At 42.3% G+C, this 140272-nt stretch overlaps 2 protein-coding genes across 2 annotated transcripts; both read left to right on the forward strand.

Moving 5' to 3' along the window:
• Window positions 1-23890: 23890 nt before the first annotated feature.
• On the forward strand, window positions 23891-110754 carry ankfn1b (ankyrin repeat and fibronectin type III domain containing 1b). The gene is made up of 22 exons (XM_029527896.1): window positions 23891-23937; window positions 27583-27821; window positions 68374-68414; window positions 80686-80808; window positions 92912-93131; window positions 93436-93643; window positions 96650-96841; window positions 97587-97700; window positions 97794-97891; window positions 99087-99177; window positions 101928-102035; window positions 104407-104506; window positions 104716-104848; window positions 104979-105098; window positions 105215-105430; window positions 106464-106630; window positions 106747-106897; window positions 107712-107880; window positions 108022-108188; window positions 108297-108504; window positions 108658-109391; window positions 109477-110754. The coding sequence occupies exons 2-22, from the start codon at window positions 27609-27611 to the stop codon at window positions 109771-109773; spliced, it is 3870 nt and encodes a 1289-aa protein (XP_029383756.1). The 5' UTR covers window positions 23891-23937; window positions 27583-27608; the 3' UTR covers window positions 109774-110754.
• A 17226-nt stretch (window positions 110755-127980) lies between these two features.
• Window positions 127981-128862, forward strand: nog2 (noggin 2). Its single transcript, XM_029527935.1, has one exon. The coding sequence runs from the start codon at window positions 128210-128212 to the stop codon at window positions 128843-128845; it is 636 nt and encodes a 211-aa protein (XP_029383795.1). The 5' UTR covers window positions 127981-128209; the 3' UTR covers window positions 128846-128862.
• Window positions 128863-140272: the final 11410 nt, after the last annotated feature.

A 140272-nucleotide genomic window follows, 5' to 3' on the forward strand; every position in this document is an offset into this window, starting at 1 on the left:
TGATATTTATTTTTATCAGTGCTTCTTTATTCTTTTCTGATATAGTGAGCCCACATTAATATTGGTGTATGGGTCATTTTATCTCTCATAAAACATTGAGGAGAACTTTTCTCATGTTAACTTTAATTTATTGATAGTCATTCTGTGATTGTAGATCAATATGTGCAATATTTTTAACATCATGTGCAATAGTATATCAATAGTTTGTTCTTTTTATTTGATCAGTGTTCGTAGCACACGCATACATACACTCATATACACGCACGAACACATACAGCACAACTAGTGCATCATATCCACTGGTATCTGATTGAAATTTCAAATGTATTCCTGTAAGTTATGTTTTTTATTCTTAGCTGTGTTGTCTGTTGTTATTTTAATGCACCCTCAGTTGTGTCTGTAATGACAATTAAAGCCTATTCTATTCATCTGTGCTCGTGACCAACAAGAAAACTCTTATGGCTGAGTTTCTGAGAATATTATTAAACGCCGTTTTGTTTACAGTGTTGAGAAGTATGCTACCCATTTAAACTTCATTAGGAAAAAGAATGGCATGTGAACTTCTCACAGTTTGGATTATCTCGGCTAATTCCGGTGTCACCCGGACTGTTTGAACCGGGGCACTTTAAAGGATTAGGCCAATTTCAGCGGGGGCAAATATACTTCAGTGATCAGATAGCAGGGCAAAGACCAAAAACTCATTAATGTCTCATTAAGATAATTGACCTGTGTGCAATCGATCAATTGAATTGACCAGGACTGTGTTTGTAGAGCTTGGAGAAAATAAAATGAGCGAAATATCACAACCATGAATAACTGAATTTGTGTGTGGTGAATGATCTAGTATCATCTTGATGGGAAAAAAAAACAAAACAAACAAACAAACAAACAAAAAAAACCAAAACAAAATACAACACTGATTTATGTGGCACGACATATAAATCGGTCTGATACGGGCCTTTTATCTAAAGAACCAAGTGAGGCGGAGCGAAGCATCCCATGATGGAAACGGGCAGAAGAGTTGAGAATGAGTCTGGGCGGAGAAACTCACCGCCCCAAGTTGTGCCTCACATGTCGTGTTGTGCTAGTGCTGCCAGCGTTGCGGTTACACGCTCAGAAAATGTTAACACCGGCGTGGCAAACGTAATCTACGGAGCAGAGTGACTTAAGCTAGGCTAAGTTGTCACGGCAGCTAACTCCGGGGGATACTAGTAAAGTAAAGGGAAGCAAGGATTCTTCGTGAACAAGGTATGCGAATCAATGCATCTCTGTGGACCTTTTGGTCTCCATTAGACACTTATGCACTTGCCGATGGCAAGAGCGACAGACGATCATTTCAGAAGTAACTTTTCCACAGCGCATATTTTTGGGGAAAACTTTTCGTAAAGCACTGGAAGTATGTTGCTAGCCCACTTGAGTCAACTTAGTGGTCGTTGTATTGTTTTCCAAAAGGCCAGTGTCGGTGCGTACACACTGTTGTCATGACAATGCTAGGGAAACCCGGCGCGAGGCACGTTGGGAGGCACAAAAGACAGCAGCGGCGGAATGAGAGTTAGCTTTTTTTTCCCTGAGACTTCTCCAGAAGCAGAACTCAAGAAACATTTCACTGTGAGTATAAGACAAGCAAACAAAAAAAAAAAAAAATCTATGGAAGACTTCTGCTGTTCTGTTTTACTCATCCGCATGAAAACGTCAAAGAAAGCAACGCAGCTCTCCAAACGTTTGGTCATCGGTTATCCAGTGTCAGTGGAAAGAGGAGCACTCTGGGAGGTAAAGGGGGGTCAGCAGAAGGATATGTGCAAACTGTGAGGATGAGGTGTGTCCTGTGTTTATGTGAGGCAAACTGTGACCCTGCTAGTCAGGAAAGGGATGCTTTTAGCTGGCTCTTTGCTGTTTTTATGGCCTACACACGTGGAAATGGCTGGATTCCACAATAGAGAGTGAGCAACACAATTGTCTTAGGGGAAAAGGAAAAAGATGTGTGTGTGTGTGTGTGTGTGTGTGTGGGCGAGAGGCGGGGGGCAAAGCTAGCTTCAGGGGAAACGAATGTGTGTCATTGTAGGTTACATGGACTTGTGTATGTGTGTGTTGATGGAAGATAGGAGTCAGGGTCACTGTGCATGGTCATGGACTCCTGTGGGCAGGAGAGGACACATGGGCAGCGGTGGTGCCACTAATACAGATGTGACCACACGTACACAGGAGACCAGACAACATCCCGACTGCAAATGAGCTCCTGGCACAAGTGTGGCTGATGACAAGCAGGATAAGTTCTCCCTTCTGATGACTCACGATTATACTTGTTTACAAGCTTGAGCAAAGGACGTTTTCACAGCTCCAGGTGCTAGAAGATGACAGTCTGATGGACCGGTGCCATATTTGTGAATAGGTGCAATAACAGCAAAATATCCCATTGTCAGTGGGGGTGTTAAAACACTAGGGACATGAAACCACTACAAAGCAGGAGGCCTCTTATTTATTTATTCTTATAATATAAGCCTCATCATGCAGAAGATTGAATATTGGTATATTTATCATTCTTATGTTAGACGTTACCTAGATGTTTAATGTTAACTAAATGGTTAATTTTATGCTGATAAAAAGTTAACTTACTTGGCCAATTGTTTCCGCTGTCCTTTGATTCAAGTGACCAAAGACTACAAATTGACACTACATGAATTTCATTTTGTTCAATTAATATTTACTGTACTTGTCACAGGATAGTTGGATAGCGGTAAGGGTTAGGGTATATTATCATTAATCTAGCAATGATATTTTATTTAATATAGTAATATTTTCAATCAGATTCAGTGCAAAAAAAAACAAAACAAAGCATAAAAGTGATATCATGCTTAAACTTTCTTAATTAAATCCACAGTAGATACAGTATGTTGCTGTGCAATGGAGTCACAAACATTCACTTAATTTATGCATTGAAAGATGAAAAAGAAAAATGTATGGAGTCATAGTGCTGCATTGATTATCTGTGCTGCCAAAAATCCACGTCAGCACTCCCTCTCTTCGTGTATGTTGGGACATGCAGCTGCGTCTCCCGAGTCTGGCTTACACCCGCAGGCCATAGGAGAGCACTGACAAAGACACATTAAAACACACACACACTCATTCACATACCCATGCACATGGGGCAACATGAACAAGCCTACATCAAAGATACATCTGTTTCTTATGCATGTTTGATGGGATAGGCAGGCAGCGGCTGGCCACTGTTCCAAGTTGGTGCACAGATTAGTATGCATGACTAGCCGGTAGCAAAGTTGTGAATGTGGATGACTATGGTGAAGGAAGTATACAGCACAGACTGACTATACATTGACAGAGAAGGGAAAGATTATAAAGCCTGATACTTAATGGATAATCAGATTTTAGATCGCAGCTTTGTCACTTTTTGCTTTAGAGCAGCAGAACCGATTTTCATGACCAGTAAGTGTGATGTGGGTAGAACCAGAGTATGTCAGAATGCTGGGACAGCAGTGAGTTCATAACTCTTTGTTGTATTCATAACTCTGCTCTGTTGTGCAGTTGCCTTTTGTTGCTGCTGTTTGATGCATTGTTGGCCCTTTTCACTGTGAGCAGCTAATGTAAGTCCCTTTGTGTGGTTGTCTGCTTGTTGCCCAAACCTTTCTATTCTGGGATGCAGTCACAAAAACTTATCAGTTAGTTTCTCTGACAAGGATTAAGTCAAGTCCAAAGATATTAAAGGAATTACCCCAAAACGACCACATAGCTTCAAATTGGCTCAAATGCATCAAAATTGTAGACTGGTTTTGTTTTTTGTTTTTTTTCTTTTCAGAGTATCAAACAAATAAATTACATTTGATTAATTTTGTCCTGAAACATGAAAGCATTACATTTTCTAAATTCTGCAGACATAGTCTTGATCTTTAAGGATAAAGGTAGAAATTCCCAGAAGAATTTTCCTGTGATTGATTTATTACCCAATAGCTTTAATCAAATTCTGGTGGAAGCTAAATAGGGGCAAAGACTCATTAACATAATTGAAATGCTTCTCCCTCTAATATCAGCTGGCATCCTTGTACTGCACTGAACGCATCAAAGTCAGGCATATGTGAAGGTGAGGTAGTTTAGTTTGCACTTTTTATGCAGCACTTGCTGTCTACGTCCACTGTCTTTGCTTTGCCAGGATTTTTCAGTGAAAGCTGGGATTGGCTGCTTGTCAATCCTGACTGGAGACATGCATGCGTCCCAAATTTAACTGTGCATCACCTTCCAAACGATCCAGCAATTCTTTGGCTCAAGGATCTCTCGGTTCATTTTGACAGTTTGTTTCCTTCTGGCCAGATGTTCTGCTTAATTATCATGCATGCTAGAGGCGAGGGAGGTGTTATCACCCATACAAGCTTTATCCAGGTGCTGCAGCTCTGCATAATTACCTCACATTAAAAGTAGGAATATGAATTCATGTTGTGTTTCCTCAAGTGAGAAATAAGTCAATGTGGTATACAGAGAGGTCAGTTAACAAAGTGTATCACTGTCTTGAATATGTTCTTGAGCTGGAATCAGATGTTACAGTGTGTACAAAATGTAAAAATTCAACATTAATCTGTAGTATTTGGGTAAGATTCTTTGTTAGGACGAATTTAGTCATTTATTTCAGTATTTCTTCAAATTCTTCAGATGTCTTAGTCGAGGGATGGATTACTTGATAGTAACTGTATATGCAGGAAATATGTGCAAGAAAGTCTAAAAGTTAGTAACACAGAGGGTAGCTTACTTGCTACCATAAAGCACACAGTATGGGAACATTTTTGAAACTAAACACCTCAAGGGCCAAGACCCTTAAAGAGACAGAGAAGGGGTGACAGATACAAAGAGCAGATGGTGATTGTGTTCCTGAATGTTTTCACAAACACCAATGAAATCTCTCCCTTCACATGCATACTAACCTTCTCCAGGATAACACGAGTGTATGTGTGTTCCCAGGTAAACGCCAGCCGTCACATTGTAAGAGGAGGATTACCAACCCAAACTTGGGGAGCCACTGGGGTGCCAGGGTGCTAGAATGGAGCACCTCATAGAGTAAGACAGACTTCATCTCTGTTTGTCATTTGACAGTATTTTTAAACAGCTTTTAACATGTTTTATTGTCTTTACTAAATGAACTTCCTGTCTCTATATTGGGGCTTCCTGGAACTGTTGTTGCCCATGTTTCAGCTGCATGCATGGCTTTGGAACTGCAGAACAGTTTTAGCTTTATATAGGCTGTAAATTAGTTGACATCACTGAGTTTCTCAGATTTTTGTGAAATATGAGATGGTGACAGACTTAAGCTACTTCTAAGGTGACTTGAGGAGATTTAAAAGGGATTTTGAAGCTCTGACAGTGTATGCCTAGTTAAAACACAACAGAATGACAGGAATTGAAAAGAAGCCTGGTTGCTCTCTTCTGTATGGGCAACCCTTTTCCCGGCAGATGATGTCTAAACAGATGCTCTGTGTTTTTCAAACTTGCCTCACACTGCTTAAGTTGCAGTTGATGAGAAGCTTGAAAGTTTGCAGTCCAACATATCTGGGAATTTTCTAAGTCGGTTATTTTCTATTTTCTATTTTTAGAAAAAAAATTCATGATATCAAAGTTGATATCATGAATTAAGTTTCTTGAAAATAAGCTTTAGAAACACATTTTACAAGCACAGTGAATCATTAACAATGAATAACATAGCACAAATTGAGGGCTTCAAACTACTTTGATAAACTCCACACCACACAAACACCCAGTCCTACCTCGTTTCTCTTTTAAGCAACTGATTCAGCGGCGGACTTAACAAAGAAGAATGGAAATGAAGCAAGAAAGGAAGAATAACTGTGACTTAATGGACTTAGACCCTTTGCTCCTCTTGGGTGCATAGGCCGTTGACAATCATCCTCCGTTTCACTCTGTTTGTGGCTTTTTGCCCGAGCTCTCCCCAGTTGAGCCCACAGTTGGACATTTCTGCCTCTGTACTTCTTCTCCAGATATTCCTGGGGCAACCTTGTTTCCTTTTCCCTTGGAGGTTCCATTTCAGGGCTTGTCGGTGGGGTTTGTGGCAGGTTTTCTGAGGGTGTGACCAATCCAACTCCATGTTCTCTTTCGAATTTGTAAGTCTATGGGATCCTGACTTTTTCTTTTCCACAGGTCCACATTGTTCACTTTGTCTTTCCTCCAGATGTTTCGTATCCTTCTGAGGCAGGTGTTGATGAACGTTTGCAGCCTCTGTGTTATGTCTTTTGTTGTTGTTTTTCAAAAGAAAAAGGAAGAATAACTATCCTGGCAGTATAAAGGTCCTACATACATCCACTCCTCCTTTGTGAATAAGCTATTCACCTCAAAACTGCTAGACTGGACTGATATATTCTGACATGTCTATCCATCTTGTATTCAGCTTTTATTACATGTTGCTCTCTTTCAAAAACTGTTTTGCTGTTTTCATACTATCAGTGGTTTCCTTTGCAAATGTATCCCTTCCACTCTTTGTCAGTTCTGCTGAGGCTGACCTGAGTCTGATAACAGCCAGGGGAGTTTCATCGACTCGGCTCTATTGCATGTCTTATGCCCTTATTCTCAACACATTCTGTAGAGAGCAGAAATGGGGTTGGCATTGTATTTCTGGGGTGTGTGCACACATGCTCTGTGTATGTGTGTGTGTCTCGATTGAAGAGTGTGAGCATGAATCACACACTTCTTGTCATTTCATTATACCTATCTCTCACCAGTACAAGTAGATGCAGCATGTTTAATTCATACCTGTGACTGTGTCTAAGAAGGGAAGGAAGGGATGCGTGCCTACATGCTTTTCCTACTACTTGCTACACCCCAACCTGTCAAGTGAAACCATTCATTTACAGTATGTCATTGTCACCCCCTCCCCCCATGTCTCATATTGACTGTGACGCATCAGTGATTGTTGAATCATCCTCCTCATTATCCAACACCCTCTGGCTCCTGAACCAATCTGTTTAGCTTTCTCTTAACGATGAGGTTATGCCACCAACCTGCTGCTACCCTTTGCCAAACAGTGTAGAGACAGAGGGGCTCCTTATTTTGCAACCCCATTCAGCTTCAGTGACTTGACTCACCGGTGAGTCAGAGCAAGGAAAGGGGTTATAAATGTACACTCAAGTAAACACACACACACACACACACACACACACACACACACACACAGACATACTTGTGCTTGTACTTGAACATCGTGCTGGTAGGTAAGCACCAGTGGAGAGAGTGTGCTAATGCTGATTGTGGTGTGTGTTTGTGTATGAAGTTAAAAAGCTGGTTTATGTATGTCTTTGGTATGTGTGTATTACCCCTTTCCTTTCACTTACACACTCACAGACGCGCTCACACACACACACACACACACACACACACACACACACACACACACACTATTATTTTTAATGGTGTTTTGTGAAAAGGAATTATTTATTTGTAATTAAACACTTGTATTTGAGTTTATCTTTAGAGTAAAGGCAGAGCAAACAATTTTTGACACTTGGTCCATTACCATTACTGTTTGGTTGACTCAGCCCTGAAAAGATATGGCTGAGCATAACAAGTTGCTCAGTTTTGAATTCTCTGGTAAACTTGGTTGAAGTACTTAGTCACTAGAGGGCGATACAGCCATTAGTTTATGACATGAGGCCGTGAGCTAACAGACCAATATTCAAGTTCCTTTATGTGAATCTAATGTTGGCTAACATAGTAATCACATGATAACATGCACTACAAACTTGATTTGCTTAATAGTAATTTCTGCTTCTCTTTTAAATCTTTTTGGGATTTTATGTCTTCATTATGATAACAGTGAGCAACAGACAGGGCAACAGGGAGTAAGGAGTGCAAGAGGGGAATGACATGCAGCATAGGTCCCCAGGTTGGAGTCAAGCATGGGATGCTGTGAGAACGTGGTATGCGTGAGTACATAAAATGTCTGGAAAAAAATAAAAATAATGAACTTTGCAAGTCTGAAATGTGATGATAAAAATGTCACATGCGAAATACTATTTTTATGATTTTAATGATGAAATACAGAAAAGCTTCACATTTGAGATGGTGAGACTTTTGAATACTTGGCATATTTTTATGTTGCTTTAAATTAATATAAACTTTTTAAAATTTCATTTCTTGTTGGTTTAATAATAATAATAATAATTATTATTATTATTATTAGTAGTAATAATAATAATAATGCATTTTATGTATATAATGTTTAAAACAATGCTCAAAGGCAAATCAATAAAAACTAGTAAAGGTATGCAGAATAAATGAGGACACAGCAATAAAAGTAATTCAGAGAAGTAGAAAATGGATAAATAAATAAAAAGAAAACATAAATTCCATCAACTTATTCATCTGTCAGTGAGTTCATCAAATGTTGTCTTCTCAGTGTCAAAAGCATTGTTTCAGAGAGGGACAATATTGCCCAAAGCACTTACATTCAGACACAGTTATGTAATGATTTAATTTTAATATTTTTTTAAGATAAAGAACAATAGGTTTAGTTCCATTTGAATAAGATGCTGAATACTTAGAAGTTTCTATTTACTTAAAGTTGCTGTTTTATTGTATTTTGTCATTTGATGCTGAAATGAATCCAAGCCCGTAGCCTGCAGTGGACAATAAAAGTCATCATCATCATGCTGTCAGGGACTTAAACAGTGCGTGATGTTATGTGACGGATGGATCACATTTGGGGTCATTTTTCATTGGATGCTAGTGGCTGTTAATCTGTCAACTGAATGAGTTTTATGCTCTTTTCAGAAACCAACTGGAGGCTATTATTAGAGCTTAATCCAAGTTTTATTATGAGCATCTAGGACAATGAGGAAAAGAGATGGCCACAGTGCGGAAGTTCTTAGACAATCTTACTCGCCCATTAATTTTCCTTTTAGTCAGTGCTTCTAACAATATAATTTGTCGCAACTGGCCAGGGCAAACTCACCAGTTCCCTTTTCAATGGATTACATAACTTGTACTGTTCTTAAAATGGTTACAATCTGATTAACAAATTTATTTCTACATTAGACCTATTTACACAACTGATGAAGAAAGGTGCTTGAAGTACCTGAAAGTTAAGAAGAAGCAAGAAAGTCAAGACTGTAGACCTTAAGGCAAACTTAAGAATGCCAAATGTGAATTTTTAGTGGGAATGCATTAGAACAAATGTCCCATAATGCTTGTTGAAAACATCACTGAGCCCTTATATGCTTTGTATAATGTGGAAATAAATGGTAGGAAGTGGACAATTTAAGCTGAGATGTTTCTTTCTAATTCTTGACTCTGGTGAGTTGAGCAAACGCTATCTGTTGTAGTGAGCAGGTCACTAGAAGAGCTTTAATTGGTCATTTGGTCAGACTGAGGAACACAGTGGTGCACAAACAAGTTGATGTTAATGCTTCTAGTCTTTACACTGCAGTGATTTATGTGGATTGACAGTACACAGCAAACAATGGATTTGGCTTTTTATAGTTCCTTCTCCCTGTTTGCCTTTGCTACATAAAACCTTCACTGCTGCTCAAACCTCCTTCAAAGGTCCTTCAAAATACACAGACACAGTGTGAAATGAAGACAGGGCATTTACAAAGATTTTTGAGGGAACACTCAGTGCTTTCTTGTCAGACCAGGGGTTTAAGATTTGTTTGCCCTGATGGCAATGATGTCAGACCATTTGGCTTGTTTTTGCTGTAGCTGTCCTGTTTATTTGATCTGTTTCACAAGTAGGTCCTTGAGGTGTGTGTGTGTGTGTGTGTGTGTGTGTGTGTGTGTGTGTGTGTGTGTGTGTGTGTGTGTGTGTGTGTGTGTGTGTGTGTGTGTGTGTGTGTGTGTGTGTGTGTGTGTGTGTGTGTGTGTGTGTGTGTGTGTGTGTAGGTGTGTGTGTGTGTAGGTGTGTGTGTGTGTGTGTGTAGGTGTGTGTCCTAAAAGCGTAGCTGAAAGGTCTCATGTTCGTGGCTTCAGATAGACATGATCACAGCACGCAGTCAAAACCCTCTACAAATAGTCACATGTGGTCATGCCCCAGGCTAAAACACCATTGATGCTTTTTATTGTCATTGTGTTTTCCCATTATTTCTCTCTTGGTATTATATCTTTTGGTGTGTGACAGATGAAGCTTTGTTACAGAATATGATTCACTCATCCCAAATAAGAGTCTGATTGTACCGTGGGTTTGTGACCACCCTTGGGAGAGCACTAATCTCATGTCCAACACTTCGCACCCGCATATACTCACACGCACACACAATTTTATATACAGCAGCAACAGCCTAATAACTCACTAGACTATGATGACAATAAGGAATGAGACACAGCATAGCACAAATCTAAGTGAACTGCTGCGTAATGAATCATGGAGAGCAGTCAGCTGGACATCTGACATGAACAAAAACAGAAACAGTGGTGGGCTTCCATCAAAACAGGAAGTGTGTGTGTGTGAGAGAGAAAATCACTGGAGTGGACTAAATTTACTTTCTGAGGTGTTTATGTGAGAGAAAAACAAAGACAGCTGTGAACATATAAAGATGCTGTGCGAGTGGCAGCCAGCTGATGAAGAGAGGGAGAGAGGAAATAAGAAAAAGGGAGATTTTTAGAAGAAATAGTTTCCCTGCTCAGAAGTTGGAAAAACACATAAATATACCACAGTGTGCTTTGAATATTGCAGTAAAACACTAACACAGTCCTTGCAACTAGTCCTGATGCAATGCTTTTGGTTGCTGCCAGACTCTCCAGACTTGTATGTAATCCAGGGGAAGTTCAAAGGGGTGTGAGAGCTGCTGGAGTTAATGTGCTGCTCTCATGGTGGCTCGATCCCTGTAAAGGATGGCCTTTCCTGCTCACTACAACTCACCGCCATAAAGCTTGTGCATGTAAACCCTAAGAATGATTGATTAGCTCTCTGATCAGAGGGGATTAAGCCTGAAAACAGAAACTTTCAAGGACAGGGGTGGGAATACTGGAATAACAGTAGGATCTTTGTGATTACATTCCCTCTGACCAGCCCCCCAGGTTTCTAATGCATGTTTAGAAATTAGTTGTTTTTTTTTTTTGGGACATGAGTGTGGTTGCATTTTATTTTTGAAGTGATGATGCTTCAGCAGTTTTAGAGGTCAAGGTTTTTGAGGGGTAAAAGGAGTTAAAGAGAATTTGAAAGTCAGCAGTCAATACTTACATTGCTTCATCTTTTATTCACACCAACCCTCCGGCCTAGAAGCTTTCTAAATTGCAGTATATGTCAGACTGGCATTAAGAAGACAGCAAGAGGCGGGGTAATTTTATTGTGTGAGGGAGGGAGAGATAGATAGACAGCTAGGAAAAATTGGAGTTATGAGGGGAGAGGGGAAGTGAGGAGAAGAGGAGGCACCCAGTTGCAAGCACTCCAGGCACAAAGTTTATATTTTCCTCTGTGTAGATCATTCATTTCAGAGAAAATGGCATTGCACCCAGGTATACACAGTGTGTTTTCCTGCTCACTTGTGTGTTTGTTTTTGTGTGACTATTTATAGAGTCGTGCTCATTTAGTCATTTTAAAGAGCACTGTTCTATTTGGAAAACACAACACCACACAGCATACTGATAAACACATAAGATGAAATAGCTATTGTAAGCACACAAAACACCATCCATAAATACAGAGAAGACAACAAGCTAAAAACATTAAGGTGCCAGAGAGTTGAATCGCCTCAGGGATTGCACTTCTTTTGAACCTCCAACATTAAACCAAGAAAGTCTAAAGCACCTCCCTGAGGACATTTGCTCAAAGTCAGAGGATGCTGCCAGAGAATCATACCAACAATATTCAGACCATTTTCGTGAGGATAAGATTTATAAAATTAAGAAAGAAGTGAGGGAACGGCAGCAATATACTAAATTCAACTTTCTCAGCTGTTTTCTTGCAATTTTATGCCTGCACACATTAAATTTGAAAGCTTTACTGTGAACCAGAGAAGAATGGGTCTGCACCTGTAGTGTGGTGGAGTGATAGGAGAGAAATGAGCCTCTCATTTGATTGCACTCAAAAGCCTCTGATTTTAAAGGGATGTATAAAACAACCAGGGTGATATTCAGTGTTTTAAGCCAAATTATAAATGCAAAACTGCTAGCATTTCCTAGAGCACAGAGCTTTATATTCAACTGTCTTTCAGGCAGCCTTGCCACAGGAAACTCCTTGTATTTTTGAATGAATTGTGAGGTAATACAGTTCAAAAAGGATGTTGTTTAGAATCACAAGGTAGGTGCTGTTATGTTGTCTTATTAAAAAAGATTTAAATATATTAGATGATGGTGAATGATGATGATGAATATAACATTAAACATATAGAATATTGTCACTGCCAATCAGCCAAATAGTAGAAAATAAGTTCATTTACTGGGTAACAGCATCGTATAATGGTCAGAAGTGCAGAAATTATGATGTCACCATATGACGTATTATGTAATCTTTTTGTGAAGTTACAGGGACCTTTGACCTTTGAGCATCAGATTATAAGCAAATTCAAATGAGGGCTAATCAGTTCGCCCTCAAGTCAAAGTGAATATTTGTGGCTGAAATACTAAACTAGTCCATCTTTGAGTTTCCTCATGGTAGGCTTTAGACATGACATTCAAGAGGGCAAAACTGCATTTGTGAGGTCAACACATCATCGAACTTTAACCTTTGAGTATCAAAAAAGGAGTCACAGTTTGTGCCAAATTTGTAGAAGGTATGTCCAGGCATTACTGCGATATCATGTTCACAGGAATGAGATGGATGGACGTGCAGAGCCTGAAGCTGAATTATAATGCTAATTAAAAAGAAAGTACTAATTTTCCTGCTGTTATGTATCATTTTGTGTGGTTTGGAAAATTATATCTCCAGCAGATTAGTATTTGTCACTCAGATTTGAAAGAAGCACACAGTAGCATACCAGACCAAGCAAAGTGACTTTATAACCTGTTGATCATTTACCGTTATAACAGTTATGTTTGGCTGATAGAAACAGAAATTTTGTATCCCTGCAGTTTCCCTTTTTTGAAATCCATAATTTGTCGGAAATTGATATGAATTATACGGCACCCAGCTGCTGACTGTTCCCCTCTGATCAACCCTTGAGCTGGATACACAATGTACCAGGACACACACTCATGCACAGACACGTCACTAACTCTTAAAAGAATCTCTGAAAGATGCTGAAATACTAAATTGCTATTGGCCTGTGTACAGAGAGGCTGAATTGTTAAGATGCACTTTTGTAATTCAAAGTCTCTATTTACTTGGCAGTTTGAAGGTACGGAGAAGAATATGAATGAAGTCAAGTGTGGAAGTGTGTACTGCGAGCAATGATTGCCACCTTTTCAATGTGTGCTATCTCTGAGCTGGTGCACACTCTGGATGTGTAGGTGCTGCTGATCTTCCACAGAAAGGGGTCCTCCTTGTGTTCTTCTTGACTCTGCATAATCATAAATGACAGAGACAGCGCTTTAATAATGTCATTCTTAGGATCGCACAATGTAAAATAAAGAAAAGTTTCTATGCACCTTCCACCAGTGGGGATCAGAGGAAACATTTCTAAAGAGCTCAGCTTTCTAAGTGATTTTGTAATTCAGTGGGCCACTATGTGTCACAATGTGACTGACACATAAGTGGTATATTTCTAGTGAAAATAATTATTGTGGTAGATGAGAATTTTAAAATTTCCATGCATGTGTACAATTTTCATCAAATTATAATGAAAGAGGTGTCGATGTCAGTAGGCAGATGTAGAAGAGGGGCCAGGCAGAGAGCTAAAGATGAGAAATGAAAGAAAAGAAAGTTTACAGACGTGACAGCATGGTAACAGGAAGATGGAGAAGCAGGACGTCACAGCCTAAACATACTCACACATCTACAGTACACACACGGAGAAAGAGCGAGGGAGAGATAATCTCGAGGCCGCTGTGCAGCGCCCTTTACTGATGACTAATAAAGACGGCAGTAGTGCTCATCATGAGCAACTGTGTGTGTGTGTGTCCTTCTATTGAGGGGGCATATTAATTCATTAGAATATCATAGATTTTTCCGGTGTGCGCCAATGTGACGTGTTTGTTTAATTATGAACAAATAGATTTTGTGTGTCTGGTTTTGTGAATGGTTCTGCCTCAATAATTACAGGAAGAAGCTTTTTGAACCTGCCTCTCACTTTCTCCATGGCAGGTTACTTCTAACTGGTTAAATGAGCAGCAGACTGGATTGCTGTCTGTCGAGTAAAACGACACAGTTGGTGATGTGTGACGTTTGTAAACAAGGAGGAAGATGACAATTAACCAGGCTAAGCAAACGGGTCTGGTTTTTGACTAATGAGGAATATGCAATGAACAGACAACACAATTGGAAAATAAGTTAGAGTAACTGATGATGGCTTGTTGTTTTTCATCGCAGGGAATGAAATGACGTGAATGAAATGAGCTACTTCACGCTATGTTTTTCCTGATGATTGAAAAGATTTATCAGGAACAATAATCTATTCAATTTTAAACCATGACTGATTTCTGTCATTTATAATTTAAAGCTTTAGTAACTGTCTAATGTCGACAGATGAGCTTCAATTTTAGATCAGGTGAAAAACACTTTCCAAGGCAAAGTATTGGGTTCTCAAAAGTGAAGATGTTTTTGCATTTGAATGAAAAAAGCATTCTGGGAAAAAAAAGAACAAATACACATGATATATTCAAAAGCCAAAAGCATTTTTGAGTGAAATACAGACCAAAAGCAAAAAGAAGCCCAAGCTATCAATAGTTTGAGCTTCGCTGTTCCTCACTGCAGTCATAAATTCCCCTTGGTGCTCACCCTGTTGCTGTTGTAAACCAGAAATGGTGTCAAGTCCTTTTTACATGAGGATTGCAGGTGTGAGAAAAAGCATTTACAACTAGGAAGTATTTGAGCCATTATTAAGCATAAACACCCACTGATTTTGTCATAGATCTGTGAAGTATGCAGCATCCAGAATACTACTGGCATGCATTTCTGACATATCTCTCTGTCTTTAGTGTGTTTTGGACTGAGATCTGTGTTGCAGAGAACTGAACTGATTAACAGCTACAATATGTATTCACTAATTTGTTATACTAACAGAGAGTCAACGTGCAGCAGCAGCTCAGCACACATGCTACATACATATTATGGATTAGTCTTGTTTTGTGTATACTTACTGGTGTAAAGCTGCAGATTTATTCAAATACTATGCTTTAGTGTGAGGATTCAGCAAGGGTGGTGAATCTGATGTTTTAAGATGCATTAATATTACACCATATTCACCTAATTTGTCTCTCTCGCTTTCCTTGTCAATTCTGTCTTTCCCCTCCTGCTCTCTCTTCCCAGGGACATGGCCTGAAATACCACTGTGCTAACTGGACAATATAATTAGACCATGCTACTCCTACTCAGATCAATGGACAGTCGGGGGAGGGGAAGTGCAAATCAGAAAGGGAATGTGGAGAATCTTGATCCAGAAGGAGGGAGAGAGAAGAAGCCAATCAATCAGCTGAACTCTTTAGCACAGGAACGTGCAAAACTCACACAGCCCACAGCTTTCTCACAACATTAACTGCACCATGGGATCACAGCAAAGCAATAAGGGGCATGCTAGACACAACACACTGGCACATACACAAACATCAGCAAATCTCCACTCTTAGTCTCTGCACCAATGTCACTGAGTTAAATTCCTTTACACACAGTATTGCAATATTAGAATATGTTTTGTTTTGCAATTCGATTACGTTTTGACTTATACTGGAGACGTATAGAATCATTTTAATCCCTCGAAACCAGTTTTGGATCATGAGTATAACCAGTAACCGTACAGAGAGATCACATTGTAGAACGTAGTGGTGGCTTGGTAACATTTATTTCTACTTAAGATGTCTTTCTTTTGGTTTGAATCAAGTGCATTTATCCACACCTCAGCTGCCCGACACATAAACCCTCTGCTTTGCTCACTTTATGACCTTGCTCAGCATCAGAGATAAACTGCAGTGCCTGGAGAGAGATATTCTCCCAACAAATAATAGCAAGTTTTAGTACTTCTCATCCTCTTCTGAAAGTGCCAGAGCAACTGAATTTAAAATAATTGTGTCCACCACTTTTTTTGACTAATGCTGGGACTGCGGATTAATAATTCTTGTATCAAAAAGCCATCTCTTTATCCTACATCCATGCACATAATTTCTTAATAATTAGTGGTGACAAGAGCTGCTACAATTAGTTGGTTAGATGACTTGAGAATGAGTCTGTGACTGTTAAGTGAAAATTAATTAAATCTTTTTCTAAGCAGAAATGCCATACTTTTGGTGCTCATATAGTCTTAGATTCCTAGAAACTATTTTAAATGAATCAGCTATTCAGAAAAAAAAAATCTGCACCATCCCTTGGTGGTAATGCTAACAAATGAGTAATTTGAGAAAGAAAAACAGTTTCCTGTTGACCACTTGCATATCATTGTTCCTATACAAGCTGCAGTTTAATATAAAACATGTGACAGTGACCCATACATTGTAATGCAAGGCTATGTTAGTTAAGAGTTGTGGTTGATTTATAAAACCTGTTGGAGCTGTGAGTGAATACAGTATATATATTTTAAAGTGCACCCTCTCAAGTCAGCATCATGCTAGGTCACTTAAAAAGCTAGCCTATAGTTGTTAGAAGAGAAGGAGAGGAGAGGGAGTAAAAGATGATGAAAAATGTAGGAGCCAAAGCATGTTGAAGGACTTGGATGAAAGGGAAGAGAAGCAGCAAGCTAGCGGGAATTGAGATTTAAGGAGGAAGCAAGTGAGAAATTTAGACACAGAGGACATTGTCACATGTTATGAAATGGACAATAAGCAGTGAGACGGAGACAGTGGATAGACTGAAGAACACTTCATCGTATGGTGCCTAGGTGTATAGGAGGAAATACACACACACTTACTCACTCACTCACTAATGAGCTCTTCACAAAGAGCCCTACCTCTACACCCCCCCCCCCCTCCTTTTCTCCTGCTCTCTCCATTCTCCATTCTATTTGGAGTGGAGTTCCTTCAGTTAAAGGCACGGGGCCACCAGTCGGTCACTGCACTTTAGCCTCTCCATTTGTTTTACATTATTGATGAAATTCAAATTCAAAAAGAGAGAGACACCCTTTGACACAAGCACACGGACCAGTAAGTAGTGCAAAGTTATGATCTAGGAGCACCTCTGGTTGAATCGATTTTAGACGTGTGTGTGTGTGTGTCTGTGTGGGGAGATACAGAAAAAAAGAGAGAGAGAGCCAGACAGACCTCGTCATTGCCACCTGCTCTCGGCTTTGATCAAATGCAATGTGTGTTCACCAACAGTCAAATGGTTGTGTGAAAGAATTCATGCATGAGAAGGAAAGAGCGAGGCGAGAGAGCAACACAGACAATATGCGCTAAAAACAGAGACAGGGAAAGAGGGGGGTGGGCTTCGGTACAAGCATCATAGCAGCTCATTTTCTCTCACCAGCTCAGCTTTTTCCAGCTTACAAGACGACCGACCAACATTGAGCCAACGCCTCCCTCCCTCTTGCTCCTATTTTCCCCCTCTATCTCTTCTCATTCTGCGCTGGGGGGCACTGCTCCTGCTGTGTTGATCAGGAGGCAGTTACAAATGTTACTATTTTGAGAGTCCTTGTATGCACCCCGTGCACTGTAGCAAACGACTGAAAGAGGGGGAGGGAGGCAGAGAAAGGCAGAGCGTGGTCTGGCTCCTTCCTCTTTTGCACATTAAGTGGCGTGCTCGACAGGATGCGGGAGCGTCGGGAGACTCGAACCTGCAGCTGACACCAAGCTGAGACACTGAATCCAGGTAGAAGCACAGGAAGGCAGACAGTAAGTCAGAAAGTCGTGTGCTGAGCAGGAGCTTTGCAGAGCCAGAAACATCTTCCTCAGGATCAAAGGGAACGAAGGCAAAAGGAAACAGAGAAGAAAGATGGCGAGTTTTGGAAAACTCACAGACTACTTTAATCGGCGTAAGTCTCGAGAGGAGCTGCGGGTAGGAAGGAGCTCGCGGCGCAGTGGCAGTTACTGCTGCACTGTGGCAGAGGCCAGGTAACTTGTGTATTTGTCTGACTGTGACTGTGTGCACAGGTATGCCAGATAATATGGGTATATCTGTTTCCATGGCTGTAAACACGTGTTATATCTCTGTTTCTTTCTCTGATGATTCTGTTGTCACTCCTCATTGTATGCCACACTGTGTGCCGGTGATCATGCTATAATTTCTTCATTTAAAAATATTCAATGTGAATATTCTTTAAAAAAAATCAATCTAATTGACTCTTAGGCATACAGGTGTTTGTATGTGTGTGCGCATGTGAGGAAGCCTTTCTGTTACATAAGTATGGAAGTGCGGCAGATGTGTGCTGGCAGCTAAATACAGAGGCTTTTCAATACATAGAAATGACAGGATGAAGTTGGTTCCTGCTTATAGAGAAGGAGAGACAGAAAGAGGGAATTTTCTGAGTCGACCTCACGATCTCACTGGTGCTTATACTGCCTCACACGTTCATGCCGGGCGCTTCCCAGTGACACCAACAACTTTCTACTGTGTGTTATTGGCCAAGCTAAGAATTTAGGGCAGGGGGGTCTTTGACAGGGTTCTGTTAGATAGGAGAAAGATTTATCACTCAAATTTCATGTGTCTCAGGCAATCTGTGTGTCTGTGGTGACAGGTTAAATAAACTAGATGTGTATATGATCTCTTCCTAGCCTGAACACACAGTCCTAAATCAAAGTGTCAGGACATTAAAGATGTTTCATTGTGATATATTATCAAAACATTGAGGACCTGAGATAGTAAAATCAAATCTAACTGCCAAAAATAACAACAAAAGCAATAGTAGAAATGATTAATTATAGGATAGTGTGACAATGCCACACTGTTTGTAACCAATTATTTGATGACCACGAAGGTTTTCACACCTTCCAAACTTAATGTGGCTTGGTTAAGTTGTAACAACCTCCTCCTTTTATCGCACCACTGCAGTTAGCTTCCTCAGTTTATGAAATGATCACATTTCCCCTTCTTCATTGTAAAAGGGCCACCCCAGAAATAAACAGCAGTGAATACTGGAGCTAAGCCACAATTCTTTTAGCTACATACAGCTGCATATCCTAAACTTTCAAAAATCCAGTCTTCATGCGAAATCCCACAACTGTTAAAATTGCTCATGAACCAGAGTTGAAAAATACATTTCAGGATAAAAAGGAAATTCAAATGCTGCTGTAAAAAAACAACAGCAGCAACCCCCCCCCACACACACACACACACACACAAAAAAAAAACAGTTGCTTTGAAATAATGTCTATCAAATCTCATATCATTCACTCACTGTACAAGTGTTAACGTGGGTGGACATCTGGTACAGAAAAAGCTCTTAGATTCCCTGCCATTAGAAATGTAGCATCTCTCTCTCATCCCCACAGTCTCTTTGTCTCTGTCTCTCCCACTCACTGTCTCTTTCTCACCAGCCACCCCCTTCCTACGCCCTTCCATCTCCTGCCGTCTTCTCTCAGACTTTCAGTCTTTCTTTTCTGCTCTCCGTCATCTTTCCCGCTCCCTCTCTTACTGCCTTTTTCTCTCTGTACTCCGACATCCACCAAGGAAGAGGCAGGCAGCTTTGGGCTGCCAGAGGAGTAACAAGTTTGGTATATCCAGGGAAAACGAGCGACTACAGTGGGAGTTGCATGGAAACCGGGTTCATGCTCACACTGTGTAGGGAGTACCCATGTCACTGGGCAATCTGTACTTAGACTAATTACTGACTGGACCCACCTCCACTGGTTTTAAAGCCATCCAACATCCATTTATACCTTTCAATAGCACTTTGAGCCTATATTCACCTTCTCAGTAATCAGTGAAACAAGCCTAATCCACCTCAAGTACAATTGAAATAATAAAACAGACCTCAACCCTCAAGCAACATATACTGTATGTGTGTGTGTATGTCTGGGTCAGCTTCTTTTTTACTTAACTTTTAAATTTTGCTGTAAGGGAACATGATTCAAATAGTCAATATAGATTGCGCGCAAGATGGGATCAGGCCATAATGAATGGTGAGCGATGATGAATCAGTCTCAAATGAAGAAGTTAATGTCCATCTTTCTGTAATGCAGAGAGATAACTCCACAAATCCACAATGGTTGCCCTTTTGCTTCTGCTTGTCACTTAAGCTGTTTGGAGCAATTTCATTCAATTCATCCAGTCTTGTGACACATTCACCAGCGTGTGCTGAAAGATAAGGCCAGAAGCTAATGTAGCTATCGCTTTCAGTCACTCCTGCTTCTCACAATCTCCTGAGCATTGCCCAGGTTTTCTCCTCCAAAATGCATTAGTACTGACTGAGACTTTCAGTGAATGGCTCTGTACCAAGGAGTAAGTTTGGCATATGACTAAGTAACCCTGAGCTATTTCACTGGCTCCGGAAGAACTGAATTCATTATTTTTGTCCATTATTAAATGGAACATTAATTACTGCTGGTGTATCAGTAGGAGAATGTTTAAAACTGAGAGGAATATATTCCAAAATAAAAATTTTGTGTTCCTTGTACCAATGGTAGTTTCACACCTCGGGTATGTGTGTAAAAAGGAGAATGAGGATGTGCATGCGTATGTTCGAAGTTGATTCAGCACCATGGATAGCTCTCAGTAGAGTTGGTGCCTTCAGGGTCAGACTGTTTATGAAGCAGCTGGAAACAGATTCCCATTCAGTCAGGCCTCAGGGTCAATGGTGGGTACTCACCTTGGCATGATGTTGCTAATCTCTTCCTATTCGTGCCAGGGTTTGGAAAACACTTAACATACTGCACAGCTGAGAGGAATCAGGAGGTTTCACATGCTACTTTTAGTATAAAGTAGGCCACTATTACAAATTGCGGTACAAATGTTGCACTCAAACTTGCTCTTGAGGAGCTGTGTTTCAATCTGCACTGAGAAAGACAATCATTGCTGATCAAGCGCAGAGAGAAGAGCTAGTGGATGATAGCGTGTAATCTATCTCGAATATAACTCCCTTCTGTTGTAATGTGCATTGTCTTACACGGTTCGCATCACACCATCTTCCCATGATTCTTTTGTCGTCTCTCGTTTTACTAGTCAGAAATTCCCCGTTGTCTGCCACTGCTATAAAAAAAAAAAGATGAATTTACTGTCATATTTTTTTTGCTTTCACACTTAGCTGTGATGAGATGCTGTAGAGTACAAACACATGCACAGTGAACAAAGAGGGACAACTGTTTCCTGTGATTGCAGGGTCAAAGATAATACATTTGGCAACACAAATTGGGTTTTTCACTTGATGCTCACAAGCCAGGGCAGGGCATTGTTTTTGTGAAAATGCAGAATGCTGCTGTGAAACAAGAATAAACATCCTCTCCTGTCTTCTCTGTCCTCTCCTGTCTTCTCCTGTCCTCTCCTCTCCTCTCCTCTCCTCTCATTCACGGAGACAGAGTCGCTTAGCAACAGGTTTGTAGGATGAGTGAGGCCCAAATAGCCATCGTGGCCTGGGCTGGCTGTTCAGCCCAGTGTGTTATCATCATGATGTGCTGGTCAGAAGCCAACTACTTAGTTTTTTCATGTGCGTCAGTATGAGGTTGTGTGTGTGCACTCTTGTTCACTGGTGATCTGAGTTATTTGAGCTTAAGCCAACTACGCATATCGCGTGTGCTTCAGACAAATGCTTCTTCATGCCAGTCAGTTTAAAGTACTGAGGAGTGTGATGAGACTTGCAGGCGTAGATTTCTTATACAATCAAGCATGTATGTGCATTATTCACCATCAGACCATACAAGGTGGTCCACAACTCTGCTCTGAATTGCATGCAGGGTTTTCTGAACTCAGTTCAAATAGCTGGTGGACAGCTGGTAGATGTCAGTTCTTCACTTCTCAATCCTGGGGATGTGCTTACTCTGAACCTGCTGTTGGTTTATCTTATAGCTGCCCAGCGCTTAATAGAGCTAAGCCTGCAAATAAATCCTGAGCCATGCATTCAGGAGAGTTAAAAGAGAAAACAAGTATTTCACTCAAACACAGATGCATTGGAGTCTCTACTCTAGAGCACTTCTCTGTAAAATAAAATGTTAAAAAAATAAAGGCTTAGATGAAAGCATAATTAACTGACTTATCTCAGCTGATATTATTGTTTGTTGTGGTATGCTCATTGTTTCAGACATGAATTTACCTCTGTGCTACATTAGAAACATTGCTATGGTTTTCTTTGCATTGTTTCAGTAAAAACAAGATCTAATGTTTCTCAAGTCAACTTTTCTGCTGAGAATAAGATGAAAATATTACACCCAATCCCATCTTTGTATGTTAAGTATGAAGTTACTACTGGAAGATATTAAGATTTGCTCTGTTTCAGTTTCTAAGATAAAAAAAAAGACCAAATCTCACTCCATTATGAGACTCCAATCTCTTCATGAATCAGCTGAAAGCCGTCTCATGGAAAATGTCAGGACACATAAGTCTGGGGGTGCTCGGCTTGCACGTCTTCGACTGACTTTCTGCCAGGAATCACATGTTCTGTGGCCAAATGTGTCGCCCAAGCGTCTGGAGGTTAGGCGTCTTCCTTTTGGCTGATTGACGTCTGAAATGCTGACCACGTTTCGCTGAATTTGATCAAACTGATCAGATTTGGCATTGGTTGAGGATTCATAGCAGTGACTCAGTTTCCCCCCGCGCATCAGTTCTATTATGCATGAGGCACAGATTAAAGGAACTATTTCATGCAATGTTAATGAATAATTTTTTTGTCATATATTATTTTTTAATATAATATAGATATAGACAGAGGAATTTAACACTTAAATGAGAAGGCAGAGGTGAAAACTGAAATTGTGTCTTTGAAAATACACTGACTTGCATAAACCACTACAAAAACTATTTAAAGAAATAACAATTTAACATGAATATCACACCCCATCACAGATATTTGCAGATTACATGAGTGTGTTGTGGATTGTTGCCAAAGCTGATCTTGTGATTGTGCTCATTGATTGCACACCCACTTGAGGGTATGTGGTATCAGCTGCCATAAAATAAAGCGGCTTCTATTGGTTGTGCTTTCAAATGGCCTTCAGCTTGATTATGCTGAGGTGGAAGTAATTTCACTATTGATCAGTACAACTGCTCTCTTGTCGCTCATTAGAATTAAGATGTGTGTGTAGCACCGTGAATGTGTGGGCCAGTATTTGCAAACGCGCTGCAAACTTATTGCACAGTGATAGATTAAACAGAAATGTTTTATCATCAAGTTAATCAGTCATAAACACTGTATTCAGTTGTATAACGCAACATGGTGGTCTCTGTGTGACATGCATCCAAACGACATGCCATCTGAGTGTAATATCCTGATATGATGTGTTGCTCTTTTTAAACATTGTGCTTCTGTGAAAAAATATGAATACGAAGCTTTGCTGCTGAAAAATGCCTTTGGTGTTACACTTATTCCTTGTTTGACCGCTCATGTAATGAAATATGGTCAAGATCAAAGCTGCAAATACCTCAACTGCAGATACCTCAACATGTCAGATATGATGCCTTTTTCCCAGCTCCATCCCTGTAGAGAGGAAGCCATCTATTAAAAAAAACATCACTGTTTCCTCGAAACCAACAGCATGACTTAAATCAAGCATAGCTTCCAGTTGGGCTTCCAGTTTGTTTTGTTCAGGCTTCTGTAGCACTGGAGGCGAAATGCTTCCATGTAATAATCCATTTATTGTGTCCAACCAGGTCACTGGAAAGGAAGCTGCAGAGACCCCTACTGGCTAAGTCGCGCACCCTTCCTAGCATCCCTCAGTCACCAACGGTCTCCAGGGTCCACCAGTCTGACCTCATTGGTGGGAGTCCTCCCTGCAGGAAGACCGCGCCCACTACGACCAGCCAACCAAAGGCCTGCACTCTACCGCCTGCAGGTAAATCTGACAGCGACCATATTTTTCAGCAGTGTTTTTCAGTATTGTATTTATTTTTTTTTATCATGCAACGATTAACCGGGTACACCGGTTAGCTCCCACCATCCAAGGTCAGGCATGTTTAGGTTGATTGGTGACTAAATTTCCCGTAGGTATGTGTGAGTGTGAGAAGTTGTTCTTCTTTGTGCGTCTCTGTATGTTGGCCCTGCGGTGGATTGTCGAGCTGTCCACAGTGGCCCCGCCCTCACCCAGAGTGAGCTGGGACCGGCTCCAGCCCCCTGCAAAACGGACATGAATAAATATTGGCCTTGCTCTTACCAGCACTGTTTGACTTACTTAACTTGGGAAACAATCTAATCTTTCACAGAACTCTTAGTCCATAATGCGTCTGCCTCTTGAAATTTATTATTGAACAAAAGGGTTGGCTAGCAGGAAGGTGTTAAAAGATTGTAAAAGCCACTGGAGCATCATCCTCACAGTGAGGTCAAACATGTTCCCTTTCCTTTTCCTTTCAAACCTCCACTTATGCTTTGCTCCTTTTATATTTTCTAAGTGGTCTCAGCAGGAGAGTGTTCAAGAAAGATACACTAGATCCTCCTCCTTTTCTCTCCCTTCCCTTCCTCATAAATCAAACAGTTCTCACACCTGAGTGGGAAAGCATGTAGAAACGTCAAGCTGTAGTGTACTGACTGGGATATGTTTCATCCTAATGACAGATGTTCTGTTTTAAAGATGGAAAAAATACTGTATATAAGGGGAGAGTAATCCCTCTAAAGGAGGACCTTAGATACTGAGACACCAAAACACGAGCATTATGAGAGGTCCCTTAGTGAATCTAATTAAATCCAATTAATAAATGAGCACAAATTAAAAGACTAATACATTTTGTAATTTAATTAATTCTTTCAGCCTTCTCCAGCTTTGTCTTTGTTAGATATATTAAACCACAGCTGTCAGGAAGCTGTTGGTTCATCCTTACGTCCATCTCCTCATTCACATACACTGACAGATGCACACAGTCAGCAGTTATGTGTCACTCCTGATTGATGTTGTTCAGCTCAGCTTGATCATAGCTCTTCCTGTATTGGAGTAAATGCCAAAAAGATGAACAAATGGTGGCAGTATTGTTTAGATCTGCTCATGCTGCAAATTCCTCAACTAGCCCATTCAAGATTGAATATGTGGTATTGATTTATGTTTTGAGATTTTCAGCACGATGGGCAGTGCTACTGTACTGTCTCTGTCTACCTGCGACACTATGGGAGGAGTCTGTGGGGAAATAAGTGGAAGCAGCTGAGGCAAATGAGAGCTTTCTTCACCTGTTTGATCATCTGATGCCCTCCATGTGCCAGCAAAATGTTCGATTGTTTTGAAAAGTAAACTGAACAAAGAGGGAAGAGAGGTGACAAACATCAGAGAAAAAGAACTTATTAAAAAAAGTTGAAGGCTGTGTGTTAGAGGAAACCATAATCCCACTGGAATTACAAAGAAACTGCACAACAACGGGAGGCAGCGGCAACGTTCAACAACATTCCCAAATTAAAACAATACAGTCAAAATCCACATCACTTGACCCATGTCAGGCTGATTTTGAGGTTACTGTTCCACAAATTTGGGAGCCACTGTATGTTTCTACAGTATTGGAGCTTGTCTGAGAAGAGTAAGAAGCTGACACAGCAATATGTTCCTCTTTTTTGGAGCCTGCCTTTTACTTCTTTACCTTTTTCCTTGATTGCTTTCTCTTCAGCTGTGGCTTCTCTTTTTGCTGACTGCAGCTGTCTGTCAATGCCAGCATTACGTTGGATGCATCTTTTGCCTTGATGAAAATTTTGACCTTCCACACTTCCAATTCAACACAGTAAGATTTGGAAACAGTATTTTTTTCTCTTTATGTGCCAAAACAATGGCAAATTAGACTTTTTTTTAATTCAAGTACATAATATGGCCCTTCTCTTTCTGAAAGTCATCATCAAAACAGCTTCTAGTGAATAAAGGTGAAAAAAGAAAACACAAAAAACAATTAAACCACGCTGTGCAAAAGACTTTAAGAGAACACTGATCCACCCTATGCCCTCACTTTTCTAATGCACTCAGTCTTTAATGTGACTATTTTTGATGACCCTGGACTTAACAGCATTTTGCTTTGATGTCCTGACTTAACCTAGCCAAGTCTGGTTGGCTCGCTCTGTGCCTGTCTGTGCCTGTTTTTCATTGCCCTACTGCTGCTCTGTTGCAAATATCAAATTGAGAGAGACTTCAGTCTCACATGGGCCCTTGTTGCTTAGTAACCACTGTCATCGACCATGATGTTGGCTCTTTCTGTCTACCTCTCTGTTTGTCCTTTCGCAGTGCTGAGACAACTTAAAAAAAAAAAGTTGTGAAATACTCAGCTGCACTTCATTTGGGGAGTTCAGATACACATCTGGATGGGAAGATGCTCCCCAGTCATTATGTTGCAGTTATCTGGCTAAGCTGGAGGCCAGATGCATTTTGGCTGTTCAGGTAGTGGAACTGATAGTGTAAAATTACACAAGCTCACTCAAAAACGGTTCCTGCCAAAACACCTGCGGCGAGGAAATAAACTTTTCTAACTACCAACTCTAAAATAGTTTCCTAGTTTAAGACTGAAAATCAGACATCTTTTTGTATTTTACACCCTGTGTTTACTCCAATCTATGATCCAACTGAAAAGAAATTGACAGATCTTTAAATAAAAGTAGACTTGTATTAATATAGGCAGAGTTATAGGCAAATAAATATTTACTGGCTATACAGTTAATATATTTTTAGTAGTTCTTTTTAACCACATTTACATCCCACTGAGCCTAATTTTATACCATAAAAACTCATATGTATAAATTCTGACTCAGTCAAATTAGGTGCTCATTCTCTCCCTTGCTCTCTCTCTACCTCTCTCTCACTTTCTCTTGCTCTCTCTATGAAACACATACTGTATGTATGAGCATGCTTCACTATGTTACGGCCAATGAAACGACTGATTGAGTCTTTGACTTGGTTCTTTTCACTTGACAATATCTCTCGCCTTGATAGACAGTAACCGCAGCTTACCCAGCGTGCATCAGATTCTGTAATTAACTGTAAGACTTTTCTGAGTGCTCTTAGTCAGGTGCTAGACCCTGACAGGATGTCTGACAAACACACCGAATGCAGAGTGATGGAAGCTGGTTGTGATTAGTGCAGCGGAGCTTCATTCTGACAGCTCACATCCATCTCTGTTGTGCAGCTGTGAAAGCTCAGCCCTCGTGTCAGAGCTGAAGAAAAATGTCACTGTCGCTATAAATTTGTTCCTTCCTCTTCATTTTACATGCGCTATTATTTCTATCCAGTTTATGGAATCATAATTGAGTAGTTAAGGGGGCAGACTGAGAATAATGTTTTTGTGTAAAATATTCCATCCCATAAGGAAGCTTAATTAGTATCAGGAAATGTCTCATGAAGCCAATCACTGAGTGACAGTCCAACATTTTTTGTAATGATTTGTCCAATCTGTCTCTCTTTCATTTATTCTGTCTTCAACACTTTCTTTTTCTCTGTCTTTACTTTAGTGCTCGCTGTGTTTGCCCTTCTGCTCTGTGATGAATTCCTACCAAGTAATTCATCCTTTCTGTTCCTCTCATCTTCAAGGGGAACTGTGGCGTTTGGAAGATGATATGGAAGGTGAAGATGAGCCTGATTGTGATGGATGCACAGAATCTCGCCCTCGCTCCCAGTCACCTTTTTCCCACTTCCGGGCACGAGCTGCCTACCTTCGCAAGAGTGTCTCTGCAGATGACCACCTGGACATGAGCTTAGACTACAGCTCAGGAACTGCAGTCGGGGGCAAGCCACCCCGTAGCAGTAAGGGCAAGCTGAAGAGAAAGTTTGTAAGTTGGAGTTTTCCTAGTTCTTAATATCGTTCATGACGAAAATCTTTGCTCCTACCCAACTAAGTGTAGCTGACTTCTGAATTAGTCCACAGTTTTTTTGCATTTACATTTTCCTATGGAATTCAGTTCAACACCTGCAATTACAAATATTACTACACAAAAGCACCATGTTGCTCTCTGCTTTGGTTTAAACAGAAGTGTGAGGTGGCATGAAGTTGATCTTTTGGTACATTTGGTGGCGGTATAAACTGTATCATATACAACATAGCTGAAATTAGCATAGTTTTGTCAGTGCAAGAAAATTCCATCTTGCAGAAATTCAAATGAAAGCAACCTAACTCATAATAATATGTCTGTCCTTTTTATTATGATCTTTTTGTTTATTTATCCCTCTAATGAATGTAAAGGATGTAGTGGCATCTAGTGGTGAGGTTGCGAATTGCAACCACCTACTCATGCCTGCCATAGAAATGAAGGGCTCATATTTGGCTGGTCTAAAATGATTGTTAGTTTGTGCCAATAGATCCCTCTAGATCCTACACACTGGTCCTTTGAGATGCTTTGAATAGTTTGGACTGGCTTCTATCGTAGGTGCTCATCAACTATCATCTGATCGTATAAATCACTCACACAGCACACAGCAAATATTTTCATCACAACGCAGCAAGTGCAAAACATGGAAAATGTTGAAACATGAGAACATTTTGGGAAGCAATGGCTGGGTGATACATTTAAGGGTCACAACTGCAAATCTGAGGCTTCATGTAGTGAGCCTGTACCAAATTGCAAATATACTTTAGAAAATTCATGCAACAAATGAAGTGATGAGTATTATTATTCTTGTGTAGCTGTAGTTTACTGTGTATGTTGTATTCAGTACATTATCTCATAAATGCATCTAAATTTAGGATGGTAATGTTTTGCCAGTTGCTGATTAAAATTGGCGGTGCTGAGCCACTTGTAAAATCAAGTGTGGGCTGCGTGTGTGTGTGTGTCCGTGCGTGTGTGCGTGCGCGTGCGTGTGTGTGTGTGTGTGTGTGTGTGTGTGTGTGTGTGTGAAAGAAGAGCGCTGGAGAAGATAGCACATTACGCAGGAATACTATCACTCTAGTTATAAAGTTCCAATAACTGAAATACCACCAATTGAGCTGCTAACTCTCCATTTTTTATTCATGCTAATTAATTTAGATGGAATTCAACCCTTTCTTTTTGGTTTGTTTGAATTTTAACAGACCCAGAGTGCTTTTCACTGGATATTTTGGGGGCTTTAATGTCGGATATGAACGGCAGGCCTGGCAAATATGCATTAATAATTTAAGAGCTCTATACTGTCCCCCTCTCAGTGGATCAGGTAACTGGAGACCTCATTACCAGCTTGAGTTTTGTAATTGATTCTCCAGTGTCACAGGTGCAACAGGAGATGAGCATACTGTGTTGTGGGAGAACAAGGATGCCGTTCTAAATGTGTCCAGAAACGAAATGTGTCAGTATTTATATATTTCTGACTGCTGAGCACAGCAAAGGATTTTTTTTTTTTTCATAGATAGGCTTTGGATTTAGTTGCTTTTTTGTTGACAAACAAGCAGTTAGGGGATTATGTTGCCCCTGATGTCTCTTGTGGCCCCATAATTCAGACCTCGCTGGTTAGAGAACAAAGACCCGCAGATCCATCTCTGAACTGCAAAGAAAGGAAACAACACTGACGTGTTTTTCACACAGTTTCAGCATCTTGTCTTGAAATGGGGACAGCGGTGGAACTGATGACCTGCCGTCTGTGTTTTGGGGTGAGCTCTCACACAGTATTGTTTTGCAATGGCAGCTGTGTCAAAAATTACTTATTAATGGGTTACTCTCTTATACGATGAAAAACATTTGGCGGATGCCTTCGTTCAACCTTTCTGTGCAGATCCACAGAATGTGCAATTCACACAGAACGCCAGGTGTTCACACTTTTCCATTCAGGTTTATTTTTTATTTGCTGTCTTTCAGATATTTTTTTTTTATCCCACCTGTCTCTGTCTCAGTCAGCCTATTTGCCTTTTTTTGGTCTGTCAAACAGCAAAGTTGGCATGTTGGTTATGGGGGTATGGAGAACACATTTAGAGTTTACTTGCCTCATGACAATTACACTGAAAAAAACAACTGCAGCTGAACTCGTTGGCTCACAAAGAGGAGCTGTGCTGAAATGTGAAGGCATGAAGATGTTTTTTTTGTGTGGCTGATGTGATGACCTCAGTACAACAGGCCACTTATCCAGCAGCCCAGACTGCATTACGCTGAAGAATTGTGTGCCACTGTGTGATAAATACACTTACAGGACTTACAGGACTATATTTACACACATATATATATATAAATATATATATAGTGGTGATCAATTTATTATACAACAAATAAATGTCCTGTCAAGTGTAAATTACTGAGATGTGATGCTGAGTGGCTGGAAATACATAAAGCCTTGTTTGTGCTTATTTACAGCACTTCAGGTTGACACACACTGCTTGAAAGATGACGCACAAATTTTGTTTGTCAAATGAAATAAGGGGAGACAATATTTCTTGAATAATATTCCCCTAACGTATTCATAAAAACAGTTTTTCTCAGTTTCCTGATTCACTGGAAACCCATAGGACTCACCACAAGACAAATTTCAAACAGATCACGCACAGAGACACATAGTGTCATTCCTGATGCAGTATAGACAGGAGTCTCAGTGGTATCCAGTTTGTCCAATGAGGCCAATGACATTCATCTCCTTGCTTTCAGTCAGGGGCTCAGGGTTGTCTGAGTTTGTCAGACAAACGGTTTGTCACTGTTTGAAGTCGTTAATGCTGTGAACAAACAAGATTAGTGTGGGTTCACATGTAATCGTTCATAAACATGCATATCCCACACTTGAAAGACATCCGGCACACATAATTTATAAAAAAAATATTGAGATGGCATTGGGGGAGATTGTAATACTGACATGGAGAAGTAAAGCAGTGTTGTCAGTTTTTATCTCACTGCATGATCTGTTTATAAATCAGGCAGTGAGACATTTCTCACAGAAACCATCCGCTTCAGGTAGGAACAGGGTGTAAAGATTTCTAACAACAGCACTGAGGTCTATGTAAAGCAATTCCTTTAGCTCAACAAAAGGAATGTAACCACAAACTACACGATTCCATAATCGGAAAAATAAATAAATAAAATATCCAGAAATCATTGTGCCCTGGTGTTGAGGAAAGATGGGAATGAGGAAGCAAAAGAGCAGTGCCTTTACAGTGTGAAATGATTTCTGTGCTTGACAGCTAGGTTAAATATCAATATCCAACTGATTGCCATATGTTTATGCTACACACTGAAGCCCTTTTTGGATGCAATGTGTTTTCGCATTATGTGGCTTTCCACTTCCTTCCTCGCCTCAGTCACCATCTGATACATCTTTGCATGGTATGCAAATCTCGTAACAGATTACACTACATGATTTTCTTTTACTTGAAAGCAATGAGAATACACAGAAAGCACATATAAGAGTATAGAACAACATTGGTGTGAGAGATATATACAAATTCAAAATCAAATTGACAAACACATAAAAATTATAGCAGCAATTGCCAAAAAGTCTTTTCTCACATAATACAGAACCAGAAAATGACAAAAATGTTCCTGCTGTCCGCAGACACAGTCCAATATTGACTTAGCTTTAGATCCCGGCTGGCCCACCGAGCCTCTGCAAAATTCATTCTCTGCCAGCTGCCAAATATTATCTCTACACCAGCAACCTGCTACTACTGGTTTTCCATATTTGGCTTCTGGGCAGGTAGCATGAGGGCTGCAAATGCTAGCTTGAAACAGAGGACTTGATGTGTGGAGTATGGATTAGAACGGGACCATACTGACCTATACAGTGAGTCTGGAGTGGCTCAGAGCTGCTTAAACTTGGTTTTCTCTGTTGATCTGACTGTACTCACAATTATTTGAAATTATGGGAAGTTGTTTGATTTACTATCAATTTTAAAGCTAACACATGGTATTCCTTAACGGACAGGGCTTAACAAAATATGACAAGTCCATTCTGAATGGAGAATGTAGTAAATAAGCAAAATATACCCTTTAAGTGCCTTTAAATTGACAGCGTAGCCATGAGATGCCATGTACTAAAAAGATACAGAGATTAGTGTGTACCTGTGCTTGTGTTTTGATACAGTTGGATAACAGCAGGGAGGTGCAGTGGAGGGCCTCTATGTGCACTTCTAATTAATTCTTTATTACAGTAATTAAGGGTGAAGTGGACACGCCAGTATAATACCTGCTAAGGGTCCATGATGGCGGGTATCCTGTTGAGCACTATTGTGAAAATGCCATTGTTTTTGTGCAGCATACACCTCTCAGACACCAATATTGCACACTCTTCCACTGAGAGGCCAGAGATGACAGAAGCTCAACAAGGCAGTGGCAGTATGAGAATGCCATGTTCCCTCAAACTGTACAACATACAGTGACCTTAATAGAAGCAGGATACAACGGTGTAGCCTCAAGGCCTTTGCAACATTTGTGCAGTAATTACTGGGGTAGTTAGCCTGATGATGATTCTCACGTGGCGTGAAGGGAAGGATGTGGTGATGGGAACACCTCTGAGCTGTTTTCATCCCGATGAGATCATCCTTGCTGTCTTTATGAATGTTTTTCCCCCATTATTTGTCCTAGTTTGTCTGCCCTGTTCAGTAAATGTCTTTCATCACTGCATCCAGAGATGATGGGAATTAAAACGACTGTTGTGGCATTGAATTCTTCTGTGGTCACTTAGCTAGTCACGCCTAATTAGCTTGATGAACTCACCAGATGCCTCATTACATGTGCAAAGGCACTCGAGAGAAGTTCCACTGGATCCACTGAGATGTTCACATCCCTGCTTATTTTGCAGGAACAGCAGCAGATGCTGAAAAGCTTTGACTGCTATATAACCAGTAGAATCTACAATGTAACCAAAATAGTTTAATATGGTACCAGGCGTTTCACTCACATTTAGCAGCGCCTATATAGGTCAGGTATTGTGGAAGGCTGATTTACCCCCCAACTCCAAATTCAGCTGTCCAAGATCAGCAGATGAGCTCTACCTAACTGTGAATATGCTCATTTACATTTAGATTACTCTCATCCACTGAAACTCCAAATTTATGCAACAGACAAATATGCTTAACTAACTAACGGCCAACACCTAATAAGAAAAATCTACTCTGCAGTGAATTAAAAATGAACAATATACCCCATCGGTGTTGACAGGAAAGTGCCCTCTCTTTTTTACCAGCACATCAGGACCACACTGGCACTTCTGTATCTGAGCACTTCTGCATGCTTTTTGTGTGGCGTGTGTTATGTGTACACACACACACAGACAGGAGAAGAGATCTAAACAGCCAGAATAGGGATGGTCACCTGTAGGGCTGTACCAGGGCGATACGATTGCTTGGATAATAGCGAACTCATTTATGCCGGTGTAGAAGCTACTTAGCAGTAGTATGTGATGCATTCTGTCACCTGGGTCTTGGTTATACGGAGTTAATAGCATCAGTCCTCCACTCCTTTTCTTTCTCCTTGCCAAACTACAAGAAGATATTATCTGCCATAGACTTGCTTGTTGTTATATTGGCCACATGGTGGCAGCAACATGCCACACAATGCAGTTCCTGCATAAGTCACTCACCTCACTCATGTCAGAGCTTCAGTCTATCTGTGTGAATTTGTGTGTGAGGATTAGGCCAAACTGTTACCTGGGTGGTGCTTGAGGTTTCTCTCTTGTGACTCATTCATCCTGAGATGACTAATACCCAGACACCGCAGTGGACAGTCATAACTGACAGGAGAGCCAAGGTTTGGCGGCAGATGGCCAACCAACATTCATTATCTATGGAGACTTCTATGTGAATACAAAGCAGGAAGCAAAAAATAAAATAAAATAAAATAAAAACAAGAGAGAAAGAAGCCAGACCCTTGGCTGCTTTGTTAAAATAAAAACAGTGGCATTTTTGTTTGCTCAGCATTCCTATGCTGAACACTAGTCTGACAATCAGGGCTGTGAACTGGTGGTTCAGCAGCCTAACGCTCATTAAGCTTTGAGTCTGGTTTATGAGCTTTCGTGCGTGGCCCTCTCTCTCACACTCCATCTTCTCTGTCACTTTCTCTTGTAATACAGATGTAAGATGGATGAACGCTGCTGTAAAAATGATAAATGTGGATAAACAAACAAAGACAACCACCAAACTGAAGAAACTCAACACATGATTTTTCACGAACTGCGTCAGTTTTTATTTTTTATATTAAGGATACCAAAGGCAGTGGCGAAAGTTAGTTGTAGCTCCAATTTAAAGTTATGTTCAGAAAAGTGCACCACTCTGGCTTGGAAAGCACATTTCTGGCTAGGTTGGTTAATGGCTGGCTTTTTTGTACACACTCGTTCGTACTTACTCAAATGCCACTCACATCATCACACATAATCCATCTCCTTTTACAGACCTCCTCTCCCTCTCTTTGTTGTGTGCTTTTTTCCATTTATCCCTCTCTCGACTCCTTTCTTACTTGATACTTTAGAAATTGAAGTTGCAGTTTAACGAAAGTGAGTTTGGATAAAGATCCATACTCTGGTTATTTCACTTAAAAACCAGGAGAAAAATTCTCATTCTCATTCAAATGTGCTCGTTTCGTCAGACCTCTCTTTGACACACGTGCACGCACACACACTCACCCAAAACAGACCAAGAATGGCATGGGAATGTTTCCTGCAACCACTTTGGTTGTCGATGGTAACCAGTGAAATGGTATTCATTAACTATGTAGATTCAGAACTGCTCGTCTCCTGATCTGTTTCTTTTTCTGGCCCTGCATCACCCACTTTCTTCCCCTTCACCTTCCCTCATTTTCTCTGTCTGTTGTTCCTCCCTGCACTCAGGGTTAGTGTAAGGTTTGCTTTTTATTAACATTGCAGACGATTACTGTGGAGTCAGTAGTTCACTAATTATGATGGATAATAAGAGTTTCTTGTCTCTTTTCTTTTTCTTCCTTCTGCTTTTTGTCTTCTTCCCACTATGACTTTCCACTTTGACTGCTTCAAAGAACTTTGACTTCCCAACCACAGGACATACAGTATTTGGGGCAGTGGAATTACACACTGTATTTAGTAGCTTCGTATTCTTATGTTCAGTTTACCTTGGCTGTCTTCTCTTACATGCTGTACAGGCTTGACCATGTTCCTCTGCTGAGAAGCACAATGACCAATCCATGTACCTATTACGCCATCCTCATCTTCCGATGGCAGCCGGATTTCTCTAACTCTAGGGCGTTTGCTGCGGTTGTGACCTTGAAATCGGCTGACAGTCTCCATGCCTCAGGATTTACCGTCAGCGCTGAGTAACCGCGGTTAGCTCCCCAGTTGCCATCAGGTGATGATGACCTGGATTGCAGGGAGTGAGGCACTCTCTCACCTCACCTTACCTCACCCCTTCCTGGTGTTTGATCATTCTCTCTGTAAAAGCTTCATGCAGTGTGTGAGGTGTCGATAGCTGGCTGAGCGGCGTGAGTGTGGGAGCTTCATGTGGTACCACACGTTTAAACTAGAAAAGAATGTTTTCTCTCCAGTGTGAATGTTCACTTATTAACAGTATATACAATGAGATAATGGAAATGTTTTAATGCTGTGTGATATTTTGGATCCCCCTAATTCAAGTTAACAGAGTCTTTTTAAAGCTCTGAACATGAATTTGTATATGTGCTTACTGCCCAGTTAGACCTCCCAAATTGTTTTTGAATATAAGAAGACAGGAACAGTTCTTTTCCTCCACACCTTTTTCCAGCCAGATTGAAAGGAGAATGGTGTGCTCTAGTAATCTATATGGAACATGGAGCCTCTCAGCAGCTGTTCGTCAGTTATGGCGATAGGGCTCTTGGCAAGCCCTTTTCCAAACAGAGGCTCACACACTGGCTATGTGAAGGCATTTCACATGCCTCTGAGCCTGCAGACTTAGACCCTCTCCCCGGAGCCATTTGATCACACTCTGCCCAACTTTGGAGACTTTGTTTGGTGAAGCATCAATAGAGAATACCTATTTGAAGTTGGCTGGTTTTTTGCCTCACTCTTTACCCTCTTGCGGTTCTTTGCGGTCCTCTGGGGCACAGACTGAGCTGTTAAAGTACTCTCTTGTGGTCAGGTGTGGTAGTGTGCGGTGTCTGTCCAGGCTCTGTTTCCCTCTGACCTTGTTGTGCAGCAGTGATTTACACCATGGTTTTCCATGTATCATTCCCTTTCACCTCTGTCAACCCTCCTCACACGCATCATTATACTTCTTAACCTCCTCCTTCCCTTTGCCATCTGCACTTCCATCCTTCTTCTCCTCTCACACTCCAGCCAGTCTGTCACCTCTATCTCAGTACCCCTGCAAAACACCCACCCCTCTGCTGACCTGCACTTAATCGCTCCACTGGAGTTGCACCTACAGGATCCAACCAGCTGTCAAACAGATCCCTGCCTGTTGAGGTTAACCTTAAGTGGGCCTGAGTCAGGGCCAGAGCCCAGGTTTTGAGTGGTTCTCAGGGTCTAGGGCCCTTTGACACAACAGGAGGGCCAAAAGCATTTCTTTGAGAGCACCAAATCTCCTGTCTCCTCTTCTCCCTTTCCCTGGGCCTCCCTTCCTCCATCCCTGCCTCCCTGTGTCCCTCCATCCCTCCTCTCCTCCCCTCCACCCCCTCCAGACTCTCTGTCTGCGCTGACACTGCCTTTAATAAGGGGGAGTGGGGTGCACTGTTTATTTGTGTGGTGCGAGGTTAAAAACTTCCCCCTTAATTGACATTCCGGTAACACTTTCCAATAATGGGGCGAGCAATTTCCTTGAAATTGATGTGTGTCCACCGCAAGGAAAAACACCGCTTCTAGTTTTCACTCACCCATGGATGACCCACACTTGCACTGCATCTTTGTCTGTATGTGTGTGTGTGTGCGCTTGTGTCAGCGTGAGAAATTGCTTGAATGGTCTTCCGTTGGCAGTGGCAGTATGTTTTGGGGGTTTTTTTTGTGTGTGTGCGTGTGTGCGTGTGTGTGTGTGTGTGTGTGTGTGTGTGTAAGGAGGCGAGCACGCATCATAGTCAAATACTGTGTCACTGCAAATTAGTGTTTTGTCAGTGTAATGAGTGCATGTGTGTGCTCTGTATTGATTAACACTGAATGCAAGCATTTTGCGTACACGTGGCCGTTAAATGCATGTGTCCTGTTTTCAGAGCTTTTGGATGCCCTTTATTTCTGGGCAACGCTTGGTGGCCACAAATAAATAATTCAAATATTTAGATTTTCATTTATCCCACACACCAATGAGTGACAGTTTCACCCTGTCAAAACGCTAAAACAAATTCACTGTAGAAAGCCTATTTTGCTCTCAGCTCAGTTGATGTCTGCCTGTGAGAAAATATGCAAACACAAACATCTCCCTCGGTTGCAGTCTGCATCCTTGGCCTAAACAGTGACCACTGGATAGGACTTGTGGTGTAGTGACGGTTGGTGTTAAAAGTGTGTGTGTTAGTGGGAGAGAAAGGGAGACAGAAAGAGGGAGTCAGTGTGTGTCAATGACAAGATGGGTAAGTGTGATAAATGTGTATATGTATGTATATGTGTGTGTCAGTGTGTGAGCGTGTGTCTGTGTCTGTGTGTGGCTGCAGGCAGACGCTGGCTGGTTCCTGGCCTTCTCATTCTGTCTCCCACACACTCTCTGATGTGGTTTGAGGCTGTGGCTTTCACTATGGAGGGGGATAGCCACCGCACACACTCACACTGTTCTCACATGTCTGTGGAAACACACATTGCGCGCTGGTATGCAGTCGCATTCTCAGAAATGCAGGCGCACATACTGAACTAATGCACACATACATACACGCACACGCACACACACACACACACACACACACACACACACACATATATAGTTCAAACCCTGAAGGATGTAACAACACAACAGCAGCTTGCCAAAGTGTCTGAATGGACGCCGTAGCGCTGTCGTAGACTAACACACACACACACCACTAGACGCCATCCGTGGTGGTGGGCTTCCACAATAAGCGGTTAGTTAAATAATATCAAAGACAGATGTTGGCTCTGGTCCCATCATACTTTGTGTGTGTGCTTTTATCGTACGTGTGATTACGCAAAATAAGGCAGAGCACTGATATGCAGATCCATGGGAGCACGTCTGCTTGGAAATCCTTACACATGTAGATTATTTTCACTTATTTGTTTATCAAAATTAGAGATAAGTGGAGGTTTAACTGGCTGAACATGTTTCTTTCATGAAAACAGTTATTTTGGGGGAATAGTTATTGCATCCACACAAATTCTTCATTTGTTTCTTTCTGATATACAATACCATCACTGCATTGGTCCCTTTTTTAAAGGGAATTTTATCATTTATAGTATAATTATTTTAATATCATTAACAGAGATGTAAATGATTTCTAAAATTGTATATCAATGTATTTTGGTCTTTTGTTAGCAAGCTGAATTTTTAATATAGTAAGAATAGTTTTACATGAATAAAGTAAAAGAAATGAATTCTATGTATGAGTATATTTAACAAAAAGCAGTAAAACATGATTGCTTGCTCATAAAGACCTTACTTACTTAAGACTTAATGATTTATATGAAGTTATAAAGTGACAGAGCAGCAGAACCTCATATGTATGCGCATACACGCACACATGCGCACGCACGCACGCACACACACACATACACACACACACACACACACACACACACACACACACACGCACACGCACACGCACACGCACACACACACAAATGCACACACAGCAATACATCTGTAGAAAAACCATGGTCTCTTGTGTGCTTGTATATACAAACAAGGTTTTCTCTCCTTCACGCACTGGGACACGTTCACCTTCTCTTACGCACTCAAACACACACAGACACACAAACACACACACTCACAGTGGTAGTAGATACTGTCTTACTGGCCCCTGCTGGTTAAACAGAGAATTGGACATGTGGACAAACAATGGACAAACTTGCAAATGTCTAACATTTCTGTGAGTAAAATAGAAAGAGAGCGGTTAGAGGTATAATAGGTAGGGAGTATAAAAAGGGCAATGCCGTGTCTTTGTGTCATCTCTCCATCCATTCATCCTTCCTTTGGCCATGCATCCATCCATTCCTCCTGCTTCTATGGCATCAGCTGCCAGTTGTTGAGCTTCACGCTCACTTGAGGCTTCTGTCGGTGTGCATCAATGTTCAGATGTGCCTGCATGAATGTATGTAAGTATGTGCTTGCATCTTGTTAATTTGTGTACACCTCCACAGTCTCTCAGTGTGTATCATGGCATTCTTCAGCTCACGCTTCACCTTTCCACTGTGCAGTGATTCCAGCTTATCAATAACAACTACTGCCAGGCTCATAGTAGAGGGCTCTTGTGGGGCCCTGCTGTCCCTTCTTTTCGCGAGCCTGTCTCTTTAAGGTGGTGTTTGTTTATGCTGAGGCTCAGCTCACTGAGACCTGTGCAGGCTCAGTGCTGGGCTCTTTTCATAGGCGCTCCATTTTGTTCTTAATAAAATGGCACTCAGTGGCCGGGGGACTGGCAGGCACCCAGCTCCCTGGGAAACCAAAGAATGCCGGCCTTCATTTAGCGACAAACAGCTACTGCCAGAGGAGGCTAGTTCTCCACTCTGCTCCTCAATACTACTGCTGAGGCCTGCGTGTGTGTGTGTGTGTGTGTGTCTGTCACTGTGGAATGGGGCCACGGTTGAAGGAGTCAGGTATAGCTTGTCTCTCGTTGATGTTTGCTTAAACCATTCTGTCTTTTCAACTCACTGTCTCTCTATCTGAGTCCCTGTCTTGGCTATCCACTTGAAAACATTCAGCAGCACTTCTCCTCGTCCCCTGCCTCTCTCACGCTCGCTCTCGCCGCGGTTCGGTGTGAATGGTGGGAACAGAGCGGCCATTAAGATGCATATTTAGAAGGGCCTGCCCCTCCTTCTCCTCCCATCTCCCATGCACTCTTATAATACACACATACTCATAGTGTAAGTCACTAAGAGTGCCTGTCACCAGGGACGCATGCATCTTTACATATGCACATATTCACCCAAACTGAAGCTGACTCCCTGGAAAGCTACTTGTTACTGACTGTCTGAGCTCAAACAGGACTTTTCCCAGTCCAACCATCCACTTCAGCTCCCCATTGATCCATTCTTCACTCCCCCTGTATTTCACCACTGTTTGTGTTAACATGACAAGTGAGACCAATGATTTGACCATATCCAGGCAGGAACACCAGCAGTTTATCCGACAAGGTTTTAAGAACTGTACCGCATTTTAGCAGAGACAAAAAAGAAGAACATTGTGATGTGATAATGATTTGTGCCTTGCAGACTGCTAAAATTTTGGCAATCTTGAGAACTATTATTAGCAAGAAAATTGTAAACACATACTAAACCGAAATCTGTTCACTGCCAAAAACTAACAAAACACACAGGGAATGAGACAGGGAATGTGAAGTCGATGAAAATGAAGCACGTGAAAAAGGAGAGAAAAGCACAAGCACACTTAAAGGTGGATTTGACATGAGCCCAGAGACGGAGCAGACTGTCAGATATAGAAACAGAATAAACAAACTGGGAAACATCAGTCAGATGACAGTGGAGATGACACAAGAGGAGATACTAGCCAAATGCTAACCCAAAGAGTTAAAGCAAAAAATATGACAGGAACAGAAGATGGGGGGAAAAAGGAGAGATGAAGGAGGAGACGAGGCGAGATCTATGTTTTGTCTGTCGTCTCCTCCTAATGCACCACATATGAGAGGTCTTGGAAACAATGAGTCACCCCACAATGGGACTGTCGCCACAATCTGGCCCAAGCAGGCTGTCTGCAAGATGATTATATCGGCACATGTCATGCAGTCACTGACTTACCGCGATGATAGGGTGAATTTCAGTGTTATTTCTCAGTGTTCTTCAAAGAAGGTTTATGCTCCTTATACTGACTCCTTATACCTTATACAAGCATATTTAATTCACTGTGCATTACTGTGTATGTTTGTGTAAGTGTGTGTGTAGCCGTAAGCATGAGGAGGTGGCGAGTACTTCAGTGACAGTTACTGATGTATAGACAGGCAGGTGGGAGCTGGACAAAGAGGGAGGATGCTTGTAAACCGGTTGCATGGAGTTGTTTGTGCTCTCCTCCTTCAGCTGCTGCACTCTTTCATTACAACGCATTTCAAAACAAAGCCTCTCGCTCTCCCTCATTGTTGCACTCACACACAGAAACAAGTCACATTTCCAGTCCCTTTTCCATCATTCATCCTCCCAACTGACTGACAGACAGAGACAGCCCATGTTACTTTTGTTTATTTTTTTCGAAATTTCACGCATTGTTCTTGCTTCACAAGACAGTCGTTCATTGTTGATCTTGGGTGCCTTCTTGTTACCCGCAGCAAGCTGTCATCATGGTGATTGATTGGCAGACCTCGCTGCTGGTACAGTGGCTTATGTAGGGAGGTAAAGCAATTAAGAGCAAGTTGCAGTGCTCTGGCAGTGGCCTTTTCCATGGGGCCAATTAGAGGAGAGATTTCCCAGCAGATTGCTGTCGCTCTGTCTATGTCTGGGGCTGTGCTTTGGTCTGATCCCATGACATGAGCCTGAAACAATAGGGCCCAACCATCCACTCTGCCTCTATCTACAGTCAGTCAACTCTCCACAACTCTCAACATGCCATTGTCTACACCATCTCTGTTTGTGTTCTGCCTGTTCACCTCCACTTTAACTCTTTCACTCCTCTGACAGTTTTTTGTTTCTATCCAATTGCTACTCATTCTGTTCCCTTTTTTTTTTGTCTCTGTCTGTCTGTACCAAGAAATACACTAGCTCTTTCTTGGAAAACTATTTTTATTGACGGTCACTGGGCAAAAGCTCTTTAAAAAAAATACAGATAGACACTCTATCCTGGGATATAGTGAACTACCATAATGTGAGTTGTCATACAACTGAGATCCATTTCCATTTTTGCAAATGAATAGTCCCTAAATACTAGGGGTGGGAATCTTTCACTATTTCATGATTTGATTCAAAATTGATTTACAATTCAAAACAATTTGATTCATAATGATTTCTGCTTCAGTCTATAGGTGTGCAAAGGATCCTCATGATCCACTCCAGTCTGCTTTGCAAGACAGAATCACAAATGGAGACATTAAAGTGTCTTTTTCATGTTTATTTAATTTAAGATATTTATCCATGCTTAGATGGAATTGTTGCATGAAAGCAATATCACATATTTAAGTGACAGAAATAAAAGTGTCTCCTTATAAAAAAAATAGTGCAGTTAAACATGGATTCCCAAAATGCTTAATCCTCATTTTGCAAACCTTGCAGACAGGAATGTATCTGTGGGGAAAATGCTCCAAGGGGGGTCACTAACCCTAACCCCCTACCAATGAATGAATGAATGAATAAATAAATAAATAAATAAACAAATGTTGTTACTTGAGCGTAGTTGGGGCTATTCAATTCCCAGTGGGAGCACCTGAGCTTGTCTAGGTTAATTGGCTAATTGGTGATGAGTAATGGACTGGGCTACAGCAAGGAACAGCGACCCCTCACCTACTAGACCGGACCAGGCCAGATCAGACCAGTGACAGCACCCCTCCAGAGACTGGGCCAGATCTGACTAGACCAGACCCGAGACCAGACCCCTGCAGAGAGTGGAGACTAGACCAGTGACCGGAACCCTCCAGTGACTAGAGACCAGACCAGATCAGACGAAACTGAATCAGTCATCGCTTTGGATCAAAGTGCCAAATGAGCAACAGCTTGCTAACACAGAGTATACTTCACTATCATCTAACTTTTCACTTGTCTGTTTTTCTGTTATTGTTTTTGTTTTTTCCCTTCTTGTGGAAAATATACAAAAGGGAGTAGAAGAACTGAGTGAGACAGAGCAAAGAGAGGTGAGGAGAAAGCAGCAGGCAAGAAAGGGAAGGGATGAGTGTGGATATGGAGAGGATGAAGTGAAGATAAAAGACAGATTTGAATTATGAAATGAAAGATGGGATGGGTTGAATCCAGCGGTCCATGCGGGAAAGCAAATGAAACCAACAGAATAAGAGTATAAAACAATATTCAGGTGTTGTCAAACTTTGGATGAAAGTGGTTGTTTTTAAGGTGAAACAGTTTTCTCTGTTGGTTTTGGTGTATAAAACAGAATGTGCAAGATTGCCACAGTTTGCGCCTCTAGTAAACTTCTCCGATATACTTTACAGAATGGAAATTTTCTGAAAACTGTTGAATTGCCTAAGCCCTTAACATCTTTTGATGATTGACTTGGTGGTCAACTATTGAGCCTTGGACAAAATAAACATTTTCAGCTCAAATGTTCAGAGAAGGTTTATTTGCTTCCAAAGAATAATCACTCTTGTGGGATGTGTGGGCAGAAGATTTAGGAGAATAACATTACAACAATTGCATTTTGTATTGAAAAAAGAATAAATAAATAAAATTGAGATTGGCAGTAGCAGAGATGAGACTTACGTTTTCTACCCCAAATGTTCCAATAAATGATCAAGTCAAACACCTGAAAGTGAAAATAAGATCCATTCTGGCGTCAAAGCTTGTTCTTGCCCGAGACAAGAGTTTTGTATTTTATTAATTTTTTTTTTTTAAGGTAGTGTGCTTAAAAAGTTGAGAAAGCCTCATCTAGTTGATGGATTGACTGCTAAACTCTTTTCCCCCTGATGACTTGTGGGAGAATTCCTCCGGTTTATTGCAGATTTCAACAGTGAAGCCAAGCCTTTAAAGCTGCACTAATGACCTAACACGCACATACATGTGTATGCTGGACACTTGATTAACAACACACACAGACACCTGTATTTACTTACTGTGTATGTGTTCAAACACTTTCTCTTTTTCCTAAACACACACCCACACGTCCTCATTATAGTTTCTTCAAACCAATGCATAACCAGCTTCCTCATCAACGCGGTCTGTAAATGTAAACATGTTGAAACTCACACAGTCTGTTCACCACATCAGTTTTCCCCTCATCTCTTATTTCCCAAAGGCTTTATAGAAGATCAGACAAACAGCAGATACCTGCATCCATTAGGGCCTTCCAGTCACTCAACAGCAGTATTGTGATACAGGAGAGTAGGCAAGGGGACACGCCTGTCGCTCAGTGGTAGCCTGAAGGAGCACTGCTTCCATCTTGAGATGAGATGTCTCATCTCTCCTCTAATGCCCCCCAAGAGAGGCTCGCCCTCCCCCTTGGTGACTGATGCACAGAGGGAGGAAAGGGGGACATGAGGGGTCTTCTGAAATATTGTACCATTAATTCAAGATATTCATATATTTTGTAAATGTATCCCTCTGCCTTTGTGTTTGTGCGTGTGTGTGTGTGCGCAGTATGACTTGGAATCAGTTTTGTTGACTTTGGTTGCAGTGAAGCTTTTATTGTTTAATCACAAAATACTCAAAAATCTGAGTGTAACCATTGTGCCAACGAGGGGATGAAATTTCAGTTTTTTTGGGAATCCAAAAAAGTTACGCAACAATCACACTATAAAAAAAAAAAAAAGTTTCATTACATAATAACTGCACAAAATTCTCTTGCTGAGGATGTAATTGTTTCCTTCAGAAGTGTTGTGCACACATCCACATGTTACAGATTAAAGACTGTGGAACCTGAGTCCTTGGCCTGGTCATAGTTCAGTTCTGATCAAGGTCTTGCTCATGGTCACTTGGATTGGTCACACAGTTACAGTGACATTTTATCAGTGTATGCGTAAAATCATAAAATGCACAAATTTCTGACCCACTAAGAATTTTGGTAGTTGACTGTTTGGTTGCCAAAGCAGGGATGCTCTATGCTAGTTATTACCACACTGACAAAAAGTGTCTGAAAAAGAATTTATTTCTGTGCAAGGGCAATGCATGATGGTCTATGTTGTACTCTACTTTTCATGTAGTCTACTACATAAGATATCATTTCAATGATACATTTGGACTGCACAAAATTCACTGTATAAAGGATTATATAGGGAGTAGTGAGTGATTTCAGGAGCTGATGTCTGTGTGACAGTTTCGTCGGAGGGGAGTGACAGTGAAGGAGGTGACTTTTAAAGTGTGCCTAACAGCTTCCTGTCACAATACTTCTTGTAGCATTTTAACAACAATACAACAGGATGCAACAACAATCGAGCAAACAAAACAGGCGAGGATTCTTTGGCTTCTTGTACTCTAATTTGCTGGCTGACTGCAGAAAGACAACACTGTCTCTTTAATGTGGGGAGGGTCAAAGGTCACTGTATTGCATTTGTAAGGTCAGCGGTTGAGGTCACGCTCAGCTCTGGGCCTTCCTGCTGCAGACAGCTGGGTCATGCCACCTACATAGAGTCCAATTATCCCTGCCAGCTAATAACCGCTCAGCTCGTTCCATCGCTCAACACACACACACACACACACACACACACACACACACACACACACACACACACATGCACACGCACACACATAGACACGTGCACATGCAAGCAAGCGGATGGTGAATGTTTTCTCTGCTATGCTCTATCAAAAGATCAGCACATCAACTTGTCCTACAGCCTGTTATTACTTTATCTATTTGTGTGGGCTGCATTATGCAGCATAGAAACATCAGCACTGTGAGTGTGGGTGGTTGAAGGTAAAAATACAATTCCCTGGTATGAATTTGACCATTATTTTCCTCCATGTCATTTCTTCAACTTGGTATATAATCTGCTGTCTGAAACACCTTGTACCTTTTCTGCCCTGTGTCCCTCTAGCTATCCCCCTTTCCCACTACAAAGTGTCAGGTCACAATTTATTTGAATGGCAGTGACTCCTAACAGTAACCAGAGTCAGATCCCTTCCAGTCCAGGGTCACTCTGTGCCAGCTGGTTATAGTGAGCTTTGCAGGTTTCCTTCAGAGAGCTATATATATTTGTTTCCTAATTAATATAGCATACAAACTTGATTAATTTATTCCTCAGGAGGTTTAAAAAGTCTTGAAACTTTATAGATCCGCCCTATTTGAGAATCCAAGAACATTGATTTGGTCTAGTATTGAATAGAGTATATTTAACAGTGTATAGTTTAGCCAAGCAGTTCTCTTATCTGGATGACTTTGAACTTCACATGGCATCGATACAGTATAATAAATAGAAAATTATTGAATTTAAGACAGAGCAACATGATATAAAGACTCCACACATGGTCTCACAGATATAGTGACAGGCTGTACTGTGAAACCCTCATGTAAGATAAAAAATACAGAATGCAAGAGAGACAGGGGAGGCCAGAGAGAGGAGATATTTTGAGGTGTATCCTGACTGTCTGGCTTTGGCTAATGCCCTCTGCAGTGAGGTGGAATGGCACATAAGCTCCCATTAATACAGGAATGAGTTGAATTTAGCTCCGTCTGCCTGCAGACGGAGCTAAAGCCAGGGGGGCTGGCCAGGCCAGCCCCCCTGGCTTTCCATGAAGTGTGGGGTGCAACACTTACTGAAAAGCTCTGAGCAGAGCTCCGGCATGCCACACCCCCCTGACACCCCAGCGCTCTCCTTTGTTCTCTAACTATAGCTGCAGCCGTGCCAAGGCCCCCCGACTTAAATATTCCACTATAAAACAAGTGATAATGAACATGAAAAGCACCCAGTGCTAGTAGTTGACTGAGCTGCTAAGTACATACAGCCATGTGCATACACGCATATGCAATCAATGTTAGATGTATGCGCACACAAAAAGATACATTAAAGGTATACGCACAAACTCGTGCAACACAGGTGTGGAATCAAAAAGGAAAGTGTGGAGAGAGGGGATGAGAGGTGTAGAGACCTGGGAGTGGAAAATGATTGATCCGTTTTAAGGGTCCTATAAATCCGCCAGCTGATGTGGGTATAAATGGCGGCACAGATGTCTTTCCTACCTGGCAACTCATCTCACATCACAACAGGGATATTTTTACTGTCCATCCTACTGTAAGACCTTGACAAACCCTTCACATGTCAGGAGCGGACAAGGAAACTAGCAGACATTGATTTTATCCCACGTTCATAGTGACAGTTATGGTTCTCTGTTATACTGAATGTGAAGCATGTCTGTGTGTGTAATTAATGTGCTGATTCATGAATGTTATTATTATTGTCTGTGTGTGTGAGTGTGAGTATGGCTATTGATGAGTGGTGGGGGCTTTTACAGTAAACTGTATGTAATTGACTGTGGAGCGTCTGTACTGAGGGAGGCTCCATGTAAAGGTTGCCTGTCTCTGGAGCTCCCTGGAGTGCCCAGGCAGCCAGGCACCTTTGACCAGGACTAGGCCCCCTCAGGCCTTCGCACACAGCATGCACACACACACACACACCTCTCTGTGTGCCCCCCACTCTCCCTTGGGTGAGATGAGCCCACCAAGGCCCCTCCTGGAGCTGTTCCCCCAGCAGTCCTGGACCTCCACCTCTCTTACCAACCGTTCCACACAGATGTGGCCAAAAGCCAGGGGACGCCACTGTCGGGATCAGGGGTTGAGGGTGGTGGAAGATATGTGTGTGTATTTGTGTGTCTGTGCGCATGCATGTGTGTGTCAGTGTGCATGTGCCTGTATACGTGCATGTGTCAGTGTGTTTTTGCGTGTGTATATGCCTAAAAGGGGGGTCTATCCCCAGACACAAGTTGCTCAGTTTTTTGGAAAGTCTCTGGCCCACCCAAGAGGAAAGAGTAGGAGGAGGAGGCAGTGGGGGGAGGGGACCGAGGCCTTGGGGGAACAAAGCCTTATTTCAAACTTGCCGAAAACAGGGGTCTTTATGCTGTGATGCTGGGGCCCCCTCCTATGTAGGGAGATGTTATCGCAAAGATGCAATATCCACCTCGGCATAGGGCTGGGGGGGCAGCTGGATAGGCCTCCAGTGTTACACTAAGTACCCTGGGGCACTGACCTCACTAATGAAGTCTCCCTTGGCTGCTGCTACCCACTACTGTACCCTCCTTTGTCTTTCACATGTGGATCTCTCACTCTGTTTGTCTGCCTTTCTATCAGTCTGCCTGCCTGGCTGGCTGCTAAACAGCTGTGTGTGTGTGTGTGTGTGTGTGTGAGAGAGAGACAGACGGTTGGTCATTTTTTTCTACTTTGATAGTTTGTGTATATAACTTACTGTTAATCTGTTTTGTTCCAGCATGATGATGCTTGTTTGTTTTATCTGCCATCTTGAATTGCTTCATGATCTGTCTGTTGAGTCTGATGTGTGTGTCTTTTTTGCCATTTGTCTATCTGCATGGCTGTCTCCATAGCTTGCTTTGAAGTGTCTCTCTGATTTACTGTCCGGCTGTCTCTTATAGTCTTTTTGACTTTGAAGCCTTTCGTTATCTAACCACTGAAGCACTCCTCTTTTAAGCTCACTGTGACTTTTATATATGGCTTTGAGTTGCATTTAAAGATGTTGCACCAAGCCCTTCACAGAATCCACAAGTGGGAAAGGGAAATTTGATTTTGTGAGAAGGGTGATGGGGAGAAAAGCACAATTAAAGTGGACGCCCCACATTCCTGTGTGGAGCCAGTGGCCTGGGGATAGGATTTGCCCAGTTTTCCTGACAGCTTGGAAATCCCACCACTCCATGGCTTGATCCTCGTCTCAGCTTGCGTCTTTTTTCCCAACCCAAAATTTAAAGAGGGAAAATGATATTCATTTAGAGGAGAGACAGGAGTGATCTGTGAGGGATTTGTGTGAGCTGCAGAGACGTTGAGGACTTCGGCGCCATAAGAGTAGATGACAACTTGATTTCATTGTGAAAACACATCAATAACTGTGATAATTTTGAGTCTTTTTTTTTTTTTTTTTTTTTTTATACACACCAAGGAATCAAACAAGGGACTGGTGGTCAGCAACCAAGCCATTTTATTGAAAATGTATATATGATAAAATAGAAACTTCTCTCTTGCTCACTATTTTGAATTATAGCTGGTCCTTTTATCCCGGTGAGCTTTATACAGTCATCACATAGGACTGATCCTGCAGCCTCCTGTTGATGCTGCTAAGCTGTCACTGGTCTCTGAAACCACCAATCAGTCAAGGGGTGTGGCACCCCTTCTTTGAGGCACTGAGCAGGTCTCTCTGCAATTTCATAATGCCCAGCCCCTAGAGAGCCAAAGTGGAAAGTTTGCTTTAGCACCCGCTGGGTTAGAAGATGAAAGAGCTTTGGGATGACATGGGTCTATGGTTGGGCGACGGGGGGGAGCACTGAGCACGGGGGGGACTTATATCTCTTTATCCTTTCTGGCGTGCTGTGGCTGTGCTCAACCCACATCAGCTGTCCACTTTTCTCTGTCTGCCAGTTGCCGTGCAGTCCAAAGCTGGCCTGTCTGCTGATGGATTACCTGGGCGAATGAGCGTGCCCCTTCATCTCCTCTTTGCTCTGAATACAGAGCTAGCCCTACCCTGCCTAAAAGCCCTCACCTGAGCACCCCCGCATGGCCCTGGGGTACAGTTATAAAAAGATGAAGGGATCTGGAGCTTGGGTGGGTTGGGGATGGACTAGGGCATTGGCAGGGGTTTGTGGGACTGCTGTAGTGGTGTTTATGGGGGCTAGCCAGGATTAGTTGGCGGCTGGTGGTTATTGATTCAATTTGAGATGCTTTTTTATCTGCAAGCCGCCTGAGGCCAGCACACATGCTAGTTTCCTCCAATGGTCCCTAATCCCTTCTGGTTATAAAAGGAATATGCCTTTGGTGGCGGAGGAGATGCTCTGAATGCTTGCGTTGCAGCAGAGGAGGCATTTGTCATGTGTGTGTTTGGTTGAGCTGGCACTGGGATCAGGGGAGCTCTGCATGTTGGCTGCAGGTTTTATCTGGTGCTGAGAGCTAGAGTAGAGAGTGACTTGGCACACCTACGGTATGCATTCACAATTTTCACTAATGGTGGTATCTATGTCTTTGGCATCACCATGTATGCTTATTGTATCTCAGACTTGACGCTTGGAAAAGAGAGAGTAAAGTAAAAAAAAAAAAAAAAAGTGAACTGGGATGGTATGTATGAAAAGATGAAAAAGTTTTGGAAACTTCTCAGTCATGATGTAAAATGAGAAAAACTTCCATGTCTGTCACAAAGTGTGAGAATGAGTAAAAAAGAAGAAAATGAGTGACAGATACCAGAAGAGAGTGAGTGGTTGGGACCAAAGGTTAATTAGGGGACCTTCAGAGCTGATGGATGATGAAAGAGTGATTCAGCTCTTTTTCTCTCCCCTCCCTCATTTGGGTGTTTATTCTGAGTTTGTCATTTGTCATTGGTGGAGGGCTTTTCTCTCTCTCTCTCCTGCGACAGCCAGCTCCAAATCATTCGCAGACAGATGGAGGAGCCAGCAACTCAAATAGAGATGGGATGAAGGGTGGGTTGGAGTGGGGGGTGACCAAGGCCAGCATCCCATGTTTGATGTCTCTCCCTTGGGCCTCATCTGCTCTGTCACCCCCCCCGGATGGTGCTGACAGATGGAACTTTGAGACACTAACCCACTGGGGACAGTGACACAGAAGTATGAAACAGAAGGAGGGATGAGTGTGATAGAGAAATGGATTGATGAATGCTAGCTGATGTATGAAACAAAGTGAAAGGCAACTGAATCTCACAGTTTTAGCCTTTCATTGTGCATGAAGCGCGACTCGTATTTCATGTATCTTAATGTATTGTGTTAATCAATAACTCCCATTAAGAAGGAATGTCACTCAACTGAGGTTCAACAGATTCCATAGTATCTTCAGGCCATGTAAGACGAATTTCACTTAAAATCCAGTGAAAAGACTAGATAAACAACAATAGTAATAGCAAGCCATCTGTGCTACGGCATACAGAACCGCTGGGATAACCAGTACTGTTTTGTCCCATCGTCACCTCCTATTTCTGGTGCAGTTCTGATTGGTTCAGATATGTCAGTGTCCAACACACAACAAATAATATGCCATTTCTGTAAATAGCGATGTTGTGGCTCCAGCAGCCAATTCCTGCTGCTGCTGTAGAGAGATGATAGTTCTGCAGGTAACCACTAGAGGCTGACAAACTGCTGTGACCAGCCACTGTGGGCAACAGCTACCGACTAACTACATTCACAGATAAAACTGGATATCTGTGCAGCTCTGAATATATAGATTTTTATTTCTACTACTCTGCCGTGAACAATTGACACGATTTCACGGAATCATAAAATTTGATGGGTGATTGCATTTATCAAGCCAACCTCCTTCACCATTGGTAGCTGCCAGAAGCCAGAAATGAATTATGTTCAGTTTTCACCTTCCATTCATATCTCTGCTGCCAAAGAAGCTCCAGCATCACGCCAGTATGAATGGATAATTGTTGTTATATCTGTTGCCCAATATGGAATCTGAGAAGCTGGATTCAGCACAGGGGACAGTGACAGTGCCAAATATCTGGGGCTTTCACCTGCCACTTTGCCCGTGAGGCAAGCAGGAGATCTGGAAGTGAGGGGCCAGCTGTCTAGAGAAGACTTCAGTTCAGCCATTCTCATTTCAATCTAGTTGCGGAAAAGCTGTTTTTGGTTTCCTCTGTGGCTTAGATGTCAGGCCTCCAAGGAATCTTGCATAGAGAAACCAAAACTGGATTAAGTGTGATGTGTGAATCTTTTTTGCTTTTGAGTAAACATGTTTGTGTACCCAAGATGTTTTTATACAGATGCACAATTAAGATAAGGAGTTGCAGCTATTTCTATTTGCTATCTCAGCACACATTGTTTTTCTTCGGTATATGTGGAGTGTTGTTTTTCTCTACTTGTTCTCTACAGCGGCATCAGAGTTCAAAGCACTTACAAATTACATGCAAATACACAAAACAACCAGATTCAGGAAATATTCATTCAATTCAATTCATCACAATGTGCTGTTATTTCCGTATCCAGTTGGAGTGTGTTTGTTGTCCAATGCTTTGTTACTTTTAAATTGACAAAAAGTATGCAGGGATATATTATAATACATACATGTGAACACATCCCAGCAGTGTTCATCACTTTTCTTTTTGTTGTGGAAACACTTGAGTTGCATTTTGAGTATTTGTAGCACATGTTGTGAGGTTTATGAAGATGCTTCATGATTTTGTTTGTTTTCATTATATATGTTTTCTTTAGTCTCTGTGCATTGAGCTTTCTGTGCCACTGTAGTTTTCACATGCAAACAGGTCCAAAGAAAGTCTCTGAGTTCCTGCATCTGTCCGTCTTCACTCTCACTGCTGTCCTTCAGTGCAATTTCCACTTGCTTTATTGGCAATAAATTTAAAGAGTTAGTTTCAGTATCAACTTGCTGAAAACCCTGCAAGATAATGCACGATTTAGGACCGCCAGTCATGTCATAGAGTCATGGAACCTACTATAATAAAATACGTTGCTTAAACGGCCTTGATACAAGGCTAATCCTACAGTTCTGATAGTTTAAACTTAACCTTGTCAGGAGTTGATATATCTGCATTGCTCTGGAGCAGAAGAAAATAAAGCCTTTACCTGTTGTGTACTGTGTGGTGTATTAACTTGATGAAATGGTGGGGGAGGTATTCCACAGTGAAAGAATGATTGTGCCCCTATATCCATGTGGTGGAAATCAGGATGCCTGGCAGCTGTGTTCATGTTGGGGCCAAGGGGCAGGTCAAGTTTAGCTTCCCTGGCCTTTGCGGCCTGGAGCTCATTTAGCCCCCCTGTATTATGTACTGTATTTGTCTGGCCTTTCTGATTGCAGCTGCAAGCCCTGTGGAATGTAGTGCACTTAGGCACAGTTGTCATTGCAGTCTCATTTCAGAAACTGCATTCAACAGGGACATGTAGGGGTGTGTTTGTATGTAGGCACATGTGTGTTTATGTGTTATATCCACTATGGTAAGAGCAATGGGTGCAAATGTTTGATAAACATATAAATTGAAGTCTAACAGCGGCCTTTTTTTTTTCTTTTTCTTTTTTTTTTTTAATATTGACTATCTCTATAAATGAGCAACACAATCTCAAATCTTCTCAGTCAGTCAGTTTAATTACCTAATTTGTTTTTGTTTTAGTTTTTGTAATTTGTTTTTAATTTGTGCTTGCAAACAGCGAGGAAGATTCAGTAAAATCTTGAAATGTGTCAATGAAGGTTTTAACAGATGAATGAGGTGGAACATTTTGTTCATCAGTGAGAGCTAAATCCAACAAATTGCAATAAAACAGTACTGTAGAACATACATCATGATGGACATGAAGCATGTCATTAAAATATCCTCTAAGGCAGCAACTCTACTGAAGAGACTAAAATAAGTGAGGCTCATTAGTATGTGAAACAAAAGTAAAAGCCATATTTTGCTCTGTGCTTTGCTGCTTCTTACCTCTTTGACTGGCGGACTTACAATTGTTTTGTCTCATTGTGCCCCTCAATAGTTTAAAGGCATCCAAATTGAAAATTTGTTCCAGTAGCTGTTCATCTCAACGAACTGTCTGGTTATATTTGCAAAACGATTGTGGATGGAGACGCTGAGTAGTTTGCATTTCCTTCACAAATTTTCTCAAAATTCATCTAAAACCTGAACTGCGATTGGGTGAAAAACACAACTCGAGTCTCCCCCTACTTCCCCCCTTCCCCTGTCTCGCATCCTTAAAGCTTTTTCCTCCCTTTTCCCATGTCTCTCTTACGCTTTCACTGTCTTTCCATTATGCCAGGCATATTTAAACCAAGACCTGTTTTCCATAGTCAGCTAGATCCTTGTCTAGCCTATAAACATTCCTTGTTTTGGAAGTCATAATCCAGACATGAATAAATGTGAGCACTCACATCCCATGTAATGGGGAAAGCTCCCAGTGATTACAGTCATTCTCTTCGAAAAGGGTGAAAGGCTTATAAACAATCTACTTTTGCTATAATTTGCCATTGTTACATCAGAAGCAAACATTAACATGAATTTGTTATCATACCATAAAAAGAAGAAAAAGAGCAAACTCTCCAAAGTACTGGATGTGATATCGACTAGATCAAGACATAAGCAAGCTGCTGAGATGGCGATAGATGTCGAAGCAGGTGAAAAAAGGGAATGAGATTGAGGAATTTCTTAAATTCCTCTTTATCTTTATTAATGTACCCCTCTCCTTTACCACAGGCGTAAACAGTAGGTAGTACTCTAGTGATGATGCAAGCGCTTTCCCTCCTCCCATCTTCCACCCTCCCTTTTCTCGCCTCACTCTTTCCTCTCTCAACAACCCAGCCCCCCCCTAAATCCTTCCTCTTGAACTGACATGGCACCCACCAGGCTGGGGACCAGGCTGGGGATTCTGAGGTGGCGCCCAGACTCGGATTATTTACAAGAGCTGTAGCGCTGCAGAGACTGTGGTATTTCGTCTTTCAAATGCCTGGAATGGAAAGGCATGGTATGGGGAACACAGAATGTTAGGCCTGTTTCTCTCTCTCTCTCTCTCTCAGTTGTTGTTTTTTGTTTTTGTTTTTGTTTAGTTTTTTTGCAGTGAAGGAGGACTTGTCACACCGACACAGTCTGAGTCATTTGTGTCTTAGTGTCATATGCTTGTAATGATGAACACATGCTTCTTATTTAACCACTCACCAACACCTTAACAGCGTCTGTTTTGAGATCAAGATGGGGCAGAAGCAATAGCAGCAATTAGATGCATTTTTCTCTTAAATATACAAGTTCAGGTCACTGCTGGGTCATGCCCTGTTCATAACCAGATACTTTCTCACTTCCCTAGCCTTATGTGACAAAGCAAAACGTTCCCTAGCCTAGTAGACACCTGAGTCTCTTCCTGCAGGGGATGGTAAGTGTGGTATGACAGCGGGGTGCAGATAAGGGAAATGACATGGATGCAACGAGGCATTGATGCCATGTTCCACATGCCCAGGATAGCCAGCCGTTCACGGATATCTCAGTACGCACAAACACAGTAAATTAGAGGCCTGCAGATGGCAAAAAGGGTCATGAAGGGAATGGGAGGGGGTTGGTTGGTGTAGGGGCTGTTTCAGGGTAGTGTGAGGCAGTGTAGAGTCAGCAGGAGTCAGGTTTGCTGTCTTGAGTATCAGCATCCGGACACTGACGCCAAAACAGCACAAACTGGATAAACGATTAGATGAAGTAGAGGGAGGGGAGTTGGAGAAACCTCCAGTGTAGGTCATGCTGTTTCACGGCTACTGTAGCCCCCGGAGAGTTAAAGACATAGCAAAAAGGGGAAAGGAAGGGGGGCTGGAGAATGAGACAGCAAGGAGGAAAGAGAAAGGCTTGGCGTCAGTTGGGGGTTGGGCAGGGTATGTTATGACATGGAAATCCCAGCCTGTTGGTCATGCTGGTCTATGTGGGGCTCTGAGCAGCCTGAGCATTCAGCCCAGCTACCTCCTACCTGGTGCTGGTCGGAGCCATGATACAAGGAATGAACCTGTCACTGACTCCTGCTTGTAAACAAACCAAATACCGTGGGAAAGATGAGGTGTGAAGCGGAGGATGCTGCTGTGTCCTTGTGCCCCCCGTCCTGCTCTCTCCATTTTGCTCTCGCTCATCAACCCCTCCAACTTTTTCCTCTTGTGTCAGCGAGAAATCAAATACCAGCCCCTTCCTTCACTGATGCCCTGAACTTGTGAACTTTCTGAAAACCATGTGCTGTTTTATTTATTTGCCATGTGATCTACTGAGTTGAGCCAATAGCTCAGTTCTTTATGTTTGAATGAGGCTCTCAAAATTCAAGGTCTCATTAACCATACAAAAAAATCTGATTGTTGGCTACCATGCCTACAGATACTTCATATTGATAGTAATAATTTATACATGCTCTGTAATGTTTTCCTCCTTGTGGGAATAAATATAGATCTTGTCCTTGATGGGTTATGACATGATTGAGTTTGAGATTTTCAGCTATTTTAATCTTCATAATAAGCCAGTGTAACAGAATAGATAAAATTTCAGGACTTTAGGCATTTACAGGTTCTGCCCATGAGAGATGAGCATTGGCCTTTGCAGCCAGAGACATAGGGAGGCAGGTGGACATTTTTAACCTTGACGTTTTTGGAAAGTACCATTAAAAGCTGGTAAGAGAATTCTGTCCATCCCTGTCATTAAAGCCGCTCTGAATTTTCTTTCCAGTTTTGGATAGATAAAGCCTTTTTCCCCTTCCTCCCCATCCTCCTCTCCCCAGACAGGTCTCACAAACACAGCCTGTCATTTTTAATAAATGCCTGACACTAAGCACTGGTTTTTGTCGTGGGCGATGTGAAATGACTAAGCAGCGGCTGGTTGCAAAGACTCTCTGGAGAGGCCCTAGGGTGAGGGAATGGAGCTGGAAGGAGGAGCTGGCCCCCGAGACGCCTGCAAGCCGTCGGGATACACACTGGCCTGGCCACAAAAATGAGCCTCTGGCCAGTGTTGGCTGCCCCTCTGGTTTTACACAAATACACTCTCACTGACACACACACACACACACACTGGTGGAAAAGTGTGACTGGAGGTGGCTGAGAAGCATGTAGAGAGGAAGAAAGATGATGGGAGAATTTGGGAATAGAGGACAGAAGTGGAGGGTTGGGGTGTTGTAAATTCATTCATATTTCTCCCCCACCCTGCACAAGCAAGCCAAACCTCACTGGGTGAATCAGTGTTCCTCGTAAACACAATGGCGCCTCCACTTCTAGTGGAGTCAGAGAGAAAAATGGATGCTATGAGAAAATAAAAGAGATGACAAAAGTGACAGAAAAAAAGCATTCCAAGTTCCAGACTGGCGTGTTGATGAGGGGAACACACTAACTAAACAAGCAGCAAAACAAAAATAAATAAGACAGCAATTAAGCAGGGAATTTATCCACGGTCATATGAAGAAGCTGCTGCGACTGTAAATAATCCAGAGCTCTGTCAGATATGGTTATGGATATCATATCAGTGTTAGTGACTTACTGGCTCTTAAGCAACGGCCACATCCCTTCTCAAATTTGCTTCACTTTTTTGTAAATTTTTAATATTTCCAGTAAATCCATTTCTTTGGATTTGCTGCCTATAATTTGATGGGTTGTACATGTATTTTCACATATACGTCAGATAAGAGTCCAATTAATCGCCCACATTCTTGCTGTAGTTACAATGTCATAGTGTTAATTTATTACAACTTTGAATAGATATTTCATGAGCTAAACATCAAATACTGATATAACCATCATACTTTAGTCCTTGAACTCTGCCATGATTGCACACAAAAGCAACAAGACTCCCTTAGCACTAATGTATTCAGATTACAGGCAATTATGGTTTATTACCATTTTGTGGGGGAAGCGGGGCTCATTTGCAGTATTTGTTCAGTGAATGTCTAATAGCGGGAAGGGGAGGGAGCCTTATGCTTCCTGCTGTGTGAGCTGTGATACTGCAGGAGAACTGTAGCATAGCGCAAATATTAACGACTCATTTCCCCCTCACCTGGAAGACGAAAGTGGAGCTAATCCAGATACATCACTGCTAATAGCCCAAATAAATCACTTGTAGGCTCACTTTGTGGCTTGTTGTCTTTTGGAGGAACAGATATGGAAAATGAAGCCATGGTCTGGTACTCATGAAAGGAACATAATTTTCTTATGTTTGAACTTCTTTTAAACTGTCTCTCTGTTGCTGCAAAGTATAAACTCTGATTAAACATCAAGGTTCTTGCTCTAAGCAGTAATGGCTTACAGGAAGGTTCACTTCTTGACATGTCAACAAACACCACCCCATCAACTTTTGTGTCACATTCCTTTGGCACAACATCTATGTTTTTTTGCTGCAATTACATACACATGCTCAAATAGACCCTTTTATCACCACGCATTCACTCCTTTTTGTCTTCATGAAGTGAATCTGTAAGTGATCATTATGCTGTGTGTCTGATTTGTGCAGCTCAGGAAGTTCAATATTTAAATTTTAAACTGCCACGGCTGTGTGCTATTTAGATATTCAAATCTGTGAAATCTTTGCTTCAATCAAATGTAAAATATCAGTCATATGGACTAGCTTTATTGCTTGCCCATGTTGGCTTTAGCAGGCCAAAAGCAATGTCACTCTGTTCCAATTTAAAAAAAAAAAAAAAAAGTGTTAATTGGCTTGTGGAAAATTTGTTTTGAGACAGATTTTTTTCCATGGACAGAGAGTAGTAATTTCCTTTAATATTGAGGGGTTTCATTGAGAAGTAAGTGGCCGTGTTACTTTGTTGTGGCCTTTTTGTGTAAGTTGAATGTAGGAGCAACAACATTTTGGCAGCATGCTTCAGCAAACTTCCCTTTTTACCTCCATGTCAGTGCTGCTAATTTGCCCTATCGATATACTAAAATACGGCAAAATGAGCCAGTTACTGGCTAATACATCACACTGTCAAACTCAGCATCCTTCCAGTGAAACGCTTTGCCACACCAAATGTGGAGCATGAAAGGATTGCTGTGTAGCACTGTTCCTTTCCTCTGGAATCTCCATTTCTCTTGCTGTGTGATGGAGTCTGTGGCAGTATATTTAGGTGTACGGTTTGGGACAGGAAGAGGGGAAGCGCTGAGGTTATATGATTGCTTCATTATGGTCATATATATGGCCATATATTTATATATACTTTGTTATATATGTCATTACATGTACACCAGTGAGTGTTTGTTTGTTTGCGCGCATGTGCTTGTGTGTGTGAGATTGAGTAAAGAGGGCTCAGTGTTTGGACCACCCTGTGAGCTGGGCTGAGTGACAGCATGGGCCTCAAGACTTGCAGTGCACACACTCAGACAGGCGCACACATACTCCAGCACATACAGTACTCAAACACACACGTCAGCGAGCTCATTTTTCAACATGTTTTCTACTCTATTAATGTCTCATGACCAAATACATATCATGCTCCAAAGCAAATATGCTGTAATAAAATGGAATAAATCACTTTGGGATCACGACGGAACACACACTCTGGTGCAACGCTGTACCACCCAGTAGTATCACAACCAGTGCCCCAATTTACCTGCTGTTTTAACCTCACCCCTCCACTCTGTAATTCTCAGCACCTTATTTGAGCAGACAGGTGAAACATTATTCAGTTGCAATAAAAATGAAATTTTCTCTCCCACTGCAAATGTGAGAAATAAAGCAAATTTGGTGATGACATGGAACTCAATTGAAGTAAATTGTTACTTTTAGCTGTTTTGACTATGATTTCCCATTAATCACCAGTTGCTTGTCTTTATGAGTGTCTCACTTGTAATGAATGAAGGCACGACTCCAGCTATCCACCACAATGAAGTGCTACCTGTTACACACTGTATGCTTAGGCCTCCAGTTAGACATTCAAAACATGATGTTATTCTGATCACAGGCCCATTTCTCTTATTAGTCATTGGACTAATGTCTATGGCCTGGCCCTCTGCTATTAGGCAGTGTACACGGGCACTTGGCTATAGCATGGATTGTATGGATAAACATTCATGTCATGTCATGGAAGCCTATACAAGTGCCATGGACGATATCATCAGCACCATCATTTATTGCTAACTTTGTCTTTTTGTGTGTGAATATATTTAATCTCCTGTTTTTGTTTTGGACATCAAAGCCAAAACAAGAGGTACTGATCTTAGAGACTGACAACACATTTTTGCTGCCATGCCTCTGTAGTTTCAAATTGAACAGACAGACCTCCATCCAAAACCAGAATCAAATGCTATTTGTACAAATAGAAGTTATCGCTTCATTAAGCAGCTGTGAGTAATTTCCCTTTCTAATATCTGATGGTGCCAGTCAGTTTTTTAGATAAAGCTAAATCTTGAACTGATTTCTATGAACCTTATCTTGCAGTGAGGCAGCTACCTCAGGACACTTTTCTCACTAGTACTTTATCCTGTTAACGTGAAAGGGTTTAGATCGTGAAACATTCATTGGAGTGTAGTCTGGATTCAAATAACTAACGGTGACATCAATGAAGAATCACAAGCTGAAATAATTAACTCGTAATTATCAGGAGTAAAAAAATTATTTTAAAACAGCATTTTCCATTTCATATATCAATCATAAATTCCTCCAAGTGATTCAAACTACAAGAATATGTCAAATCTTCAGTGTGATAAGTTTTGTTTGACCTTTTACCCCCCTTTTCTGACATCCTCTGCTGTTAGATGATAGCTGTACTAATACAGAGTCTTGTAATAATATTATTGCACAGCAGAAGTTCTAAAAATAAGACCGCTGAGCATCAACTAATCTAGGAACCGATAAACCGTCCATCTCAAATGAAGTTGGTAAATGAGAAGCTGATGGGAGCGTTCTCTTATTACATCCATAAGTATGACCTTGCTATTGGGCTGTCCTTCTTAATCATCCAACACATAAACATCAGTATAGGAAAAAAAAACTCTTCAGTTTGAGTGACACTGTCATCTTTTTTTCTTTTTTTTTACTTTTGTCTCTTGATACTGGGACTGCAAACTATGAAAACTTCACGTTAGTTAAGCGTTTTGTTTGAAATATCGTTATTTTTATTCCATGTTCTCCAGCAGACTTGACTCTAGCGTCTCTGAACAGTGAGTACAGTATGTACCATTTCATGTGATTATACTGCAGGCCCTCTCATCAATACAGTCAACTCCCAGGAATTAAAAAGAGATTGAAATGCTTATTATGGTATTTTGATAGATGCATGACTCAATCTGAAAAGAGCTTCGCAAAGTGCAGCAGAGTGAGCTGCTGTTTGCAGTAGCAGAAAGGGAAGGGAGGAGAGACATTAGCTGGCGGACTGACAAGGGACATCAAAGAGGACAAAGCCAGCACTGAGCTGAGCTCTCTACGATGATTAAAAGCAGGGACCACAGTAACGTCTGGATGGGCCATTTAAAACTAATGAGGGAAAATAAATAGAACCATGGCCACTGGCATGTTTAGGTGGAGTGAATATGCACATATGTGTATTTATATATATATATATATGTGTGTGTGGGTGTGTGTGTGTGCACGCATGTGTCACCATCTGTGTCTATAAGTAAGTCTGACTGTTACTAAGCAATGTTGAATGCATTCAGTGTGAATCATGAGAAATGTTTGACAAACAGCAAAGTGGACAGGAAAGATCAGCCTCCCCGCTGATGTGTCATTGCCTGCACGTCAATTCTTAATCCCAGGCTTGATCTTTAGAGTCATACGCTGATAATTACCATCGTCATATTTTAAATCAAAATAGAATCACCCCCACGTGGCTGTGAGTGACTGTTTATAGTGTTGTGTGTGGTACTGTACGCTCTGAAGGATGTAGGCAGGAGGCATTTTTTGTGAATGAGTCATGTCCGCCTGGAACGTTTGTCCTTCTCATGCTGCTGTGATCACCATGGATAGGAACGTGCAGAGAGAGTGAGGCGGACGACAAAGACTGGTGGTGAAGGTGTTGACATGGGCACATCAATTTTCAGAGAATATATGAACCTGAAAGCAAAATCATTTGCTCTGATTTATAAAAACTGGTATTGTACGTCATGAGTGACATTCAGGACAGGATGCGTTGCCTGTGTTTGTTAGTCATCATAATTGCCTACATTTACTTAATAATTGCACTCAACACATGAAAGAAACTACCTTTTTACAATTTGCTCCCCAATCTACTATTTTCTCTATTCTGCTCATCTTTCACTTCCTTCTACAATAATTTATTCTTGCCCCTCATCTTATTTTCTAATTTGCAGTTCTCTTCTTCTTTGTCTACTTTTTCCCTTGTTGTCATCATCTTTTCCATGTTCAAAGCAGAGCTTAAGCAAAGGCACAGACTTCAGCACTCCTACAACAAGCCACAGTTTGCTTTGTTGATAATCCAAGAGCTTGGCTGGATGATAGTAGAAAAAGCCAACCCATCTTAACGGATTCCAGGCCCCTTTCACAATGTGACTTTTTTATTATTACAAGTTGCGTTTAGCGTCAGAGTTGAGTTATTTCTCAATCCAGTGCTCTTCCACGATCTAATGGGCAATTATCTGTGGAGGAGAAGTTAATGGGTGTCCCATTTCACAAAGTCCCCAGTTATTTATGTCAATGAGCGCCATTGTGTGGAAACGTGGCAGCCCCGTGCTAACCACTCGACTTGTTTAGATTTTCTCTATGGAATCCCACACCCATTGTGAGCCAGAACTAGCCACAAGACTGATGTGTGTGTGTGTGTGGTGCGTGTCTGTTTGCGTGTGGCTCTTTGTAAATGTGTGTGCTTTAGACGTATGTTAAGTCCTCTCTAGGATGTTCAGTACCAAAGTGTGTATTTGAAAGAGTGTGTGTGTACACCAATGTAATATGTACGTAGATGCAGAGACATGATGAAAGAATATACTGACAGACAAAAACGCACAGACATATTGGCCACCCCAGTACACACAAATCCATATAAACAGACATCCCACCTCCAACATACACCACACACATTTACCACAGACACTTACACAAGCACAGCCATAGACCCACTGCCGCATACTCAGACACCCACCTACACACACACACACACACACACACACACAGCCACATATACACCCCCAGACCCCCCTCTACCACCACCAACACGCATACACACACACAGAATCAGAGACCCACCACCAACATCAACACCCGCAGGCTCAGGCTTGGTGACATCATGGCTTGGATGACAGCACGTCTTCCAGCCCCATTAGTCTGATTGTAGGTGGCTCCGCCGCAGTGATTTATGGGTAAATATCCATAGTCTCTCTCTCTCCCTCTCTACTGTGTTGATTTATGAGCCATGTTTTAGTCCCTTTGGTCCCCAGACCACAAGACTTGGGAGGGAGAATCCTGTACAAATAATGACATTGTAAAACTGGAGTCATTTAGACAGAGGGATAGGAGACACGCCCTGTCACTCTCTCATCACCCGGAGCTGTTGACATCTTTTGATTGGTCAGTGAAATCAGGAAGCACAGCACATGTGTGCGATGCCAACTAAAACGTTCTCTTCCAGCCACATTGTAGTTTTCACTCTGTGTAAACCTGTGCAGGTGCACCTAGCTGGCGAACCGTCTTTCTTTGTCCGTGTCCTCTTGTTGTCCATTCAGTGTTTCTACACATTTGTTTTTCTTATTGATGTAACGTTATCGACCATCTCACCACCTCCTCCGTTGACATCTGGTTTTTTTTTTCTGTTCTTTTTTTCTATGCCTCAGAAGTGTCTGAGTTTTTAAAAGCCTTATTAATTCTGTCTACCACTACAGTGGAAAATGTCTTAACACAAGAAAGACAGAAAGACCACACTGTTCACATCCTTTGTAAGCTCCACATCATCTTTGCGTTTCTTTTTTTACTACTTTAACAGTTTGTTTTCTTTATGCACTGTAAATTATCTGAAGTTTTTGATTTATGAAACATTGGTATAAACCCATAAACACATTTTGGCGATTTTTGGAAAGTTTCCCCAACAGTGAGTAACACCAAGAACTGCTGTGCTGTGCATGCCAAATGCATATGCCCTCAATTGACAGCAAGGAGTGGCTTTTTTCAGTGGGTTTGGGGAATGAATTAAGCAGTTAAAATAAACTGTCCCTAGTGGTGCAATGGCTCCCAAAAGGGAATGCAGGTAGGTGTGAATTATGTATATGTCACGTGACTAATTTACTGGCAAATTATTGCTTATTGGACGCAGTGTTAGAAGACTTGTGTCTTACACAGTGGCTCGGGTGTGTGTGTGTCCAGCAGCCAGCTGTCATGCTGTTCCCAGGAGCCCGTACACGAAGGATACACTGAAAGGCCACTAGGAGCCCATTGAGAGCCCTTCAAGGAAGTTACTAAATATGTGTGGAGCGGTGTGGGCACATGAGAATGAGTGGTGTGTGTGTGCATCTGCATATATTGGGTGTACTGTCCTGTGTGTCTAATTATACATGTGAGATATCATTAGATAAGCTTCTCCTGACTGACAGGTGCCGAGACAGCCTGCTGCAGCCTCTCAGTGGGGTACGCTGGGTGCTTGCATCTCCTGTAGTCTCAGCTCCAGAAATTGGCAGGTGGATTTTATTGGTGAGGGAAGGAAGGGTAGGTGGAGGAATGGATGAATGGACCTAAGTAGGAATGGGGGGATGAAAAAAGAAAGCGTGACTGTATTTCCTGTGTATGCTTTCTGTCTAATGCCAGCATGTTTGACATTTCCACCAGCTCTGAATGATTTTTCGCTATACTAGTCTTTGCTCTTGCACACTATTCATAGGACAGTGAGGTAGCAGGGATTTGTGTGAGTCACCCAGAAGTTGGACCCACAGCAGTTACCTAAAGTTACAGTCAGTCTCATCAGCCACTCTGAGCATTTCCTTCCTGAATTGTTTAAATTGACAGAGCTTGAACACACGAGGCGTTCGAAGATGCGCAATTTGCTTATTGGTCCTATGCAATGCTTCCCAGCTCGGAGTGCAGGTTTTCATGTGTCTAATACTCTCTAATACTCGTGCCTACAATTCATTTTAAGGGCTTGCCTCAAAAATACGTCAGCAAATATTACATGACTCAGCACATAATAAAGGGTTGTCAGATTTTCTACTGTAACTGTGCAGCTGTCATTTTGGTGGAAAAGACTATTCCAGTCTGAAGTTCTTCAACAAAGAGAACTCTTTACAAAAGTACTACCATATTAGAAACTCAAAATATCACTGGTTTTTGTCATCCACCACTGTTTGCTGATGACTAAGTTATATTTTTGCCTATTTTTGGCTAAATTTTAGTTTCATTTTTGGTTGTTACTCCAAGCATTACTGGGACACAAAGATGTAGCGTAATTTTTGTTTGCTATGTTTAACCCACACTAACAATCTTCAGGGATATCAAGGAATTATGTGCCGACAGACATTTTCAAAAGCTATTAATGTCAAATCCTCTAAGGGTGCTGGTGCTCTATCACAAGTGCACCCAGTTGCATAATGTGGTCCCAGAGAAGCAACAAGGAAGTGCACCTGCTATGTGAGGTTCACTCCCATTCACACAACTTCTTCTTTCCTCCTGTAAACCCCCCCCCCCCCTTTCCTGCCGATCATTCTCTTCAGGCTATTGCATCTATAATGAGCATTTCCTCCAACGCACCCCCACCCCACCACCTATTCTCTCATTCCCCCCCTCCTCTCCTGTCCTCCCCTTCTCACTGTGTGCAGAATTGGAGAAGCTTATCGCCTAGCAACCACAATTAAAGTACAACAAGTCAGTGGCGGTAGCAGCCACCAAACCTTCGCAAACCTTTTTTGTGACCAACAGCTTTAGACGGATTGAAAGGAAAATAGAGGAGGTTAGATTGGGAGGGAAGCAAACAGAGCTCAAGATCTGAAGTTGGACAGGTGAACAGCTATCCATGGGTGAAACGCTACAGTGAGGACTTTGGGCTTTGGAAACAAGGAGAGTAAAGGAAGACAGGGAGAGTGGAGTGGTGCGCTCCGACTGGGTTCACTGGGTAGCCCTCCACAGGTTTGTGTGTGCAGGAACTAATGGACGCAAAGTAAAGGTATTTAACAAATGTGGTGCTGTTGTTACTGCTTGCGTATCTGTGTTTGTTTGTGAGTCAGTATTTAAAGATGTTAAGCTGATTATGATTTTGTGGGATTTGGCAAGAACACAGAATGTAATGTAATTTGACAGCTGTGAGCGAATGCCAAGATTTTTGTTTTTGAGGTTTTTTTTTTTTTTTTTTTTTTGAGCACTCCTGTGAGGATGCTAACATGAGCCTGTAAAGCCAGTAAAATTGAAATATCATGAATTATTTGAGGACTGACAAAAGGCCAGATTTAATTAGGTTAGATAATCTTTTCATATACTAACTTTTTGAAATAATTTGTGTTGTAATGTAACTTAATTTGCGCGCACACACACACACACACACACACGCCCTGATAACAGCCAAAATCAGGCTGCAGTCATCTACTGCACAGCTTAGAGATATGCCCTACACTTGGTTTGCAAAGCCAGCTAATTGTCTCCCCTGTGTCCCCCACTGTCATTAAGTTAATTGACTAAGGTGTTAAGAAAAGCTCTGCTACTTGACAGGTGTGATGCTGCATGGATGCTGCCATTATCTGTTGTTTTGTTGGTTCATGAAGAGGGGAAAGTTTCGTATGAGCAGCGGAGATTAGACATGATCCGTTTAGTCCTGATTTCACTGGTCGTCCTCTAGTGCTGTTCATGCTGCTTTTCTGTGGGTAGAGAGAGAGCGCGGATGGCAAGTTGCACAGACAACATTAACCAAGTTTGTGAGCAGCTGGAGCACATACAAGCAAAATATTATCAGTTAAAGATCAGATCCAGGAAAACTGAAAACCGCATGGAAACAGATGCTGTATATCTTCAATAATTTTAAATGAGGTTGTTCAATTTCAATATGATTACATCATTTTCTTGAAAGCCAAATTTTCAAAATGGATTTAAGAGAAAAAACCTTGAAAACTGATAAGATGTATCTTATATGGCATATGTTTTGTATGGAATGACATAGCTACACAAGGAGAAAGTGATCATGGTTGATTAATTGGCATGTAATCATAACGATCTGAGAATATAAGCATGTTTCATCATCTGATTCATGCACTGATGCACTCATTATTTCAGCTTTATATGTGTCTCTAAAGTAGTTATAATGCATCATACCAACACCCCCTCGACAGACCTTTCCTTCAAATGAAGGACACCCACCTGCCATCACCCCTCTTAGCTGAGTGGCACTACCTGAGGGCTCCAAGGGGGAGCTGGGAGGTGAAAGGTCAGTCACTCTGTATGGCACATCCTATCCCTGCCGGGAGGATGAAATTGCTAGGCAAAACATATAGACACAGTGAAGTCAGTTCCTGGTCAAAATGTCACTGCGCTGCACACACAAAAGCCGACACACACAGATCCAAAACGCCAACAGTGGAGTTACTTGCTGGCGAAAATGTCACTGCACTGCTCATATAAAGACATACACAAACACACAAACAGACACACACATACATCTCTTTGATGTTCTGTTTGTTTCTATGAGCACATAGTGGCACTTGTCATGTACCACACTTCCACACTTTGAGTGTAGAAAACTAAAGCAGCAGTTAATGAACACCATTGAATGTCCCTCAATGGTTTCAGTGGAGTTATGTGTTACATGTAGAGCCATGGTTAGATGCATGCTGCCTGCATCTAAGCCCCCATAATAACTGTGAGACGGAGTTTGGCTGTTGTGGCCTGCAGTTCATATGGCACAATCATTACGAGTCTTTAAAATGATGATGCATTTCCAAGTTTTACAGATCATCCACAAAAACGCAGAAGCCTCACGAAGCAAGAAAACTATTTTGACATAAGGCATCCAGTTGATTAAAACGTCCATATGGTTTACAGTGAACTAATGCCTTCTGGTATTTACAAAAATTAACGATATGGATGCCAGATTCCTGCAAAGATCAGCGTGATTTTATGTTCTGCTATAATTACTTTTATTGGGCATTATTGTCAGATGCATTCCAGGGATGAATGACATTTTGCATCATTTATATTATTTATAAGTGCTGGTTTTGTATGAGCGTCACCTGTTTTTCATTTGATTGAGTAGATAAAATTTTTAGGGTAAATGAGTCAACCAGTCACCACTTCTACACAAGTGGGAAACTCCTATAATACAGTACAGAGCACAGATACATAAACTTTGTTGGTATGCTAAGGGAGAGTAGATGATGCTGACAAATGGCTGATAGTATTGATTTCGTCCACCCACTGAAGGATTCAAGAGGAATATTTGAGTATCAAGGTTTTATTGGGGCTGGAATTAATAATAACTAGATATAAAGGTATATATCACATGTGCATATCTGTGTGTGTGTTTCTGTGTCTGTGTGTCTATGTGTCAGTCGGAGTATGTCACCTTTGAGAAACCCTCCAAAAGATTTGAGCAGCAGGAGTGTATTATATGCATATTCCGGAGATGTGTGTGATGTGTGTGTCGTTGGACCGGTGCGTTCATGAATCACCTGTTGATCAAAGCTTTCCAGAAGTGTTATTTTGTTGTGCTTTTTCCTGTCACTTCCTAAAGATTTTGATAAATGCATTTGAATAAAGTAAATCTACTTTGTTAGCGTTTGTAATTGTGGTTGGGAAGCTAATTATTCCTCAGGAGACAAGGTCATTATCCACATTATTGGCTCTTACACGGAGACATTGATCATTTGATTGGTACTGCTTTGAAAGTTAATGCCCAGATTAGGGGGTGGATTGAGACATACATTAACTGTAGGTGACCTTGACTTTAATAAACTAACCTCAATAAAGGAGAGAGCCGGATATCTGTCTCTTTGTGTGCCTGTGTACCTGGGCTGTTTCAGGTTAATTAACTTGCTGGTGCTTTGATTGAGGGCAGCCCTTTGACTAATATTTGTAATATACTAATATTTGGTTAATTACTTAGATGGACACTTTTAGGTGGCTGGATTAAGCCAAGGCATGGATGTAACAAAGTAAATGATGAACTGGTTTCTGTCAAAAAAAAAAAAAACTTTCAAATGGAAAATCATTAATTAATGACTTTAGATTGTAACGCTGGTTTTTCTCCTCTTGTTTGCAGAGTCTGGGCTCAGCTGACCGAAAGGAGAATCAGCAAAAGAAGTAAGCCCCATATGTTCACCTCTCTCTTTGTCTTTCCATCTATCCTTGCTTTCCTTCCTGCATTTTCCTTCCCCTCAGAGTTTACGAAAAGAGATCAAAGAAGTGAACATGATTGAAAATGACTGGCTCCCAGAGACTTCATCCAATGCCACCATGGTCTCTTGTTGTGGCAGCAACCACTGATCTTCTTGTTGATTTATGTTTATGCTTGTTGTCCGTTTGTCGTATTTGGAACAATACACTTCCTCTAAATCTTTGTAAAGTAAAATAGATAGTATTTTCCAATGAAAAGGAAAGACACGCATTCATTTACTGGCATCATTAGCTTGTATCTAATCTGTGAGAGTTTAAAAAGAACACCGTGAAGCAGTGCTTCAAGATAACAGAAGTAAGGTAAGGTATTTAACCTGATTCGTCTGTGTTTAGACGCCAGTGAATTCCAGTGTGTATCTGCATGTTTGAACCAAGTTTAGTCTAAGCCTGATCCATAATCCATTCCATAACAGTAATACTTCTCAGTCATTCCAGTGTTTCAGCGTGGCACTGCTAGCATTGATCAGAACAGAAATCTGCTTTCAAATGCCACATGGAACAAAAGTAATCCCAGACCTTGCTCTGTGAATTCATGAGAAAACTCTAATTTCTCTGTGGAAGACACAAACGAGAGTTTGTGTTTGTTCTGTGCAGCTGCGTCTCTCCTCAGAGTTGTATCTTGACATTTTCTATAGATTTGTGAGTCACACCTGGGGCCTTTTGGCTCAGAGATGGCATTGTGCTTATATATTAACAGCAACAAAATTCGATGCCAGACAGATTAGATCACCATAACAGCAGGATTAGTTCTTTGTTTGAGATACTTTTATGTCCTATATACTTTTATATTTCATCATTGTGCAGTGAGGGGCCTCTCTGTTTTCTGATCTGTTGCCATCAAACTCCCTCTATTTGCTCTTAAAGTGAACACAGGCTCCATATGAGCAAAACACTCCTCTGAGAGTATTCTCCCAGTTTTTCAGTGCCGACGGGATCTGCTAATGTGTTGACCAGTAAAATGTCTTTCTGCACTATTTTGTCACCAATAATAGGATCAGGCAAACACCAAACCTTTTTTTTTTTTACTTACCTTCAGTACAGATCTATCTGCCATCTCCTTTCTTCCAATCAGCAGAGCAGTCAGCATGGTCTGTGCACCTGAGGTGGTTTACCCTGTTTTTCCATTTATCTTAGTAGACAACATTTCCAGGCGCCTGTGTTGGCGCAATTAGCCAATTAAACAATTACAAGATTTTCTGTTAGCTCTCTTACTTTTTCTTTTTGTGAGCTGCACCATTTCTTTGAATTGAACTTCATTGATTATAATCTCTTTTCTCCCTTGAGTGCCTTCGAGCCATCTCAGACCCAGGTACTGAAAAATGGATGGTTTAACTTAATATGAGCTTTTTCAGATGTGATCATATGTTTCCTTGAGTAAAATATAGCTTTTGCTTGTGCATTTGAACTGTCTGTGCTCACATGGTTTCATAGCAACAGGACTTTCCCCTGCAAAAAGGGTGTATATGAGAGATGTGTGTGTGTGTGTGTGTGTGTGTATATACATGGGTTTTTTATGCACCTAACATAATCATTATGATTTTATGAAAGAGCTGACACATTGACTGAGAACACCAGGCCAATGTCTGCCTGTGTCTGTATACTGGTACACATGCTGTGACATAATTCACTGTATACAATTTGTCATATCTGAAGTGTCTGATGTGTCAGACTGCTGCTACAGTGAGTACTTAGTGTGCCATAATGGGAGACATTGGTTGCCAGGAGACAAGCAACTGTATGGAGGCACAAGTAGAGCCATCATCTGATGTCAAGAGAGGAGAGTCAGCTGTAGAATTAGGGAAAGACGAGAGAGTTCAGTATAGACTGCCATACACTGATTTATGGCAGCTTAAGATATATAGCAGGTAAACTGCAGGATGCACACACACATTTATACATGGGATAAACAACAACACAAAGCAATTTCATCCTCAGTGTATGTGTTTTGTTTAACTGAGTATTGGTGTGTTTTCTATAATATCCCATAATATTATCTCAGCTGCCAATAAATTTTGAGGGTTTATCATATATTTTTTATGTCAAATACATTTAGTTATACTTAGCGTCAAAATGCACACAGAATCTTTTCAAACATTTGTCTGTCAAAGATTCAGTTATTTCCTGCATCCTAAAGCAGATGGAATACTGTAGTGCTCATTTGTGCCCCTCTCAGGCTGTTTCACATATTGTCAAGGCTTTGATTTGCTCCACTTGTTATTAGAGGAAGGATATTGCTGAGCTGTACCATTTTGTCTCACTTGGACAACCCTCCATTTACAAACCTTAGAAGGTGATCACAAGTGATCACAAACTCGGAAGCACAGAGGGACAACTGCATTTGAAGTTGTAGATCCTGGATGAGCAAAACTTTTTGAAAAGCCGTTCACAAGCCAAAACTGAACTCATCTTCAAATAGTTACACAATTAGGACTGCAATCTTTGCACTTGTTTAAATGGCATGAGTACTTTGAAAGCTTAAATGAACAGTACTTTCTTAAAGCTCTCTTATCTTTTTAAACTAGTCTTTCCTTCTTTTGCTGGGTCCAGACAGTACAGGAAGGAAGGAATAATGAGAGGATGGGACACCTCTTTGGAAGTGACAGGATGCGTTGCTTTTTTCACAGAGCAAGGGATTTAGGTACGGATGTCAGGGAAGAGAGAACTTGATTGGACTAATTTATTCACGGGAACAGGGCATGTAATTGCTCTCATATGGGTTTGAGGGTTAGATGTGTGTGTGTGTGTGTGTGTGTGTGCGCACACGCGAGCGAGCTTTGCTGTGAAGCTGTGTGACAGAGAGAAAGGGATAGAATAACTTAAGGGGCATAATACAGAATATTTTTCACTAACTGTGAATATGACCTTAAATTCTGTTTAGACAACAGGACCATACTGTAGGTTAGCATGTAGCATATGGAAAATGTGAATGTGAAGGGATTTTTTGAACCTGTCACATCTTCAAATAGATAATGTCAATGTTTTCCAGAAAACAAAGACATTAATATACATATGAGTTGGGACATACACTTTTAAAAATCAACTAACTCTTAGATTTACTTTTATTCAACTGAAGGCTTCTTTGCGTTTCACAGCCCCTGTGCTGCTGACACACTCACTTCATTTTTCTATTTTTTTAATTTTTCTAATTCCTCTTTTCCTTCCAAACACACTACAGCTCAGACGCTGTGGTTGTTATACAGTCACATTGTTTTACTCCCAGCCTTTATCCTCCCAGCAGTTTCTCCTTGTTCCCATGGTTACAGATGACACAGGAGTGAAAGCCCTGCAGCATTTATTCATGGCCTGTGTTGATGACACCTCAGCTTTTATTCATTTCATCTCATGTATAGTACACACAGTCCTCAGAAATTAGTCATTAATAGTAAGAGTAAGTAAAACTAAAAAAAATCAGCTGCAAAGATGCACTTGTGCCAAAAAACATTCATGTGTAAAAGTTGTCTTCTGAAAATGAATTCAAAAGCGTGCTTGTGTTGCAGTCAAAGTTATTTTGTATCAGACGAGAATGAATGGCTGTTTATTAAAGTAATTGGAATTGAAATCACTGCCTGTTGCTGGATTTAGCAAGCGTCTTCCCTTTGTCTGGCTACTCCTGCTTTTCACATCAGTTGGAAATAAACAGGAAAAAAAGAGACGGAGAGAAGAACCACCGCATGACTATCTCATCCCCCAGAGGTACAATCCAAGGCAAATTCTTGCAGAAAGATAATAAGGTCTGAGGGTTCCTGCTGTCTGAAATACATTCCTTCATTTTTCCAGCCTTTTTTCTTTTCACCAATTTTTTTTTTCCAGGGTTCTGAAATCCCAGTGTAAATACATATTGAGGAGTATTTACAATAGTGGTAATGGTGGTAGGAGAGGGAGCTAACTCAGCGGGCCAGAGGAGACTGCCGCTGGCTCACTATCTGAGTGTACGACTATTTGTACAGTTCATCTAGTGTGTATGTGTGCGCGCATGTTCTCAACAGTAAAGTGCGTGTTTGTACCCAACGTCTGTTTCACTACATGGAGAGGGTATATTTGTGTGAATGTTAGCAGCATTTATTCCTCTACCCAATGTACGTGTGTGTGCGCGCGCGTGTGCCCTCATTTGATGTGGCTTGGCTGCAGAGATGTTGAGTTCTTTGAGAACTTCAGTTGAGCCGCTTGCCAGGCCAAAGAACTGAGCCGGCAGAGACAGCCATTGTTTTGGTAAGGCATCCTGGCCATAATTGTGTGTGTGTGTGTGAGAGAGAGAGAGAGAGATGCAAAGGCAGAAAGAGAGCTTAATCTGGAGCACGCTAACATTGCTATTCTGTGATACACAGCCTTTTCCATTCTGGCTTCAAATGCAAAAACATGCGTACACACACAGATATGTGCAACAACTTAGTACACAACCCCTCCATCTTCACAACCGCATGAGCTGAGGGAGTTCTTGGGGAAAATGTCTTTCTATTATTTAGCAACAAGTTGACTCCTTTACCAAACCTCTCCCTCCAGTTTAAAACCGCACATCAAATTTTGATCAGATTTCCCAAAAACATCTCAACACTTTAAAAGTTTCTGGCCCACAATAGTACAAATATGTTTTCAGGATTAAAATGATTTTGGTACAAACAAGCCAACTCAGCATTTCAACCACCATCACAAATCCAGAATCACTATTGATATTTAGAATTTTAGGTTTGCTGAGTGATTCATCAGTGCTGACCTCAGCTTAACCTGAAATATGTTACTGGTGCTGAGATGGATCCATGGTGGCAGCTGAAAACTGCATTTCCTGCAGCTCTAAATTCCTATTACAGGAACATTTCTTCTAAGGGATGGACGGATGCAAGTAGGATGGTCCTCCGAACCTCCTTCAAATAAGACACGCTGCAAAGGATTCAACATGACATCAACATTCCTTCCTGCCTCAACAAGAGCAAAAAAATAAAAAGAATTCCTACTAAGACTATGAAGAACTGATTACAAAGGGGTGTAGTGACAAACCTGCATTCAACCCAGAGGCCTGTGCACCGTGTTACTGCAACACGGGTATTCCACATGTAGCCCATTAAAATAAATCAATGACTATGAATAAAAAACTGCAAAATGCAAGTTCCGTTTAACGGAAGAAAAAATAAACAAATAACTGACACAACTTTTGATCTGCACATAAGCAGCCCTTTTAAATCTTTTTTGTGCGAAGTGCAGTGAGTGGAGAAGGCTGGTTGGAAGATGCACACATTCAGATTGACCGCCGATGCATATTCAACCTGACCTTATTTTTGCTGAGTGAAAGGGGTGTTTGTTTGTATGGATATATGAATGTCTGTTTCCCAACTTCCACGCCCTCCAACAACTACTTCACCTTGACGCTTTTCCCAAACCTAAACCCAATGAATTATACCATGAACCCAAACTTTAACTGTAAATCACCTGTTTAAATGGTGACTGGAAAAAAAGTCTATTTAGGGGCTTGTCCTCAACTTCTTATCCCAAAGTTAGATCTTTGGTTCTCGTAAGGATAGAAAAGCACCAAACACACACACATCTCTCTCCCTCCTCGAGGTTCCCTTTTCCTTTCCAGCATAAATAATCCCCTCAGTCTGCTGGCTCAACTCTGATTGGAATCTCGACGCCGTGCTCAATTGTGGGTTGATGGGGGAAAGTGGGGTGCCCTGTGCATGTGTGCATGTTTAAAGCTGCTTGAAGCTATAAATGCAATACCAGAGGGATGTCCACCTCCGTCAGGCCTGACCTCTAAAAACCTCAGTTTGGTTAAACTGATGTTGGCAAACAGATTTACAACCAAACATGAGCTATTCAGATTCATTCACTTAAAAATGCGTATTTACTGCAAATTACAAAGAGATGTACTCAGATTGGCATGCATTCAGTCCTGTTCCTTCCATTCACCCAATCAGTGAGGCATGCACCTCTGCAGGCCAGAACTAGTGCTGCAATATTAAGTTTACCAACACAGGGAGTTAGTCTCAGGCTCCACAAGGTTTTATCAGCCTCTCCATTCTAGAGGAAGCCAGTTGGAGTCTTATGCAGAGTTTTATGAAGGGATTCTGCCATGAATTATGAGATTCTGCACAGAGTTATTAGTGGGTTACATTGTCATGAGTTGTGATGTGGTGTGGCGACTGTTCAGATTTCTAAAAGGAGCAATAAGAATTTCAGGTTTACTCAGATGAACCCAGAATCCCAGACACCAGAACAGGATACACGTCTTTCCTGGATTCACTGAGTCAGTGTCTCATCCTATCTTGGATTTGGGAATTTAGATACATGAAAGTGTGAGTGCCTTCATCGTGTAGGTGTGCTATCCTGGTGTTGTACACACTGAATTATCCCAGATCAGATGCCACTTAACTGAAAGTGAGTGGAAAGAGAAAAACTGTCTGTGGTCCCGCGTTGCCCCTCGTCTCTTACTGGATGATACTCCACCTAGACGCTAATAGTTTGCTGGCATGCCTGCATTTGCTGAATTCAAGATTAATTTGACTGCAGATCCATCATCGGTATATCTCACAGTGTTGAGTCAGCCTTATGGCACACATCAAACACAGAGGGAATAGCAGGGGGACACAGGGGGAATAGCATCAAACCCAGCACCACAGGACGCTGACCAAAGTGAAAAAAAGGCATCAAATTCCTTCCTCATTTTTGTCTCCCTGACAAATTCTGTATGTGCCGAGTCCGTGGAAAACAAGAGTAAGGGTGAGCGCAAAGTAATAAAAAGGAGACGTTTGAGAAAAGAAAAAAAAAAAAGAGATGAAACGATGAGTGTGACTCAGAGACGTGCAAACCTGGGAAGGGAAAGAGGGAAAGAGGGAAAGCAGCAGAGAAGAAAATATCTCTGTTTACCGTAGTGGGTGGATAGGCAGCCTATGAAAAGTCGTGCGAAGGGTGACAACACAGTCCTTTCCTTTTGGCACATAGCAGTATGATTAGATCATTAGCATTTGAAGCTGAGGCAGTCATTGTTAGGTTTTATTTGTCAAGGCAAATGAGCTGGCTGTTAAATGCCTCGCCTCTCCATTGGACCCATGTGGGCGCTAGGCGAATTATCTTTCTCATCAACATTTTTGTTCTGTGTTGGCTTGGTTTTAGTCATGCACTGTATAGTTTTGATGCATTATTATTGACTATTTTATAATAATAACAAGCAAGCTTAATTCATTTGTCTCCAGAATACTTGCGGTATTGTGCAACAGGCTGCTGTGATATTGCTTCTCCTTTATTGACCCCCACTGCTCCCAATGATTATGCATTACACTCTGAGCAAATCAGATAATGTAATCGTATCAAAAGTGAGGGGAAAGCTTGTTAGCTCAGAGGAATATCAGTATGTTTTATTAGTGAGACCTCAGTCCAAGTGAAATAAAAGCAGCCTCCACCATGTACAGAGACGTACACACAGACATGGGTTTGGATGGAGATGGTGAGTGGAAAACAAGGCTTTCTTTGAGCAGATTTTAATTAGCAATGTTCATAGCTTGGCTGCGTTCTTTTATGATTGGACCACTGAAAGCCTTTTTGTTTGTCAAATGAAACACATTGAGGGGTATGTTCCTGAATTAAACTGTTTGTGTGTGTGTGTGTGTGTGTGTGTGTGTGTGTGTGTGTGTGTGCGTGCGTGCGTGTGCGTGTGCGTGTGCGTGCGTGTGTGCTTGCATCCATTGCATTTGCATGTATCTGTTATATGGGTGGGTGCCCACATTCTTTTTGGCATATTAGAGTTCCACTGGCAGGGATAAGAAGCCATAGCAGGAGACAGAGATGAAAGAAATCCTAGCACTTTGTTTTCTCTCCTTTTCAAAATAGTTGTTTTAGGTAGGCAGCCATTGCCCATAATTGCTGAAATAAGGTCAGGTATTTGTCTGCCCTGCTTATGATTTACCATAGTGTCTGTGCCTTAGTAATCTGAAATAAGATCTGTGGTTACAGGCAGCCCGACCTCAGACAGACCACTTAAATTGTGTAATGCATAGCATTCTGCTGTCTGCACTGGGACCTCTTTTATGAATATGTTTTATACAATTCCATCTGTGTGATTCAAGAAACTAGAGTAGAATACTATATTATTATTTCCCATTAATCAAATACATACACATAATGCAAAACAAGGTTTGTTATTAATTCATTATTCAAGCAAGGTCAGGATGAAATGCTAATGATTTGATATCAAAATTGTATTTGTGTCTTTTGTTTTGCAAAGAAAATACTAGAATAACTTTGTAAATAGTTTGTCATAATAATAGCTCAAATAATTAACACCTTTGGGAAAGGCGGCTGTTTTCATAATTCAGTCTATAAATATTTATGATTTACTCATGAAACAAGTAGATAGTGCCTTGACTGTGAATAAGCTTCTCCTTTTACTTTACTCTTTGGAGCTGCAGGGGTTTGACCAGAATTCCACACAGTCTTAAGTCTGTTCTCAAATGGCTGCGGTTTACTGAGGCTGTGAGCGAGGTCAAAGTGCACAGTGGATGATTTGAGGGAGAACAATAAGTTCTTTAGTACATCTGCATATTAATACCTTTAAACGGTTAATTGCTTCCATGGCAACAGAACAGAAGGAAAAGTGGCATCAGATGAGTTCTTTGCGAGGAAGCAGTCACAGTCCGTGACAGTGTGAACACGCAAGTGAATGCTTCAAACGTGTCTGCAAGTCTGTAGGCCGACATTTTCTCTGTATCACCGCACAAGCCACTCAGTGCTGACAAAAGCCCTCTTGCACTGCAGGAATGGGAACGTTACAAACACTGGCAGGACCATAATCTAAGTCCATCAGAGCTGGCCGGATAAATGAGGAACAGGAAAAGGGATTTTCTAAAAATGTACACAAAATATCAAATATGAAAACGTGCAGGTAGCAGACGTAAAATACGTAAAACGGTTCACATCCTAAATGCTAATGTCAGCATGCTATGATCACAGTGGCAAAGCAGACATATTGATGCTTTCAGCTCATGTTTCCCATATAGAACCATATAAACAGGGATATTATTCATTAAGTATTTTGGTTAAGAACTAGATATTATTAACATTAAAATGATTATCTGGGAAGATGCTGCATGGAAAGTTATCAGTATGATACATTATAATATTTCCTGGAGAATTAAAATAGTAATTTTAAATAAATCAAATGTACAGAAATCAGCAAAATAGTTGTTGAGACCTTCCAGTGAAATTGCAGGAAAAGTAAAAAGATCACCAGCCTTTAGCCTTTCTTTCACTCAAAGCAGAACTAATTGACTGAGGTTTGAGATGGAAACTGAGGAGAGACTGACACAGGCAGGGCAGTTTAGGAGATGCATCCTTTCACACCCTATTATGTTATGGTGCAAAAGCTTTATTGGGTGCGTCTGTGGGATCAAAAGGCTTTAAGGTCACATGGACTGGATGTGTCCTTCTCCAACCTCTTCAAAAAATGAAAAAAGAAACAAATGTCTGATTTGTCAAACTGCAATCAACACCAGGAAAATTAAAGAGAAAAATTAATTCTGATAGGAAGATAATCAACCAGGATATCCTGTGCGGGCCTCCAAGTGGGCTACGTCATCACAGTGTGCCTGCCGTGATGATGTTATCAGGGACAGCTGCATGGGGTGGAGCCAGGGTTGAGCCAAGAGGCAGCCAGTTGCCAGCAGATCCCCTCCTCAGAGACCCATCTGCTTCACATGTCCAGTTTTCCCCTAAACCCCTCAAAGGGATTCCCTGAGTCCTCCTCTATGTCCAGTGGCCCCCTTGTCTTTGAAGTCATGATGCTATATGTTTTCATGGCATTGAAGTCATTATCCTACGGTCATGTCGTGTCACATGTTTGATCTGAAAGTTTGTTTGAAGTTTTACAGGGAACTCCTAATGAAAGTATTGGTTACAGGCCAAACATATTAGATCTATAAAAGCAAAAGCAATCGTCGACAACCAGTGATGATGAACAAGCCTTCATTTATGAATTGGAATTTCTCGGACCGGTGCAGTTTACACTTAATGAAAAGGGACGTCAGCATCAATGGTTGGCAGTGGCTGGCACGCACAGGGCAGTGGTACTAATTTAATTAAAAGCCCCTGAAAAAGAAGCAGCCCGGCCTAGCTTAATACCATCAATTAGGGGTTACTCTGCCATCTGACTAATATCCCACACCCCATTTGTGTGATTCATACAGGAAAATATGCCTCTTTGTCTTCGAGGTCAACCAACTCTTTGGAGAAGCTGGCGCGGGGTCAGGAAACAGTAGCTGAGGGTGTAGGAGTGGGAACGAAGGCGCTGGGGTTGGGGGTTGTTTTACTAGATTAGCCATAGCATTAGGTCATTTTGAATGTGAACTCATGTATTTTCATCTTCACTTTTGGAAATCTCGTCAAAGTGAAGCAGCTGGTGTGGAGAGAAAACTATTGTGAGAGAATATTTTCAGCGGTTCATTTCAATCAGAAGAGAATCCTTAAGTTTGTTTTTTTTTCATGGATATAAAAGTTTTTCTCAGATGTGTTTGATTCAGTATGAGTATTTATTTTAGGTTCATTTGGAGCCCATGATTTATATGCATAGCTTTAATGCCTGCTAATGTTCCCTCAAAGTTTTATGCAATTACAAAATATGCTCCTTATTTATCTTTTTTAATCTTTGGTTTTTTGAGTTAGTCTTCAGGGGATCTTGCTTTATGATGCCTGCTAAGGCTTGGGATTGTGCCTGTTTTGAGAGAAACATGAAATTCAAATGAATCAGTCTCGTTTTGTTTCTATATCAGTCCAAAACAAAAGTAGAGGATGTCCCAAGTAGGCATCGATTGTATTGTTTAAGAGTTTTCAATGTCTCAGGAGTCCTTTACCCACCCCAATGGAAATTTCTGAAGCTGTATCATGAAATAAAAGTCTTCTGCCAATTCCATTTTTTAGAGTAATGAATCTCTCAGATCTGATTGTGCTCTGATAAAGGCGCTGGCCTTGACAGGACACTTTCAGAGCAATAAAGCTGTCTCTGTGACGAGAAGGCATGAGTTACTCTGGACTAAGAACGGTCCAACAGGAGACATGATGGGATACGATGCCTGTAATGTAATTAGCCACAACTGGCCACATGAGCACATTTCATTCATCCATGCCACCGTGGCATGAACTGGCACATTCCCAAATAATCAGAGCCATGACTGTTATTCCCGTAGCATCTCACACAAGAAATGCCAATAAAGCAATCTCAAATCTTGAATCACACAGACTCACAACAGTGATAGCAGATACAATCCAATTGTCCCTGCAGCCTCTATCCAAGAAGGCTCATTGTGGAGACTACAATTCTTTCTGGCTGAGGGTGAGAGGAGATCTGTACGTGTGTGACTATTATTACTATTGAATCATTTCTTTCTGAAATTCTAACTACAAGTGCCAAAGATTAAGTGAGTGATGTATGTCACACATTATCTGGGCATCATTTTAATCCTCTGCAATTAAGAGGAAAGGAATTTCACTCCTCAGTTTGCCTACATTTACATAACCCTTGGTTTAATAAGTCCTTTGCAGTTTGACATTACATCCATTTCTGTGTTCCAGCAATGCTCCTCTGTGAGGCTGGCTCTTTGATAGAGAATATTATTACATTTTGATTAGTCCCCACTGTTACCACTGCAATATTGCAATGCTGAGTCTCATCAAATGTGTCCCGGGCTGGAATGGAAGAAATATTACATTTCCTGTTTTTAATTTTGAGAGAAAAGTTGAACTGGGACATTGGCAGCCCAGTAGATGAGATTAAATTGTGTGTGACTTAACTTTTTTTTTTTTTCTTTGAAAAAGATTTGGAGAAAATTAGGCAGGAAGTATGCGGCTTTTCCTGAAGCCTAATGTTTCCTCTGGGAGCTGCAGCATTGTTACACTCTATCAACTTAATGGGCTACATATCCTCTGAATATTGTGATCTCCGCGGATTTGAGTTTAGTTTTAGGGATGAGAGAAACTGTTTTATATCTATATTATAATTGTTTTAACCTTCCATTAACATTTTAGCCTCAAAGTTTTGAGGAATTCCACAGAAATACTGTAGATGATACACTCACGGTATATCAGTCCTTCTCTGCCCTTCACCTGCTAAAGAATGATTAATACTGAGAACTGAGCAGCTATTTGTAAATCAGCTGATAGATTCTCGCCCTGACCTGTTTATTCTTGTTCTGTCCCACAGGCCAGAGTCTGGAATCTCCAAATTTACACATCGTCTATCCCTCAAAGAGCGGCCCACCAAAACAGAGAAGACTTCCTCTGCTAGAACTCCATCCTACAGGCGACGATCTCTTAGTGTGGACTGGTAAGACCAGATTTTCTCTTTTTCGGCTTCATCGCATTTTCCATAATCTATGGTTTACGCATTTAAAATCTATGGTTATAATAGTGTACTTGCTCTTTGTTACTAGAGCTCTTCTCTGAAGTTTTGACCTGTGATGATTATTGGGTGAAATAAAACTTGATAACTTGGTGTCAGGAGCTGAACTTTGAAGAGAGGAATTTTTCACTAATCACAGTGGAAATCCAAAAAGTAACACCTAACAAGAGAGACATGACTGCAACTGAGCCATGCTATGTGTGTGTACAAAGTCAAGGCTGAGGTTGATGAGTAATGGGGTCTAACGTTTTTTAGGCGGGAGCAGAGAGAGGGTGGAGTGCCGATAGGGTCCTGCTCAGTCTCTGTGTCTGGGTTTCGTTGAAGAGCGCCAAGCAGCTCCAGTGGCGCCGGCTCATCTTGCTCTTGTAAAGCTCCAGTCCTCAGGCAGCCGATGAAAGGAGTTTGAAAGCTTTCCATCACGAGGCTGCCTTCCCGTCCCCACCCATGGGAATCCTTCCCAGTCTCCCCTCTTGTTGCCTGGCTTCTACTCGTTTTATCTACCCATCCATCCTGCAGTCTCTCCATCTGGCATCCCCCCTGAGTTTCCTGCTATGTATTCTTGGCTCTTCCTTTTTACATCTCTCACCATTGGGAAACTAGCCCTGGGTTAAAGCGGATCTTACACTTCCTTTGCACTTAATTTTGTCAAGTAAAAAATGTCCAAACAGTCACGGGTCTAAACAGCTTCCAGGTTTCTGATTGCAGCGTGGGGACCACAGTAGCTTTTCAGTGGACTTACTTTGTGGTTTATGGAGTTACAGGTGTGGGATCCTCTGAGGTCCTATCAAATCATGCTAGGGCCCAGTGTGAGGTCTTACAAGGTCTTTTGTTGGTCTTACGAGACCCACTGTGTGGTCTTGGACTGACGTTGCGATGTGTGGTCCACCAGCAGAAATGTGGTGTTAAGTGTGTGACTGTATGTGCAGTGTGAGGTCTTTTAATTTTACAGCTCTATGTTTTTATCCTATGTTGCTGTAGAGGGGACCTGGCCTTTAAAGTTCAGGCCCTGATTGATGTGGTCTGGTTTTAATGAAACACAGTGGGTAGATTGGACATGTTCATTTACAAGAGGGATTCTGTGTGGGAGGGGGTAGGTGGTGACTACAGCTGGATTCTGACTTTCTCCAGGGTGAGCCACTGTTACAGCATTGTGACTGGCCCTTTGTGACATAATAAACAAGGGACCCCAGTAGGAGAGATTCAGGGCTGAGGGCTGAGTCATTGCTACTGGGAGGTGAAACAAGGTCAGTCCAGGTCATGAAGAGTCTAGCACAGCTCCTCTGGAATGCACAGACAATACGCTCACGTATGCCAGCAGCATCTCTTGAAACAATCCCATGAGTCAGTCACATTTTCTGAATTGTTAGACATTTATCACTTCATATTGTTTTTCTTGTCACTGCATATGATAATTTTCCATAAGAAATTGAGCTGTATTTTCTTTGTAGTATACTCAAATATTTAGTGTTGTTTAGTTTCTCATATTGTATTAAAGATGAGTTTATTTGTTTCCTGAGTCTTTTGCCATAACTGTGAGGCATTATTTATCTTTAAGTAGTTCATGCAGGTCAGACAGATTTAAATAGGTTCCTTTTGTCTGCAAACTGTAGGGTGGATTTTGTGTGTCCTTAGACAGAGACTGTAAAAAGTCAGAGAAAGTGCTGCACCTGTAATGAAAGTGAAATGTGTAAAAGTAGGGTTATGTATTCATATATAATTTTAAATTAAGTTTTAATCACATTCATTCCCACCCCCATCTCTCAATCAACACTCAAAAGTAAAGCGAGACAAGGACTATATAAAATACCAAACTGGAAACCTACCAGCAGCCCTCCGCAGTAAAGTAGTCTCAGGTGACTTAACACTTTACTATCTATTTAGTGGCCCATTGCCGTTTATGTCGATTCAAATCAGATACCCAAACAAACTGTGACTATTAAGGGAATACTGAGCCAAGGCAACCCCATGTACAAGCCTGAAACAGGAGCTGTTTTGTAGCTTTATCAAAGTCTGTAAGAGCTGGCAGGGCCTTGGGAAAATGCGATAATAAAAGATAATGGCAGTGTTATTGTTATTGGTAATCATAGTAAATGGGCTCTAGGGGTAGGAGTGGAGAAAAGAGCATAGGGAGGAGGAGGGTGGATTTAAGGGAGTGTTCAAGGGGAAATCAAAGGGTATTTTCTGAGATTGCTGAAAAAATATTGGTGCATTTTCCGGGAAAACGTCAGCTTTAATGATTCTAATGTATGTAAGTGACATCCGTGGGTAAAGCAGCGGCCTTGTGAGATTCAGGGTAAAATTCCATTTTTATTTCTACTTCTCTAAATCCATTTTAAACTTATTTCACTTTCACTCTGTCTCCTTCTACCATTCAGTGTGCCACAAAGGAATTCTTAGCGTTATGAGAGAATGTGAGTTCAAGATCTTAAACTAATACAATCAGCCCAACATGGATCTGTTTTCACACTGGCATGTATATTTGCTCTCCTTGTTTCCTGCGCATGAAGTGGACACGGGAGACATCCAGGAAGTCTTGAAGTCAATACTGGGGCTATAAAGGGACACTGGTTCTGTTCCTGCATACAGCCTGTAAATAAGTCTTTATTTCTATGTCCTCGCACAGTGACCGGAAAGGAGTTCCAGCCCTTTGCCAAAACCCCACTGTACAATCGAGAAGCAGCCGTGTATGTCGGCCAAGCAGTTTTTATTTCCCATAACAGTTTCTTAAGTACTTAAACATCAACATGGAACATGCACTAGAACTAAATCCACTTCATAAATGAAGCTTGAAATTTGAACAATGCAGTTGACAACGCCCCGGTAAGTGTTCGATTGTGATGTGTGTGGCTGTTCCTCTTACATTGGAAGGTCTGAATCCTCTCCATCCCCTGGGGGCTTCTCCGCTCCATCTGGTGCCACCCTGTCTTCAAGGATAACTCAAAGATGACAGCGCTCTGAGGATGATGTCTTAACTTCAATTTCCAGAAAGAGACCAGTCTCTCCTTTACATAGTCCACAGTACATACCCAGACACTCACAGAGTGGCTGAAACTTCTATTTGCATGTCTGATTTTCTCCTTGATATTCACACTCACACATTGGAATAGTTACCATTTGGGGTTACCAAGTGCTAATCCGTATGAACTGTGCACAGAGGGAATAAAAAAAGAACAGAGAAATCACCAAAGTCTTAGTGGAAAAAGAAGGGCAATACTCAAAGGGCCGGGGTGTAAAGTGGTTTTGGACAGTGTGCCACTCGCCTCATTTGGTTCTAATTTGATTTAATATTCCCCACTCTTTCTTTTTCATTCCCCCTTTAGATTTCTTTCCTTTTTTCTGTGGCTAAGGGCTGTCAGTTCAAACGAGTTGGACAAATGGGGAGGTTATAGATGCCTGTAATTTTTCTCTCAGAAATTCTGATCAGAACACAGTGTTAAAGTTCAACCCCAACAGGGAGTGACTCCTGCCTGGAATTTCTGACAGTTTATTTCTGATTTGTGACTTTATTAAAAGAGATATTATTCTCAAAAACTCTCAAACACTAAAAATAATGGTGTAAGCTATAGCTTAAGATAAGTGCAGAACAGAGCGAGGAAATAATCACTGTCTTTTTAATGTTTCTCTGAAATTACATAACTTTGTTTGTTACTATATTATTTAATAGTTGAGTTGGCTTTCCTATAATTTGCTGGTCAGTGGCCTTAACCCTTAGAGGCTATTTGAATGCTTTCATGTGTTGAGTTTGTACTTAAGCTTCTTCTTGGCCTGCAATATTCATTTATTGAGGTTGAGGTGTTGGCGAGATCAAACTATAGATTCCAGCCCACAAGGGAGTTGAATTTCTGCTTACCTCTCTGCTTTTGGACAGGCCCTCTGCTATTGTGTCTCCGACAAACCCACACATACGCACATACACACACATTTACCCATGCCCATGTATACTCAGGCAGATTAATACAGTGCACATACTTACACATATAAGAAAAAATCCATACATTCCCGAATAAGCATGAACAGCCTCAGATTTGTATGACCCCACAAAAAGACAAGTACATCCACTCCAATACTTCTATATGTACACACTCTGACACACACTGTTCTTGACTCTGGATGCTGTGAGCTGCACTAAGGGAGATTTATGAGGCTGGCTCCCTCTTGTCCTGTGTGTCTCAGATTTGATACTCTGGTTTCCACTCCAAACCTCAACTCAGCACACAGACACAGAGAGACAGGGGGTGGGGATGGAGGGAGGGCTGTGGACTGAATGAGAAATGCGGGTGGGGGGGGTGGATGGTCAGAGAAGACTGAAATAGCTAAGAAAGGGAGGGATAAATCATAAGAGAGTGAGAATAATTGAGATGAAGTAGATGAAAAGACGGATTGAAAATTTAATGAGAGTCAGTGAGAGAGTGACGACGAGCTCTGAAAACCCAGGAATGAAGGAGCAGAGAAGTTATGAAATCAGGAGCACGGAAGAAAAGAGTTCTGCAGTTAATGTGGTGTGTCAGTGTGTGTTTGTTTCTGTTTGTGTGTGTGTGCGCAGAGACAGACAGCCAGCGGGTCAGAGGGTTAGCATGGCTCCATGTGTTGCTTATAAGCTGATAAAAGACAAGCGAGACTGGGGGACCTGTACCCCTCTGCTAACTTTCCGTGAATATTTGAGAGCTGAATTGAGGGTCATACGCACAGAGAAACTCAGCAAGGGACCCAAGAGGATTGTGGTCTTGGAAAATGGTTTACAGATTGAGATAGGAAGCCCAGGTAGTGCAGACATCCACGCCCACATTGGCGTTCCCTGGAAAGGAGCAGGAGTGCTCTGAGAGCCAGCAAAGTTTTACCCACTACTGTCAATTCTGTGCAGTTTCTCTCTTTTATGTTTCCCCTTAACTAACTCAGCTGACTATCAGCAGTTTCTCCATTTACTTCATTTAATCTGAATGCTGTCCAACTCCAGAGTTGGACCTTAGAAATCATCCGTCTTAGTGTCCAGTGAGTTCATCCAGATCTTCTCCTGAAGACTCTTCACACATTCACTGTCAAAATGATATGATACAAAAGTGTTGACTCCATCTGTGAACGTTGATGTTTGTCTAATGTCATGAGGCTGGTGAACGCCAAGTTCACCATCCATTAAAGCCTGTACGCGCACATTTTAGCCATTTTGATGAGTTTGTGCTACAGTCCGCTCTTTAGTCAACATGTTATCATTTTTTGCAAAACATCTCTTGCAGTCAACAGAGACTGATCCCACATTCCCCCACCCCTCACCCCCACAACCATCTCTATCCATCCCTATCCCAGATAAACATGGCGCCCGACCGGCGTGTGACTGAGAGAATGGGCCAACTGGTGACTTCAGTGTCCAGGGGTCGCCCCCGCCTCTCTATTCTCGCTTGCTGGGTGGGTGGCATATGGCGGCCCAGACAGGGACCCCTTTGGTGTGACGCACACACACACACACACACACACACTGAGAGACACACAGAAGGCCTGGAGCCACCCAGGCTGGGCCCACGATTGCCATGGGAGACATGGTGTCACCAAGCCTCTGAGAGAGGCGTGGTTGTATGTATGTTTGTGTGTGTGTGAGCGTACCTTGGAAGAAACCCCCCCTCCTGAGAACATGGGACACTGCCCACCACCAGCCCCCCCTTATCAAAATTAGAGAGCTTTACCTCTGCATGCACACACAACACATGGACACACACTGAGCCAACAGGTGGCAAGCCTTGCTCGGCACAGTAGGCCCACTTCAAAGGTTAAACATACAGCAGACCGCCCACTCTTTCTCTGCCATTCTCCCAAGGGAGAGAAGGAGTAAGTGAGGAGAAAAGGACAAGATAAAAGGAGAGACAGAAAAAAGACTGTGAAAATAGGAGGGATGTAAAGGGCAGTAAGAACCTGTTCATGTGGGAGAATGCAGTGTGATATAATCTATACCTGCCGTCCACAGTCTGTTCTGACTCCCCAATTATGCACAGCTCACACTTCAAAGTGAGTCATGTATGGGTTCAAGTAAAAACAGAAAGCCTACAGGGGTTTTCCAGTTCAGTTGCTTTTTGACTAGCTGTGACTCCTAACAGATGTGTACCAGTGTGTACTTGGTACCAGTGATCTTAGACGACAATATCTCAGCATATCACAGCCAACATAGTTCCTCAGATTTTGCTGTGTGGTTCACACATAAATGAGAGACATCACCAGACACTCAAGTCACTTGTGTTTGCATGTCACTGGTGCATCACCTCAGAACAAAAGCCTGTTAGTGATGAGTAGAAAGTTGACTATCAAAACTGGATAACTTAACAGGCAGCATAATGTTTAGTGGTCGTAACACACAACAAGACGGTTGCAGGTTTGGTTCCTGGCCTGGGGCCTTTCTGTGGGGAGTTTGCATGTTCTCCCTGTGCCTGCGTTGGTTTCCCCCAGGTACTCTGGTATCCTCCCACCGTCCAAAGACATCATGTTTGGGTTCATTGGTGAGTCTAAATTGTCCGTAGGTCTGAGTGTGAGCGTGAGTGGTTGTTGGTCTCTGTGTGTTGGCCTTGTGATGTACTGTTGACCAGCCCTCACCTAATTTCATTACCGGAGGCCATGTTCATAATCGTAGTGATAACACAAAACACTTTCATTCCATTATGTAGACTCCTTGGAAATAAAGTGGAAGGAGATGTTTTTTGCAAATGTGTACCAGTGAAACAATAACACGCTTCTCTACACACCTGATACGTTGCTCAATCCCCTCCATAAGTTATGAGCCTGAAAAGTGTGCCTCTGATTGTCTTTTTGGCTATGAAACGTCAAATCACAACACAGCGCTGCACATGTGCATGCATGTGTGTGCGTTTTAGTATGTGAGCGGGAACGACTATGTCTGCATTTGTTGTGTTGCCATGCCAACTAGTGTGAGCAAGGGTGCTCCTGTGGCCTCATGTTGCCTATAAGCTGATAAGAGCCCAACAGAAGGTACAGCAGTGATATAAATTCTAACAATACTGAACCCCCACCACCATTTCCATCCTCCCTCTCTCTCTCTTTCTTTCTATCTCTTCTCTCCCCTCTCTCTCTCTCTCTCTCTCTCTCTCACTTTTCCTCTGTGTGTCCAGCAGCCTGCTTCCAGCCTGTCTGGTGCCAAGACTCAGATTTCAGAATTTCCTTCTACAAGCCACATTTAGAGCAGCCAGCGTACTCTCTCTCTCTCTCTCTGTCACTCTCTCTCTCACTCTCTCTCTCTTTCTCTCTCTCTCACTCTCACTCTCTCTATCTCTGTGTATATGTGTGTGTGTGTGTGTGAGAGAGTTTGTGCAACATTCTCCTCTCACTGTCTGCCTCTCTGACCCCCACTACAGTGTTTTGCACTGTCCTTCTGGTGTCGTTCTTTGCCTTTTCTCCATCTCCTTCTCTCTCGCTCTTTATTTGTCTATCAATCTACTTCCCACTAGTTCTTTGTTCAGTTTGTGGGAATTGACCTGTCAGACAACCAATGTCAACTGATATGAATGGTCATTTGTGCCCATGTGTAATAAACATGATTAGACACACACTAACACACAGAAGAGATTTATGTGTTGTCATGGTGGAAGACTAGCCCTGTCAGGAGTGTAGAAATTTTGTGTGTGTGGTGTGTGTGTGGGGGGGGGGGGGGGGGGGTATCACACAGTCAGTACACAGCTGACAGTGTGACACTCCAGCCATAAAGTGCCATAGGATGGACTTGGGGCATGAGGTTGAGCAGAGGCAAGGGCAAAAGGGGAAGGAGGTGTGGAGGAAAGTATGGAAAAGTGTTGGCAGTTGATGTTGAGACAGAAAGGAAAACGGGCAGAATGTAACTGTTTTATGCTTCACTGGAATGCTTTGTGAAATGTTTCTTCCCAGCTCTGCGTTTAGAATCCCTGTGTGATCAATATGTTCTTGTAGCTGTCCATATATAGCTATGCACGAGTGTGCTTTTATCACTTCAAAATACACATACAATATCTTTCTATGTACTTCAGTAACAAATTTTATGCCAACATGCATATATGCACACCACCTACACGGACACACACACACATAATCATGAAATAATTTGTAACTGTGTAAGAAATGTTCCATTGTTTATAGTTTCGATTAACGCTATCTGTATTTATAGAAGCAGAAAGCGCTGGCCAAGTACATTTTTTCTGTTTACATTCAAGACCTCATTCGTCTTACTGATGTCCCCATTATCCCCAATAGGGATGAACATGCATTTGTAGTAAATTAGAGATTTTAGCAATGTAATCTTTTCCCCTGAGCTGAAGAAGAATGTGTTGAACTAATGACAGACAGAGAGATGGGGTGACAGTAAAACAAATTGTGTGATGGGTAGAAGAGGAAAAAGAGAGCAATCGAAAAATCCCTGCTGTTTGTGACAGTGTAGAAAAATTTCACTTTCACTAAAAACAAACCCAAAATTTGCTAGACACCTGTTGATGACTTCATATTTTGCCCATCAGAATTCTCAAATTGCTCAAAGACGTGTGCGTGGTTACTGCTGTACTCTGGATAACAGCTCCATCCCATAATAGATTCATCCTCACATGGTTCTGACCGGGCCATTTACTGAGAATGACTGAGCAGCATTTTCCACTCTGCTGCCAGTTGATCTGATTTGATGTGTCTCTGAGATGTTAGCTGCCCACCATCGTTAGGGTCTGTTATGTGCACACTTGTGGGCATTTTTTCGCTGTTACAGAATTCCCCAAAATGTTACATTTTCTGCCACGCTGGAACCAACAATTATTTGTCATTTTCTTGAATTGCAGGTTCTTTCCCATCTTGACTTTTAGTCAGGCATTAAGTAAATGTCTAGACTCTCTGCGTAACATGTAGTCTTTGTTTACATGTGACTCACTGTCTGGAAGACTGAGCTGTTTGTGTAAACAGACTGCAATAACTAATAGAGTGGATGCTGTGTGAATGCATGTTTGCAACTTGGGGGTGCTGATTGTTTAAGGGGCTCATCCAGTCTTACTCCAGCAGGCTGGGTACATTTGATGTGGGATTGATCAGGGGCCAAACATGGAGCCTGGCTTTTGGTAGAGACTTTGGTTTCCCAGAACAACTGTTTCCTGCCTCCCAAAACTGGTAAAACTGTAGGAAATTGTGTGACATAGACTCCGTCTGTGTCGGTGTGAGTTCAAGTGAGTTCAGGTGGGATTATTTGTGCGTGTGTGTGTGTATAATGAGCTTTTTGGGTCTCAGTTTTTTGAATGTGAAAGTTAAAAGCAGATGAGCTGAGATAAAAGCCACGTCTGCTGTGTGGATGTGTGATTTCAATCAACTTTTTATCTTTGAAGCTTTGCGTTTGTCTTCCCAGCAGAGCTATTCACAGCCACAACGTGCTCCTGTTCAATCACCATGAAGGCCACTGACTGGATGAGGTCACAAACACATGCAGTCGTCTGAATGGTCATCCATAAGTGGTAGAAGAAAAAACTTGTCGAAATCTTTGTATTCATTTCTTATCATTAAACATTCTCTCTCTCAGTTGCTTGTTAGGATGACATTTAGTATAGCTGTTTTTAAACACTCTGTTTATCATGTACCGTCCTCTGTCTTTGTGTGGGCTAGGGGGCATGTCATTGGGAAATGACATCCCAATCTCACGTGTAGGATGCAGCGTCTCTTTGACAGCTCACAGACACACACACACACGCACACACACCATGTTACACACTCCCTAGTGTCGTCAGAGAGTGATGGGGCACCGTCCTGCCGACAGGAAAAAGTCGTCTGTTCCATCTCAGGCAAATAACAATAAGCCTGGGGCTGGATTCCAATGGGCTTTCTCTTTGAAATGGGATACCGGCACATGCATTACAAATATATCTCTTGTTTTATCTTCCGGGCCAGGGCCATGGAAAAATTATTCCAAATACCTGCCGCGCTTTATCTGGAACCCTGGAATAGGTTAGGCCCAGCCGGGAACACAAGGATGTCTAAAATAAGGCCTCTATTACGGGATGGAGTGGAGATGGATGGGACGGAGCGGGAAGGGACGGGGATCGGGGGTATTTTAGGTATATCGGCCCGGAGAAAAAGGGCTTGTTGCGGGGGCTTGGAGCTGCTTTAAAGTCTACAATGTGGGCCGCCGTCAGCTGTTGTACAAACTGCATGTGTTGGGGGAGGGTTTGTGTGGGTGTGTATGGATGATCGTGTGGGTTCACACGTCCATAGCTGAGCAGGAGTATAAATAACATTTTTCCTACAGATGTTCTCACCTTGACAAATCTGTTCTTGGCCTGGGTGATACTTCTTGGCATATGGTGTGATGGCCCAAACTAACTCAACCTTTATTTACTTTCCTCAACCTGTCCCCACTCTTCTTCAAACCATTGCTTTTTCAGAACAACATTTACATTTGTGGCATTTAACTAATGATGTTTTCCCGAGTGACCAATAATAAGCAAGCGTTTCTCAAGGACTTGAACACGACACATGGTGAAAGACAAGCACATTGATGGCTGCACTGAATTATGGTCTTCAGGCCACTGCGAAATCAGTTAATGATGAGATCACCACATGCCAAAAGACTACTTTAATTTATATCAAATGTGTTAATCCCATTTATATTATATTCTTTTGGAACAATGCTTGTGTTTTTTCACATCAGTTATTCTGCCTTTTTACTTTTCCAAAAATGGTTTAAAAGTTAAAAACGTTGATATTTTTTATTGTTTATATTTGTTTATGCCATTATTAAATGTTATACTGCAAAAGGGGATCCAGGGCTGAATCAACGCAAGAAGAGAGAGAAGAATGGCAGTAAGGAGAAAAAGTGAAAAAGACCGGGAGTAAAAGACAGGAGGGGGGAGAGATGATTAAAGAGGTAGTTCCTTAAATGTTAGAAGAGGAGGGAGGAACAGAAGGAGAGAAAGGTGTTGAAAGTACACCCAAGGAATTCATTTATCTCTCTGCCTGTGGTGGGACCCTTGACAGAGTCCATCACCATCACCCACAGAGGCCTGCTGACATTTCCTTCAGCAGTTGAGTGTGTGTGAACACCATGGACCAGACTCGCCCGAGAAACTCACCATCATCGACATATTTCCCATGGCAGAATGTAGAGAGGCAGCATAGTCATCATACCAGTGATGCCAAGACACCAGTGGCAAGAACAGCTCTGGCAAACTGGCTTCCCAGCAGGCATTGCCAGTGCTGGATGACTCATATGCCAACATGGTGTCCATCTGGCAGATCAGTGTCATTTATCACCATGCCATAGATCAGAGGTTCCTGCCTCCCAGAGGGGCAAAGATCATTTTCGGGGTTGTGGTATTAATTGGATTAAAAAAACTATTTTTGAACTATGCAAATCTATTCCTTTGATAACAATTTTCATTTTTCCAGATAACCTTAAAAATGTAAATGGGGAAATAAACTTTTATGCTCACCGTCCATCATACACAGTGTGTGATCAGGGGTTATGAGTGGAGTTTGCTTTGTTTCAAGGAGTTACAATCCAAAACTCCTGACAGGCACTGCCATACATACTATTACATCAACACCGTGAATTTCATATTATTCAACAGTTGATATTTGGAGCTGTTATATAGTACAATGTGAGTCATGTAAGAGCCTGATGCCTTGGCGCTTTAAACGCCACTGCCACATTTAGCCCATTGAATTTCTGGTGCTGTCTTCCAGAGCCTGAATGTAAACTTGGTTGCTGAATAGCCTGTTACCAAGTAACTGTCTAGCATGCCAAATTTCTTGTCACCAGACCATCATAGGGGGAACGGATCACAATCAAGTTCCAGAGGATGAAAGGCATGTTTTTTACTCCTCTGGACTTCTGAAGTGTGCTTAGCTTTCTCCTCAGTTGGCTTTTGGTGCTTTTGCACTTTGCATTTCACTGTGCAAGCCCTGTGATCTTTTCCAAAGATGTAAAGCCTTGTGGTCTTAATGGGCAAGAAGAGATTACACGGTCCATGTGTTGAATGAATAATCATATTCCACTCTTTTCTCTTCTCTCATGTCTCTCACCCACCTGTCTCCCCTCCAGGGCTGACACTGCCAAGATGACGCAGCCCATGAGGGGGGACCAGGCCCACCAGCCGGCCCCAGCCCGCAAGTCAGCCAGCCTGTCCTCGCCAAGTGCGGCCCGCCGCCTATACCGCAACTTGTCTGGAAAGTTCCGTGTGGGCACCAACCCCCCTGCCTTGGAGGACAGTGTGCTGTCAGGACGGGGAGGAGACAAGGAGAGGCTGCGCAAAACCACCATAGTAAGCTAAAGAGAGAGAGAGAGAGGAAAAAAGGAAAGAATAACAAGCTCAGGAACATTGTAGTCTAAAAATAGTCAGCGGAAACATATAGACTTGGACAATATGAGGATATCAGGTAATAAGAGCATACACCCACCCATCCCAATATTGTTATGCAAGACAAAGTATACAGAGGGCAGCAGCAGTGTGCGTGCGTGTGAGCAGTTACACAGGATTATAATGTTCACTTTTCATTGACAGAAGTAAAAATGTCTCGATATGAGATTTCCCATTGAACTCAATGTGAACTGTGCTTGTGTCACAGTTCCAGGGTAATGAAGCTCTGTTTGAGGCTGTGGAGCACCAGGAGCTGGACTTGGTACAGCTGCTTCTCTCTCAGTACAGCTTGGAAGAGCTGGACCTTAACACTCCAAACAGTGAAGGCCTCCTGCCCCTCGACATCGCCATCATGACCAACAACGTGCCCATGGCCAAGCTGCTGCTGCGAGCCGGTGCCAAGGAGAGCCCCCACTGTGAGTAGAGGATCACAGTGTAGCTGTCCCTATAGTTTTTTCCAGATTTTTTTCTGAGTTAGTTTGTTATTATATCAGAGCACATTTTCATTCTTTGTGATGTATTAACGCAACAGAATAAAACCGGAGACATATTTCAATGAGCGGCCACACAAAGTTCCCAAATCTATTATTTCAGTTCATAAAATTGCACAGAGACAGTCATTGCACTTCAATATATTCACTTTCTTCATCTTTGTTTTCAGTAAAAAAATATCCCTCCTGGGTCTCAGATATATCAGCGTTGCTCTAATCTATTCATGTAATCCTGTCTTTCCTCGTAAATTTTGATAAGCTGATATAACTTCGGTGATCGAACCATACTTGGCTTTCAGATGGAAATTTGGTGATTTGCCCGTAACTGAAGCCAACCCAACTATGTGTGATGTGTGGAAAAAGTTTTTTCTGCTCTGCCATTCACAGTTTATACCCTTCATTAAGCTAATGAGTAAAACCATAGCTGTCACTTTCTGACAGATCGCTAATCTTGTTTTTTCCCCCTTCAGTAGATTTCAGTGTTTCGCTCAGAGCTGATATCAGTTAGTTTATTTGGACTTCGACGCTCAGTCAGTGGGAATCTGCAACTGTTGTTGTGGAAGCAAAAGCTGCTATCACAGCGTCTGCCGCAGGTTGTGCCCAAAGCAACACTGCACACAAAACCAATAACACAATCTCCTATCATGCACAGCAGGAATGTATCCATCTTTCCAGCCGTCCACACTAGTGACACATTTCTTTCTGTTTTCTTTTGGCAGTGAAAACATATTAAAGGCGATGAAGGGGTGGTAATAATGATGCAATATTAGTCATCTTTGTAAGCACTTTTCACTGTCTGTGATCTGCTGAGCCTCCGCTGCCTTCTTCTGTTAATGATTAGAACTCGCCAGTAAGGCTCCTTGGATGTTTGTGTTTGTACTTTGTGTGTGCGCGCACACACACACTTTTCCAGAGCCGAGCCAGACATCTTATAAAGGTATCATTAAATTGGAAACACTTGAATGGAAAGTGGTGTTTACTGAAGTTCGCTCTTTGATTGTGTTCTCTCTCCAGAACCCAAATAACTCACGAAAGAGAGCAAGTCATGTGTGTGTGTGTGTGAGAGAGAGAGAAAGAGAGAGAAAGTGAGGGAGAGAGAGAGAAAAGGAGCAAACAACAATACAAGTGTAAGGAAAGTAAAGGCCTTTTGTTTTTTTTAAGCATGTGCTAATCAAATTCCATTTGAGGAGAATTAACATAAGAGGCGCTGCAGACTTTCCCTTAAGCTCTGAAAGAAATTGATTTTGATGCTTATTGCTATATGCTGTGCTTGAGTCAACATTGTGTGGTTACCAGAGAGACAAGGGCAGACAAATACAATCAAACAAATCTCTAAAGCATCTTCATATTCACATTATAAATCCCTTAACGGCTCTCAATTGAACAGAGCCACTTTAATGTGCTGTTCAGGATCCCAGCCTTGATGTGAAACAAGGACAAATCAAGACACACATACACACTGCTGAGAGCATCTGGGCCTGTTTCTTGGCCTCGAAGGGTTGCAAATGTAAATCAACACGAACATTTGGCAGTTATGCATCTAAGGATTCTCAGTAATATCCTAATTTAAACCCTAACATTCAACCCCCACCTCACTTCACCTCCTCCAAAGGTGACAAATGGCCTTCAAGTTGTCACACAAGTGGCTGAAGAGAACAACAAAACTAACACCCAGAAAAGATGCTCCAATTCAAAGAGAAGCTCACAGCCACTGAGGAGACACGAACAGAGCCGCAGAATTAAACACCCAGATGGACATTTTGACACGGAGCTTTAAACTTACTGTCAACAGTGGAATCTAACGCTCAACAGTGGAATCTACAATGAACAAACACAGACCACACAGACTAAACACAGACACACACCAGTCCCAAACACTCCAAGAATGACCAACCACCAAAGAAGAAGTACAGTATGCTACTGTCCTTTGTGACCTTAAAAACTTTACATTACCTGGTGTACAGTTTCATTTATTACAGTTGCAGCCACAGTGATTGAAACCGTTGAGCTTTATGTCATGCCACCACCAGCCACGATCACAAACAGCTCAGCCACGATTGGAATATTTTCATTGGGTGTTACATCTCATCTACTCTAGTGATGTGTTTTTCGTTGAAGTAAACATCATTGTTCACATTGTTTTAGGAACACCCTCCCCCTTTTGAGAAAAACATTCCTCATCTGAAGGTAGTGTGAGGCTGTGGCATACAATATAAATAGATCAGTTGTACACATTTTCCACAGGTTTTGCAGCAAAAAAAAAAAAAAAGTTTTACAATGGCAGTTTAAGACAATGTCTATGCATGTTCCCACCATCTTGTGTTCCCTTATAACCGCATATGAAGAATACTCCTCCCTCTCTCACTCTCTTACTTTCATTGCCCCATTTTCTGTCATTTTCTAGGTGATGTCATCTCTAAAAAGGGCTGCTTAGTTACATTAAATGAAGTTTATTGAGGAATCTGCAGCAGCATTTTGGCAAACAAAGACATTAAAAACAGTGGTCTGCAAAAGCAATTTGCAAATGGCAATTCCTTGCATTATCAGTATGGCTGTGTGCATAATTGGGGCACTTGATCAAAGTAAAGCCAGCACAATATTGATTCCTCTGATGAAGGTCATAAATTATATTATAATTCTGTTCTAATGGATTTAATAGTTCAAATCAGAAAAGTAAAGCTTGTACAGGAGGGTTTTCTTTTGAGGACAGTGTTTCACGTTCACAGTATTTTGCATTTACCCATTTAAATCTTCTGAAAAACAGCCCGTTCATATTGGTTGTTGTAAGGCTCTGACATTTGTTTGCCAGCTGTTTTCATATGTGAGAGAAAAATTATTTTCTAGATGTCAGAGTTATTTTAAAGCAACAGGGGCACTTTAACATGTTCAAGTTGTGCATGAATTAACCAGTCGCTCTTCTGTGTTTCTTAGTCGTGAGTCTGGAAGGCCGAGCAGTGCATTTGGCCACCTTGGTCCAAGAGGCCGAGCAGCGGGTGTCAGAGCTTCAGGCCCAGGTGTGGAGCGAGGGTCCCTGTGAGCAGGAAGGAACAGACAGGCAGCTAAAAGCCTGGGAATGGAGGCTCCGGCTCTTCAGACGCATGCAGACAGGCTTCGAACATGCTAGTAAGGCTTACAAGGCAACTTTGATGTTACAGAGATTTTCTCACATTTTCAACAGTTGAAGCTCGCTGCTTGGATCGTTACAGCAGTCCACCACGTTGTCGGTTTTCATTTTTTTTGCGCCCTTTTTCTGTGCTGGCATTCTGTCTGGGCTGAGTTAAATGCTTCCACACTGGGATGCCTAGCAGACAACTGTGTGTGTGTGTGTGTGTGTGTGCTTGCGCGTGCAAACATAACGCGCCTGTATTCCTGCTTTAATTTTTTATTGGCATTTCATGACACGCTTAGTGGCAGGGTAGACAGCCACCTCATGAAAGCAGGCACGCTCACACGCACATACTCCTCCTCTTCCACTCCAGCCAATCTGCACTTTGATCCACAGAGGATCTTTCCCTACTTTATAATTCCATATACTCATGTCATTTGATAGGTACATTGTGTGAACATGGATGGAAATTACACGCCACATGTCATAATGATGTTTATGGAGTTATATTCACGATCACAGCCAGTGACATCCTCACCTCCTCTCAGCATGATGTAATTTCCATTCACCACCAAACGTAAATTGCTTCAATTTCACAGGCATCCACAACTTGACTCTTCACAAACTTTTTACACCTCTGAAAATGAAACTGGTTACACATAATAGTTTATGTTTAATAAGATTTGATGTAGCTTCTTTGTCTGCTGTGTTAGTATTCTTACTTATTACGTTGGTCGTCTCTCTGTCTGTCTGGCTCCTTAGGCCCTCCAGACGCTCCCAGTGTAGTTCGCCTGTCTGTCAGCAGCAGCACTAGTCTAAGGGTGGACTTTCAGGAACCTCTTTGTGTCAACTCTGCTGTGGTTACCAAGTACAAAGGTCAGCCGCTGTGTCCATCCCATTGCTTTATATTCAACACATCACTCACTGTTCGCTTGTTGTGTTTATATGTGAATTTGTGTGTACTTTCAGTGAGCTGGAGCAGTGCGCCATCCTTCAGTCCCATGCTGGGTGAAATGGTGGTGGCCGACACCACTCTGCTGCAGTGCAACATCACTGGACTGACATCTGTAAGTTTCAACTAAATTTATGCTTCAGACATGCTACTGACAGCCTGAAATGCTGAATCAGCATCACAGTGTGATCAATAAGTCAGTATTAATCAGGAACAGCCTGCTGTTTTAGATTATGGATGTTTTTGCCTCACATTTATATAAATCTCTTAAATTTGATGCTTTCAAGAGGTGACTGAAAAAAAGTTTGACTTATGTTGCAGATTTCTTGGACAGAACAGCTATCCACATGTATTTATCCTCTCCTACATCCCCACACATAAAACCATCTTCACATGAAACTAGGCCAGGAGACTTATTTCCTCTGTTGTTACCTCAGTCTCTGAGAACTACCAGATAAAAAGGCAACAATCGTGATTTATATGGTAGTTTATGGGTGACAAACCAACACAAAGAAGCACTAAACTCTAGCTTCTCCAGCTGTTGGTGCTGACCGATAAAAAATTTAGAAGCTATTCTTCCACATTAAGGCCCCTGAATATTATTTACATGCGAGCCTGAGGTGTTTGCTTAGGCAACATTTGAAGGCATTTCCCCAGCGACTCTTCTTTATTACATCCATCAAACCCGACACACAAGTTGAAGTCACCATCACTCCCAAATGATGGGGGTGAAAGACTTATGGCCTTGTTTAAAACACATTTGGAAAACGTGGCTTACTTGTTTTTTGAAAGTCTTTGCTCCCAACCATTAATAAGCAACAGTTGCAAAACAGTCTCCAAAATGATAAAAAGAGCAGCTTGGTTGCCTGCAACCTGATTTATGTTTGGCATTCTTCAGCGAGCATGTAGACAAATGGACACTCCATTGGTTGTTTGTTATTGTGTGGGAGAATAACCCCCAATTTAAGGCCCCTGCTGCCAGCCAAAGCTCACTCCTGTCACATGACAGGGGTCAAGGCAAGGTCAGGAAGTGTCGGCGGCTGGTTTGATTGATCTGGCTGAGAAAGGAGAGTCATAGGTCTGCTGTCTACATACTGGGCACAGAGACAGACAGAGCTTCTTGATAGACCCTTCACCCTTCACACACATACAAAAATGGGGACCTAGCAAAAGCTAAATGGATGCACTTAACAGGCACAAACACAGATGGTATTACACCTGCTTGTACCTTTACAGATGCCTGTTCCTTTAGAGTCGTTGCAGTTCGCAACCAAATTTTGCATCAACTCTCCTTTGTCCTGTCCTTCCAGGGAACGCATTACTACATCCAAGTGTCAGCCTACAACATGAAGGGCTGGGGGCCTCCACTCATTTCCACCCCTGCATGCGCTGCACCTTCCAGTAAGTGTCTGCTTTGTGTTTGCATATGTGTTTGTTCACATATGTGGCAGAATTTTACATAAAACAAAACATAAAACTTCCAGTCAACAGCAGTGCCAAGCAAGTGACACTGGAGGGTTTTAGCTGGCTTCACTAAATTAGCACCACAAAAAAACTGTTTTCAGGCAGGACATAGCTTAAAAAATGCACATGTGAGTGCGTGTGGTTTTCTGTGTGCTGCCTGAACGATACAATCTCTCATAGCTTTCCGACACAAAGAGAGACTTGGACATTGCATCATTTCACATTCACTTAATTGATTTGGTTATTCCAACGTCATTCCAGCGTTGCTTTGACAATATCAGGGGGGTGGCAGTGGGGGAGGTGAGGGGTGACAGCTGGGCTCTCCTCTGCCAGCAGGCTGGGTGGGTTTTGGGACCCCCGCTGCAGACGTCAGTGAGTGTAACCATAGCCTCAGAATGGTGTTTGGGACTGGCTGGCAGTAGAAGCTGCCCGGGTTCAGCCAAGAAGTTAACCGTGAAGTCATGTGCAACGACAGCTGAGGTGTTGACTCACCACAGCAGCCCTGACCCTCATTCTATCTATCTATCTATCTATCTATCTATCTATCTCCTTCTTTCTTTCTTTGGGAGCAACAAATTACGGGTCCTTATTGTGTTTAATTGGAGGCATTTGTTGATTTGAAAACAGAAATTCAATTATGTGAAATAATTCATCAAATGTTTTGATGACTTATGGATTGATTCTCATGGTCAGCTTTTCAGCTTGTAAACCATGTGCAGTTGGTGCACACCTACTGTAAGAGAGTGAACATAGGTGCTGTGATTGTGGGTGTGTTGGCACAGTCATTGCACATCTGGGGAGCACATGGACATGTTTGTCCTCATCAGCACACCGTGTTTTTCAGCAAGTGTGTGCGTCTTCATTTTAAGAAACTGGGCTTTCCCTCTCTTTTTTTCTGATGTCCACCTCCCTCCTGCCTCCCTCCCCCTTTCAGAGCTAATTTCGATGTTGCGTGTTTGTGTTTTCCATTTGGGCATACCACTGGAAATATTTGCATGTCTGTGCTGTAGTGCGCGGCGCGGCCCCAACAGTGGGGGCCTTATACCGGCCCATGGACGCCCATTAAAGGGCCCGCTTGTCCTGCCGGGACAGGCACCTTTCCGGGAATAGAGCTCACCGTGTTTAAGCTCCACGCACCCTCCTGGGGGCTCCAGGAGAGGGAGTCGGGGTGGGGGTGATGGGGTGGGTAAAATGGGAGGGGAGGGGGGTTATCACTGACACATCCCTCAGTGAGCAAGAACCGATGTTGGCTAGCTAACGCAGAGGGCAGAATGTTTTGAGGAATTACTGCTCATCTGAGCGAGGGGAGAAAGTGTGGTGTGTGTGTGTGTTCTGGTGTTTTTATGATGAGGAGTGTTAGTGAGTGAGCCTGCATGACTGGGAAAGAGCAACACAAAACACAGGAAGAAAAACACAAAGAGACCTAAAGAAGAGTAGTCAGAGACAGAGGTTGCACTGCAGCACGATGTGTGGTGTGTTACTTTCCTTACTCTCTGTCACTGGGCCAGCCACACTGTTTTTGTGTGTCAGAGTACATGTGTGTGTGTGTGTGTGTGTGTGTGTACTGGCATCTCAGCCCAAATATGTGCGGGGCAGCCAGTTGCGCTGGTGCTCAGTGGGTCTGTCTGTGAGCCAACCACAGCTTTCTCACACTGGGGTGGGTGCTGTTTCTTATACTACACACACAAGATCTGTTTGAGAAACAGTCTGTCTCACACACCTCACACTCCTACTATTGGAAGCCTCAGGACCAGGGCCAGCCCGAAGATTTTTGGGGTCCCCAGAAGAATTTGATTAAAATCCTCCCACTGCGATTTGCATGAACACAGTATAGACAGAGAGATACAGGAGGGAAAATGTTGAATTAGCCAAGTATAATCTAGGTGAATGCTATTTTTATTCAAATGAAAACCACTAAAAGAAAGAAAATATATTGACATATATTTTGAGTATTTAATAAGTGAAACGGTCCCTGGGAGCCTGTTGCTGAGTCTTGTGATACTGGCGTATGCTTCAAATGAGCAGGTTTTCCATCTAAGTTCAAACAAGAAGTCCAGTTTATTTTTCATCTCAGCAAAGTTATTGCTCCAGGGTCCATAGATCCAGGTTCAGCAATTTCAAATAAACCAACTGATGGTGATGTATTCAAAGATTCCACTGTGAGCAGAATATCTGCCAAAAAGTGCACCCCCCTGGTAGCAACTTGTCTGTAATACAAATTTTAACAACAAGGAAAGAACTGGAAGTAATCTCTTCCTCGAAAAAGAATACACCTGTTAAGTGATGTACACTTTCAAACTGCCCTTTTGGACTTTTAGAAGTCTCATCAGGAATTCCAAGATGCTGTTCGCATGCAACATCTTAGTTTAATGTGTTATTATAATTAATGCTTCAAAGGAACTGCAAAGGTGAGGGAATTCCCTCACCTTTGCCCAAAGCCAATATTAGAAGAGTTTGATTCCAACTTGAACAGAAACGCCTGTATAGTATAACAACAACACATCCAATAGTTGTCCAGAAGTTTCACAAGAACTAAAACAAGTTATGATTATTAAGGTTTTAAGTGACTTTTATAGCTAAATATAAGTTTAGCAACTCGGACATAACAAGACAGACACAGATCTGCCAAATGAGATATATACGGGACATATTGTTTTGCGTCTTTTCTGATTTTTTTTCTCCTGCAGGCTGGAGGGACATTGACGGTCGTGCTCCGCGACAAAGAGGCCAGAAGGAGGCACTAGACCAGCTTCTGGGACTGATCAAAGAGGCTCACCGCCACTGTGTCTGCCATGGTATCAACAACGTTTTGATCAATTTGATGAACATGTTGTTTACCTACAGGACTTAACAGTAAATGTAGTTTTAGAGAGTTGTGCCCATCTGAAACGCAAACCCTGCAACCTGATAATGATAATATTATATCTACCATACTGTATATGTAAAATTATTACTTTTAACTATGGAATTATTCATCCATTCATTCATCTTCAACCGCTTATCCATCAGGGTCAAATTCTTGGGCAGAATAACAACTTGAGACTACAGGACCACAAATACACATGACCCTAACCTTAAGATCACTACTGCTATTAGTTGAAGTCAAGCCAAAGCTGAAGTGAAATGTAGCCTGAACTGTGCTGTGGGGTTTTGACATTAACCTGACCATCTGGCGTTTTCACTACGGGTGTCACATTTTAAACAAACATTTCTGAATTTTTAGCCATCATCTAGTTCATGTTTCAGAAATATTCGAGATCTAAACAAACATGATGGACGGTTCGACTTGCAGGTGTAACACATCTCACCAAATGCTGTGTTTCATCTCACCTTGACAGACACTTCACAATCTCAGGCACGACAAGTACCTCGGGGGCTGTACACCCTAAGACAGCATGCCACCTCAAAAATAATACCCCCACCCCATCTCAACAGCCCCTCCACCCCCTTATGCGTCTTTCCATGACTCAGCCCTTCCTCTGTTGAAAACTTCTCTCTCTCTCTGACAAAATGCAGATCAACCTCTCTCACACTCAAGCTGTTTATATCTCCAAACACTGCTGGCTGTAAGTTGGTCCCTTAAGTGTCAAAACCTGTCCACACTGGCTTTTTTACATGATGGCAAACTACATTTAGCATTGAGCAAGCTGTCTCTCTTTTTCTCTCACACCCGCTTGCCCAAACACACACACTAACTATTATCCATTGTGGTCATATTAGCCATCTAGCGAGATGCAGTATAATAGTCAGTATTGAGTGGCTCTTGCTTCTTCAGACGGCGACTGATTGAGCTTGAGAGTTCAGGCACGGTAGCCAAGGTGGCGTGTCCCAGGGTCATGTTTGTTATTTCTGCAAGAGAAAAGTCTTAGGCTGGAGTCAGGGCAAGGCATAAATTAACACTGATGACTGCTGCCCCCCCCCCAAATCACCCCCCACAGTCCACCAGCCGTCCTGCCTACTCTCTATACATATACACACAGAAAGATAGACAAGGGGACATATAGATACACATGTACATGAACAGACACAAATATTCATGTACATGCTCACTTTCAACTCTGTCCCCTCTCCCACATGACCATGTGTGCACCTCCATCACGGCCCAGCTCATAGGCCACGCCACCTTCTCCCTCTTGTCCAAACACTATTAATTAAACTTTGAAAGAGGCCTTGACTAACACAGGCAGTTGGCCCTACTTGTCTGTCTTACTCAGTGTCAAACAGGGACTGAGGCCAACAGGACTGGAGCTGAACAGACTCGCAAGTGGAGAGAAATTTGGGGAGGTGAGAGGGGTCGAGGGAGTGCTGTTTTTTCTTGTTACTCCACCTCCACTCTTCCACCTGAAGAGAAAATTAGTTCTTTTCGGGTCCTGAATGGGGGGATTTATTGACTTTAAGTGGCCTGGGGCTGGAGTAAGATCACCTGGGAGGGAAGGAAAGGGGAGGGAATTTGTGAAGGTTTTGGGACTCGAGGTTTCTAATGAGTTGGGAGGTGCGTTATCTCACCAACAGGCACCCACACAAACACACACATACATACATACATACGCACACCTCCCTCTCCCGCCTCCAACCCCCTCCAGGCCCACTAAAAATAAACATGTCCCCACAGACTTAACTGACCTCCCTGTCAGTGAGTGGCAAAGGGTTAAGACACATACAGACACACACACACACACACACACACACGTAAATTACTACAGCTCCTTGGCTCCACTGGCTGTAGCTCAAGACATGCCATGCTCCAGCAGCTATAGTATGTGCAGGTAAACACGCACACACACATACACACAGTTAGTGTTCCTCTGGGACTTGAGAGCTAGTGGTTCCCTCAAGGCCCATAGTCTGCTGCTGGCAGCCAGCATGACTGTCAAATGGTGCCGCGCCACTGGAGCGAATAAAATGTCGAAAAACATTCCCCTCTAACCATGTTGTTGGACATGTCAAGTCTGTTGTCAATTAAGTAGCAGCCTGTCATTGGAAGAGATATGTCTAGATTTTGTCAGGCCAGAGGTATTCACTGGTTTAAGCAAGAAAATCAGACATCAGTCGGTCATCAGTGCCCTGATTTTTAGCATCAGGAGTCTCAGTGTACGCGCTCAAATAGGTAATCTGTCTCCAAGAGAGAATTAAATATTTTCTCATTTTTCTGTCTTTTCCACACAGAACAGTGCAAAGCCCCACCACAGGGCAGGAAGCACTCGGTGTCCAAAAGCCTACGCCACCTCTTCCAACCAACAAGCAAATTTGTTAAAAGCTTGAAAAGGTTGATCATCTTTTGCTGCCTTAAAATAAAGTCAATTGTACATGTGTATCTTATGTTTTAATTGAGTATTCATTTAGATTAGAGCATGTAATAGTCATCATTCAATGTCAATAATGGATGTGTAGTTTCTATGTCAGCAGCTACTTTTTATATTATCAATAATATTATTTTATTTTGAATTATGCACTTTTCCATTTGTTACTTTCCAGAGGTCTCTATCTGACATCCATATTCTACAGAGATGATAATGTGTTGGTGACACCAGAGGACCAGATTCCTATTGTGGAGGTTGAAGATTCCTACTCGAGTTCTCTCATGCAGGACTTTCTCTGGTTTACCAAGGTGGGCAGACCGACTCATCAGAAGATGGGAAGAAACATACGCCATATTTCAGTAACATAGTGAATCTGTAAGATTGTCCTGTTTACAGTATCTGTCATAATTGTGTGATTGTTTTGTGTCCATGCACCAGGTGTCCTATCTGTGGGAGGAGATTCCCTGGCTGCAGCAGTGTCTCAGTCCCTCCCAGTCATCCTGTTCCTGCACTCTGCAGACCCGTCTCAAGATGCTGCAGGCTGTTTCCCACCTACAGGTACTACCATGCTTAGACTCAGCCTCATTGTGATGGGAAATGGGAATGGCCACATGATCTCATAGTCTGATTTTTCATATATACTTTTTGCTTTATTATCTGATGCCTTTCCACAGGGAATGCTGGGAACCCAGGATCTTGGTCAGGTATATCTTGAGCCAATCAAAGACAAGCATGGTAATGCGCTGCTGGTGCTCCTAAAGGACATGAACTCCTGTCCTAACCTCGATGGGGTACGCTGGACACAGCTCTGTAAACTTCAGCTCCAGCGTAAGTCCATCTCATCCCCCGAAGAGCCCACAGCCTTGGACATGCTCCTCATCACACTCCATGTGAGTCCCACTAGGAGAGAAGTTCAGCATGTTTCCACAGCATTTAGGAATGGTAGGAGGGATTTCCAGCAATGGTTATGGTTTTTATCAGGCTCATTCTTAGCATTTTTCACTACCCAGTGATTTTGCAAGATGAAACAGTGTAGTGTTAGACATTTCAACAATAAAATGCCCAGAATCAGTGGAAAACATTTATTTATTGAAATTGCTGTAATGTTTTTCAATTCTCATTCACAGAGAACCAGTCAACACGAGGTTGCGTGGCAGAAACAATTAGACCGTAAATTGAAATCTGCTTCCAGTTATGAGAGCTGCTTCTGCAGACACACATTTTAGACAAATACATATTATCATGACTCTCTGCTTCAATTTGTCACCTCCTTTTAAAGTCACATACTGAACCCGCGACCATGTTAATTAAAGTTCAGGTCAGAATCCCACCTATGAATGTTGATCATCTCAAAGTCACTTTTACATTATGGCCGTTCATGCAGGCATTGTGACGTTGAATTGAATTTCAATGTGGTGGACATCATGATGATAATATAAGTAGCTGTTGTTGATTTGTGTTTTGCAACCGACGCTGTGTGGTTGTTTTGCTCACAACAGCCACAATCTGGAACCTAACCGCAACTTAATTTTGTCTATATAGCCCGGTAAACTTGATACCATTGTTGCAATCCCATTTTGTCTCCAATGTAAGTTGGTTTGTCCTTGTGGTTCCAAAACAATAGTGGAGACTCCCTGTGGCAAAACCACAGTTGACTGAAATATTTGTTTTGTGGCCAGTTATGAACAAATTGTATGATGAAATAGAAAAAAATTTGCTGATGGGCAAATGTAGCAGTGCTGATTTCCACTTTAAACATGTTAGCATAACTTTAGACTCAGGTCTCTCAAGGACTAATGACAAGAAGGCATGAATTCACTGAAATGACTTTGAGGATGTTTATAGAGACCAAATTAGAATCAACTCCAGCTGGCACCACTAGACTCTCCTCTTACCTGGTTTCCATCCACCTGCTGCTCCCAGGAGAAGCTGGCATACCACAGACGGAGCAGGAAGCTGTTGCCTCCAGGATTATACCTAGGATACCTGAAGTTGTGTACATCAGTTGAGCAGATCAGAGCCTTGGTGCCACAGAAACTCCCCAATGTCCTCTGTCACACAAAGATTCGTGACAACAGCAACGTGTCCAGGTGGGAAACATGTTGCTTTGTGTACTTAAGAGTCATGCAATTGTTTGAAACCCTCTGTTTGTACTTGGAGATTTGTAGTCTCAAAGTTGGGAGTTTGACATATGTGCTGGTTTCAGAGAGGAGTGGCAGTGGCTTCAAGCCCTCAGCTCTCTTGATGAGTCAATGGAAATGGACCATGATGTACAGAGTGCTCCACATCGCCTCCTACAGGATGTACGCAGTGCCATCAAGGAGCTCATGGCCCACATCAATGTCCCTGGCAACCAGGTCAGAGTTTGAACAGAGTCAGACTGAAAATGAGTCAAATTGTACGACTTCATGAATAAGTGCAGGATGGTTTATAGTTAAAATAAAAGCGTTTGTACTTTGTGTCGAATAATTTTGACTGATACTATGGAACTACCAGAAAGGAGCCAAGTTTCAGAGGCAGGCAGTTGCAAGAGCTCAAAGCAATGAAAATTATGCCAAAGGATATTCAGCCAGTTCTGGTTAGACCACTAATTCTACATGATTTCTATAAAAGAACACGGTTTGAATTCCAGCACAACAGCAATCATTGTCCATTTGGCTTAAATCTTTTACCACCCACTGTTCCACCCATGGGACACTGCGACCATGTACTATGAAAAAGGACACGTAAACGTGAACATATGCAGCATATTAATACAACTATTAGCAGATAAGACTTTATTTTATGGCAAGATTTTTGTTTCCAGATGAGATTGATGCCTGAAGAAAGTTTAAAAACAACATGCTTTGCTTTAGCACTAAGAAACTTTTACCCTCGACTTGTTCCACAATAGATCCCAACAGTGTTTTACTGATATGTAATAACCTCTAATTATAGCAAACCATGCAGTTGCCATATTCCTTACTTTTCATTCCGCTATTGGAGTGTGAATGCCTGGTTCTACTTTCAAAATACTTAAATAAGTGAAAATTGACTTCAATCTGTGATCCATACGCTGTTACTGTTGCTGTCACATCTGCAGTTTGAGTACAAGCAGAAGCAGCAAGTTTAGGACGAAGATATCAATCTCTGCTTGAAGGTCAAACTCATCACCTGTTTCTGTGGGTCCAGGCACAAGACTTCCGTATCTATAGTCAGGAAGTTGTGGAGTTTGGGGAGAAAGTGTCCTTCCTGCTGCTCCTGCCCCCTTCAGATGAAGTGTGCACAGCCCCAGGTCAGAACAACCCATATTCCCCTCGCTCTGGCTTCCTCACACTGCCACTGCAGATCTTTGAACTTGGTTAGTACACAAAGTTTGAAAAAGAAAGGACATTATCATGATATCTATAAATATTATAGAAGCATAAATATGTATTATGCACAGTGCTTCGCTTTTCCTCGTTTTAAATTGTTATTATTACTGGATTTCCTCTCTCCACAGTCCACTTTAATGCCTATTGCCCCAGTTTCATCGGACAGTACTGCAGAGTCTCGGCTTTGCTGGAGCTAGAGTCACTCATGTCCCAGCAGGCACTAAGAGAAGCCTTCTCTGAGGCCGAGCTCCTTACTGCTAAGAAGAAACACCAGCAGGTCCAAGAGCACATCCAGGTATAAAGCATTCTCTTCTCTTGGACGCTCACAGTGAGGGTTTTGCAGCCAAAGTAATCTGATGACAGATAGTGATGAACTGTTGCGATCTCACTAACTGTTCAACAGCAAATGGAGGAGGTGTGGCGGGACGCGAGGTGGATTATGGACGCCTTGCAGTATGCACGCTACAAGCAGCCAACAGGAGGCATCTCCATTAGCTGGATCATTGACTTCTCCAAGGAGGTGATGCCTGACAAACCTCCCTCCACCTCTTCCCAGCCAGACTTCATGCCCTCCCCCATGCCTTCACCTGAACCCTGCCACAAGCACTCAGGTCAGCCAGAATCAAGCTTGTCAATGTGAACATGTGTGTCTTGAGAATGATTTCATAAACAATGAAAAAGATATTGGATTGTAAGATTCTGATATTCCAATGCAATTCTGCAAAAGTTTCTCAGTTATCAAATATTTTTTTCCTCGCCCGCAGATTTTGCCGGACTATCAGACGAGGAGGGATCCTCTGAGGTGTTCCTCACTACTGACAGTGATTATGATTCCAGTCGTGCCCAGAGCCCTCGTGAGCTGGACTTGCTGCCCTCCTCTCCTCTCTCATCCTCCGTATCCATTGATCCTCGGGGCTTCCTGCACAGTGACGGCAGCAGCTCAGGGGGAGGGCCGTGTCTCAGCGGCGGTGGACGTGGCAGGGGAGCACTAAGGGATTCCACGCCAGACGTCCTCCAGGCCTCAGAATCGCAGCATGGGAGGGACGGTGAACGGTGTGGGGTAGCAGGAGGAGTTCGTTGTGGAGGAGAAAGGAGGAGAGGGGCGCCAGAGTTGTTTGACAGTGACTTCATTCTGCCCAGCAGGCAGATTGAGCTCCTGCACATCACTGAAAAGAGACAGGCCTTCTGTGTGAGAACCAGCAGCCTGGAGTTTCCTTCCACCCATTCAGCCAATCACCAGCCTTACTCCTACCACACTACTTGCCCCTCACCCTCCACCTCCCCGCAGCGAAGGTGGCACAGGCCATCATCGGTGGACCGCTGTTGCTCTGCAGAGCGCTGTTTGACACACCTCCCACCAGCACGTACATTATCAGAGGACAGCGGCACCCAGAGACTCTCCTCGCCTTCACCGGCTGCCCTCAGGAAAGGCAGCCATGCCACGCTGAGAGTGTACCCACAGTATCGCACAGGGCTGCCCAAGGAGACCAGTGTCAAGGTATTGTAGTTTCTTTTTTGGCAATGCAAAGTAATTCTATTGTCATGTTTGTAACATTTTGGCTTCTTCTCCTCCTGCACTCCAGCTTTGTGTAACTCCAGGCACGTCAGCTCAGGAGATGGTCCAGCTGGTAGTGCAGGAGATGAATACTGTGTCTCGACGTTTGCTCGGGAGCAGTGAACAGGAGCAGTGTGAGTACTACAGTCCTGAACAGTTAAAGCACTTTGGCCTCGTGCTGGTTGTAGACAACAGAGAAAAGTGGCTTCAGGATGACTTCTGTCCCTTGGAGCTCCAGAACCCCTGGCGGAGGGGAAAACTGTGTGTTCGCATTAAGGAGTATTCACCACTAGCATTGAAACACAGCCGGGCCACCACAGTGTGACACTTTCAGATAGAGAAAATTCGAAAGACCTCATGTGACATGCAGGTTCTCTTTCAATAAATGTGTATTGAAATGAACTGTTACGTTTGTACACGCAAAATGTGACAGTTTTCTCTCTGCGTGGTGTTCCCATCCACAACTGCAGCTATAATATGTTGTCATATTTTCTGCTGTGTTCTTGTTATGCAAAAAGATACTCTGAGAATCTGTTTCCATGAAATGTGTTCTCCCATGCATAAGACCTTTTTTTATGAACATCAGAGACCCTCATATGGACACCAAATGAACAATAACGAAATGGAACAAAGAGAAAATATTTTTTCGTGCTGTCAGAAGTCATTGGGGAGACGATTGTGATGCTGAACAAAATTAGTGGCGCGTCGCTGTGACTTTTGGCATGATTGACGCCGGCACATCGAGCCATGCACATTGCCAAATTGATGCGGGCAGCAGCATCTTGCCTCAACAGCCACACGAACACGGCTTGCTATGAACTCTCTGAGTCCCACAGAGCTGTCGGCTGCAGCCACTTGGCCCCATGTTCCCAGGATGTGGCCTCTGGACCCAGCCCAGAGGGCAGGAAGGAAGGGACAAGTCCAGAGGGGGGCTGGCGTCTGCCCTTGGGGACGCAACTGGTCCAACAATTTGGCCAGTCAGCCTGTCACTCAACTGCTCTTTGGCCACTGTGATGTCTGGTAGCGAAGCAAGCGAACAAGGGGGAGAGAGCTTAACGGAGAATGAAAGCGAGAGAGGGTGAGGAGGAGGGAAGCTGGCACTGACTGTATTGTGCCCCTTTTCACCGGTTGGCAGCAGCAAATCCTCTGTATATTAGACCCAGTTGTAGTGTAGCTAACTAACATCATTTCATCTTGTGAAGTACGATGAAAATAAAAACCAGCTCATTTGGATTTCCAAACAGAGAGAAAAAAAAAAAAACAACAAAAAAAACAAGCAATACTTTACAATTCTTGTTTGGTCTAATTGATGGAAAACGCATGTAAACCTTTCAGAATTGTGCTGAGTACATCTGAAGTACTGTAGTCATGCTGTGCTTAAAGTTGACCAGTTTAGTGTTTTGTTGTGTTTGATTCAGTGGTATTCCCAGATGCAGCAGAAAATGGTGCCCATCAGTCTAGCGCCTGGTTTCCCAAAGGTTTTCTGATGTTAAAGGGATGGCTCAAGTTGTTGAGAGGCAAAACCGCACGCTATATATTATCGACTGTCTCCCAAACTAAATATGAGGAAATATTTCAGCCCCAGTGACACATGAAAGACTCAAACCTCTCTGACCCGCAAACTGCTTCACTTGGCCCGAAGTAACAGTGTGGAGAGTCTTTCTTTAGTAAGTCAATAACTTCAAAGATAAAAATGCTGATGTAGCTGTACTTTTGAGAAGTGTCACGTTCTAACTCTGCAGTAAATCCCGCCTCTTAATAATGGGAACCATCCTTTTGAGCTAATGTTTGGGAACCTGCGCAAAGTTTTGCTTTCTCCTCTGAACCTTTTCTTTTGTCTCGAGCCAGTACGGTCAGTGCGTTGTTGACATTCATTTCCATTTCTCACACTAACCGAAACTGCAGGCTGTTGTGTTGTTTATTTATTTATTTTCTATCCATCATATGATTATTACATAAAACGTCAGCCAAGCTCAGCAGCATCATTCTGTCATAATAACCTGCAGCATTTCCAAATGTAGCAGCAGAGAGGTCATTACGAGAATGAGTTGGTAGAGTGAAATCAGGGAGCCTCAGTTACTGTAGCATTCAGGGTTCACAGGATGATGTTGAACCTGTAATGGGGTGTGGAAGTGGAGTCCGCAAAGTGTTTACAGAATTTAGTTTCCTTCAGAGATGTGTCTACGTGTAACTACTGTATAAAGATGTCTTAGGCAAACTGATGTTCTAAGTTGTAATTGGTTTTACTGATGGCTTGAACTTGTGTTAGAGCTTAGATGTCTTTCTTTATTCACATCGTTAAAAGCAGTTTTTACAAGCGCCAACGGCAAAAACAAATCACACAACCAGAAACTGAAGGGTGTACATAGACAAACATGGCCAGGGGATGAATGTACTGTATCTGCCCAAAATGAGAAAGGAAAAAAGTGAAAAAGGGGCTGTCATCACTGCAGGGGTCAAAGGTCAGTGAAGCTACAAGAAAGATTTTAGATTGTGTATAATGGGAAGGAGGGGGTTTAAATTCCTTTTCCAGTCAAAAAAAAAACAAAAAACAATAATGCAAAGCCCCATGTTTACAAGGAGCTGTTGGCAGATCCATCAGGCCAAGTCATGAAGGAGACATCACGTCACTTTTTTAAAATCTATTTTTATTGAACAATAAATGAATATTACAAAATAAAAGCCTTGGTTGTTTATGTGGGTTTTCTTCTCTTAGATTTCGCTACATGAACACAGGAAGTTTCTGGCCATCTGTCCCACTGAGCAGTAACAGCACCTTTTATGTAATATCGATGGATTTAAAGAGATAAAGATAAACTGTTGTAAATTATCTATTAACTACATGATGCTGTCTTAGTTCAAGAGCTGAAAAACTCCAGCAAGATTATTTTGGCACACGTTATCAGCCATAAGGAGCATAACAGGATTATATTTCCAGTGTGTGCAGATCAGATTCTCTTTGGGGCTTATTCTTTTAGTTTGGAGTTTGGAGTTTCTGTATGATACACTGCAAAAGCTGTTCATTCATCTGATATGAATGAGACAAAAGGACAAATAGAGGGCACTTGTTCCTACAGATGCTATATTGCAATGACCTCATCAGGGTTTGCCACCCAGTTGATGAAAACTGAATGGAGGGCAGCTGCAGACAGAATCTCACAGTGTAAGTGGCGGGTCTGGCCACATGAAGCCGGCAGCGTGCACTCACCACAGATGAACAATGATGTTACTATTGCCTGTATTGGGGGTGTTTTAGCCATCTTTTTTTTTTTTTTTTTGCAGGTTTGAATAGAGTTTAGGTCCAGTGTTAAGAAAACACTTGGCATAATGACATCTTCTCCCCTGGTGGCAGAGTGATGTCCATTACATTACAAATAATGCAGTAGTGTAATGTAAAGATGATAGAAGCATGGCTGCAGTTACACCGGTGGATTAAAATGAAAAACAAATTAGGATGTTAGCTAATTTCTGAAGTACAGTGTACCAAACATGGTAGTGTAAAGGATTGTTTTCAAAACATGCATCTTTGCATATATGGATGGATAATGCTTGATGTTGCATGGGTCTTTTATTACAGTGTGTGTTAAAATGTTTGGTTGAATATGATCCAAGTGTTGAATTCTGGCTGGCCAGGTTGCTTTCAGCAGGCTCATATCACAGCGCTTGCTTGCTAGCGCCATGTGTTTTTTTCAGCCCTCGAGCAAATAAAATGCTGCATGCTTCCCTGTCAACAGATCCTACAGACACTAATGCGCAGAAGGACACACAAAACACACACACAAACACACACGAGTGCACACACTCAGGAATCTTGATATATAGATGTGTAAATGCACATGTGTACCATGTAGAAGATTTACACTTTTGTACTATTTCAAGACAGATCCACACACACTTTTCCTACGCAGCTTATCACACACAAATCATGGCATAACGCATTCATGCCAACACTCTACGCCTTTAAGAGCAGCCCTTTACCGTTTATTGACAGTAACTTAAGAATTGTACTGGAATTCTGACACCTTCTAATTTTAAACCTTCTGACTCCAGGAGGACCCGAGCTAAATATAACCGCTGGCATATATCTAAATACCTACAAAGAAAACATTCCAAAAAAGCCCTGAATAGTGGCCATTCATGCTCATAAAGGAGATTCAAAGTGGAGCGTGCTCAGCTTGGGCACAGCAACTAGTGACTCATCAAAATATCTGCAGCCAGGCAGCGACAAAGGAAAGTTGTGTATCCGGGTGAATCATTTGATAGGTGGTTTCGTCAGCATTTGTAGGCGGCTAAGCTTCCGAAGTGTCCAAACTGTTGGACTGCATGTGAGCCCACGTGTGCAGCTGAACTGATACGCCTGCAGAACACCAACGGCCACGTCCTCAGGCCTGAGTGCCCTACCTCCGTGCTCTTGCACTTGACCCTCCCTGAGGTCGTTGAGGATTAGGGACTGGTGGTTGGATCCACACCTTGGTCAGATAATCTTACACACACACACAGACACACAAAAATACACAACCTTCAAGCTCACTTTACATGAATCGGAAACACTTATCCAATATTAGCAACTTTCTTGTCTTGATGCCTAAATATGACTCTGCATGCGTCCGTTGTGGGAAAAAGACATGCCCTTCTCAACACAAGGTTCAATGCACAAAACATTATTTTACATTATTTTAAATTTAAGTTCACAGTATTTATGTGAGTTTATTGTGAGCTGCTGCAGCCTATTGATGCCGCTGTAACATCCTTCATTACCCCTCTCCTATTTTCCTTCTCCAGTCACAATCACCTGTTCCCCCCCACCACAGCCTCTCACATCCACCGCTAACACTGTCCCAACCTGCCCAACCAGCAGTCCAGTTCAGCCTGGCACTTATTGGCGGATTAGTTGCGGTATATATGTATGTATGCTTGCATGTGTGTGTTTTCTGTATGCGTGTGTGCAGTGGGTGGGAAAAGTGAAGCCTGCCACTACTACATCACTCATTTCTGTCTCTCTCACCCTCTCTCTCTCTCTCTCTCTCTCCCTCCCTCCCTCCCCAGGGCCCATAAACCTTTAAAGCACCTATAAAACACTTGGCGAGGCCTTTTTGAAGTTTTTATGAAGATCTGGCTTTATTGTTCCCAAGAGATGAGTCCCGCTCCGCTGGCGCCTCAGAGCTTTCTGAAAGTGCCAGTGAATTCGGGGGGGGCTGGGTGGTAGCAGAAGAGGGAGTCCCAGAGAAGGAAAGGCTGAGAATGGGGGTGTGCGGTGTGGAGCCTGTGTTTTTATGCCCCCCAGTGCATATGCGTGTGGTGTGTGGTGCATATGTGTGTGTTTGTGTGTGTATGAGATAATTAAACAACCTTATCTTTGGGTGCTGAGTTTACATCTCAGTGGAAGATTTTAGATCTCAGACACATCAGATCCAATACATGATAGGAGAGTTTGAATGAAAGCACATGTGCTCTTCAGCACAAGCATGCTTGTGTTGCAGCATGTGTGTGTCTGTGTATGCCTGTGTATGTGTTAGCAGACGATGGGGCCAGCAGGTTGTGTCCTTGTTGTTTGAAGTGGGGCTCTGTTATTCTCATAGAGCTAAATGAATGGAGCCGGACCCCCCTCCATCTGTCTGATCCAGCGGCACCGACCCTCCTTCCCAAATCCCGGCTCCGACGCCCGACGCACCAGCCCCCTCAAAGGAACAGTTGGCAAACGGACGGCCCATTAAGCAGGCGAGGGCGACGAGCCCTCACCTCTAAGAGCGGAGCGAGAGAGTGGGGTGAGAGAGAGATAAAAGTAATGAAGAAATATAGACATTGTGTGTGTGCTGGGTGTGACAGTTACAACTCACTGACCATGACATTAGCCATGCTGGTGGCTTTGATTGTGCCTTTGCCCTCCAACTCTCAATGTCACTAAGGTGTTTATTCTCACCTTCCAATGACTAATATGCTCTTTTCTCACTCAGTTAGTTTCATTTGATGATCTGCTTTGATCACTTGCTTTTGTAGAATGTGGTGAAATGGAGGAAATCATCTTAGCTTTAAAAAGCTTCTGAAAACTGAGGAGAGACTTGATCATGAAGTGTCCAATGTCAAAGTTCTCCTGTTGGAGGTCAAAGGTAAAACTATTGTTTCAGCAACATCCTTGTGGGGCCAAACTGCACCCCCCAGTTCTTAACTTGTCAGTCATTCATCATCACGTGCGCAGTTATGAATCTCGTAGATTCTAACTTCCCACACTATCTGGTGGATGTCGGGGAAAACAACAGTTTGGGTCTGCACTCAGAGCTGTTTTCATGGAGAGGGGCCAGAGGGTTTGTCCACAAAGAGCCAACGCCAACGACGAGTAAAAAAACCTCTGAGAAGCCAAGATGAGAGAAAGAGGGAGCAGTAAAGAACCAGCCGACGGTATTCTGTGTTCGTTTTCAGTACCCTGCGCCTGGCAAACAACCTGAAAGCAATTTATTTTCTCTCCCCAGCCATTAAGCATCAAATCCATGTTAGTCATTCACATAAAAGGGTCTCAACGAGAAAAGAAAGACAGAAGAGAAAAACACAAGCTTGGCTGTGTGTGTGTGTGTGTGTGTGTGTGTGTACTGGAAGGATTCAGGTACCTCAGGATAAAAGTTTGGAAATATTAAACAGAGTCAGAGGGCAAATCAGGAAAACATGAGGAAATAAAAAAAGGACAAATTTTGATCTTGCATTTCAGCTTAATCCTGTGAGTGACACACATACACACACACACTTACACACAATCACACATACATCCATATTAACCCCAACTCCAGCCCCCTTTGTGCAAAGGATGATGTCATGCCTTCTGAAAACACATGGGGGGGCAGTGTCAGGGGGTTTAGGGGGGATTCCTTTAGTCCTTTCAAGTTTGCAGGAGGAGCCTTGGGCCACGGCAGGGTAGACAGTTCGAGGGCAGGAGGCTCAACGCTGCCACCCCCCCTCCATCCCACCCCACCCCAGCAAGCAGTCACATTAGGCACGCTCCGGCCACGCCATCAAAGGCCCTGGCTCACAACACACACACACACGCATCTGCACACACAAAAGTATGCATGCACACAGTTGCTTCCCCACTGCATGTTGGGACCACAGATCCTCACTCTGACACAAGTCAAACGAGCATGTTCACACTCAGATGAAACAAACGCGTGCCTAAAAATAACACACATGCATACGCACACAAAGGGTGTACGCACACACTCGCATACCAACAGATCAAACATGCACACACTTCAATCATGCCCATCCCCACCCACCCCCCCGGCTGTGTTATTGTTTTGAAAATATGATTGCGGTGACGGATGGGGTGGGGAGAGGAGAGGGCTCTGGCAGGGGCGAGTGGCAGGGCCCCTCCATTGTCCCTTACCAGTGTGAGTCTGTGTCCATAGCTATAGAAACTGGGGCCACACTGGGAAGGCATGCTTTCATCTCCACCACAGGCTCACCGCTGGCAATAAGGGGTCAAATAAATCCCCCTGGATGCAGTGAGGTGGGGGGGGGGGTGGCATGCAAGCATGAGGGCACACAGACACTCACGCTCGGACAGACACACACACACTATGTTTACCTGGACTATCTCAGGTTGGCCCTTAAAATGGATGGTGTGATGTTCAGCCACACTTCCACACACACTTCAGTTTCTCACTTTTTTGTGCCTCCTGTTGTTTTGTGCCTGTTTTCTTGTAAAGACGATGAAGGAATGAGTGAATGAATTCACTTTAATTGTCATTATACCAACAGTACAATGAAATTTGGTGAATTTTCCCTCTGGATAAAAGAAATGATAGGATATAATATGATAAGAAGATAAAAACAGGAAATAAAGAATGGAAACTAAACAAGTGATAAATAAAAAATTTAAAATGACATCAACACATAAGAATTTACTACAATATTTTAGAATGTAAACAGAATCTGCTGCATTAAAGGAGGTGGCATCAGGTGGTGATAGCAGCAAAAGGATATAACAGGTCTGATTTTTACTAACCCCCAGGGGATGGACATTGCAAATTAGCTTATGCTGAGGAATGTAGCGCTGATTCATGCCATAAACTTTACAAGCATTTTACTTTCCCTCACTGTATCTGCTTCATCATCCTTCAATGCAGGTCTGCAATTGTCAAATGGTTTCATTCTAATGATAGATTTCTCTGTTAATTCATTTATAATTTCTCAGAATTCACATCTGAGATGCTTAAACCATTCAATTATCAGAATTGTTGGTGATTAACATTTTGTTTATTGATGAATTAACTAATTTGTTGATTAAATACTTCAATATTTCTGTTTTGTAGTGACCCAACACCCTTGTCCATTCACAACAGAGGTGGTCTGGGTCACTCTGAGTAAACACGCCCTGAGTGTACAGCACATGTAACACAGCATCATTATGTTGATCATCAGGATTCACGATGTCTTGAGACATTCCAGACCAGCTGATGGCACACAATTTAAAATGCACACACACTATAAACAAGCAGAGACATGCAAAACAGATGCTCTTTGACACACACTGCTTACAGTGCTTCTAGCAACTTGCTCACACATGCAAATAAATAAGCACTCACGCAAATATTCAATCTGATTCAAAGCCTTTTCATCAGAAGGTCTTCATGATCAGTCATACTGACCAGATTGTTTGATGAACCTGGATCATGTTCCTCTACCCTATATCACACATCTCATCAGGAGCCCTGCTCTGTTTAATGCCAGACTTGCTCATTATGATGTTATATGTGATTATGTCATATGTCATTATGATGTGTGTGTGTGTGTAGGTGAGTGTGCTTTGCATGAAGATATAAGAGTTGCTCAAATATTAGACAGACAGACATGTAAACAACGTCTGAATCCCATAAGATACACACATTGTTCAGTAAAAACTCAGTAACAGAGATTGATTTAAAGTCATAGGTTCTCAAAACATTGCAGGAAGCATCTTGTTCACCACTAACTTTAAACTCATAAATCAACATCTGGTAAAAAATTATAGATTATCAATAAACATGCAATTCAATATGATATATGAATCAGGAAAGCTTCACCGGACATTTTGCTCACAAAGCAAGAAACCAGCTGTCCTGTTAGCACCTGTGTGTGAGGGGTGCTGTGGGTGGGTGGCGTGGTGTGGGGTGCCTGATGGAGCCACAGCCAGTCAGAGAGTCACCAGGCCTGAGGAGAGGAGAGCAGAGGAGAAGAGAGAGGGAAGGTCAGCACCACCGCATGCCACAGACAGACTGACGATACTTCTACTGGGCTCCACGCCGGGGACCTGGCTGTAATTACACTACACACACACACACACACACACACACACACGTTCATGTATGCACTGTTACCAGACAGACTGAGAAAGGTGCCTGGCTCCTGAAATGTGTGCATCTCTTTCTGTCTATTTCAGTACAGTTTTATTTCCACTGTTATATCTTCAATCACACCTGAGCAATTTAGGATCTACGCCGACAACCAGTCTTGGTAGTGAAGGAACCTAAAAGGGAGGCCTGTGCACAATCATTTGCTAAAATAACAGGAATGATATAAAAATGCGTGGAGGTACAACTATATGTAAGTATTGACCTTATTCAAAACCAAGGACATTTATATTCTGATATATTGGCTACCTGACTGATGATTTGCACCCTTGCAGCTAATTCCTACCAGCAGAGGAGAACATTTGATAATGGGCAGATCTGCAAAACCCCAGAATGAAAATATTACTTTATCCAAATGTCTTTGAAATTCCCACTCACTGCAGGGTCAGTGCATGGAGACTGTGGCAATAGTGAATCTGAGGAATAGACTGTGGCCATTGGAAATATATGATGGTTTCAGGTATATAATAGTCAATAGTAGGGCTTAATGTGTTCTTACACAAACTTGGATTTCCCAATTTTCCTTGTGAATGGACACTTGTAGTCTGAGCTCTCAACTGGCCAAATCCAAGGTTACATAAGGTCAGCGAGGTTATTGGCACAAACCACAATTGTGATCCTGTTTGGCTGTCAGACTGACACCAGCACAGATCTCTGGTATCAATAGCTCCTTGTTGATCTACTTGGCCAGGCAGTTTGTCGTCTCTCTCTCTCTCCCTCTATGGGCCCTCTAACTTGTGAAAGTTATTGGAGTGTAAATGTGTTTAACAGCCTCTGTCTGTTGCTTTGCGTATGGAGAGGTCTATCTGTGTCTGCTTCCTGTTCCATAACTAATAACTCAAGCTTTTCAATTCTGTAAACAGAAAACATTTGGCCAACTTGTGGGAGTTGTTAAATTCTAATAAATAAATAAATAAATAAAAATCAATCTTTCTGACTGAATTGAAGCTTGCACCAGACCTGTGAGAGTAGCTGGGGATGCTGACAAGCTGCGCTGTTGTTTTTTTGTTTTTTTTTTACCCAATTTTGTACCAGTCAGAGTTTTAGTATTATAATTCAGGGTTCACTGTGCAGTAGTTTTGTTTGTAGTCATATTAAATGTGCTGTCTATTACTGCTCCCAAACTTTTATTTCAGCAGGCGGTCAATTAAGAGGAGATTCTTATTTACAACGACAGGTGGGTGGGACTGGGTGTTCCCTGTTCCCACTGAGTTCCCAGTTTAAAAAACACCTTAATCCTTGATTGAGACATGAGCAGTTTGAGTTTGAGGTCTAAGGGAGCTTTATTGTTCTGCTGTTCTTTAACCACAACACCACTTCAGTCTCTCATTACGTTGTCACTTCATTCCTCTCCTTCAGTTTTCATATGTACCCCAGGATACCCCAGAGCTCGGTTCCTTTTCCCTGTGGTGAGAAAGGCAGACGCTCCTGTTTACTCATGGCTCCAGGGGCTTGTGGCTCCCGATTAGCAAACCAGTGTGAATCAACATCTGGTACATCCCTTTGACAAACTATCTCTCTCAGTGCACACTCAGCCTGTTGTCAGACCCCTGTCCCTTTTCGTCTATTTCCCAAGCAGGCCGGCACCCCCCGGGCGGCAATGCGTGCTTGCACATTGGCGAGACATTTCCCAAAGCCTTCCCAGTCCTCCTGGCATCTCAACAGGCTGTCACCTTCGTGTTCCACAAACATACCAGAGGGCCATAGGGCAGCAGGGGCCAGTGCTGCCCGTTTGTTGACATGCTTGATTGGGGTTGGGGGCGGCAGGACTCGTTCGGGTCGCGACACTGATGCGGTCTGCTGTGTCTGTGCAACCTGCGGTGATTATATGACTGCATTCCACCCAGGACAGAGGAGGTTTTAATGCGGTTTAAAAGGCTGCCACGTTTAAACAGGGCAACCTCAATCTGAATCCTGTCACAGACCAATGAAGACAACATCGTAGAATTTCCCTCCCTTTGTTTTTGTTACTCAGTGCCAGTCTATGAAAGTATTTTGGCTCTAGACTCAACAGAACACACATGCTGAGGAGAGTGTCAGGCAAGGGAACATCTGTTGTGGTCAGTGGCTGTGGGCAAACGGTTTCATTTCGACAAGATGGCCTGTGGCAACACAATGGCTTAGTGGTTGGGAGAATGACCGGGTTTCCAGTACTTGTGGTAAGGGTTTACCTAAGTTGGACAGAGCTTCTGAAAGACTTGTGGTCACGTTTTACATTAAATTACACCATCGTTAGTGACATATATATATATATATATATATGTCACATATATATATATATATATATATATGTCACTATGAAAAAAAGATAGTAATGACACTGTCTTGACACAGCTGTGTTTCAAAACATGATCATTTCAAATGGAACTACAGTTTGCAGTAACCTATTCATGAGAAATCATTTTTGTCTTCAGTATTTATTCCATTTTAGTTTCTTTTCCAATTGTCATCTTTAGTACACTGAGGGCTTGGAATTTATTTCATAACGAGTCTGCAGAGTGTGATCGACAAAGCATGCCAACAATGATTTCACTGATTAGAAAGTCGATTAAAATGACGGATTGAATTTTGAGGATTCATGAGTAGTGAAAACACATGACTTAACTGTCCAAACAAATGGTGATATACTGTATGTTCCACTATCACAGCTCTCATATCTCAGCTGTGGCATCCATTCAAACACTGCTTGACGTCTTGGAGCGGCCAAGTCTGTCCAGAGGAATGTGAAGCACTGGTCCGCGTGGCTGTCTGAAGACGTTTGTGTGTTTGTGTTCGGGTGTGTAAAAATGGAGGCCTTTAGGTTGTAACATTGCTGGCGTCTTTTTTAATTTCCCGTTTTCTTTCTCTATCTCTCTCTGTGTCTTGCGCTCTCTGCTCTCTTGGCTGATGTGCCACCGTGGAGAAGGCAACAGTGACCCTATTGTGAGCGGTGGGAATTGGGCAGCAGGCCAATGATGTCATCCTGCCATAGGGAAGACCGGGGGAACGCCCTCCTGGCGTTTGGAATGCACTATTTTTTCCTGTTGTTTTCCGGAAGGCGGTGATCAATTTAATTCCACCCTCATCACTCCCTGCTGCGGGAGGCTGGGGGGCAGGGGGAGGGAAGGAGGGAAGAAGGGCGAGGGGGGGGGGGGGGGGGTGCAGAGAATAGGATGAGGATGGAGCATTTTCTCATTCACTTCCAAAATGGGGGACGATAAATAAACCAAAAGGATAGGAAAAGGGGAAGGACACAGGACGATCTGAGCTGTCAACATCCTTTTTTGTTTTACTTTGTAAGATGTAAAAAGGGTAACCAGCCAAGAATGCCATGAGGTCACACCAACCTCCCCAATTAAAAGTTGCTGGGCATCATTACAGAAGAAAGAAAGGGTGTAGCTTACGGAAAACTAACGGTCCCAAAGTCCAAGAAATCTCACTGGGTGAAAACACTGATTCTGAGTAGACACAGATGTTCACATTTTTCTCACTGACCAAATGTACCTATACTGTTGTCTTTCACAGGCTAATTTGCAAACAACTGGAACTTTTTCTTGATGATCTTGGCTCATGGCTCTCATTTGTATCCATTTGGTTTTTATCATGCTAGCCTCATTTTGCTAGGACTACCATTGTTGGTCAGTGGGTTAAGATTAGGGTTCTGTGGTCATCTCATCTATAGATTGCATGAAATTTTATATTTATATAGACATTTAAGATCATCCGGGGAGTGACTTCTGTTGATTTTGGAGATCCCATGACTTTTTACCAAACACCACTTCATCCTTTGAACTAGTTCAACATCTATTAGATGGAGGGGCAAACAATTTTCTGCTGACATGCAGACTTCCCTGATGATATTCCAATTTAGTGAATGACTGACTTTCTAGTTTCTAGCTTCTGTGGTAAAATATACCCACAACTCCGAATTGTGGGTATATTTTTAGTTATTGTACTCACTAAAGTGCTGAGATGTGGAGAAATTGCAGCAGTGAAAGTCCAGTGGGTCAAGAAACACAAACAAAGTTATAATCTTATAATTATGCAGGTTGAAAACAAACCAGCAGTTTAGCCAGTTTGTGTAAAATGTGGGCAATTTGAGTAAGAGTAGAACTTTGATTATCTTGAAGGTAACGTCCTAATGATTGGTTTAATGCAGCATTATTGTCGGACTACCAGTTTTTCTGGCTGAGCCTGATTTTCTTTTAGAATTGTCACTGCAACATCATAAATTAACTCCAAGTGAACACCGCTATTATTACCTTTACAAATAAATGTCAGAGCTACAAAAATAAGATCTACATTGCAATACGCCAGAACCAGACTTTGGCAATACTTTTTTTACTCCTTAGAGTATTTTTAGAATCTTTCACGACTAGACGGGATCGTTTTCGGAGGCATGATTCAAGTATACAAAATCTAAAGCAAAACATTTATATTCAGTGAGTGTGTGTGTGTGTGTGTGTGTGCGTGTGCGTGTGTCTGCTCTGCGATTTTTTTTCTGGCTTCACTTGAATTCATCAGTGTTTGAGTTCAAAGTGAGGCCTGCCATCACATCACAAAGCCACTGAGCCGTCTACGATATGATCACCATTAATCACAGTTTGTGATCAAGCTTCGAGCCGCATTTACTCCATCACGGCTGGAATGCCATAGAAGAAACAAAGGATGGAGGACCATACTCAGATTGACTTCAGATTGCACATCAGCGTGGTGTGGCATTCTTTCAATAACAAAGACAAGCTCCACACTTAGTGCCGTTTTCTTTCCTTCTCCTTGTCATCAGAGCAGTGGGGGGAAACATCACTTTGATGCTGTTTACTGAGTATTTTGCAAAAATAACTTTATGATGAATTTTAGGGGAGAGGAAAAAAATGAGGGGGGCTTCAAAAGTAGTGTTAACGGGAGACAGATTTTTGACATGCTTCCCGAGCCATCTGCTTTGGGTTAAGACTCGGAGACAGAGTCGAATATGGGGGAGAGAGAAGAGGGGAGTAAGACTGGAGAAGATGGCGAGGGCAGCAGGGAATAGTGGGAATGTAATATTGACAGGCAACGGAAAGCTATTTATTAGCTTTGCAAACTTCTCTGTTTCGAATTGTTGTGGCGTGAAACAAATGTGTATGCAAGACAAGAGATATCTAACTCACCAATCCAAAGATAATTTAAGTTGGTCTTGTTCTTACAGATATTACAACATAAATATTTAAGTACAAACTTGATTTTACAACCGAAACAAAGTTGTTGGTTGTGGTTCCAGTCTTGGAGTTCTTGGACATATTTTGTTAAAAATACTTCAAAATATTGCTGCAGTTTTGACAATTCCAAAAACGCTGTTAAGGCTCTGGCTGGTTCTGAAATCTGTCGTCCTGCCAAAGACCCAACAGAGAGAGTTCTGCTGCAGACGCCACAACACAAAACTAATTAGGAGACATGCTCCAGGCATATCTGTTGATTTGAGGGGAGGAAGGCTTTGGGATTTCAGAGTTACACTATCTCTGCCACTCCAGAGTATTTCCAAATGGCTGTAGCACCTTGCCAAATTCCTAAACTTTCCTTATCTTACAATATTAGCTCATTTAAGTGGTGCAAGAAAATGATATGAAATGAAAAAATTTTTATTTTGTTCCTACAGCTTTTCTTGCTGATCTTTTTTGTGCTGTTCTCTGAATCTATCCTATTTATTCCCCTCTCACTTCCCCAAACTGTCTGTCTCCATCCACCCCTCCTGTGCCATTCTACCAGTCCCCAGTGGGCACAGTCAGCCAGTCTGGCCAGACCTGCCTCTTGCTGCGGCTCCACATTGGATAAGCTCCTACCTGACTTGGGGTATGAGCCTTTGTATAGAGCTGTGGGGGTGTTGGTGTGTGCGCGTGTTTGTATATGTGGTAGGTGTGGATGCGTATGTGTGTATAGCATTCACAGCAGAGACGGAGAAGGGGGTCCTATCTGTGCCTAAGGGCTGCCCCCCAATGCACCCTCACCATGCGCCCTATTCAGGCCTAAGGGAGCGTGAACAATCACTGCAAAACCAAAGAGCTAAGTCCCCTTGTTATACAAGCCCAGTTTTCAGCACCAGCTCCACCTCTCTCCTCCGTGGTGCATCCCACCCCCATCCCAGCACCCCAGCCCCACTTGTCAGAGGTTGACGGGCTTCGTTAAAGCAAGCCGGGCTTCTTTTATGGCTTTATTTAATTAGCCATTCCACAGCAAACTGCCATCCGGCACCACCACTATCGCTGTGCCCCCTCCCCTCCATCTTCCTCTCTTTGCTGCAACCACCACCATCTTCATCACCAACCCCCCTGCCCTTAGCCCCACCACCTGACCATCATCACCGCAACTTTCCCTCCCCACTGTGCTCTCTGGTCCCCTCCTCTCTCCTCTTCGTGTCTTTATCTCTTGTAATTAGCCTGGATATGGGGGTGGACTCATTGCCGGGCTGTGCGACAGTATTAGTGCTTGAGACTAGGAGGATCTCCCTGCATGGGGTTTTCTTCCTCAGCCAACCGCCCCAAAAACTATGAAGGAAGACAATGGAAAGGGCCAGTTCTACAGTAGCCAGCTCAGCCTTACTGTCCCCGCTGCCCACTGAGCTCAGTCTGCACTGGCACCCAAATCATTAAACAGATTACGACTTTGTGAGTCTGCATGCATATCGTCAGGCATCACGGCAATTTACTCTGAGGATGCAGAAGGCTGCTGGCAACTCTTTGCATGTGGTTAATTCAGTTAAGCTTAGTTAATGAAGTCTCTTAATCATAGTGGACACTTAAATTGCAGCACCTATTGATAAGTTCTTCCACCCTCCAACAGGAGTTCTTTTTTAGATCATACTCATTCTGAGCATGATTCAGCCTTATGACTTTATTTTGGCACGATCAGCCAAATGCTGGCCTTTAGGTCTTTGATCGCTATGCTGGTGAGCAATTTCTCTTTAGCTGCACCAGAACTATGAGCACACATTCCTTCCACATGTACTCAAACATGAGTATTCAAACAGAGAGGGAGAGAGTCTGGCTGCAGGTCCTCAACGTGCTGGATCAACGCCCTCTAGTGACCACCACAAAAGACAACCATGTAATGACAGGTCCAAATACGCAACAACGTGGTCAGCCTGTCCAAAGAGTGGAGGAGAAATACAACAAAATGGAACAAAGATCAAATTCAGAGGATGAAAATAGGTCAAGCACCATTTACATATAAATCAACCTTGAACCTTATGAAACCTTTTGAATATATTCTCTTTCATTGTTAAATTGATTGGGGTTTGATCAGACTGGATGAACTTCACCACCACCTTTCTTATCCCTTAAAATAAAACTGGACTCGATTTTAATCAGTTTCAGGTGATTTCTTGATGGATCAGTGTGGCTAAGCAAAATATTTCATAATCCATAAAGGAAAATCTTGTGAAGTACCTTTATAAGAGGTACAACACAGTTCAAGTTAACCTAAGAAGTCACGGCCTAATGACTGCTTAGCATGGGAAAGGTACCGCTTAGTTATCCATGGCCATTTATAGCCCCTTAATTACGCGCCTATTTTGTGACCCCTGAGTTCAACGGGCCAATTCCTGTGTGGACCCAAATCCTGACGAACAAAGGTGGAATGTGATGCCCCTTTTCCGTAGACAAGCTACTAAACGTTTCCCATCAATTTCATGGGAAAGTTCATGCCAAGGAAACTCTTAAACGCTTCAGCTGAATATTGACAGCGTATTGAAGCCATTAGTGCACCTCAGACGGTCTGCTGATGAAAAGCACAGACAGAGAACGGTTGCCACAGCGCGGTTGGGTTTCATCAGCTCTCTAATATGCACAACGTTGTTCATATTGTGGAATATTACACTATAATACGGAATAAAATTGGCGCTTTAGGACCCAGATGATCCTCCTGATTGTGGCTGATATTTTCCACGTTGTGAGGGGAGGGGGGGGGGTGGCCCGGAGGCGAGGGGGGGGGTGCTGGAGGGGCTGTCAATCATAGTGAAAGTGGCCGGGGTGGGCAGGCCCCTCTGACACTTTGTACCGTCGGAGGGGGATATTTAACTTGGGACTGAGCAGCACTCGCTACAGACACACTCACACACAGTGTGCCTAAGCAAAGAAACGCTCCAGCGCCAAGTCTCTCAGACTCCTGAAGTAGGAGCGACTCAGTAGGAGCTTCTGTAGAAGTTATCAAAGGAGAAGAAACGCTCCCTCAGGAATTGACCGCTTGCACCAGCCGGGCAGAAAGGCTTCACACTATGGACTGCCTGCTCATGCAGCGACAGAGGGATCTGGAGCTTTTCTGAAGGGATTCAGCAGCAAGTCAGTCAAAGGGAAGCTGAACTAACAGCGTTTGCTGCTTTTTCTGCAGTTTGCATTTGCTTTGTACCGATACTGCAATTTGCCGTAAAGCCTATTTTCTTTCTTTTTCTTTTTAAATTACATGCAAAAGAAAGAGCTCTGTGGGAATATTACAGCCTGAGACTTTGATGCGAACGAAACTCTCCTTTGCGATTTTGGAACATCTTCTGGAAAAGTTAAATGGCTGTTCTTCTATAAAGTTGAGATTGCATCCCACCGCTGCACCTTTTCCTCTCCGTTTATGGACACTTCCAGTTAAGGTGCACACAATCCGCGGCTGGAATACCGCAGAAGGGCAACTGACTGCAGAGACTCGCTCCTCAGTTCATGGATTGTGCGCCTCGGGATCTTGTCAAACCTGAGAGCGTCAGGCGACGTTAAGAGAAGCCACGTTTATAAAAGCCGTGCGTAAAAATAACATTGGCCAAGGCAGCCTTCCATTGCCGGGCGCGTGACATTTAAAACTTGGTGAGGTCCTTTGTGCCCCCCGCTCTCTCTCGGGACGCTCCGGATCTATCCCGTCTCTGCAGAAAACACTTCATCCCATGCAGCTCTCGCCTCGGCCGCTGTCATCCAGCGCAGACAGTTCGTCGTGGCTTCGAGTCCCCGGGGTAACCATGACAACCGAAAGAAACCCAAAGTGAATCCAAGGGAGCGGGGTGAGGCCGGAGAGACCGTGAATAGAGTTTCCCCGTTTTGTTTTGTCTTTCTTCTTTTTTTTTTTTCCTTTTTTGGGGGGGTTTAGACTAAATACCTTTTTTGGGGGGGGTTGTTTTTTTAGGGTTCTTTTTTTTTTTTTTTTTTTTTTTTTTGCAATCACGGGGCACAGCTTCACGCTGCTGCAATTGCAAAGTTGAAGGAGCCCTAAAAAGCAAAGCGCTCCGCTCCATGTCATTCAAACCCGACGTGGTCTATTAAAAGTATCGCCTCGCTGGTGACTGAAGTTCTACTATTTATGAAGCCCCGGGCTGAGAGCTGCAGACGACACAGTAACCGGGAAAACATCTGATTATTCTTCACCCGAGAAGAGCCGGTGCGTAAAACGACGGGAATAATGGGTCTCTCACAAACGCTGCTCGTTTACGTGCTGGTGTGCGTCCACCTTGGAGTTTCCCAGCATTACCTTCGCCTCCGTCCATCGCCCAGTGATCACCTCCCTGTGCCCGACCTGAAGGAGGACCCGGACCCGGAGTACGACCCCCGGGAGCAGGATTTGGCCGAGAGGACTCTGAGGAAAAAGCTCGGCAGTAACTTTGACCCCAACTTCATGTCCATCAGCTCACCAATGCTGGTGAACCTCTCCGCGCCAGACAACCAGGTGAAGCTGCAGGGGCCCATGCCAAACGAGATTAAAAAGCTGGACCTCACAGAGACCCCCTATGGAAAGAGGGTAAAAGTGGGCAAGAAAGCCCGTAGGAAATTTCTGCAGTGGCTGTGGACCTATACGCACTGCCCTGTGGTGTACACCTGGAAGGATCTGGGCGTGAGGTTCTGGCCACGTTACATCAAGGAGGGAAACTGTTTCTCTGAGCGCTCTTGCTCCTTCCCTGAGGGGATGTCATGCAAGCCCGTGAAGTCAATCAACAAGATTTTCCTCCGGTGGTATTGTCAAGGCTTTCTAAGACAGAAATACTGTACGTGGATACAGGTGCAATACCCAATCATCTCAGAGTGCAAGTGTTCGTGCTGATTTTCTCTAAGGAAGTAGAGGTGGTCGAGGGCCGGGGGGGCGGGGGTGGGGGGGTGGGGGTGGACTGGAAATACGGTTTCTATTGCACTGTTAACTCTCTACAGAGGTGGGCACCATAGCAAATCTATTTTTTTATATAGCATTTTAAGTGAAATACCAACATTGTACATATTTAAGAAAAATGCAGCTATTTTTTCTAATTGAACCAGGACCATATTTTATTCTCAGCCCTGAAACGTTGTTTTAGGGGGGGGACAGGAGCACTTCAGATGGAAGAGCTTTTTCTTTTTCTTTTTCTTTTTTTTTTTTGATATTTTTTATGAGACATTGAAGATGGGATGCATATGCTACACTTCTCCAAGAGGTGAACTTTTTGTTTCAACTGAACATTGATGCTGACTGTTATTTCACTGCAATGCTGCCTAGAGTTTTTGTATAATATTAATATCAATAATAATTAAATTGTAAAAAAAAGTTGAGGTTAAAGATATATATAAAGGCGTGAACTCAGCTTTTTTGGAATACATAGTATTGTAGAAATAAACAAATCTGTACGTTTTATTTATTATTTTAACGATTGTGAGTATAGAGCATAAGGAAAGAGAATAGCAGAGTATACCAGAAAAAATATGGGAGATGTCTACTTGAATATTTCTAAAAATGGCAAAAAAAATTAATAAAAAAGTAAAACATATCAGTGTACATGTTATGGTTACACGTTTTAGCAATAAAGCCTATCTTTTCAACATGTGTTAGTGTCAAGCCATGTTGCTTACAACGAGTGTCTATATCCAGGGGGGCGTGTACACTGTAAAAAGTATCATCTGAACATGTTGACTCACCCAGTCTGAAAATATTTCCCTACAAGAGAAGCCTGCAAACGGAATTGATCATTTCACTTGTTTCCAACACGGTTTCATTCACAGATTTTCCTGTAAGTGTCATAAAAATGTTTTGGTTGTTTTTTTATTTTTTGTTTTTGTTTTTTTTGGTTGGGTTTTTTTTTTTGGCGATTATGGGAATTTGTTTTCTTGAGATTGAAAGAAGTGAAATTGAGCCACGTTTTATGAAAATAAAGTTGGAGTTTGATATTTTTTGCAGTGTATAGAGGGCTGCGGAGTGGAGTGGAGTTACTGACTGCACAGTAAGTCCAAGCTTCAGTGGCTCAGTATGGGCTGCCTGATGCTCCGCGCCGTCACAGTCATTTTAGAGAGGGCTGATTTACTACGCTGTCTAATGCGCAACACACACACACACATACACACACACACACACACGGAGAGCCTCCACAGAACTGGCATTCATTTGTCTCAGCACAGGGGGCGCGCAGAGTGAGAGAGGGCGCGCACATTCATCTTGGCCCCTCTAGTGTGCACACGTTCGCCTCGGAGCTGCGAGGTGTTAACATCATGGCTAAAATATGATTCAGACATTTCAAACAGTGTCAGATGATGAAATGGCCAGCGTGTGTACGCTCTAAGCCAGGGGCGTCTGGGGTCTGCTCCTTTTACTCTGGAAGCTCCACACAAGTTCCACTGAGGTATTTGTATAGAGGTGGACTGGAGCAGACCGGCGCCTATTCAAGTCTGACCGCCGTGGAGAGAGAGAGAGGGAACACAAAGCCCATAAAACAATGGTCAACTGTTTTTGACGTTAGCAGACTATTAATTGGAGAGCGGGGGTATGCTGTCTGCGAGTTAAAACACGCAATTAAACGCGCGGGAGACGCGCAGCGAGATGACGTTCGTGAAATCAAAGCGAGAAGTCACTTTCTCTAAGTATGGAGAGTTATAGTGTTTATATTATTCTTTAAATACAATCAACGACTTAAACAGAGCTATGAATACATGTCTGAAGGCTAAAAGCAGCTTGTGTAGTATTTCCACTGTGCGCATCTTGTGTGCGTTAAAGTGATTTGTGTTTTTGCGGCCAGAGTTGGATTTGACACTTGCCGCCCAGTTATTGTGACAGAACCGCTGAGGGGATTTGGTAAGCAGAGGAGAAGAACGGCAGCATGCCAATAGAGGAGGAGGAGGAGGAGGAAGGGGGGCTGCTTTCCTTACTGTCAGCTTCTTTCTTGATGATGTCTCGGGGTTTTTAGAAACTGCGTCTCTGACTCGACGGCGCCACTCAGCCGCCCCCTCTCGACTGCGCAGAATGAGGCACTTTGGGAAACAGTAACCCTTTCAGGCTCTGCCCGGAGAGTATTTTAGAAGCGTGTGAAAGGCAATACGCCACCCTGGCTCCAGCCAGTTAGGTGCGCACCTTTTAGAAAGCAGGCCTTGCCAGCCAGTCAGATCAGTGCGTCTCAAAGGGATTCCATGGGGTCATCAGAAAAAAATGATTAATAGGTCAACATCAGCAAAGTGTTTAATAAGATTATTTCTGTTCACACAGTAGTCATGTCCCTATCACATATTTAATACACATTGACTACAAATGTGTCACTAAATGAAAAATCAAGCCTTGTGTTTAAATCTGATCAGGAGACATGAATTAAATTATATTCTAGGGTTGTTTTTTTATGGCTTTCACTATCCCTGAAATCCATGAAATCTTTGTGTGATTGGATACACTCAGATTTCTTCTTACCTTAGTTATTTGTTCAAAATCCAGTTTATATGTAAATGAATCCCATCCTCGTATTGAAACCTTTTCAATACAGAGTTAATATAGAATCATCTGACACGGTTAGAGGTTCAATACGGACCATGTGAGTTCTTTTTCTTACACTCAGGGAAAAATGCCAGTCCTCAAACGAGCAACTGTCAGAGACTCCTGTCTTCACTTTATGTAAAACCTCTATGTTGACTAAATCACTGCTTTACACCATTCATAAAATCTCTAATTTATCAACAAATCACACAACTGCATCATAAAATTGACTTGAGGTCAGTTTACAGTCCTTGTGGCCACAAACAGACCCCTGACTGACATGTTATACCAGGAAAAATTAGAAAACATCTCCCATCAACACCGTCAGAGCACCACATGTGAAGCGTTGACACGTCGTAGAAGCCTGCATTCATACATTGTCCATAAAAACGTCAAGAGCAGCAGCGGCCTTTACCCCGTCAGACACTTGGCATCATTATTGTCTGACAGAGCCTGTCTCCACATTCATCATCATGGCTCTCAGACAAAGTGGACTGCAGTGATCCACAATGATGAATACTGTGTGTTACATTTGGAAGCTTTGTATGCATCTACATTTACCCTTGTGTGAATATGAGATAAAGCATATGCCTGAGAGGAGAGTTAAATAAAGGCCTGGAGACAATTAGGATAGAAATGACGGTGGAGAAAAGGGAGAGGGGGGTCACATGTTTAGATCCTATGATGAGGCTCTGTGTCCTGATGAGGCTCAATTATTATGATGGATTGCAGTCCTATTGGGAGAGACTGGGATGCATCAGTGAGGTTGGACGGGAGGTTAAGAATCTATGGTGACTTTCACCCATGTCAAAGACAGACTCACACACATCTCCGGCGCGTGTGTAGTGGGCTGACAGACAGACAGACAGACAGACAGACAGACAGGCGGACGGAGACAAGGGTCTGTGGCTGTAAGTAAGGCCCAAACCCCATGGTTGTAAAAGGCATTGAGTCAGCAGTGCTGAGGTTATTGATGATGACAGGGTATTAGATGGAGCACTGAGGGGAGGGAGGGCACACACACACACACACAAGCCACACCACAAGCCAGGGCTGGTGGTCTGACAGAATGCTGGGTATCATCTGTGGTGACTCCATGTTTGTGTGTGTGTGAGAGAGAGAGAGAGCGTGTGTGTGTGTGTGTATGTATATTTTCACAGATCCCTTTCAGTCTTCCTGGTGGTCTTCAGTTGATTGGTCACTATCTAAACCACCAAAAGGCTGTGAGTGGTTAATTAAACCAAGGTTATAGCTGAAATACATATCTGTATTAAATTATTGTTGGTGTTTGAGTTCTTTAAATATGTTTTCAGTTACTTAAGACACATGCATAATTCCTCCTGAGCTCAACCATCCATCACTGTTGGAACAGACAAACCTGACTGAGAATCAGCAGCAGTGGCTGCAGAATTCATAGCATGCCTTTACATCAACACAGCAGCCATCCTTGTCCACAAACAACAGGTGACCGTAGTCAAATAACAGGTGATTGTAATCAAACTCCAATCATTGCCAATGAATAGCGCTTATGACAATTAAGCATGCTGGCAGGAAATGCATGTGACTCCAAAAGGAGTCATGAGTATATTTGTTATTCACATAAAGTGGGGCTGTATTCCTGAATTCTTATTTCTCAACACTGGTCTTAGGAAATATTTACCACATGGAAAAGTCTGGATGGTAACTTCAGTGTGCTGTTAATCTGAAGAGTGTAAGGACTCATTCACAAAGTATGCCTTTCCTGCTATAAGTACTGAAAAAAGGTCCAAATGGACCATATCTTCCATATCCTGGTTCCTTCATTCAGGTCTGATTTAATCTCTAACGACTTTTATCCATGCACACAATATCACACACTACACAACATTATGATTTGTTTTTCATGATTCTTGTTGTTGCTGCCTGATGTAATCCTCTTGAATCCAATTTAATTAATTAGTCATATTTGTCTTGTCTATTTTATGCGCTTAATCTCTTTATAACAACAATTTGAAAAGTAATAATCTGCTAAATTATGTTTATTCTTTGTGGTTTGTGTTCTTGGATCTGGAGCTCTCACGAACCACACAGCAGTCAAAAGCCTGCAATGAGGGACGTGTAGCCTAACTGTATGCTCCAATGCTGCTACCCTTATAATCAGACACAGTGTCAGAGTCACATTTCTGTAGTCATGCTTGTTGATTACTCAGTTTAACTCTTGTTAGATGTAACAGATATTGTAAGCCCAATGTAAGGCCTAAAAATAGAGCTATCGGTGGTGTGACACTCGCTGGGCTGGGAATAGTGCATATTCTGAGCTCTGTTTCCATGGTTACTTGTGCTTTCTCCCATTGCCAGCCTGCATCTTAAAATCCTAAAAAAGTTACTTTGCATCAATGACCATGTTTTTTCCGTTCCCTCTTCCTAATTTGACTTTTTATGATGTTGTCTCATCACCAATCAGGAAGTGCTCTTTAAAGTCTGTGGATCATGTTTGGTTCATGCCACTGTCACAGACTGTGGATTGTGAAAGCGTCAGGAGTCTAAAAATGTATGGACACAAATATGCCATTAACCACCACTGACTTTACCATCTTTACCTCATTAAACTAAAATCAGAAACCTTGGCTTGTCTGTCAAATGGACACAAATAAATACTGTTTTTAAGAATATTGACCCCAAAATGAGTAAAAAAGGAATAAACACACTGCACAGAAATACGCAACACACACTATTTCCTTTTTGTGTAACACACACACACACACACACACAAAGTCTCAAGATAGACATGAGCACCTCACTGAACTCATCTTCAGCCCATGCAAACACAAGGTGCTCCCAGAGTGCTCCTAATACATAATTGGTCCCTGATCGCTGTAACAACACACACAGGTAAACTATCTTTAAGTTGTTTACTTGACTACTCAACTCAGTCATGATTGGGCTGACTCAATTATATACACACACTTGAGTTTTCCCCCATGTAAAATCTATATTTTCCATATCCATCTCCTCTCAGCTCACTGATTACTGCTGTAGTGTGTGCACACACGGACACACACACACACACACACACATATACACAGAAACACACACTCATATCTACACCTCCCCCTCACAGCCTGTCCGGCGGCTGTCTCCCAGTACCCCTCTGTGCGCCTAGATGGCATGCTGAGAATGTTTACTTTCGCCACAGTGTGTATTTACAGAGCCTAATAGTTTTTTAGGCCGCAATGGCGCCTCACTTCGTAACATGTGTACAACCCACCTCCTCCCTCCCACTCCCTCACATACGCATACACAAAAAACATACATCCCACCGCCCCCTACAGCCCCTACCAAACAACGAATCAAACCTCTGGTATTTGGGGTTTGGCAGTAGAGTGAGCTCCAATATAGCCAGGTGACATGAGGAAGCAGCAACATCAGAATGTGACGTTACCTCTTCTGTGACTGGAGTGAATGGACCGGATTAAAAATAAAAATGGCCAGGGAGGAGAGAATGTGTGCTATGAGAGGCTGAATGAATGCACGAAGGGCTTGCAATGAATGGCTGTGTGTGTGACATGTGGCAACCAAGAGATTTGTGAATGTGTGTACAGTATGTGCAAGCAAGTCTGTGGGTGTGTGAAGGGGAGAGAGACTGAGGGGGATGATGAAGTGTGCTTACATTAAACAGATTATGCAGATATAACAGTCGAGGCAGGGTTTCAGATGGCAGATAACACCTTCATCATCACATTTGAAAAAAAGATGGGAAAAGACTAACATCTCAATAACTAGAAAAGGAAAATTTACTGATTTGGTTTGGTTTTTAATTTTTTCAATATGTAAAATGCAAAAACATAATCCCACTGCAGTGCATGACATTGACAGATAGCCGTGTCATAGGTCATGACTACATGTCAGTAGCTAAGCCATGAAGTAAATCTGCTCAGTCTTTTTATGACATGTTCCTGGAAAAAAGTCTCCTGATTCTCCTGATTATCAAAGTTATTTAATTAATTGGTTGGTGGAATTTTTTACAGCTGTAAGTGTATTCTAGCTTTTAAGATGTCTTTGTATGTCTGTGTTTCTGGAAATTCTAGGAGCTAAATGCTTATCTTGAGGTTGATAATATGGGTCATTGTGAGATGTGGCACATCAGAGAGAAGTGACATTCACAAGGCACAGAAAAAGAAAAAATAAGCTTACATTAGAGCATGCCAATATCGTGCAGACCAACATCCTCAGAGCAAAATTGCAATCTTGTGAAACAGTTTTCCATTTTGTTGTTTCGTCTTTGTCTGTAATTTGCTCCTGTTGATGAATGGATAAAAAATTCTGCTGGCATTTAGTATTTCCAGTAGAGCCTCTAGCCAGAGAAATCACCATACTGGATAATTTCCATTGTACGAGAGAGAGGGGACTAAACCCAGCAGACCAGAATCCAGTGGAGTCAGCAAGATGTTGTACACTTATGAAGGAGTGCCACCATAAAGATTCACAGAGTGACTTTAATGTTTCGTTTACAACTTGAGAAAATCTGCTACAGTTCTATCCAAAGATGTAGCTCATAGCTGAACATAACTACTTCAGCCAAAGTCAATGTTGATGGGTATTATGAGAAATGTTGGAGCTGACATATTGGACGCAGTGGTGTTTCATTAGATAACTGATTACAAAATAATTTGCCCAACCCCATAAAAATGAGAGATTAGTGATATATAACATTGTAGATGGATCGCATTATTATTCCCTTTAACACTGATGGGGTAAAGGGCACAGTGTACTCGATCCCACTGAGAGAACAGAGTAGGCATTAGAAGTGGAGTCTAAAACACTTGGCCCATTGTTTTATTTTCTTTCTCTCGTCAGACAAAGAACACGAGGGAAGCAAACAGGTGAAAATAACTGGCTTTATTTTCCCCACTGGGCTGCCATGCACGACTTGGGCTGCTGAACCTGATGTCCCGACGCCTGCCTGTCTGTCGTATTCAGCTGAGGTGGTCTATTCAGAGTGAGGGACCAAGAGACACACAGCCCAGGGGGGTGTGGATGTTCATGTGTGCATGCGCTTATTTATGTGTGTGTGTGTTAGTGTTGGTGTGTAAGAGGGTGGGAGGAGGCACTGTGAGTGGTAGAGAATGCTTGGTGATGGGTTACCAAAAACAGAGCACCAGGGGACAATAGGACCCAGGACATTCCTGACATAACCCCAACACACCGGGGAGGAAGTGGAAGGGAAGGGGGGGGGTTTATTGGTGTCAATGGCCCCTCACCCTGAGAGGAGAAACGGGTGTCTCTTTTGTGTCCTCTGGCATTGGAGATGGACTGAATCAAGCCTTGCACAGAGAGGACGCCTCTAAACACATACACACATAATCACTCCTTTGAAAGAAGAACCACCAATTAGAGAATGGACATATATGGCTATAGAGGTTTAGACTCAAAGGAGACAGGTTTCCATATATGTGTGTGTGTGTGTGTGAGTAGTGTAGTATGTTTGAGAGGTTCTGTGTGTCTGATTGCATACCTGCCTGCATGCACTTGTCAATAGGATCTGAATGTAAAGGGAGAGCCAAAAGGGATGCTTTTCAGCTCAAAGTGCACAAGGGTTGACCCCATGGGAACACTGCTATGAACTTGTTTGAATCAGAGGGCATTTAGTCTCATTTAGGAATGGTTCATGTTACACTGAAAGAGACCACAATGAGCAAGACAATGTAATACTATGGTAATTGGCTGGACAATTGTCAAGTGAATTTCCCTAGTGTTACCTAAAACGTAGAATGTGCCACTTAAGAAATGTGTCACTTTCTCCTTGTGAGTAAATTGTAATAAAATCTAATTATACTATGACTTTTATACCTACAAAAAAATGTGATAGATTAACATTAAAGCAACTTTTGCAACAGACCTTTTTGGATTTTCTCAAGAAAAAGCAAGTCAAACTGTTAAGTGCATTCTATATTACTCAGCTGGTGAGAAGAAACATCCTTTTACTAATAGGGAAGGCTGGTTTTGAATTGCATTGTAATTACTGACCCACCCCAAGCCTCCTTACAGCTTATGCAAACCATATTGAAGGTAAATACCCCTTTTGTGAACGGAAATGACTACGGAAAGCTGACCACCAAGTCTGACAAAGAATACTTTTTCTCCATAGACACTTGAGACTTAAACCTACAGAAAACATCAACACTACCATGACTGAAGACCTTATTTAAAATGAGTACCTTCGAAAAATCACTATACCCACAAAAAAATTAATTGGAAAAAAAACAAACAAACAAACACATAAGCTCAAATGTTTTTCCTGAGAAAATTTCAACAGGATGCCTAGGTTTAGTTTGTTTGGTTGACTTTGCCAGTTTTTCAGCTCAAACCTAGTGTCAGTTATTTAAAAAAAAAAAAAAGAAAAAAAAAAACCTTTCTCGATGTGGCCTTGATCATGTAGTACAACACTCCCACTTTGACCTCCTTGGCTAATAATGTGACAGGTGGAGCACCATGTCAAACTAGAACAACACTGCTATCTAGTGGTTAACATTGTGTTATCTGCCTGTGTGCATAATGGGCTTCCAAACCTGAGCAATTACAACGTGGTTATCCCAGATGAGCAGTAAAAAAATCTGACCTTTTGAAGTTTTACAAGCTCAGGGTTTGTACTTAGGTTGTTTGCGTGGTTGTTTTGGAATGAGCCAGTTTAAAGGATTGTTAACTTGAATATAAGTTGTCTGTTAGTGATCACATGCCGGTTTTATTATAGGATTAACTAACTCATAGCTTGCTTGTTTCCAAATATTTTAATGAACCCAATCCTGGGGTTAGCATTGCAACAGTTTGTCATACTGATTGGACAGCCTAAAGAACTGCCTGTTAACTAACTGTAGCTCATCTAAGTCTGGCACAACCACCACTTTTGAGGGAGTTGAATGCATTTGAATTAAATTGAATTGAATTAGGACAAGCGTACAGTGATGTGTGAGGCAGTATTCAACTGTCCTATCAGTTAAGAGTATGATATGATACTCACAGAGCTATAACACAGCTATGCTTATGTTTAGAAGTAATGTAATGTCCACCATTGTTGCAATGTTAAAGTAGCATAACACACTCAATGTTACTGAGAAAGCTTTTGTGTACACACAGCACAACTTGAGCTGTTGAGTCACTAAAAGGTTTTGCAAATAGCCTTCATTGAAAAAAAAAAAGTATTGGGTAATTTAGGCCTGATGGTAGTTCCAGATGAAAATATCGCCGGAATGATTATGGTTCATCCTAATAATTAAATAATTGTGGTTGGCCTCGGACTTACAGTCCACGTGCCCAGTTGTCCAAGTCATAGTTTTCAGTCACGTGACTCGCGCTGACCCCTGAAGGACAAAAAACTGAGTCCAAGATGGCGGCTAACACTAGAAACGCCGGAGAGTAACAACGCAAACGATTTCAAGCCACGGATATTTCGATCGTCTGTCTAAAAGAGAAAACACGTGGTATAAGATTAAACTGCAAGTTTCGGGCCCTTACGACCCACACACGGCACCCGCCGCCGTATTTCAGCCGTGAAAAACAACGAAGCCCCTTCCAGACCTCCAGTCCGGCGATGTCTGCATGTATTATTATAAATAAATAAAATACTATATTTATTACTTATTTATATATTTATTACACTGCCGACAGGATGAGACAGTTACAAGTATTTTCAATCTGGATGGGTCAGTAATGCTGCCGTTTGGGAGGTGACGGACAATGAATTCTTCATCGTCCAAGCTAAGGTGAGTGCTAGCGTTAGCTAACGTTGCTATTGGTCGTTAGTGTCAGTTCACTTCTTCAGTCAGCATTCTGGGGCATTAGTGACAATGCATGGATATTTTGGTCAGGTTGACACGGTCCCTCATAACATGAATCTAATCAACGCGTTCTCCCTCCCAAATGTCAGGTCAACCATTCCTACAGTTTAAATGGCCACCAGTTGACAACTTGGGTTGCTGTGGAGAAAGACGTACTGGTGCAATCTGCCCACTGCACCTGTAAGGCAGGTTGGGGTAAGTGTGTCCACATGTAGGTGCCGTAGTCTATGCTTTGCCAACAGCTGTGAATAAACCTTACTTTTGATGAAATGTTCACTGCAATGACGTGTGTACTTCGGTGGTCGCCATTCTCATTTTCACTAAGAATGAATTAATGTCAAACTAATGTGGCATGGCATAGACTTCATCAACATCCAGGATTCCCACTTTACTTGGGTGTTTTCACTCTTTCTAGTTGATATGAGAGCAACATAAGAATGATTACCTACTAATTTAAGTTTTGATTCTGATCAACTTAGACAAGCACTGGGGAAATACTGATATAATAAAGGTTGTCTTCTAATTGATTACAGATTTATTTGGTTATGATTTACTATCATTGTGCTCGAATTGAAAACTACACCATGATCAACTTCCAGCTCACTGGGTTATAACCCATCCATAGAGTGGCTCTGTAGCCTTGGGTGGCATTGTTGTGGCCATACAATTTATTAGCTAATCGGCAAGACAGTGCCAGATTCTGGTACTCATGAATGTCAAGGCAGAATGAGAACCAGAACGTGAGCTTTCATTAAAGTGCGTCGGCTCTATCCCTTTCTCTACATCTTCAGAACACACATAGAGTTCAAATGGGAACTCCCAAGCACTTCCAGCTGGCAACACTTTGGGATAATGATGCTGGATTCCACACAAATGAAGGGTCCAAATACCACCAGAAAGTTACCTGAACCCCCTCAATGCACAGACAAGCATACATGTATGTATGCAAATATACACA

This window comes from Echeneis naucrates, chromosome 19 (assembly GCF_900963305.1).
Source record: "Echeneis naucrates chromosome 19, fEcheNa1.1, whole genome shotgun sequence".
In the NCBI taxonomy this organism is placed as follows: domain Eukaryota; kingdom Metazoa; phylum Chordata; class Actinopteri; order Carangiformes; family Echeneidae; genus Echeneis; species Echeneis naucrates.

Excerpts from the sequence above, each read along its gene's own strand:
- ankfn1b (XM_029527896.1), top strand. The coding sequence starts at position 27,609 with ATGGAAGGTGAAGATGAGCCTGATTGTGATGGATGCACAGAATCTCGC. Across the intron at positions 80,809-92,911 it reads CGATCTCTTAGTGTGGACTG|GGCTGACACTGCCAAGATGA; the intron begins GTAAGACCAGAT and ends TCTCCCCTCCAG. Across the intron at positions 105,431-106,463 it reads TGCTCCTCATCACACTCCAT|GAGAAGCTGGCATACCACAG; the intron begins GTGAGTCCCACT and ends TGCTGCTCCCAG.
- nog2 (XM_029527935.1), top strand. The coding sequence starts at position 128,210 with ATGGGTCTCTCACAAACGCTGCTCGTTTACGTGCTGGTGTGCGTCCAC.